General features: G+C 42.0%; 1 long non-coding RNA gene across 1 annotated transcript; it reads left to right on the forward strand.

Annotated features, from left to right (window-relative positions):
- The first annotated feature begins 10,209 nt into the window (after positions 1-10,209).
- Positions 10,210-77,586, forward strand: LOC149460537 (uncharacterized). The gene is made up of 3 exons (XR_016313051.1): positions 10,210-10,285; positions 65,600-65,649; positions 77,347-77,586. It is a non-coding gene; the product is annotated as an uncharacterized LOC149460537 (long non-coding RNA).
- Positions 77,587-144,179: the final 66,593 nt, after the last annotated feature.

Raw genomic sequence — 144,179 nt, forward strand, 5'->3', positions numbered from 1 at the left:
ATAAAAATCCATTTTCAGACTGTCTTATTTTTGCTCACTCTTATTATTCATTCTGATTTACTGCTTAAACGTGGCCTTTCTTCATTTGTTATAGCTGTGTATGATTATACATTTTGGACAGACTGCAGGAAGAAAGCCTTTTATATCATGTCTCAGAGGCTCGATGCAGTTAGGACGGAACTGTCCAAGGGCATAATTTACCAAGCAGTGCTACAGTATGAGCTCTGTAATTATTTTCCAGTTGCATAAGACTCAGTAATTACAGCTGCACTTTGTGTATTGTGTCATGAAAGCCCAGTTGGACAACCATATTAGCAGCTTTAAGAAAAATCTGCACTAACACCCAGTAGCAAAAATAAATAAAAACAAATATATATATATATATATATATATATATATAGTTTGTTTAGAAATTTCTACTTCATAACAGCCTGTAATAACTTCAAAAGCCTACCTCTTATGTAAACATATTTGTATGTATTGAAACACGAAAGCAGACTGTTGACAGCCTGCAATCATAGGAATACTGTGAATAAATTATAATAATGCAGATGTATTTACGAAGCTCAGTTTAATTATAATGTATATATAACATACAATTTAAGTTAGATGACATGCATTTCTCCCTTAAAGTCACAGTGTAAGTTTTCAGTGTATGCTTCCTTTTGAAACTGACTGCATAAAACAGCAAAACAGATTTTTCCAGGCCATTTGTTTTTTTTTTGTGATCATTTTTCACGAACTATTACAATAGGGAATTTTGTCACATATGAAAAATATTTCACAATAGGGTATATTTATTAAAGATTTTGCTTAACATTCACCCACAATTTGCCAAAGATTCGCCAAAATCACCCCATGTGTCAAGTTACATTTTTGGAATTCACCCTAACATTCACCCTATGTAAGAAGTGAATGGTACATTCCGGTATGAATTTGCCTGGCAATCTATTTAAATCTACACTGCTCAAAAAAATTAAAGGAACACTTTGAAAACACATCAGATCTCAATGGGGAAAAATATCATGCTGGATATCTATACAGATATGGACTGGGTAATGTATTAGGAACTTAAGGATGCCCCATAGTTTGATGTAAATGAAAAATTCAACCTACACAGGACTGAATTTAAAGACACTCCGAAAATCAAAGTAAAAAAATTATGCAGCAGGCTAGTCCATTTTGCTGAAATTGCAGCAACTCAGAATGGTACTCAGTAGTTCTTATAGCCCCCATGTGCTTGCATGCATGCCTGACAATGTTGGGGCATGCTCCTAATGAGACAACGGATGGTGTCCTGGGTATTTCCTCCCAGATCTGGACCAGGGCATCACTGAGCTTCTGGACAGTTTGAGGTGCAACCTGGCGGCGGCAGATGGACCGAAACATAATATCCCAGAGGTGTTCTATTGGATTTAGGTCAGGCGAGCGTATGGGCCATTCAATGGTATCAATTCCTTCATCCTCCAGGAACTGCCTGCATAGTCTTGCCACATGAGGCCGGGCATTGTCATGCACCAGGAGGAACCCAGGACCCACTGCACTAGTGTAGTGTCTGACAATGGGTCCAAGGATTTCATCCCGATAACTAATGGCAGTCAGGGTGCCATTGTCTAGTTTGTAGAGTTTTGTGCGTCCCTCCATGGATATGCCTCCCCAGACCATCACTGACCCACCACCAAAACGGTCATCCTGAATGATGTTACAGGCTGCATAACATTCTCCACAGCTATTCCAGACCCTTTCACGTCTGTCAGATGTTCTCAGGGTGAACCTGCTCTCATCTGTGAAAAGCACAGGGTGCCAGTGGCGGACCTGCCAATTCTGGTGTTCAATGCCAAATGTCAATCGAACTCTATGGTGCTCAGAAGTGAGCACGGGGTCCACTAGAGGATGTTGAGCCCTCAGGCCACCCTCATGAAGTCTGTTTGTGATAGACATTCACACCAGTGGCCTGCTGGAGGTCATTTTGTAGGGCTCTGGCAGTGCTCATCCTGTTCCTCCTTGCACAAATGAGCAGATACCAGTCCTACTAATGGGTTAAGGACCTTCAATGGCCCTGTCCAGCTCTCCTAGAGTAACTGCCTGTCTCCTGGAATCTCCTCCATGCTCTTGAGAGTGTGCTGGGAGACACAGCAAACCTCCTGGAAATAGCATGTATTGATGTTCCATCCTGGAGGAGTTGGACTGTCTGTGCAACCTCTGTCTGTCCAGGTATCCCCTCATGCTACCGATAGTGACACTGACCCCGGCCAAATGCAAAATTAGTGAAAAACAGAAAAGATGAGTAGGGAAAAAATGCTAGTGGCCTCCACCTGTAAAACCATTCCTGGGGGGTCATCTCATTGTTGCCCATCTAGTGCACCTGTTGTTAACTTCATTAACAGCAAAGCAGCTGAAACCAATTAACAACCCCCTCTGCTACTTAACTGACCAGATAATTATCCCAGAAATTTAATTGACTTGATGCTATACTCTGAATTTATCTATCATCCTTAACTAGTATTTACCATTGAAGGTTCCAGCAATGTCCAAGGATGTCTGAATTAATTCAACCTTATTTGAGCAATGACAAATGTCCCACTCTAGACACACCTTTATGTGTCAAGGGAAATCTAGGGATGGATTTCCATTGGATATAATTGCATGTATTTGGTATTAGTCCACGTAAGGGCAATAATGTCATGGGGAACCCTTTTTCCAAAGTTCCCCATGTACACAAAACCAGTGCTAAAAAGTAATTTGAGCAAAGAGGAAAGGGAGACCTGATCTCCCATTCCTCTAACTTGCCGACACTGGATCAATGCTAGCAGGACATTGCTGGACCTCGGAAAGGTAAATATTAATTAAAAAATAAATTTAATATGTTTTTGGGAAATATGTGGAAATGTGTCAGAAGGATCCCTAAAACCAGTTCTCTGAGAGAAGGCGACCACTTACTTTCCCCCTATAGGAGGAGAGGTAGATCATGCTACATAAACTCCCTCTTGCTGACATCTGATCCTGGGTATTCAGGGTACTGAATAATCCAGTGCCCATCCAGATAGAGAACTGGTGCTTCCTCCTAGGGTTATATATATAAACCTAGTGTCGTCATGCAAACATTCCGTCAAAAATTCAGTTGATAACTATACTTTAGACATCAGATTAGCATTTGATTCAGCAATATTCAAGTTTGCAAGATTCACTCATTCAGTGTTCAACTGAGGACAGTGTAAAGCTAGCCATGCATGGTTCACTTTTTTCATTCATGAACAGCCATTTCAACCACCTGCCTCAATTTCTCATAATTGTTTCAGCTGACTGTGGACTTAGCATTTTATATCCAGGGAGTTGTATTGCCTGACCCACTATTGTAGGTAGACTTACTATCAGCCCACTGTAACTAGCGAGCATGGCGTTACATCCTTATATGCATACTCCATTAGCTGCTGCAGCTTAGTAGGACCCATCCTCATACCTTGAGGTCCCCTCACCGCTGACATTTAGCACTTTGTCAATTGTTGCTGCCGAACCTTACTATCACATTATATTTATCGTCATTCCACCAACTTGCCCTTGTGTTTATATCCATTGTGTGAGTGTTTTGCATACCTGTGAGCCCGGGCTTTATTTTATTAATTGTTTGACTGTACTGTCAATTTTTTTTTCTGGAGGGTGAAGGTGTTTTTTTTCTTCATATAATGAGCGTTTGTATACCCAATAAAATTCATAGCCTCAGTTGGCCTCCTTTTTGGGTCTCCTTTTTGTGTGGGATTCTTCCTACATGACTATTTTGTATTACTAGGTCATTGGGCCCTGAGGACACCACCTGACATTTATTATGGGGAGTGGGCTGGACTAGTTCCCGTTGTTGATGTTTTTATAGTTGAATGAAAAAAACTGAACCAGTTTCCTCTCCACATATTCAAGGTGGATTGGAGAATCCTCCCTGCTGCACTGTTCTATTCTGATTGTAAGTGGACTCCTCCACTGTCAGAATACACAGATCAGAGCTTCAGCAACTGATCAAGTATCTTTTTTCCAACAGGTTTATTCAGGAGAAGTTGCTCAATAGATCAACTTCTGTTGATTGGCAGTGGCCACACATGGATCAACATTTGTCTGGTCCCTCCTGAAGCTGAATTTTAATCTATCTATGGCCACCTTTATACTCTGCAAATCAAAGCAGACCTGAGTCAGAGCTCTTTAGATACCCGCAAACCTTCTTTATTCAAACTACACTCAAACTAGCAAGGCATCTTTAAGATATGATGCCTTCAAATTGACAAAAGTCTCCAACAGAGATCACATTTTGACCGCGCATAGCATTTCATCATCTCAAGAACTTCACAGGGAGCATAAAATGAACAAATCCTGGGAAGTTCAATGACAAGAAACCACATATGACGAGATGGTATATTGTTCCAATCAGAATTGCTAGATTTAATCCTCAAGCTTCACTACTATGCTTCAGAGGATGTGGACAAATGGGCACCATGCATCACATCTGGTGGCAATGCCACAAAGTTTCCAAATGCTAAATAAGGGTATACAATTTCATAAAATTTTTAACATGCACTAATTTACCCAAATCACCCACCACAACCCTCAACAACAATTGAACTTACACCAGATGTGTTCTTAAATGTACCAAACAATTGACATCTTATATCCTATTAACAGTCAGGATAGCAATTGCAAAAAGCTATAGAAAAAAAAACTCCATATTTACAGGATTTGTGAAAAACAAACTCGACTGGATAACACTGAATGACAGCCTAACATGAATGCTAGACAACAAACAATCCCAATTTGAGTAGACATGGAACCCATGGAACTTCGCCTTTGTAATACATTGCACTATACAGTTTAATTAAGTTTCGTACCAGTAGGACCATTGCTGCTTACCCACATCCTGGCTGAAAAACTACTGATAGGAGAGACCTGTGCCATTCTGTCCGTTATCTGGAATGCTCTGTACATTGGGTACACTGCTGTTATCACTGGACTGAGCGCTCTCCCTCTTTCAAGTCTTGCATACTTCCGGTGCACTCTCCCTTTCCTGTTGCTGTAGTCCTGAGCACTTCTGCAGCAGTTCTTGGGTCTTTAAAGGGGCAGATTACTTGTTCTAATGATAATGGGAACATGCCAAACATGCACAGCATCCTAGATCACAGGCAGGACAAAACGGATCTCTCCTATTAGTAATTTTTCTGCCAGGCTGTGGGTAAGCCATGATGGGCCTATAGGTACGACAATATTTAAAGTATTTAAATATTTAAAGTTGTTGTAAACCCTTACATATACCAAATGAAGTGACTGGTCGCAGGTGATACAGAGAGATGAAACAAATCCTCCTACATAAGTTGTACCTGGTTATCTGCAGTCTTCTCTTCTCCACATCCATTCAAAGTACGGAATTTATAAAGTTTGTCTGAGCTGTCAGAAATAAGGGGACAAAGAGCTGAAATTACACACTGCAGAGCACATTGAGGGGAGCTCTGAGAGCTGATTAGAGGGAAGCGACACACAGCACACAGAAACAGAGCTAAAGTTGTTAATCTAATGGAGGTCCCTTCCCTGTCACTATTTTTCTCTTGGTGAATTTGTTAGAAGTCACTCATGCTGATAGCAGAGCAATGAGGCAAAACAATACTTAGTGCTCTGGACAGAGACAAGCACACACTATAGAGGGATATGTTTTTTTCATATTTCATGGTTTTACAACCACTTAGAGCTACACATGTAAAAGTACTGGGGCTGCGTGATTGCATAGTGCATATTATTTACAAAGCAGAACTTAGCCTTTTATAAAAACTATACTAACCCATTCTTCCTACTCCTGAACTAGCCTACACTGAAACACCCCATCTCAGCTTCTTATTTACCTCAGTAGGACAGCTGTGGCTTTCACTTCTTTTATAATTCTGGGCTCTTCAGGGATGGTCACTTGCACAGTGAACCATAATAAACGTGTATGGCAGTCTTTCCTGAGACTGGAGATGCTCAGAACATGACACTACAAAAGGACTCAATGTAAAGGTCCATCCAGTGGTGAAGATGATTTTGTCCATAGAGGATGAAAACAAGGAGCAGGACATAGCTGCCCCATGGTATAGGTGCAGATTGATTTAAAAGAGCAAAGGAGAGTTGGTCAGTGTAGTTCTTATCAAATTTACAGCAGTTTTTAAAGAGGTAATGGACTCATAAATTTGCTTCTCAAAACAGTTACATTCAGGCCTGGTTTACATCTATGTGGGTGGCTGTGGGTGCAGGAATTGCAGCAAATCCCGTACCCAAAAACACCGGCAGTCAAAATGTGCTGCTGTTTGAAATGAATGGCACCCCCATGCAAAAACCCAGAGAAATTGCATGGTGCAAAAGCTCCATGTCGTTTCCTAGCCACTGCATTTTTAGAATGGTACAAGAACCTTTTTCCTGCTTGGAATGCAGGCTTTTGCATGGCCTGCTGTGTCCATTCAAACCTGAACCAGTCCTTAACCACTTGAGCACCTGAGGATTTACCCCCCTTAATGACCAGGCCTCTTTTTGCTACTCGGCGCTGCACTAATTCAACTGATAATTGCGCGGTCATGCAATGCTGCACCCAAACAAAATTTACGTCCTTTTTTTCACACAAATAGAGCTTTCTTTCGGTGGTATTTGATCATCTGTGCGCTTTTTATTTTTCATGCTATAAACAAAAAAAGGCCAAAAATTTTGAAGAAAAACAATATTATTTACTTTCAGCTATAAAAAATATATAGTAAACTCAAAGTTGGTTATAAATTTAGGACAAAATGTATTCTGCTACATGTTTTTGGTAAAAAAAATTCCAATGAGTGTATATTGATTGCTTTGTGTGGAAGTTATAGCGTCTACAAACTATGGTATAAATACTGCAATTTACGCCATTTTTCTGCTATACAGCGCTGCGCTAGTTTAACGGACAATTGCGCGGTCATGCAATACGGTACATAAATGAAATTTACATCCTTTTTTTCCCCACAAATTGAGCTTTCTTTCGGTGGTATTTGATCGCCTGTGCAGTTTTTATTTTTTGCGCTATAAAAAAAAAGGCTGACAATTTTGAGGAAAAAAAAACATTTTGGACTTTTTGCTATAAAACATGTCCAGTAAAAAAAAATGCAAAAATCAAATTTAGTCATAAATTTCTGCCAAAATGCATTCTGCGACATGTCTTTGCTAAAAAAAATCCCAATATGTGTAAATTAATTGGTTTACGTGAAAGTTATAGCGTTTACAAATGGCGGGAAAGATACTGGAATTTTGAATTTTTATTTATACTAATAATGGCGCCGATCAGCGACTTTTGGCGGCAATCAGCGACATATGGCGGCGACCAGCGACTTATGGCAAGACTGCGGGACAGCGGCGGACATTTTGACACTGGGGGGGGAACTGGCTTGGGGTCACTGACATCCCCAGTGACACCAATACAGTGATCAGTGAAAAAAAAAACACTGAAACTGTACTAATGTCACTGGGGAGGAAGGGGTTAACATTTTTAGAATTTGCAGTGTAAGGGGAGTGTTTTACTAGGGGGCGGGGGTGTGTACTGGACAGGGGGGAGGGAGGGGGGAGCTGATTGAGGGAGAGAAACTCTGCAGCTTCTCACAAGCTGTCAGAGAACTGACACAGAACAGGGCTGTGTGTAAACAATGCAGTCCTGCTCTGTGTTAGCGATCACCGGCAATCGCGGGAAAACGGCCGGTAAAAACCGGCCGTGACCCGTCGGCTGACACCCGCTGCTGACACCCGCGGGACAGGTAGGGCAAGCGCGCACCTCGCGTGCGCCCCCTACCTGTTTTGAGGGCAGCCGTTTTAAAACGTGCTTTTGCCTACGAGCGCCGCCCTGCCACCGTTTATATGCGGTGGCTGGGCGGCAAGTGGTTAAGGCATGCTGTGAATAGTAACCGTCACAAGTGCTTATGCTGCCACCTGAACTGCCAAGCCATTAAATGGCTGGTGTAATAACTGATCACATATACAGTACCATGGCAACTGCAGAGTAAACAGAGGCTAAGATGGCAGCTTCCTTGTCTGTAAAGGAAAGGAGGGTTTAGCTTTGATGGCAGCTTGTTGTAAAACCATATGAAAACACATGCCTTCAATCAGTAAATAATGAAAAAACAGAAGCAATCCTGGCTAAGATGTAAAAATTAACCCACTATAACACAAACAGGCATGTTAATTACCAACAAACAGTAGGTAAATAAACAGATGTTATAGCCATATGTTCCATCTTTATATACATCTTGAACAGAAAGAGTTGTTCATGTTTGAAGAAACCCTGCTTCGGAACATTTCTTTGGTGTCCCTCCTGGGTCACTCTACCTGCTAAATTGCAGTCTGTGCTTATCCAAAAGAGACGTGCATAAACCAAAGCCTGTTGTAGTATGCATTATATTACAGTATTTCTATATACTACTACATGAATTCAAGCCCCCCTAAAAAACAAATTTACTATGATAAATCATAATTCATTTTTATTATTAGCTGTATTCCATTCTTCATGATTTTAATATCTATATTTATATAATGTGTAAACATTTAAGGAACACTTTGAAAACACATCAGCCCTCAATGGGGAAAAATATCATGCTGGATATTTATACTGATATAGACTGGGTAATGTGTTAGGAACGTAAGGATTCCCCATCATTTGATGGAAATGAAAATTACCAACCTACAGAGGATCATCATTAGGCTGAAAAAACAAAACAAACCCATCAGAGAGATAGCAAAAACATTAGGCGTGGCTAAAACAACTGTTTGGAACATTCCTAAAAAAGAAGGAACGCACCGGTGAGCTCAGCAACACCAAAAGACCCGGAAAACCATGGAAAACAACTGTGGTGGATGACCGACGAATTCTTTCCCTGGTGAAGAAATCACCCTTCACAACAGTTGGCCAGATCAAGAACACTCTCCAGGAGGTAGGTGTATGTGTGTCAAAGTCAACAATCAAGAGAAGACTTCACCAGAGTGAATACAGAGGGTTTACCACAAGATGTAAACCATTGGTGAGCCTCAAAAACAGGAAGGCCAGATTAGAGTTTGCAAACGACATCTAAAAAAGCCTTCACAGTTCTAGAACAACATCCTATGGACAGATGAGACCAAGATCAACTTGTACCAGAGTGATGGGAAGAGAAGAGTATGGAAAAGGAAAGGAGCTGCTCATGATCCTAAGCATACCACCTCATCAGTGAAGCATGGTGGTGGTAGTGTCATGGCATGGGCATGTATGGCTGCCAATGGAACTGGTTCTCTTGTATTTATTGATGATGTGACTGCTGACAAAAGCAGCAGGATGAATTCTGAAGTGTTTCGGGCAATATTATCTGCTCATATTCAGCCAAATGCTTCAGAACTCATTGGACGCCGCTTCACAGTGCAGATGGACAATGACCCAAAGCATACTGCAAAAGCAACCAAAGAGTTTTTTAAGGGAAAGAAGTGGAATGTTATGCAATGGCCAAGTCAATCACCTGACCTGAATCCGATTGAGCATGCATTTCACTTGCTGAAGACAAAACTGAAGGGAAAATGCCCCAAGAACAAGCAGGAACTGAAGACAGTTGCAGTAGAGGCCTGGCAGAGCATCACCAGGGATGAGACCCAGCGTCTGGTGATGTCTATGGGTTCCAGTCTTCAGGCTGTAATTAACCGTAAAGGATTTGCAACCAAGTATTAAAATGTGAAAGTTTGATTTATGATTATTATTCTGTCCCATTACTTTTGGTCCCTTAACAAGTGGAAGGCACATATGCAAACTGTTGTAATCCCTACATCGTTCACCTGATTTGGATGTAAATACCCTCAAATTAAAGCTGACAGTCTGCAGTTAAAGCACAAGTTTGTTTCATTTCAAATCCATTGTGGTGGTGTATAGAGCCAAAAATGTTAGAATTGTGTCGATGTCCCAATATTTATGGACCTGATTGTATACAGTATATATATATATTATATATATACAGTGTGTATATATATATAAATATATATATATATAGTCCCTTATTTGTCCATTTTGTCTTTTCACTGTTGAATACTTATACGATGCATGTTAAAAAAATAAATCTAAATAAATGCAGACTTGCAATCACTGTAGTTGTCTGTACAGGGAGTTTCTTGTGGGATGTGGCTGTCAGTCTGGGTGATGTGGGATGTGTCTTTCAGCGCAGGGAAAGGACATTGTGGAACTTTTAATTCCACAGAGACAGGATTGATGCCAGCTAGACATGATGGGATTGCAGACTTTGCAGCTCTACAGAAACAGGTAATTTACCAAGTGAGAAAGCCTCTGGATATTATCAGGCAATATCATTTTCAGTGGGTGAATGTTTGCTAAAAGGTGAATGACTGTGCAACGAGTTTTCTTTATAAATAGGATCTATTGGAACTATTTTTTTAATAGCCAAGGTGAGCGAGTACTTATTTAGTTACGTTCTATGGTAACTGTGGGGAATATATATTGTTTATAACCTCTGTTTCCAGGGTTAATGTTGTTATCTTCCCTTGATGGATCAAGTTTTGGTTGTCAACCAATGTCTAATGTAAAGAAGTGATTTAGATCGTTAGCTGGAACCTTCTAATATAAGAATATAATATATCACGTACTGTAAGTGCCTTTCCCTTAAGCCTTATTGTATACAATACCTTACAGAGTCAGTAACGCTTTCTTGATTATTGCCTCTAGATGGGCCCCCCCATCTGCTATTAGGACTTGTTGCTTTGCATACTGTCCCCACCTACCTGTGTCTTTTCTAAACTTGTATTTTGAAAGTGAAACAACTTAAGGTGATAGATATGTTGTATGTTCTTTGTCTGGTATATTTTGTCTGGTATATTTTGTATTGATTCTATATTTTCCTCCATTTAAATGTTATATTAAAGCTCCTGAAAAAGTGCATAGTCACGAAACATGGTAAAGTGAATTAAACCATCCCAGGTTGTGGCAATTCCCAACCTTGCAATGTCATAATGGCTCTACACCTTATATGTTGCCATCAGTATTAGAAGTTGGGGGGCCTAGTTAACCCTTTGGAAAGGAATCCAAAGTCAATAATTATATGTCTCACTGGAGACAACCGATTTTTTAATTATGTATTTATGCCTCAAAGTTTGAATAAAAGCGTTAAATTTTAAACTAGTTTGTAGTACCGGTGCCTGAAAAGTCCAATTTCTCTTTGAAGTTGCAATTTGCTTCTTTTCAAATACGGTAAATGTTTCCCAAATATTTTTAGTGATTGTCAGATGAATTGACACTCAAAACATTCATATATATGGACACCATTTCATATTTTCTACATTTTCTTTGAAATATTAAAGATGAAACTGTATAAAGATATTAAAAAACATAAATGGATGTATTTGCTTTTTTGAAATGCTAAGCTGCTAAGGCTCATTCCCATAGGTTCAGAGAATCGTACAATGTAAATGACAAGCGCATTTCTGTGTCCACAGTGACAGGTTTCCCTAGCAGACACCTGCACAAATCAATGATAGGCTGGAGCTGTATGCTCATAAACACATATCCAAGCATATCCACACATATCCAAGGCTGTTCATCCATTCTTGTACTCATGTAAATGCTCTGAAGTGCAGGGCCGGGACAAGGTGTGGACAGAAGGGGTGTCTTCCCTGGGTTTTGGTGTCATGTGAGGTGAGGGGGCGGCACCAAGGAAAGTTTCTGATGCTACAAGCATATCCACACATATCCAAGGCTGTTCATCCATTCTTGTACTCATGTAAATGCTCTGAAGTGCAGGGCCGGGACAAGGTGTGGACAGAAGGGGTGTCTTCCCTGGGTTTTGGTGTCATGTGAGTTGAGGGGGGGGGGGGCACCAAGGAAAGTTTCTGATGCTACAAGCATATCCACACATATCCAAGGCTGTACATCCATTCTTGTACTCATGTAAATGCTCTGAAGTGCAGGGCCGGGACAAGGTGTGGACAGAACGGGTGTCTTCCCTGGGTTTTGGTGTCATGTGAGGTGAGGGGGGGGGGCACCAAGGAAAGTTTCTGATGCTACAAGCTGACAAGAGTAGTGACAGCAACATCACTACTCCTGTCAGCTTAGCATGGGTAGTGGCAAGCCAAATCCCTGGAGGATGGGAAAACTGGGAGGAGATGTGGGCTGTGCTCTCTCCCCCCTCTAGCTTTACATTCCTGCCCTTGCAGAGCTCCTGGTCTGGAACTGTCAGACTTATGTTCTAAGACAGGGGTGTCAAACTGGCAGCCCTCCAGCTGTTGCCATACTACAAGTCCCATGAGGCACTGCACGATTGACAATTACAAGCATGACTCCCAAGGGCAGAGGCATGATGGGACTTGTAGTTTCACAACAACATTTTGACACCCCTGTTCTAGGAGGTGGGATTTCAGTATTGGCTTCCTTTTGATTCATCATATGAGATCATCAGGGTATTTCTACAGTCTCTGCCTTCTTGCTCTCATTAACATACAGAGAGCCTGATGTAAAAAATGTCAGTGCCTTAGGAATCCTCATAGCAATTAATAAGATTGAAGTAAAGATCCAGTGCACCTGTGAGGTGCTGTTCGAATTCTGTGGTGGATTATAGACCATTCAGGTTAAGGCATGCCAACTAAATGTACTGTTTACCTGTAGAGTACCATATTTTAAGCATGTGCACTACTTCCCGCAGTATGCACTGCTCCGTACTAACTATACGGAAGTCCCAGCAAAGCCATGGACCCTGACAGTGGCAAAGTGCCCTGTCAGAATAGTGTTTCTAAATATGTGAATGTTTCAATGTTGAGCAATCAGCCAACTTAATATGTTATAACATGGTCCTCTGCAGCTGTGCTTCAGTAAAACTCTGTGGAACGATTCTAATGCATTACCCTCGCAGATAACTCAAATTGATTGTGAAGCAGGTTCCTGGAAACCCTAATATGTTGTTCTGTGGGAGCAGTGTGTAGGGAAATCTAGGTAAGTTATCATGTAAATGATATCAAGAGCCACACCTGATTGTACTGCTCTGCTAAATGGATGATGACAGGGACATTTATTTGTGGGGGTATATCCCAGTTAAAGTTATGATGGTTTGTCGAATCTCTCTAACAGTCAGTATTGCAAAATGCAGTGCCTTAATACATTAAAGGTAAATAATTACTCTCAAATAAAAGGTTCATCAATATAGAGAAAGTAGGAAAAAAAGTCCTGATTCCAATCTTGCTGTCCCAGTGTGACTTTCACCATCCAGAGAGGAAAAAGACTACCAGTTGTGAAAAAATTCCTCTCTCACAAACTCCAAAAGCTGACAATGCAGCAAATAGTGCATTTTAACTACCTCCCACCCGCCATATAAGGAAATGACGTATTGGTAGCGGTTCTCTCATTCTGGGAGGATGACATATGATGTCCTCCCACTCTAACTGCGCATGCTCGCCCCCCGTGGGCTTGCAGAATGCGATCGGTGGCGTGCTGTGTCTCACCCAGTACAAATGACATCGACTCTCTCATGTGATAAGCTGTGTCCAATCAGAGTTGATCACATGTAAACAAAGAAATGTCGGTTATCGGCAGTCCTTTCCTCACGCTGACAGTGCATGAGGAGAGGAGAGCCGGTATCGGCATTCCTCAGACGGTACATCTACATTGATCATCAGGGCACTGATGATCAGTGTAGCCCCATCAGTTCCACCTGTCAGTGCTCATCAATGCCATCTGTCAGTGTCCATCATACCAGTGCCCATCAGTGCACATCAAGGCCACATATCAGTACCTACCAGTGTACATCAATGCCACATATCAGTGCCCATCAGAGCTGCCTTTCAGTGCCAACTATCAGTGCCTGTCAGTACCGCCTAACAGTTCCAATCAGTGCCGCCTAAAGTTCCAATCAGTGCCAGTCAGTGCTGCCTATCAGTGCCACCTATCAGTGCCCATACGTGCCTCCTATCAGTGCCATATATGAGTGCTGCCTTTCAGTGCTCATCAGTGATACCTGTCAATGCCGACAAGTGATGCCTGTCAATGCCCATCGGTGCCACCTACCAGTGCCTCCTCATCAGTGCTGCCTATCAGTTCCCATCAGTGCAGTCTTATTAGTGCACATCAGTGAAGGAGAAAAATTACTTACTTACAACATTTTATAACAGAAACTAAGAAAAAACTTTTTTTTTTCAAACTTTTTTGTCTTTTTTAGTTCGTTTAGCAAAAAAATGAAAAACCCAGTGGTGATTAAATACCACCAAAAGAAAGCTATCTGTCTAAAAAAAATGGTAAAAATTTTGTTTGGGTACAGTCTTGCATGACTGCGCAATTGTCATTTAAAGTGCCACAGTGCTGAAAGATGGAAATTGGCCTGGGGAGAAAGGGAGTAAAAGTGCCCGGTAGGCAAGGGGTTAAGCAACACAGATCAGCATCCCTCTATGGTCATCCAGCTCCATCCATCCACCCTTTGTCTTCTCTGCACCACTAGGAGGAGCAGGAAGACCACCATGCCACTGTATAGGGAGAGAGTGATGACTGCATGAAGCCAGACACCAGAAGGGGCAAGATATAGGAGTTGATTTACTAAAGGCAAATAGACTGTGCACTTTAAAAAGTGCAATTGCGCTGTGCAGTTGCTCCAGAGCTTAGTAAATGAGGTAAAGCTTCCCTTTGCCAAGAGTACCCAATCACATGCAAGGCAAATATAAAAGAAACAGCATTTTTGCTTGCACATGATTGGATGATGGAAGTCAGCAGACCTTCTGCTCATTTACCAAGCTCTGGAGCAAATGCACTTGCACAGTGCAATGGCACTTTACAAAGTGCACAGTTTAATTGCCTTTAGTAAATCAACCCCATAGTGTGGTATTTTATTGTGACAGCTTCAGGCAAGCAAAAAATCCATAAAAACATATCGTAGATGCTGGTAACATAACAACAGCAATAGTGCACTTACTAAGATAGCCGCCAGGTCAAAAGCCGGAAGTGGCAGTGTGTCATCAGCGTATAACTCCACCATGGATGGATGGATGGAGCTGGATGACCATAGAGGGATGCTGATTTGTGTTGCTTAAAACTCGTTGTTTGCTGCATTGTCAGCTTTTAGAGTTGGTGAGTGCGATATTTTTTTCATTCAAGTAGTGGTCTTTTTCCTCTCTGGATGGTGAAAGTCACACTGGGACAGAAAGATTGTAATCAGGACTGTTTTCCTACTTTCTCTATATTGATGAACTTTGTATTTGAGAGTAATGGTTTACCTTTAATGTATTAAGGCTCTGCATTTTGCTATATTGACTATTTGAAGGGTTTTTGCATATTTACCCTTTTGCTAGCTGCCTTAGATTCGTGGTTTGTTATATATTTTTTCATCTCTCTAACAGTCACTTTTGGTCTGCTTAAGCCTTCGTTCACACTGATGTGGTGTGGAATTCGCAGCGTTTTCAGTGCGACTTGCGCACCGCATCACAATCGCATCCCGTTCACATGGACCGCTGCGGGTGTGTATGTTAACGACACCCCCACATCGGTCAGCAAACGTGGTGTGATATGCAGAATCAGACCGCATAGGTATGAATACCCATGCGAGTCGATTCTAGTGCCGACCAAAAAATGGTCCTGCACCTTTTTGGTGCAGGTGTGGTGCGAATAGAGCCAAACAAAATGTTTGGCTCTAATCACGTGCAAGGGAAATAAAAAAAAAAATAGCATTTTTTCTTGCACATTATTGGATGATAGAAGTCAGCAGAGCTTCTGCTCATTTACCAAGCTCTGCAGCAACTGCACTTGCAGAGCACAATGGCACTTTGCAAAGTGCACAGTCTAATTGCCTTTAGTAAATCAACCCCAAAGTGTGGTATTTTATTGTGACAACTTCAGGCAAGCAAAAAATCCATAAAACATATCGTAGAAGCTTGTAACATAAAAACAGCAATAGTGCACTTACTTAGATATCCGCTCTAATCGCACCGCATACAAATCACATGTGATTTGTACAAGAATGCGGTGCGGTTCCTCTACGAATCACATGGGATTTCTGCAACCGCTGTAGTGTGATCCTAGGCTAAAGGAAATTGAAAAATAACAGCCCTACTGGTAGAATTATCAGGTGAAAATAAAGGGGACAATGTAAAAAAAAATGCAATCACAACATTTAAAAATGTTTAAGCTACAGTATATTACATGTCTATTTTGGGGTTTATTACCACTTTGACTGTATTATAGAAAAGTGATGTCACCAAGCCGACTACACTATTTAGAAGAACTGTGTAAATCTCTGGTCTAGCCTTTAAAAAAAAATACATCTTTTGGCAGGTAAAACAGCTTCTATATATGTATGTTAGCTATGTGTTCAGCTGTTTGCCTTGAAAAGCTGCATTACCTTTTAAATGTCATGTCCATGAGAGTTTGGGTCACACTCAGGCTATTTGTTTTTCCTACAGAGTTCTGCATAACCCCAGGCTGTATCTGGATATATACATTTATTTGGAATGTTCCTATCCATGTGTGGTTTTTCTATTTCCACCTTAGCCTTATAAAAATTATTTGTGTCAGAGATGCCAGGATAGGAGCTGTGACAAGCCTATGTTCCTGCAACATAATGAGAAATGTGTGTTGTGACAGATGAAGCACAGGCTAACCTTTACAAGTGTTAACAAGCTACACTTACATTTACCAATATTCACGTTAGAGATGAAATCGTAGAAGACCTGTCACCTGCGCGTCAAACACTTCCAAGCATGTCATAGCAAGGAGTATCAAACTTTCTGCTGGCCCTTTATTAAGTCGCTCTGTTTTTTTTTTTTTCATTTTATGTATTTATGTGGGCTGAATAATACATGCAAGAATTCTTCTGCGTGTGCAATATTGTTTCGCCTATAATGCTATTCATTAATCTATACGGCACAAACACAGTGAACAGGTCGATGTGGTTAAAGGATAATTAGCAATTGATCAGCACCTGTGAAGTCAAATGAAAAGTCACATTTCTTCTTCCAAATGGCTTGAGTTGTTGGTCTGCTCTACGACAAGAAGCTTTTTTCTAAGTTTGATCTCATTCTAAAACACTGTATCAGATCAGCACAGTGTAATTGCCTTCTGTCGCCACATTAACTATGTATGTGCCCTATGATTTGTTTTTCTTTGCTTATTCCCCTGCAGCCTAAATTGGTTATGTTGAAATTTTATACCAAACTAGACTGAAAATTATAATATGGTGATGCCTCATTATGACTACAAACAGTGCCTAGTAAAAGTTATTCCCAATGAATGGGCTTATATATTAATATGCCTTAAAGCTGAATATAAACCAGTCTGCTAAATATTTGAAAAATGATAAATGATATAATTTATATTTACTCTTTTTCAGCTTCCGTTTATATATATATATTGCTCCTAAGGGGGGCATTTTCTTGTTTGGAGACAAGATAGAGCCAGTCCATGTTACTTATGTTTATTATGTATAATTACAAGTTGTATATTGGCATTACCTTTTCCAAATCCTAAAATTTGGTGAATTCTCATTTGCTCATATTGCATGTAATTATTATTTGTGGGGTCCTGCTCTCTGCTTGTCTTCAGTTTTGTATATAAAGCAATACCTGGGAATACCTGGCACCTCTATGTGAACATACAAAAAAGGGTTTATAATTTTATTCAGTCATGTGTTACAGACACATTTGCCAGAAAACCAGGTCCAGGACCTTCCTGCAGTGGTGCATTTAAGCAACATAAATAAATGAATTCATTTGCGCCCATTTCTTAGCTTTTATCAATTGATTCCAATGAGCAAAATCTTATATACTGAAAAAGATAAATTATAGGGTAAATTCTAGAATGAAATATAGAAAATCATCATGAAAGCACACCGCTCAAGCCATTGTGAATGATGACATCACAACCACACCCCATTCCGACGCATTTCATCACACTGGACGTCCTCAGGCGACTCTGGTTGATGATGCCAGGTATTGCTTTATATATAAAACTGAAGATATGAAGAGAGCAAGACTCCACAAATAATAATTACATGCAATATGAGCAAATGAGTATTCACCAAAGTTTAAAATTTTAATAGGTAAGGCCAATATACAACTTGTAGTTATACATAATAAACATAAGTAAAATGGACCGGCTCTTGTCACCAAACAAAAAAATGCCACCCTTAGGGGCAACATATACAATATAAATGAAAGCCAAAAAAGAGTAAATATAAATTATATCATTTACTATAAATGATATCATTAGCCAACCATGCTGTTTTTATCAAAGTTGTTTTGTGAGTACACGCTTTGCTTCTAAATAAACTGACCATTTTTTTTCTGTACTACAATATCCAGTATATTTACTACTTCTCACTGGACCATCTGTGAACTATTGAGTTCATGGAGGATCTTTCTAAAAGTACTCCAAAAGGGCCAAGTGACACTTATGTGGCATTACCTCTTTTTTTCTGCCAAAATGCTGAAGATTTCATGTATGGGAGGTAATGTTGATTCAGTGTGCAATTGGATGGTTGAACACACATCTAGATACAGCCTTTGGTGTGTAGTGTTAATACAGCGTTTTCACAAGATATGTGGACGTTTTATGATTATCACACCATTGTAATGATTGCATTTTTCTTAATTATGTGTATGTTTTTACATAGTTACATAGTTAGTCTGGCTGAAAAAAGACAAAAGTCCATCCAGTTCAACCACAAAAAAAAAAGTTATAATCCTATACCCACAGTTGATCCAGAGGAAGGCAAAAAAACCCCCAGCAAAGCATGACCTAATTTGCTCCTGCAGGGAAAAAATTCCTTTCTGATCCCCTGAGAGGCAATTGGATATTCCCTGGATCAACTTTACCTATAAATGTTAGTATCTAGTTATATTCTGTATATCTAAGAAAGAATCCAGGCCTTTTTTAAAGCAATCCACTGAGCTGGCCAGAACCAACTCTTGAGGGAATCTATTCCACATTTTCACAGCTCTTACTGTGAAGAAACCTTTCCATGTTTGGAGACTAAATTTCTTTTCCTCCAGACGTAAAGAGTGCCCCCTTGTCCTCTGTGATGACCTCAGGGTGAATAGCTCTACACCGAGTTCACTATATGAACCACTGATGTATTTATACATGTTGATCATATCCCCCCTTAATCTCCTCTTCTCAAGAGAGAATAAATTCAGTTCCTCTAATCTTTCCTCAAAGCTGAGCTCCTCCATGCCTCTTTTTGAGTTGTTATTATTCTCTATTTCACTGTATATGATTTTGTTTATAGGAAATTTAATGAATTAGCCCAATTTATTTCATTTGTGTATGGAAAATGTTTTGTATTCTGACATTTTTGAGTGCAGCTGTTCCTAAGCTTTTCTTTTCTTTGCTTACTCTTAGGCAACATAGCCTAGCTCAGAATCCACTTTAGCTTGCGATCTGACAATCAGATCCAAACCTCAGTGCCCTCCAACCTCATTGAAGCTCCCCTACATCCCCAGCATTATGTTTAGCTTGTCTTTTATTTACCTTTCTCTCTTGAGCTCTGGCCAGTCACAGGATAGGTTGGATCCTCTTCTTCTTATGTTTTTTCTGACAGTGGACAGTTCTGAAGAATGCAGATAGTAATATGGTGACATGAGGTCTGCACACCGCAACTCTGTAAGAACAGGGTGTTGTGCTCAGGGAATGGACCCATGATAATCTGCACTCCAAATCTTTTTTTAGTCTTCCAGTTTGAGTAATGTTAGGTATCATTCAACTTGGAAGACTGAGGACATCTTGTGGAGAAGAAGTACTGTGGGACACAGCTCTGGATTGAAGGTAAGTATTAAAACCAAAGCTTTTTCTTTGTTGGGGGTGTCCAGAGGGACATTGAAAAATATCTTGAAAAAAAATAGCTCAGTTGGGATTTAAGAAGTAGAAGCACACCGTCATGTTTCTTGTAAACAGTAGAGCCCTGATTGGCCTTGATCTGACTCTGGTGTCGGTGCTGTTTCATCACTTGCCTACTGGGCACTTTTACCCCATTCCTACTCAGGACAGATTTCAGCTTTCAGTGCTGTCGCACTTTGAATGACAATTGCACGATCATGCAACACTATACCCATATGACATTTTTATTATTGTTTTTCACACAAATAAAGCTTTCTTTCGATGGTATTTAATAATTTTAAGTCCAATCTTTAACAAACTCGTGCAGACTCCACCTCCGCAACATCGCCAAAATATGCACGTTCCTAACCCCAGAAACCACTAAACAGCTCATCCACTCCCTCATCATATCACGACTCAACTACTGCAACTCCCTCCTCACTGGCCTGCCTCGCCGCTGGCTATCCCCACTTCAGTCAATCCTGAATACGGCTACCAGACTCATTCACCTTTCCAACCGCTCCATCTGCGCCACCCCCCTCTGCCAATCTCTCCACTGGCTTCCGATTGCGCAACGGATCAAATTCAAAATCTTAACACTGACGTACAAAGCTGTCCACCATACTGCCCCGTACTATATCACTGACCTAATATCCAAGTATCGCCCAGCACGCACACTCCGCTCCTCACAAGACCTCCTTCTCTCTAGTTCCCTGGTCTCCTCCTCCCATGCCCGCCTCCAGGACTTCTCCAGGGTGTCACCCATCCTCTGGAACTCCCTGCCCCAACCCATCAGATTATCACCTACTCTCCTCTCCTTTAGGCGCACCCTGAAAACCCATCTCTTCAGGGAAGCCTACCCCACCCCCTGCTAACCTGCCGACCTCCTCCACTCTTCCTACCACTCCATCCCCCACAGCTATCTCCTCCCTCCTAGATTGTAAGCTCGAAAGAGCAGGGCCCTCGATCCCCTCATGTTTTGCATTGTATTGGTATTGGTCTGTCACATGTTCTGTTCCCCTTTGTAATGTACAGCACTGAGCGAACCATTGGCGCTTTATAAATACTGTATAATATTAATAATAATTTTATTTTTTGCAGTATAAACGAAAAAAGAACGAAAAGTTTGAAAAAATATATATTTTTCTTTGTTTCTATTATAAAATTTTGCAAACAGGTAAACTTTTTCCTTCACTGATGTGCGCTAATGAGCCGCACTGATGGGCCCTGATAGGCAGCACTGATGGGCACTGATAGGCAGTACTGATGAGGCGCTACTGATGGGCATTGATGAGGAAGCACTGATGAGGTTGTACTGATATGCGGCACTGATGGGCACTGATAGGTGCCAATAATGGGCACTGATAGGCGGCACTGATGGGCACTACAAGAACTGAAGGGCACTGACTAGCAGCATTGTCAGCACTGACTGACGGCAATGACTGATGGCACTGAATGTTGGCACTGATAGGTGGCACTGATGGGCACATATTGGCAGCAATGCTGGACAATGATGGGCAGCACTGTTGGGCACTGATGGGCAGCACTGTTGGACACTGATGGGCAGCACTGTTGGACATTGATGGGCATTTTTGTGTCCTGATTATCAGTGCAGATGTCTCCTTTGACAGTTGCCAGTTATCAGCAGTACTTTCCTCATGCTGTGACAGCATGAGAAAAGTACTGCCAATAACCGGCAAGTGTATTTACATGGTGATCAGCTGTGATCAGACACAGCTGATCACGTGGTAAAAGGCCACTGTGATTGTTTTTTTTTTACCATGTCATGTGATCAGCTGTGTCCAAAAGACACAGCAATCACAGAGAGAGTCGGGTGCACACCATTGGGGGCACACGGTGGACGTGTTCTGGGAGGACATCATATGAATTCTTCCCAGAACTGGATGATCACGCTGTAGCCGTCATTTGGCTATACCGTGGTCAAGAAGTGATTAACTGGTGATTATAGGAGGCCAATATCATGTCAGATTAGGGTATTTACAGTCAGGTCCATAAATATTGGGACATCGGCACAATTCTAACTTTTTTGGCTCTATACACCACCACAATGGATTTGAAATGAAACAAACTTGTGCTTTAACTGCAGACTGTCAGCTTTAATTTGAGGGTATTTACATCCAAATCAGGTGAACGGTGTAGGAATTACAACAGTTTGCATATGTGGCTCCCACTTGTTAAGGGACCAAAAGTAATGGGACAATTGGCTTCTCAGCTGTTCCATGGCCAGGTGTGTGTTATTCCCTCATTATCCCAATTACAATGAGCAGATAAAAGGTCCAGAGTTCATTTCAAGTGTGCTATTTGCATTTGGAATCTGTTGCTGTCAACTCTCAAGATGAGATCCAAAGAGCTGTCACTATCAGTGAAGCAAGCCATCATTCGGCTGAAAAAACAAAACAAACCCATCAGAGAGATAGCAAAAACATTAGAAGTGGCCAAAACAACTGTTTGGAAAATTCTTAAAAAGAAGGAACGCACCGGTGAGCTCAGCAACACCAAAAGACCCGGAAGAGCACGGAAAACAACTGTGGTGGATGACCGAAGAATTCTTTCCCTGGTGAAGAAAACACCCTTCACAACAGTTGTGCAAAAGTACATTTCATTTTATTTAAATAAATACCTACCGTATTTTCCGGTGTATAAGGAAACTGGGTGTATAAGACGACCCCCTAATTTTCCAGGTAAAATATAGGTTTTGGGCTATACTCGCCGTATAAGACTACCCGCCTTCCGAGGCAACACCATTTAAAAACATCAGATTTTTTAATTGAAATGGTTATGACTTACCAGTACTTAAAATCCTTCAAAATTCTCATGTTCATCCTCTCACATCAGTAGTTCATGAATGACATGTTGTGATACATTTGTAAGACAGTCATCATATTGATCAAATTCCAAATCAGATGGTTACCGCTGGATGTGCGGTAATACGGTAGCTTCGGCTACATACAGTATACAGTATATATACAGCCCGCTGGATGTGCAGTAATGTACATACCAGGGGCGGACTGACCATTTGGAAACTCAGGCACCGCCCGAGGGCCCAGGGTCAGTAGGGGGCCCCATGAGATGCCCCTGGTACCTTTTTCATAGGTTTTTTTTTGAGTTTGGGCAAGGACACAGGGGCCCCATGATCCCCTATTGCCCGGGAGCTTGAGTTGTCAGTCCACCCCTGGTGTATACATTATACCGTGCTGAGCCAAGCTGGCTCAAAACCAATGTCCCTAAGACAGATTAATATGTCAGCCCACTGGATGTGTTGTATATACAGTATACTGAGCCAAGCTGTTTCAAAATGTACCGGTACGTCCCTACGGTAATCAGACAGCTGGATGTGTGTATGTACAGTAGCTGAGGCTACATACAGTATACGCTGGGCCAATCACGGCAAGCGATGTATTCTACTAATGAATGCAAAGCCTGCTCGGATTGGCTGAGGTTGTGACATCATCAGCCCACCTCTCTGACTCAGCCAATCTGAGCAGGCTTTGTATTCATTAGTAGAATACATCACTCGCCGTGATTGGCCCAGTGTATACTATATTTAGCTGCAGCTACCGTACATACACACATCCAGCGGGCTGATTACAGTAGGGATGTACCGCTACGTTTTTAAACCTCTTGGCTCAGCGCAGTATACTGTATATACCGCACATCCAGCGGGCTGACAGATTAATCTGTCATAGGGACATTTGTTTTGAGCCAGCTTGGCTCAGCACGGTATACTGTATGTACAGTATTACCACACATCCAGCCAGCTTGTCCCAAACAAACTCAAGGTTCACATTTTTTACCCCGCATAAAGGACGATCCCCAATTTTTGGGGTATATTTTTAAGTATAAAAAGTAGTCTTATACGCCAGAAAATACTGTACCTGGATTTAATGGTTTCTTTTATATTTGCCTGGTGTTAAGATTTAAATAATTACATTTATGGACGTATTTAAGTAAGCTGTGAAAAGATCAATGATCCCATGCAAAGATCCATAACCTATATCGGCCAATCAGAAGTCATAGTTTACAGATGTGGCAACACTAAATTGAAATCTAATTGCTTGCTATGGCTTACTGCACTCATCATTGCTCTGTGTCTAATTAAATAAGCCTGTGTGTACAAACATCCCTAATTAGATAATGATAAGACTTTGCTGGTATTGCAGGGACTACAAGGAGTTGCTGAATTGTGGAACTTCACTGCCACCAGTAATTGAAAGAAGAAGATGGAGTGGATATGGATTACGTAGTATTTAGGCATTTAGATGCAAATACTAAGGTTGGGTTTACACTCCCCTGGTGTGGCGCGTTAACACATATTACCGCAACACATCGAAGTGGAAAAGTGTAAACTCAGCCTGAGTATTATTAAAGTGGTGGTGCAGCTGAAACAACTTCTTTTTTACCTTGGTAAAAAAAGGTAAAATATGTTTCAGTATGTGTATTTCCCTCATACCCTCCCTTACACATACCTAATTCCCCACTTTATCCAGCCTTGTGCCCATCTCTAACGGCTCTCTACTCTTCTCTTCCGACTCTTACAGGCTTTGCTATTGGCTTCCTCTGTTGTCAGTCAAACTATGTGATGAGGGAGCAAGGGGCGGGGCTGAGCCTCGCTGCCAGTGTCTATAGATACAGGCAGCATAGCTCAGGAGTTAACCTGCAGGTGTGCCATAATAGGAAGTGGCTTCTTATGATGGGACACTGAGAAAAGGAGGAGCGAAGAGCGCCAATGGGGATCCAAGAAGCAGAGGATTGAGTCCGCTCTGTGCAGTATTGCACAGAGCAGGTAAGTATCACATGTTTGTTAATTTAAAAAATAAAAAAAAAACCTTTAACTTTACAAATGCTTTAACCTCCCTAGCGGTATTCCTGAGTGTAGCTCGGGGTAAAGTTTCAGTACCAAAAGCGGTAACCCCCAAGCTATACTCGGGCTTACCATGCGGCAATGCTCAGGGATTCCCTGCAGCACTTATCTTGTCCTTTGCTCCCGCGATGCGTCCCCTGCAGCGTCCCGGACCATCTCATCCGGCCGGTGCCGGCATCTGGCTTCCGTGTTGCGATCCCTGTGACGTCAGGACGTACGGGGCCCTGAACTGGCGGCAAATTTAAAAATTTTTAAAACTGTCATTTTTATATAAACAAATATTACATAGTAAAGCATTACTGTATCAAACCATTTCACATACATTTTGTCCCTAGTGCTTTGTCCTGTGCCCTGCCTGCATTTTTACTGTACTTTTTGCCTGGAAACTGAGAAAAGTCCATGGCGTCCAAAAAGCGTCCCTTTAGGTCAAAAGCGGTTTTAGATTAGCTAGAGAACAGCGATAGTATATCAGAACCACTTGCAGAATCGAGTGATAATGATTTGTGGGGAAATTCGTCATCAGACACTGAAAACGATTTTGCGACTTTGCTCAGCGATGTGCGAACTTGGCGCTATATTTCAAATTTCAGTGTTTTTGGTTTGATTATATTATTGAATTAAATGTATTATTATTATATTATTATTTTTATGATTATTTATTAAATTATAATTTATGATTTCGTGTTTCAAGTTTTATCATACCCGGGATGTTTACTAGACTCTTGTTCGGACAGATTTCAGTGAGTTATTCCTAAAAATTACAGGCCTGCAATAAAAAAACAACATATTTCCATGCAAAAAAATGTACTGCTTTCAGCACAGAAATATGGACATAATCAGACCGCTAGGGAGGTTAAGACAGCATAGAATTTTACCAGTATAGTGGAGTCTTGCAGCCCTAAGTATTTAGTTTAGCCAGGGAGTTTGTGTATTTTCACATTTTTTCTCTTCTGGTTGCTCCCACATACTAAGTTAGGTGCTATCTGATTGAACTGGTCCTCACATTTTTTTGTGAGTTAAAGAGACCTTAGACTTAAGTTTATCCAAGTGAGGGGACTGATGTGGTTTTTGGTACTCTGTAGAGCGCTGCAATGACATTGCTAGTCCTTGGCACCCTCAGCAGGTGCACTATCTTTAGAAGTGCCATGGTTAAGATGCCAATGCTATAATGCCCTAAACTCCTATTCCAACAACACTCCGGCATTATGTGGTAAAACCCTCTCTGCTCTTTCTGCTCCTCAGCAATGCACTACATACTAATTGTCAAAGAGCAAGCAGGGGTCAACGTCGCATACCCCTGTGTAGAAGCAGCACATTGCATTGCTGCAAAGGAAGCCAGGTACAAAATAGATTCAGTATTTTTACTCCCAGGAAAGTCTTTCTCTGTGTGATCAGATATGCAGGAGCTACCAAAGAATGAGAGTGAACACAAATCTCTTGCCAAGAAGCAGGCTTGTTGTAATGTCATTTATGTGCTGGGGCTGTGTGTGGGGACCATGAGTTATTTATGATTCCTAACTGTCGCCTCATAACAGTTAACCCATTCCCAAAAGTCGAAGTTTTGCTTTACTAAAATGCAATCATATTGATAGGTACACAAATTACAAAACAGTGTGCAACTTGTGGACCCACAAACATTTATTGATTTTACTTTGATATCTATCTATCTATCTATCTATCTATCTATCTATCTATCTATGTGTGACCAAACATTTATTGCTTTGATTTTTATATCTATGTATCTATGTATCTATGTATCTATGTATCTATCTATCTATCTATCTATCTATCTATCTATCTTTCTATCTATCTATCTGTGGCCAAACATTAATTGCTTTTATTTTGCTATCTATCTATCTATCTATCTATCTATCTATCTATGTGTGACCAAACATTTATTGCTTTGATTTTTATATCTATCTATCTATCTATCTATCTATCTATCTATCTATCTATCTATCTATCTATCTATCTATCTAATCTATCTGTGGCCAAACATTAATTGCTTTTATTTTGCTATCTATCTATCTATCTATCTATCTATCTATCTATCTATCTATCTATCTATGTGTGACCAAACATTTATTGCTTTAATTTTTAAATCTATGTATCTATCTATCTTTCTATCTATCTATCTATCTATCTATCTATCTATCTATCTATCTATCTATCTGTGGCCAAACATTAATTGCTTTTATTTTTCTATCTATCTATCTATCTATCTATCTATCTATCTATCTGTGGCCAAACATGTATTGCTTTTATTTTGATATCTATCTATTAGGTAAAGTTGATCCAGGGAATAAACGATTGCCTCTCCGGTGATCAGGAAGGAATGTTTTTCCCTGTAGGAGCAAACTGGATCATGCTTTGCTGTGTTTTTTTTTGCCTTCCTCTGGAACAACTGTGGGTATAGGATTATAACCTTTTTTTTTTGAATGGTTGAACTGGATGGACTTTTGTCTTTTTCAGCCAGACTAACTATGTAACTATAATTTTGATTTCTATCAATCCATCTAGCTACGTATTTATCTATCTATCTATCTATCTATCTATCTATCTATCTATCTATCTATCTATCTCTAACTAGCCAAACGGGCTGTTCACTTTGCAAGGGAAGTTGTATTTTGTAAGGGCAATTTTCCCAGAGCTTGGTGTATGTGGTGAATACCCAACCATGTACAGAAAAAAACATTGCTTGCACATACTTGGATAATGGAAGTCAAAGGATCCACCTTCTCTAAGCTCTAGGGCAAATGCCTTTGCAAAGTGCAGTTTCCTTTACAAAGTCAACAGCCTATTTTTTTTTTCAATGACCCCCTAAGTCTATAGCAGCGGTAAAATACCATAGCCCTACACTGTTATTTAAAGTGTACGTTTTTGTCTGGGTCTGGCTTATTTTATTAAGGCCAGGAGACAATGATAGTGGCCATGATCACTTTCAGAGATTCTCAGTCAGGTGGGGTTAATTTACTATGTTTTCTTTTTTGAGATAACGAGATTTGTTCAGAACCAGGGATGTTTGCTCTGTGTACAATCCTGCACACCTAAGTGATAAAAACATGCAAGTCTATGCACATATTGGGGGAGATTAATCAGCCTTGCCATACAGCAAGGCAATGAAAAAATGGAGCAAACAGACAGAATATGACACATTTACTAGGAGCCTGATTCATACACTCTTCCCTTTGTATCATGGTGCCAATATAAACATGCCTGTATTTTGAGCAAATAACTGTATAATCTTTGTATAACTGTATCAGATATTTGTATAGTATTGCCAGACTAGTGGTAGTATTCTTTCATGGCTTGAAATGCAGCTTCCCTGGGTCTGTATATTCCCATATTATCATTTAAAGCACAAATAAACTTTCAGTACGAATACATTTCAGGTGCATCACAACATAACATGTACAAAGTTTGTTTTCTTTAGAAAGCAGCCACAGGCTGAGTAGAAAAACCTGTCCCTTGCCAGCATGCTGTACAGAAGGACCTATGCCTCTTTGTAAAGAAAGCAGTTGTCCCACTGCAGAGGTCCTGCAACCCTCACTCTGCTGAATGAGACCTATAGCTTTTCAATCAGCAAAATGCATACTTCCTGCTGATTGGAGAGAAAACTCACCTGTGTGTGTTAGACTCCTGCAGAGAAACATCTGTTTCCGCACAGATAACAAAGGTCATTCTTTATGACATGCTAACAGGGGACAGACTTTTCTATTCAGGCTGCGCCTGATTGCTATAGAAAATTGAATGTAAGAATTTGCACCTAACCCTAGAGGTGGCAATTTTGATCACGTCATTCTTCAGAAAAAGACAAAATAGATATGGAAGGTGGGGGCTACTACTCCCCCAGGTCTAAATGATAATCTATCCGTTGTGCCCTTTCTGGGATAAATGTTCATTGTATACTGTCTGGTCATTTTAGCCTAATTTTCCTGCATGCCTGGATATATTATTATTATTATTATACAGGACTTATATAGCACCGACAGTTTGCTCAGCGCTTTACATTATGGAGGGAGACAGTACAGTAACAATACAGTTCAATACAAGAGGGATTAGAGGGCCCTGCTCCTTGGAGCTTACAATCTAGGAGGGAGGGGATAGTGGTACAAAAGGTAAATAACTGTGGGGGATGGAGTGGTTGGAAGAGTAGAGGATTCCAGTATTAGCTGGGGTAGGCTTCCCTGAAGAGATGGGTTTTCAGAGTGCACCTAAAAGTGAGCAGAGTAGGCGATAGTCTGATAGATTGGGGTAGGGAGTTCCAGAGGATGGGAGAAGCCCTGGAGAAATCCTAGAGACGAGCATGGGAGGAGGAGACAAGGGAGCTAGAGAGTAGGAGGTCTTGCGAGGAGCGGAGAGTACGGTTAGGGTGGTATTTAGAGACAAGATCAGTGATGTAATTTGGGGCAGTGTTATGAACGGCTTTATACGTCAGTGTTAGTGTTTTGAATTTTATTCATTGGGCAATTGGAAGCCAGTGGAGAGATTGGCAGAGAGGGGTGGCAGATACAGAACGGTTAGTAAGGTGGATGAGTCTGGCAGCAGCATTCATGATGGACTGAAGTGGGGATAGCCTGCGATGAGGTAGGCCAATGAGGAGGGAGTTATAGTAGTCGAGGCGTGATATAACAAGGGAGTGTATGAGTTGCTTAGTGGTTTCCGAGGTTAGGTAGGAACGGTCGTATCTTGGAGATGTTGCGGCGGTGAAGTCTACACGAGTTTGTCAGCGATTGGACCTGGGGCTGAAAGGACAGATGGGAGTCTAGGATTACACCTAGTACCCTGGCGTGAGGGGTGGGACTGATGATAGTGTTGTTGACCTTGATGGAGAAATCTCGGGGGGGGGGGGGCATGGGCTGGGGGAAATACTAGGAGCTCAGTCTTGGAAAGATTGAGTTTGAGGAAGTGGAGTGACATCCAGTCCGATATGTCACTTAGTAGACTAGTGATCTGATTGGAGACTGAGGGGGTGAGGTGAGGGGTAGAGAGATAGACTTGTGTGTCATCAGCATAGAGACGGTAGTTGAAGCCGTGGGAGTTTATCAATTGGCCAAAGGAGGAGGTGTAGATGGAGAAGAGAAGGGGTCTAAGGACAGAACCTTGAGGGACCCCAACAGAGAGAGGGAGTGAAGAAGAGGTGGCAGCGTTATAGGTAACACTGAAGGAGCACTGCGATAGATAGGAGGAGAACCAGGAGAGAGCCAGTCTCTGAGGCCAAGAGAGTGTAGTTTTTTGAGGAGGAGGGGGTGGTCAACCGTGTCAAAAGCCACAGAGAGGTCGAGAAGTAGGAGTACTGTATAGTGGCCATTGGTTTTGGCGGTTAGTAGGTCATTGGTGAGTTTGAGTAGGGCAGTTTCAGTGGAGTGTAGGGGTTGGAAGCCGGACTGTAAAGGGTCAAGAAGGTTGTTGTAGGTGAGGTGCGAGCTCAGGCGATTATAGACTAAGCGTTCTAGGAGTTTAGAGGTAAATGGCAGTAGGGAGATGGGTCTTAGGTTGTTCAGGTCGGTGGTGTCCAGGGAGGGTTTTTTAAGTATGGGAGTGATGTGTGCGTGCTTTAGAGGGGAGGGGAAGGTACCGGTGGAGAGGGAAAGATTGAAGATGTAAGCAAGGGAGCGTAGGATAGAAGAAGAGGGTGACCGTAGGAGTTGTGAGGGGACAGGATCCAGGGGGCAGGTGGTGAGGTAGGCTTCTGAGAAAACATTAGTGACCTCTTCGGTAGGTAAAGAGAGCGAAGTGTTGAGGGGGTTTTTGTGTGAGGAATGCAAAGTGGGGTGGATGTCTGAGCAGTGGCGATGTCCCTACGAATTGCGTCAATCTTGTTTTTGAAGTGGATTTATGGAGTTTAGCTGATTTTGAGTCTACTGCGGGTTAGCTAATTTTTTTCCACTTATAAGTTAGAGTGATCTATTGAGATGATATCCACATTGGGGTTCACTGTGTGTGTTTTTGATGCTGTCTTAATCAAGGGATTAGGATTGATTTCAAAATGTTTAGTCCTACTCTGTTTAGGTCTTGTGATTTGATCTATATTCTGTCATATTCTGTCATGGCTGCTGGCTGAATACTATGCATGCACAGTGATGTCATTATGTCATGTACATCATGACTTCATGGCGTGTATGGTAACGCCATGATGCTGACATGCTTTGTGACATCAAGCCACATTTGGCACCAATGGTGGCCATTTTAGAGAGCATTACTAATATAAACAATTGGACAGTATACTGAAAAAATATTTACCTCTGATGTAGCCGGCATGCTGATCAGGCTCCTGTCTTGATCCCCTTTTTCCAGCTTCTGGGGTTGACTCTCCCCCACCATGAGTTAAGACATCATTTACAATATGACCATATGGATTTGAAATGGATTGGACTTCCCATGACCATTGGATGGCTAAGTACCTTTTTATTCCATTGAACTAGGGTTGCACCATAACAATACTAGTATCAGTGCTGATACTAATACCGGTATTGGTGCCAATACTGATACCGGTATCGGTGCCGATACTAAGCATTTGCATGAGTATTGGTACTCGTGCAAATGCTCTAATATCTGAAACGGATAACTTCAGGCTCAGTTCTTTCAGCTATGTAAATAAAAAAAAGCTGACAATTACTGGTTGTTAAGGAGCTGCTGACAGCTGAAGTGTAAACAAGTCCGGGCAATTGGACCTTTAAAAAAAAAGCAACCTGAAAACGTTTATCAACAACATTGCTCAGCTGCTAAAACAGAAAGATAAAAAGAAACATTGTTTCATTTTGTATCTTTCTGTTTGTTTGTTTGTTTTTAAATTAAATGTTCCTCTGCCTAACCCTTTACTAACCCTTAATCTACTCTAATCAGCCCTAATGAATTCTTTATTCCCCTTCTCCATCTAATTATTATTTTCCTGCTGATTTTTTTTTCTTCATTTCTATTATATAAACTATCAATAATTAATTTTTTTTGTTTGGTTTGTTCGGTAATATTTTTACCCCTTTGACATATATTTACATGGTTCACATTAAAAAAAAAAAGTATTTAATTTGTAAATAGCTTTTTAATGCTTTGTGCCAGAATCATAATTTTATTGTCATTTTAAACAAGTCAAACTACAGGATAAAATTCACACTTTTTATGAGCAGTAACACTATTTAATTTTAAACTAACACTCCTCAAATAAAGAAAAAGTGCATTTCATTTTAGTTTTGTTACATTTATTTGTCTAAGGATTGTGAAAAAAATTGCATTCTTGCAAAACAATATTCATATAAAAAAGTCTCGTTTGTCCATAAAAAAAAATGTATTACGTTGTTTTCTTAAGTAATGAAGTTATCTCCGAATAAACAGGTCCATAGCAGAAATTAAAAAATTGCTCTGGTCCATAAAGGTCCATAGCAGAAATTAAAAAATTGCTCTGGTCCATAATGGCTAAACAGGTGTGAGAGCTGAAGTGATTAAGGAGTGGGGCTGCCGCATCCTTAACAACCAATCACTCATTCAGTGTAAACAAAACAGTGGATGGCAGGTATTGGTAATTGGTATTGGTGAGTACAAAAATAAAAAAGTATCGGTACTCATACTTACTGTAAGAAAAATGGTATCGGTGCATCCCTACATTGAACCTATAAGTGCATATGAATTGTACAGTGGGGCAAAAATATATTTAGTCAGCCACCAATTGTGCAAGTTCTCCCACTTAAAAAGATGAGAGAGGCCTGTAATTGGCATCATAGGTAGACCTCAACTATGAGAAACAAAATGAGAAAAAAAATCCAGACAATCACATTGGCTGATTTGGAAAGAATTTATTTGCAAATTATGGTGGAAAATAAGTATTTGGTCAATATCAAAAGTTCATCTCAATACTTTGTTATATATCCTTTGTTGGCGATGACAGAGGTCAAACGTTTCCTGTAAGTCTTCACAAGGTTGGCACACACTGTTGCTGGTATGTTGGCCCATTCCTCCATGCAGATCTCCTCTAGAGCAGTGATGTTTTGGAGCTGTCGCTGGACAACATGGACTTTCAACTCCCTCCAAAGGTTTTCTATGGGGTTGAGATCTGGAGACTGGCTAGGCCACTCCAGGACCTTGAAATGCTTCTTACGAAGCCACTCCTTCATTGCCCGGGCGGTATGTTTGGGATCATTGTCATGTTGGAAGACCCAGCCACGTTTCATCTTCAATGCCCTTGCTGATGGAAGGAGATTTGCACTCAAAATCTCACAATACATGGCCCCATTCATTCTATCCTGTACATGGATCAGTCGTCCTGGTCCCTTTGCGGAGAAACAGCCCCAAAGCATGATGTTGCCACCCCCATGCTTCACAGTAGGTATGGTGTTCTTTGGATGCAACTCAGCATTCTCTCTCCTCCAAACACGAGTTGTGTTTCTACCAAACAGTTCTATTTTGGTTTCATCTGTCCATATGACATTCTCCCAATCCTCTCCTGGATCATCCAAATGCTCTCTATCAAACTTCAGTGTGTTACTGATGGTAGCCTTTGTTACGTTGGTCCCAGCTCTCTGCAGGTCATTCACTAGGTCCCCCCGTGTGGTCCTGGGATTTTTGCTCACTGTTCTTGTGATCATTTTGACCCCACGGGGTGAGATCTTGCGTGGAGCCCCAGATCGAGAGAGATTATCAGTGGTCTTGTATGTCTTCCATTTTCTAATTATTGATCCCACAGTTGATTTGTTCACACCAAGCTGCTTGCCTATTGCAGATTCAGTCTTCCCAGCCTGGTGCAGGTCTACAATTTTGTTTCTGGTGTCCTTCGACAGCTCTTTGGTCTTCACCATAGTGGAGTTTAGAGTGTGACTGTTTGAGGTTGTGGACAGGTGTCTTTTATACTGATAACAAGTTCAAACAGGTGCCATTGATACAGGTAATGAGTGCAGGACAGAGGAGCCTCTTAAAGAAGAAGCTACAGGTCTGTGGGAGCCAGAAATCTTGCTTGTTTGTAGGTGACCAAATACTTATTTCCACCATAATTTGCAAATACAGTCTTTCCAAATCAGCCAATGTGATTGTCTGGATTTTTTTTCTCATTTTGTCTCTCATAGGTAAGGTCTACCTATGATGCCAATTACAGGCCTCTCTCATCTTTTTAAGTGGGAGAACCTGCACAATTAATGGCTGACTAAATACTTTTTTGCCCTGTATATGGAAGCTCGTGTCTCCTTCAATCTGGGCAACCATTGTTACATTGTTTGAGATGCTAGCTGGTTTCACATGCTTATTTTGATCAAAACAAACATAGTATTGCCAATTGGGGAATAATACTGTGCAACAACTATACTCTAAACACGAAACATGTTGCGATGCATCTAGATGATTGCAAGGCTCTGCTTTCCCTTGGAGTTTTCCAGTATAATTAACTCACAGACATACGGCACTTTTGGGATTGATTAAGAGGTACCAACGGGGCCTCTTAATGGTGATGAGTCTGTTACTGTATTGAGAGTCCAATAAGTTTCATACCATAATAGACTACATTTAACTCAACTGCACCTTAAGCTTCATACCTTGCACAAATACTTATTTTCTTTTTGAGAAGTGGACATGGACTTCCTTTTTGATTTTGATACTACAGTACATCATTAAATGTTTCCATTCCACTTACCACAAGCATGAGGGAGATGCTTGTTTCTTGCAGGTACTGGGTTTTGTATAATTGGCCAATTATGATTTTATTTTGGGATTGTGTTTTCTATTTTTGTTTGTATGTTTTGATAATATGATAAAATTGAGTTTTTATACATTGAGTTGTCCACCTGCATTTTCACACACATATCTTGGATATCTGCATTGTTATATGGTTCAAATTGAGGTTGAGCCTAATCAATAGAGTTTTTTCAAGAATTGAAAAAAATATGCACACTTATTGTTTGATACACTTTCATTATTTATGTTGCCACTGCTGCATCATGCAGTAAGGTATTCTACAACTTAACCACTTACTTTGAACCTCTTCCTAATCTTATGGTAAAATCTTTGTTGGCTACCAATTTTTGCTGTTATCATTTAAATCAGGCATGCCTGCTTGGATGAACCATTTTCTTTGTGTCAAGAATGTGGATTTGAGAAAATCTGCCTAAAGCAAATTTCCACCCTTTCTCCCACTCACATTTCTTTTCTAAACCCCTACTTACCTGGTGATGAGTTCTGCACATTCCGGATACTCACCCACCCACTGGATCCAGTGTTGTCCAGCTGAGATCCCTTTCTCTTATGGCAGCGCTGGGTCCCTTGCCACCATGCATCTTCTGATGACGCCCTGCTAAGCCCACTCCCTCCATAGTTATTGAATGGAAAGCTTTACTTCTTGGGATATGTGACCTGCATATCCCAGGAGGCAAAGGGAGGACAGTGCACGTAATTTCCCTAGGTGAATGAGGTGCAAGGGGGAGGGGCCAGACAGTTTATTAAAAAAAAATGTAAGAAAAAAGAGTGCTATACAACCACAGGACCAGAGGTGGGTTGGAGAGGAGGGATCATGTTTCGGGGGTGAAGATCTGCTTTAAATTACACTCACAGTTGGCTACACCTACTGTCTGCTGCGGGTCGTGGAATCTTTTCATTGTGGTAAGTTTTCAGTAGTACTGGGGGCACTCAGAATCTGGTGCAGCTGTATATGGTAGCCAACAAGCCTCTAACTTCTGCTTGTTCAATTAAGCTTTGACGACTAAACCTGGAAGTGATTGGATTCTATGCCGAGTTGCACCAGATTTTGCACTCTCCAGTTTTGGTAAATAACCCCCATGGTAGATCTGTCTTTAAGTGGTGTTAAATCATTCTTACTTATCCACAGTATCATTGATGTCATTTTCTGTCATGTTATCCCCTTAAATTTAACAACTTTTGGATTTTTTCCCAGGTTTTACCTTAAATTATGTCCTCAGTATTGGAAAGGGGAAGGATTTGAAAATGTATTTGTTAGCCTCATATGACATTTTCCACAGATTCACTGCACTTGATACCTTTATTTGATTGACATTTGCTCTGCAGCTTCTACTGATAAAGTTGGGAAGTGTGCAATAAATAAAAATTAAACAAGGCAGATGAATGTGATTTACCTAACCTTTGTAAACGGACCTCTTGAGAAATATCATATTTATATCTCCAAGGGAGCAAGCATTGCCTGTTGATTTTTGGTGACTGGATATGGTGCTGTAGCTGGTTTTGACTATGTTTCCTTGATCTTGGCCTTGAAGTGCATATACTTAAACAATATCTAAACCCCAAAACAAAACAAAATTGTATTATTTCACAGCTTACCAATCCTTAATTATAGTGGCTGTGCTTGTTTTCTTTTTTAGGCTTTTTTCCATTTATTTTCACTTGATGTTAATGTCCATTATTTTTGAACTTCCTTCAAGAGACCAAGCTGTCTAGGAAAAGTGACATGGGGTTGGGACAAACCATTTACCAGAGCCCAGGGGTGCTTACAATGGTCAGCTTTTATTAATTTATGTAAAACATTTATCCCAGAAGGAAATAAAAAGTCAGTTGCTGTAAATGCTTAAAAAGTGTTACATGGGATTCAGCTTTAAATTGTTAGCCAAGCCCATCCATCTTGCTGTCCAAAGGTTTTCCTATTGCTCCTTCAGTCCTCCTAAAATAGGAAGTGTGTTACTGGCCAGATTGCCTGGAGAAAATAAAGGAAATAAAGGAAAGGAAAGGAAAAAAAGGCATAAAAAGAAACCAGATGCAGCCACTACATGTGGGTTTCATACAGCTTTAAACAGCAACATACTTCCCCTAGTGGTAATGGTGGGGAAAAACAGCAGGATATACAGGCTTTTTGAAAATTAGAGCAGCTGTGCATCATATAAAGTCTCTTCAATTCCACCATTAAAAATAATTTCACACATATTCATTCATAAACAATAGGAAAAGCACATATGTAGGCTAAATAACTGACATGCCTCTATGAATTTCATACAGGACAGTGATCAGGCTAGTTTTGCCATTGTTTAACACTGTTCGGTTCATGTTAGTGTTTTGTCAAATCTTGTCTTGGTTGTTCATCCAAATAATCATATCTTCTTGTTACATCAAAAATGCTATTTTATTGCACATGTATTAGTGTGATGGAAATAATGAGACAGCTGCATTTTCTGGATCATAAATCAGTCTTCTTGACAATCCTATTTCACATAAACATGTTGTGTTCCTTCATTTAGTGAAATACACATTCATTTTAGCGTGAATTTGAAACTGTCAACCGCATTTTTTATCATTTCATAATTTCATTTTATAATTGTTATTTTACAATACCAATTAGATTACTTTTATTGCAGCTACTCTGTTCTCTTTAGCGATGGAAAAAGATGAGGCTGGCGCCATAAGAGCAAATTCTTTAATTAAGCACCACAGGATTAAGGCATAAAAAAACAAAATATATTAAAATTTAAAGAGTGTTCACACATGGACAAGTCATAGTGGCATATGAGACAATGGTCTTCTGATTGGTAGTTTCTATACAGATGTTTCAATGTTGATTTTTTTTTTTGTTCCCTTTTCAGTGCACACTTTTGGCTCAATTGTCTAGATCATTGACATGTTATCATAAGTGAGAATAACCAATCAGAATACATTGTTAGAAAGTTAGAAATTATTTTTACTTTTTATCCTGTCTAATATGACATGTTATGTTAGCCATACGAGTATCCAATTTCCATTGGGTATATTTATTATCATTTCAAAATTTGCTTAAAGTTTACCCAAAATTTACCTGATTTGTGTCAAAGATTCAATTTTTTTGCTTTCACTGAATTTATCATAGTGATTTTCACTTTGTTTCAAACAAAATTTAGTTTTTAAACAAGATTTGCCTGTCGAAAAATTGCATCAAACAAAATTTGCTCATGTAATAATTTCAGATAAAAGAAATGGAAGAGAAAGAGATGGACTTTACTGGTTTCAATCTCTTTCAATCTTTTATTCAAACATTTAAAAAGATTTAAGAGGGAAAAATCACCAACAATATTAAGTATACTGTACATCTCTCAAAATTCCTTTATACAGACGTGCATGATTGACATATATTGCACTTGTTAAAAGATCTGCAAGGTCAACGCGTTTCACATGCCAAGCTTCTTCAGGACCTTATCTTGGAATCCAATGAGAGAATAACCTAACTGAATGAAAACAGTTTCATGCATGTATATTCAAAGATGAATATTTACAATTTGCAAACCGCATCATCAAATAATGCATGCATAAGGTGCAAGCGCAGAGCTCTCCAAGATGGCTACTTGAGCCTAGAGCTCCGTCCCAGGCCGGCTGAAGATACTCAGCCACAGCACCCACAGCCCTCGTTTACAACATCTTTGGGGAGCAGGAGGTCCGGGGTAAGCCCCAGCAGCGATATAGGCCCAGGTGGATGGAGCAGCGGACCAGCTCCTACCAGCAGCCGACAGACATGATCTCAGCCGAGACATCCAAGATGGCATCCGACTCTGTTACATAGCTATGCGGTCTGCCTCCTAGTTTACTGGGGGATGGAGGGGGGGACCCATAAGATCTGCTGGACACTCAAAGCACCCATGTGAGTACCCCACCCTATATTAGGGATTCCACGGAATCCCTTATTAAATGCAATATTGATTATATGGTTCTCTCCCAACCCAGGCCCTCAAGCCCTATGTCCCCTGACCCAACTGCTGGCATCACATCACCCAGCTCCCTGGATGTTGCAGCCATATTTGCTAAATTCTCTGACCTGCTGGACAAGGGTCTGACCAGGATTAGGGGGCTCCCTGAATCTATTAAGGACACTTCTGCTGTGGTACATGACTTTCTGAAAGGACTTCTACATGACCTCCCTGGTCACAAGTTGGAGGTGGATAGGGTACTCTGGGCTCTACAACCCCCTCATTTGGATGGGATGCAGAGAGATCATTTTAAAGCCCCATTTTTATACTGTTAAGGAGACAGTATTAAAAAGTTCTTGGGACTCCTCCTTTGAAGATCCAAGTCTTTGCGGATCTCTTGCCTTATACCATTCAACCCTAGCTCTTATACCCTTGTTGTTGGCTCTCACTCGGAAATAAATCAAATATCGCTGGTCCTTCCCTTTCTATCTTGCTTTTTCTTTCTGGAACAAGGCTTATAGCTTCTCACCCTTCCAAGAGGGAGAACATCTCCTACTGCAGCTGGGAATCATTGCTCAGGAACCCCCTTATTCTCTGAATAGCAGTGGTACCGGTTCCTCTAAATGCTGTTTGCCTCTATGTCCAATTTCACCATTGTGGCAAGGAACCAAGTCTAGAAGAACCAGGGACTCCCCTCCTCTGTGATCTTCTGCAAGCAACTGGGAGTATTTTCCCTCTTTATCCATGCGTTGGACTAGGATATTTTTGATATCTAAGGATTTCTGTGGGACTCATGTTCTATTTTTTTCTGTTGAATTGCAAGTTATAGCTCAATTTAGTGGGCCGGGTTTTTAATTATCTGATATGTAGATGTTTATCTCCTGGGCCTGAGGGGCCCCTGTGTCTCCCCGGGGGTTTCTGGGGTCAGGGGGAATTGGGGGGTGCCCCTCCCAGGACCAGCCTGTTGAGATGGCAGCAGGGGTCTCTGGGTGGGGTAAGCCCGGCAAAGTTTTTTACATTTGCTTATTGGAGCTCCATTTTGTAATTGCTGTGCCTTCTGTGGTGGCTGTTAGGCCATTGTGCTTTGTTTGACACTGTGGCTCAGGAAGTGGTCCCTCTTGAGGTGGACCATGATTCTTCAGTGTTCAGACAGTGGGGGTGGGCTGCTCCTCTCCCACTTGCTGTATATTTTTTGGTTATATTTCTATATGTTCTTTATCTCCTTTTTTTACTTTGTCTCTTTTCTTTCTCTTGTGTCTGGTTTTGAGGTGCCTGTCCCCCCCGAGGAATCTTACTGGTGTTCATGGTACTTGCTGGTCCAGAGGTCTGCAGTTCTGTAAGGGTGTGGTAAGTGGTAGCCTGTTGGCTGAGCATATCCTCTCTTTGGCCTTTTTTATGTTTCCTGTTAATAGTTTGACATTGAGAATTTCTTCAAATATTACACAGGGCTCAAATTCTCCTGTGAAACAATGGAAAATTTTTCAATATTACCACTCACAACATGCTGACATGGTACTCCTTTAGGAGACCCATTTTCCTAGCTCCTACAATCCAATATTTATACATGCTAAATTTCCAAACTTTTTTCTTGCAAACGCATCTAATAAGACTAAAGGGGTAGCCAAATTTGTTTCCAAACGGACGTTTTTTTCCCACCTACTGGGCTTAAGGACCCTAATGGTCGCTATTTATTTTTAAAAGGCACCATAGCTGGACAGCTGTACTCTTTGGTATCTTATTACACCTCCAAAGTCGACCAGCCTGCCTTTTTTTCAGATATGTTTCATGCACTACCTCGCATTTGGAGGGCACAGCAATTTTTGGGGGGACTCTAACATAACCCTAGATCTCAGTCTAGACAAATCCAGAATGATGTTTGTGCAACTTAAATGTTCCCCTAAAACGAGAATAGCCATCGCCAAAATGAATAACTCTTTGGGTCTGGTGGACATTAGGAGGGAAACTCACCCCACAGGAAGGGACTATACACACTACTCGGTCCCGCATGCTACCTATGCAAAAATAGATCACATTTTTGTTTCTAGCACTAGTGTCCCTGGGTTGATTAAGGCCCATATTAGGGAAACAGCATTACCTGATCACTCTATAGTCTGTGTGGTTGTCTTGCAGTCCCAAGGGAGGCTGGGTCTCTTTCGCTGGTGACCCGGTACTATGTATGGAAATATATACAGCACTGTGTGAATACTTTCAACAAAATTATGTAACTGACATTTCTCCCATCATGTTATGGGTGGCTCACAAAGCTACCATAAGCGAGAAGATCATATCAATTTCCTCCTGGGTCAAGAGGGAACATCGGATAGACATAGAACACTTGGAATTACAGTCGCTCAGTAAAACTCATAAATGCAAACCCAATAGCAACACTTTGGCCAAACTTGAATCTACTAGGTTGGTACTGAATTTGGAACTGATGACTAGGGCCAAGAAGGATTTGCGGTGGCCCAGTGGTCATTTGTATTGCCAGCGGGATAGAATTAGCTCATTGTTGGTTACTAAGCTAACACCTAAAGTTCGCCCCCACACATTATCAAAAATAAAAACTGTCCTTTGGGCTATACCCAAAACCCGCAAAAAATAATGGGCAAATTCCACACCTTCTACTCTAGCCTATGTCAGTTGGGGACCTCAGCCTTCTGGGAATTGTTGACTCTTTTTTGCAGGATTTAGTATTGCCCCATCTAACGGTGGCTCATATAAAGAGGCTGGAGGCCCCTGTCTCTGAAGAGGAGGTTATCGGAGTAATTAAGTAGTCCAAAAGAGGCTCCACTATTGGGCCAGATGGTTTCTCCTCGCTGTATCATAAAAAATTTGATGCCACTCTCTCCCCGTATTTAGCTTGCTTTTTTAATTCCCTACAGGATGGGGAGCCTTTAGAATCCTCACTGAATACAGCATATATTACAGTTATTACAGTCCCCAAATTGGCTAAGGACCCCAGGGAAGTTGGCATCTATAGACCCATTGCATTGATCAATAATGATTTGAAACTTTTGACTAAAATCCTGGCCAATCGCATATCTTCATTTATAAACTCTTATATACATAAGGATCAGGTAGGAATCATACCAGTGATGACCTTTTGGTGTTCCTGACCTCTCCCTTTGACCTCTACTCCTAAAGTGGTCTGCTTATTATGGGATTTTGGGAAGGTGTAAGGATTGGAAGTAAATATGACTAAGTCGCTAGCTCTGAATGTCTCTATTCCAGCTGGATTGATTGCTCGACTACAGGATTCCTTTCCCTTTGTCTGGAGCGACACCAATATTCCTTATTCAGGGTGCAGCTCACTGCAACTGTGGAATGCCTTTATAAATTCAATTATCCACCACTTTTACGTAAGCTAGAGGCAGATCTACAGCAGTGGTCGGCACACATTCTTTCCTGACTGGGCAGACTGCACTCAGTCAAGATGACCTTGCTTCCATGGCTTCTCTATTACTTTTGGTCTCTCCCCATTTCTGTTCCACAACATAGGAGAAATTCCTATCCTCAGTGATTAGGTATGTTTGGGACAATAAGGGCCACTGATTTGCTAAAAAAATCCTCTGCTGTCCCAAGACAAGGGGTGGATTGGGTCTCCCAGGTTTTTATCTGTATTATCAGGTGGCACAATTGACCCAACTGTCGGCGGTTTATTGGAGACACTCTAAACTGGATTGGGTCTATATGGAGAGGTTGGAGGTCTCCATGGAGAGGACATACTTTGAACAATCTACTTTGGTGTCCCCCCCTGGAACCGCTCACCTATCTTGACTCTGACGCTTTCTCAGTCAGTTGCATTATGGGATAAGCTCCGAGATAACTCTGCATTGGTTCCCCCCTTTTATCCGCTGGCCCATATTTTTAATACTCCTAAATTCCCACCAGGGATAGATATCAAGGCATTTAAATGGTGGCTTGACAAGGGGCTATATAGGATTGGACTGCTTTTTACCCATAGAGGGCCTTTTATGCTACGCCACTGTGTTGTGGTTTTGGAAATGCCCAAATTGGAGAGATTTAGTTTTTTCCAGATCTTGCATTTTTTTGCGTTCCTTCATGCCCGATAAGCAGGATCAATGTAGGGTTATTTCATATGAAAAGTGGTGCCCAGAATGGCATAAGTGTTTCCTGAGATCCTACTCTGGCATTACGAATGTAATCTTGATAGTAGCCAATGTGAAAATACCTGATGGTACCTGGTTCCAACGCGTTTAGCAAAAATGCATCCATCTGTTTCTCCCCTCTGTTTTAGAAGATGTGGCATGAATTGATCCATGTGTCATATCTGGTGGGAATGTCCACGACTTCACAGCTTTTGGAATGGCGTCTTTGCTTTGTTGGATAAACTTACGGGGCTGCCCATTCCTCAGACCCCATCTGTTACTTTACTTAATGCATCAGTGGAGGATGTTCCTGACATTTACAATGCCTGATTTTCTACATTATATTGGGTGCAAAGATGACCATTGAGTCTGGAAGCAACCCTCAGTGTCTGTGACCCAGGCGAAGAGGAAAATCACCTGGATTATGTTGCAGGAGAAAGCTGTCAGTATGTTCCATTATAAAACGGCTAGATTTGAAAAAATGTGGGAGCCCTAGGCTAAATATATGAATGCTGTATTGTGATTGCTTTTCTCGAGAGAGGGGGAAGGCATCTCCTTGACATCCTGTTCCAAACCTGTCTCTCTGACTCATTTTCTTTTTCTTTCCCTCTTCTTTCCTTTCTGGTATTATGTCACCAGGAATATCTCAGGAAGCTGTTTGGGGTATCTAATGCTTGTATTTTAGCTGTAGGATTGGATGTTGAACACTGTTCTCCCTATTTCTATATGTATTCGGGTGTAAATCAAGTTTTTTTTAATGCTAGAATCTATAAGACTTTGTGCACTCATGCTTTCATTATCATTCCTTCTTTTGTACTAGTCTGTTTTGATATCGATGATGGTCATATATTCTGTTCTGTTGAAACTTCCATAAAAATATATTGAAAGTAAATAATGTATGCATATTCACATACCAGTGGGGATGACATCAAATGGTGGCCAGGGACTGGGCTGCCATAGATAGGCTAGACATAGGTACATGGAGTATAAGATAATGTCCTGACCCCAGGACCCAGATCACCTTATTGAATATTAGCATCAGTACAGTCCAACAATAAGAAAAATAAATAAATAAGAGAAATAAAAGTGAAACTACCATTAACTTGTCATACTGGCTGTCAACTAAATATATACGCAATCATCCCTCATATAATATCATCCGTTCATTGCAGTGCCCAGGTAGAAACACAACACGTTAGTGATTCTGCCTGCCAGTTCCACAAACAATTCCTTTAAAACAGAAGTTAGCAGATAATCAAAGTAATGCCCAGTGACAGAAAAAATCCATACAGTTTATACCAACAACCAGCATCCCACCTAACATATGGCCATCATGGAATATTCTGAAATGCCGCTAGTAGGTAGAGTGAGTTTGACATGTCCCTTATATGCCTCCTAACATGGTGCCAAACCACCCCAGGCTCCACAGCTGCAACTCCAAGTTGCATCCAATGATGTCATCGGCAGGCCTTCAGCTGCACATGTGCACTGCCTGGAGGCCGAAAGCTGGACATGCGCACTAGGTGCATGTCCCACTCACACAAGAGCACGGGCAGCCACCACCTCAACTCCACCTCCTAGGGCAGGAACACTTTGGATTACAAATAACTACAGCACCACCCAGATGGAAATCCATAGCTTCAGCACTCTGTTCCCTGCCAAGTAGAGATGGAAACACTACTGGGAGTGGTGCTAGTCCTACACCAAATAGAAACCCAGCCCCCATGGCTAGCATCGATCCCCCCACTAAAAGTTCTTTATAAATTTGTAGAACTCTCCTGTGCTAGGCTTAGATAGGTAGAATTATTTGTGTTTTTTATAGGTAAATTTATTTGTCACTCTGTAGTCATAGTGGCTGTAACTATTTATTAGGTACAAGTATAGTTAGCTGACTGTACTTGTTGAGTTACATTAGACGTTTCTGGATGATGGGTGAGAAGTTATGCAGATGGTAGCATGAGCATTGGTGCAGCCTCAGCCTGTCCCGTGGAGACTGGCTCTGATGGCATGCTGGGTAGCTGTATATATTCAATGAGCACACAGGGCTCTGGGTTCTTTCCTGTCCAGGACTAATCCAGCCTGGGAGAGGGCACCTTGACCTTGCACGCTTAACCTCTGTGTGACCTCAGGTGGGCAACTTGAGAGCCTGAGCACTGAGACTTGGATTCTACTATGCTGACTAAGGGACTGTCTACTGAAGATCTGGTCTGATATCACAGAGGAAGGTATCCAGCTTCTCTTGGGCCTTTTGAGTATAGACATCCCTAAAGGATCTTAGAGACTGAGTGCTCTTCAACCCCCTCTGGTGCTAGGAAGTCAGCTGCAGGTCTAGTAAAGGGAATTGGTGTTCTGAGGAGCTTTGTTCACCTGGCCTACTTTCAAAAGGACACTGCTCAGGGGCTCTGAAGAAGTTACTGCGACTACTACCTCTGTTACTACTACTACTTTTACTACTGCCTTAAAACTGAAGTCCAGTATTTGATCAAGCACGGATTCTGACATAGCTTGCCTGGAAGATTAGATAAAGTCCTCAAGTGTACATAGTTCCTATTTTTTGAGTATTCCACTCATTTACCTCATTCCTATCCAAGTTCCACAAAAATAAAAACAATAACCCTAGACTGGTTATTGGAGAAATGTGTGAATGACCCTATGTGCCTGGCTACAGGGCAAAGTAACTGGGGAGGACCTGGAAAGAATTCCTGTGGTTCCTATGGAGTAGTGCTACATATGTAATAATTTCATCGAACAAGCTTTGTCCACCATCTGTTCTCCAGTAGGAAAGTGCTTTACTGTTCTATTACTCCTATTTATCAGTCACTGATTTTTTTCCCAATATTCACCCGACGTACATCTCTTTTCACTTAGCATAATGATCAAAGTAGTATTCACTCTTCGCTGTAGAATTTATAGTTTTTAAAACTACGACCATTTGAAGACGCCAGTGAAGTGAGCAATTTGGAGCAGTTTGTTTTTAACCGCTCTTCTCTGCCCTATTTGAAATCTAATTTTGAATTTGTGACAGTTTGGCCGGCTTCTGGTTAAAGGTTTGGAAATAAGTTTTCTACAGTAGAGAGTATTTGAGGTGATAATGCTGCTAATGTTTTTATAAATGTATTTTTTTATGTAACTGTGAAGCACTTTGGGCAACAACATTACAATTCAATGTGCTATATAAATAATTAAAAGTTGAAATGCATTTCTCACTCTATCAAGCTTGCCATGTGCACTTTTTAAATTTGATCAATCAATTGGTTAGTGTAATGTTTACTATCTTTACTCACTCCAAACACTCCACACAGTTACTGTGCCCACTCCATAAAGTTACTCTGCCCACTCCATAAAGTTACTCTGCCCAGTCCAACCTTTTCACAGTTACTCCAGCCACTCCACCCACACAACAGTTACTCCACCCAGTTACTCCGCCCACTCCAGTTGGAGACTACTGGTGGAGTCAAGAACACTTCACACAATTTCCCCAGAAATTGTAGCTTTTCTAGTTATTATTATTATTATTATTTTTTTTTGTTAATTGCCTTTAATATCACATTGACTCTTTCACTGGAGCGTGTGGGTAAGTAAAGACTTAAGAAAAAAACACAACACAAGGAAAATTGCTGATTTATTATTTTTTTATCAGTATTCACTTTTTCAGGTTCCTGCAATGTCTGAAGATGTCCCATAGGGGGGAGATTTACTAATACTGCATGGTTCAAAATCTGGTGCAGTTCTGCACAGAAACCAATCAGCTTCCAGGTTTTATTGTCAAAGCTTAATTGAACAAGCTGAAATAAGAAGCTGGTTGGCTACCATGCACAGCTGAAACAGATTCTGAGTGCTCTAGTTTTAGTAAATTCCCCCCATAGTGCCCAGTCTAGCATAGGCAGGTAAGTGAAAATAAAAACTTACTCCTCCTTCCTCACTGCTCAGATTCCTGTTTGTGCACTACCCTAATTTACCAATTTCCCATGTTGGGCAGGATTGTATGTGTCCAATGAACTCTGTGGATGAAGATCCCCTTTAGGGAGGGGAACGCCTGTTTTCGCAAGAACCCCTCTCAAAGCCCTCCTTAGTATTGGCTGACTCTGGGAGGGGGACCATGCTGCTGTGTTTTTGTTTTTTGTTTTTTTACTGTTTTCATTATAAAAAAATGTACAGCTGCTCAGTGGTACCTAGCATTGCAAAATAAAATGCATTGTGCCAAATTGTGGATGTTGCCAAATTAATAGTGGGAAGAGCTTAAGCAGCAATGGTTAAATACAATATGAGCCTTCTCACTGCATAACAAACGTTGTGAGTGAAGGGTTCAGGAGTATTTAATGCAGAAAATGTAGATCTCAGAAGTATGTAACACACAGAGTACAGTATTCAGAAGTGTGTATTACAAAAAGTGAAGGGTTCATGAGTGCACAAAGCACAGAAGGCAGGAGCCAGGGGTGCATGTGCATGTCGCACTCCCCTGCAGTATAGATCTCCCCAACTTACGTATCAGATGCAGCAACAGTTCACAGACCTCAATAGCAACAGCAGTGTAGAGTGAGGGGAAGCTCTTCTCTCAGATTTGCCAGGAGACCAGATTGCCACTGTTGGGTGGCTGCAAAACCCGAGTGTCAACACCTTTTGTGGACTGCATCTTCTTAAGTACTGCAGCTGCTTCTGTATTATCAAGATTTTTTTTGATTTACCAAGTTAATGCTATGTAATACATAAGAGGAATCTTGCTAGGAATTGCTGGGTAAATGTAGTCAAATTTTGCTTGGGTAAAACTACCTATATTTTCATTGGGCACATTTAACCAGCTAATCATTGATAAATACTAGAGATGAGCGAATCGAAGTAGGCGAAGTGGAATTCGAGTCGAATATTGGAAAATTTTCGATTCGTGCTGAATCCGAAAAATAGCCTACTTCGGACGCGCGAATCGAAATTTTTCCTAAAATGGCGGCGGACATGTGCGGCGACGGAGCGGGGATGTCTGGGAAGGCGCGCAGACAAGGCGCGCTGACCCATAATGCATTCTTTAATGACATGTGATCGCATTAGCCAATCAGCAGCCAGGCAGCCAGCACTGTGTAATGGTCGAGCTATAAATAGCGGCCATTTTAGAATTCTTCATTTGCCTCCAGTCATTCAAGAGAGGCAGACCGCTCTGTATTAGGGACAGAGTTAGGGCCACAGAAACGTTACTTGGGGACAGAGAAACGTTACTTAGGGACAGAGAAGCATTACTCAGGGACACAGAATTGTTAATGAGGGCCACAGAATCGTTACTTAGGGCCAAAGAAACGCTAGTTAGGGCCACAGAATTGTTACTCAGGGACAGACAGAATTGTTACTGAGTGCCAGAGAATTGTTACTTAGGGCCACAGAAACGTTAGTTAGGGCCACAGAATTGTTACTCATGGACAGACACAGAATTGTTACTGAGGGCCACAGAACTGTTACTTAGGGCCACAGAAACGTTATTAGGGCCACAGAATTGTTACTCAGGGACAGACAGAATTGTTACTGAGTGCCAGAGAATTGTTACTTAGGGCCACAGAAACGTTAGTTAGGGCCACAGAATTGTTACTCAGGGACAGACACAGAATTGTTACTGAGGGCCACAGAACTGTTACTTAGGGCCACAGAAACGTTATTAGGGCCACAGAATTGTTACTCAGGGACAGACAGAATTGTTACTGAGTGCCAGAGAATTGTTACTTAGGGCCACAGAAACGTTAGTTAGGGCCACAGAATTGTTACTCAGGGACAGACACAGAATTGTTACTGAGGGCCACAGAACTGTTACTTAGGGCCACAGAAACGTTATTAGGGCCACAGAATTGTTACTCAGGGACAGACAGAATTGTTACTGAGTGCCAGAGAATTGTTACTTAGGGGCACAGAAACGTTAGTTAGGGCCACAGAATTGTTACTCAGGGACAGACACAGAATTGTTACTGAGGGCCACAGAACTTTTACTGAGGGCCACAGAAACGTTAGTTAGGGCCACAGAATTGTTACTCAGGGACAGACACAGAATTGTTACTGAGGGCCACAGAACTGTTACTTAGGGCCACAGAAACGTTAGTTAGGGCCACAGAATTGTTACTCAGGGACAGACACAGAATTGTTACTGAGGGCCACAGAATTGTTACTTAGGGCCACAAAATTGTTACTCAGGGACAGACAGAATTGTTACTGAGGGCCAGAGAATTGTTACTTAGGGCCACAGAAACGTTACTCAGGGACACAGAATTGTTACTGAGGGCCACAGAACTGTTACTTAGGGCCACAGAAACGTTAGTTAGGGCCACAGAATTGTTACTCAGGGACAGACACAGAATTGTTACTGAGGGACACAGAATTGTTACTGAGGGCCACAGAATTGTTACTTAGGGCCACAGAATTGTTACTCAGGGACAGACAGAATTGTTACTGAGTGCCAGAGAATTGTTACTTAGGGCCACAGAAACGTTACTCAGGGACACAGAATTGTTACTGAGGGCCACAGAACTGTTACTTAGGGCCACAGAAACGTTAGTTAGGGCCACAGAATTGTTACTCAGGGACAGACACAGAATTGTTACTGAGGGCCACAGAATTGTTACTTAGGGCCACAGAAACGTTACTCAGGGACACAGAATTGTTACTGAGGGCCACAGAAACGTTACTTAGGGCCACAGAATTGTTACTCAGGGACAGACACAGAATTGTTACTGAGGGCCACAGAACTGTTACTTAGGGCCACAGAAACGTTAGTTAGGGCCACAGAATTGTTACTCAGGGACAGACACAGAATTGTTACTGAGGGCCACAGAATTGTTACTTAGGGCCACAGAATTGTTACTCAGGGACAGACAGAATTGTTACTGAGTGCCAGAGAATTGTTACTTAGGGCCACAGAAACGTTACTCAGGGACACAGAATTGTTACTGAGGGCCACAGAACTGTTACTTAGGGCCACAGAAACGTTAGTTAGGGCCACAGAATTGTTACTCAGGGACAGACACAGAATTGTTACTGAGGGACACAGAATTGTTACTGCGGGCCACAGAAACGTTAATCAGGGCCACAGAATTGTTACTCAGGGACAGACAGAATTGTTACTGAGTGCCAGAGAATTGTTACTTAGGGCCACAGAAACGTTACTCAGGGACACAGAATTGTTACTGAGGGCCACAGAACTGTTACTTAGGGCCACAGAAACGTTAGTTAGGGCCACAGAATTGTTACTCAGGGACAGACACAGAATTGTTACTGAGGGCCACAGAATTGTTACTTAGGGCCACAGAAACGTTACTCAGGGACACAGAATTGTTACTGAGGGCCACAGAACCGTTACTTATGGCCACAGAATTGTTACTCAGGGACAGACACAGAATTGTTACTCAGGGACACAGAATTGTTACTGAGGGCCACATAACCGTTACTTAGGGCCACATAATTGTTACTCAGGGACAGACAGAATTGTTACTGAGTGCCAGAGAATTGTTACTTAGGGCCACAGAAACGTTACTCAGGGACACAGAATTGTTACTGAGGGCCACAGAACTGTTACTTAGGGCCACAGAAACGTTAGTTAGGGCCACAGAATTGTTACTCAGGGACAGACACAGAATTGTTACTGAGGGCCACAGAATTGTTACTTAGGGCCACAGAAACGTTACTCAGGGACACAGAATTGTTACTGAGGGCCACAGAACCGTTACTTAGAGCCACAGAATTGTTACTCAGGGACAGACACAGAATTGTTACTCAGGGACACAGAATTGTTACTGAGGGCCACAGAACCGTTACTTAGGGCCACAGAAACGTTATCAGGGACACAGAATTGTTACTGAGGGCCACATAACCGTTACTTAGGGCCACATAATTGTTACTCAGGGACAGACACAGAATTGTTACTGAGGGACACAGAATTGTTACTGAGGGCCACAACCGTTACTTAGGGCCACAGAATTGTTACTCAGGGACACAGAATTGTTACTGAGGGCCACAGAACCGTTACTTAGGGCCACAGAATTGTTACACAGGGACACAGAATTGTTACTGAGGGCCACAGAACCGTTACTTAGGGCCACAGAATTGTTACTCAGGGACAGACACAGAATTGTTACTGAGGGACACAGAATTGTTACTGAGGGCCACAGAAACGTTAATCAGGGACACAGAATTGTTACTGAGGGCCACAGAACCGTTACTTAGGGCCACATAAAAGTTAATCAGGGACACAGAATTGTTACTGAGGGCCACAGAACCGTTACTTAGGGCCACAGAAACGTTAATCAGGGACACAGAATTGTTACTGAGGGCCACAGAACCGTTACTTAGGGCCACATAAACGTTAATCAGGGACACAGAATTGTTACTGAGGGCCACAGAACCGTTACTTAGGGCCACAGAATTGTTACTCAGGGACAGACACAGAATTGTTACTGAGGGACACAGAATTGTTACTGAGGGCCACAGAACCGTTACTTAGGGCCACAGAAACGTTAGTCAGGGACACAGAATTGTTACTGAGGGCCACAGAACCGTTACTTAGGGCCACATAAACGTTAATCAGGGACACAGAATTGTTACTGAGGGCCACAGAACTGTTACTTAGGGCCACAGAATTGTTACTCACAGACAGACACAGAATTGTTTCTTGAGGGACACAGAATTGTTACTGAGGGCCACAGAACCGTTACTTAGGGCCACAGAAACGTTAATCAGGGACACAGAATTGTTACTGAGGGCCACAGAACCGTTACTTAGGGCCACGTAAACGTTAATCAGGGACAGACACAGAATTGTTACTGAGGGACACAGAATTGTTACTGAGGGACACAGAATTGTTACTGAGGGCCACAGAACCGTTACTTAGGGCCACAGAATTGTTACTTAGGGACACAGAATTGTTACTGAGGGCCACAGAACCGTTACTTAGGGCCACAGAATTGTTACTTAGGGACACAGAATTGTTACTGAGGGCCACAGAACCGTTACTTAGGGCCACAGATTTGTTACTTAGGGACACAGAATTGTTACTGAGGGCCACAGAACTGTTACTTAGGGCCACAGAATTGTTACTCGGACAGACACAGAATTGTTACTCAGGGACACAGAATTGTTACTGAGGGCCACAGAACCGTTACTTAGGGCCACAGAATTGTTACTCAGGGACACAGAATTGTTACTGAGGGCCACAGAACTGTTACTTAGGGCCACAGAATTGTTACTCAGGGACACAGAATTGTTACTGAGGGCCACAGAACTGTTACTTAGGGCCACAGAAAGGTTACTCAGGGACACAGAATTTTTACTGAGGGCCACAGAACTGTTACTTAGGGCCACAGAATTGTTACTCAGACAGACACAGAATTGTTACTCAGGGACACAGAATTGTTACTGAGGGCCACAGAACCGTTACTTAGGGCCACATAAACGTTAATCAGGGACACAGAATTGTTACTGAGGGCCACAGAACCGTTACTTAGGGCCACATAATTGTTACTCAGGGACAGACACAGAATTGTTACTGAGGGACACAGAATTGTTACTGAGGGCCACAGAACCGTTACTTAGGGCCACAGAATTGTTACTCAGGGACAGACACAGAATTGTTACTCAGGGACACAGAATTGTTACTCAGGGACACAGAATCGTTGAATTAAAGAGTATGTCAGACAACATGCAGAGGAGTGGCAGAGGAGGCAATGTTTTAGGAGCGAGCAGACGTGGCAGCAGAGGAAGGGGTCGAGGCAGCACTATTCGCAGCCAGAGGCCAGTGCTCCCGGTGTCATCCAGCGGTCGTGTCTCCACCGACAACCCTGCCGTCGTCGATTGGTTGGCTCGGTCGTCTTCCTCTTCCCAGGTCACCTCTGACACCTACAGCCAACGGTCGGTGGGTACGTCAGACACAACCGTTAGTTGGCATGGCCCGGGACCAAGCCCACTGAAATCACGTGTCCTCTACCTGCCCCTGTCCTTTGGTGTTCCCTCACCAAGCGAAGTATCGCATGCTGTGGGCTCAGCCCCACTGTACAGTGAGGAAGAGCTAACAGAGGGCGGTCAGGAACAGGGGGAGACATCAGCCTTTTCAGCAGCCAGGCGAAGAAGTAGTGGCGAGGAGAGTGGCTCGGTAGCCGGTCTAGAGACAGGTCTGTCTCCTGACCCAGATGCAGCCGAGGGGGCTAGTAGTGAGGCGGAGACCCTACTTGATGATGAGGAGGTTGCAGGGTCGCAGCAGTGTCAGTGGAGCCAAACGGCCACGGAGTAGAGCACCAGCTCCACTGCAGCCTACCACCACGGCCAGTAGTGGTGCCGGTGTGCACGGAGGAAGCAGCAGTCAGCCAGTGAGGAGTATCGGGGGCAAAGTTTCCTACTCGGCGGTGTGGCAATTTTTTGTCAAGCCGCCCGAGGAAGTAAACGTAGCCGTATGTCGACTATGTGGCCAGAAAGTCAAGCGTGGCCAGGGGGCCCATGTTGGGACTACAGCGTTGCGGCAGCATATGCAGCGTCGCCATTTGGTGGCCTGGGAAAACCGTGATAAAGATACGGCGGTTCTGCCCGCCCCAGCCCCCGCTCCATCACCCGCTCCGTTACTTGCTCCGTCACCTGACGTCAATCGCCCTCCATCAGCCAGTCAAGGCTCTAACACCTCTGCTGAGGGGAGTTGTCGCTCGTTGGCATCTTCCGCTCGTTCAGATGCTCCTTCTCCTGCTACTCCTCTTCACGGATTCCGTCAGCAGTCTTTCTTGGAATCCGTTTCCAAGAGACAACAGTTTGCGAGCACGCACCCGACGGTGCAAAAGCTGAACGTCCTCCTGTCCAAGTTGCTGGTGCTGCAGTCCCTCCCTTTCCAAGTGGTGGACTCAGCACCTTTCCGAGAAATGATGGCTTGTGCCGCGCCGCGGTGGAGAGTGCCAAGCCGTCATTTCTTCGCCAAAAAGGCAGTGCCAGCCCTGCATTCACATGTAGAAGAGATGGTGGGCCAGTCTTTGAGCATGTCGGTCTCTGCCAAAGTGCACGGCAGCGCCGACGTGTGGAGCTGTAACTACGGTCAGGGACAGTACATGTCATTTACGGCCCACTGGGTGAACGTGGTGCCGTCACAGCCGCACCAGCAACTTGGACAGGTCACGCCGCTTTTGCCTCCACGTTTGCACGTCCTTGGTCCGGCAAAGATGTCCGCCTCTACCACCTCTTCTTCCGCCGTGTCCTCAGCCGCCACCCCCGTGCCAAATCCCATTACCCGACCGGCATATCACATGTGCAGGGCGCAACGGTGTCACGCTGTGCTGCACCTGGTATGCCTTGGCGAACGTAGTCACACAGGGGAGGAACTTCTCAGTGTAATGAACAGAGAAATCGACAGATGGCTGTCTCCGCGCAAACTGAAAATCGGAACCATGTTGACCGACAACGGAAAGAACATGTTGTCTGCTCTGCGTCAAGGAAGGTTGTGCCATGCGCCATGCATGGCTCACGTGTTCAATCTGGTTGTCAAGCGGTTCCTAAAATCCACCATCCCACTGCAAGACATCCTTAAAATGTCACGTAAACTTTGCATGCATTTCAGCCATTCCTACACCGCAAAGCACACCCTCCTTGAGCTGCAGCGGCAGAACGGAATTGCACAGCATCGCCTGATCTGCGACGTTGCAACAAGGTGGAATTCAACCCTACACATGTTAGACCGCCTTTACGAACAGCGAAAGGCCATCACCGATTTCCTGATGTTACAAGCGGATAAAGGTACTCCCCTGTGTAACTTTGATGTCAGCCATTGGCAGCTCATGCGTGACACCTGCCGCTTGCTCAGGCCCTTTGAGGAGGCCACGCTATTCGTGAGTCGGCAGGACTATGGGATGAACGACGTCATTCCTCTGTTGCACGTCCTGGAACAAATGCTGTTAACAATGGCTGGTCAGGGTGCGGTAGACGTGGCGCACAGATCTCAACGCCACATGACCCCTGTGGGGGCAGGACAGGAAGAAGAGGAGGAGGTAGAGGAGGACATTTGTGCTCAGGAATTATTGAGTGAAATGGGTGGTTTTTCCACTCAGCGGACAGGAGTGGAGGAGCAGGAGCATCTGGTAGAGGAGGAGGAGGAGGAGACAGAGGACCCAGACGCACCGTGGCAGTATGCTGTGGAGATGGAGGCAGGGAGTCCCTCGCATTCCTTGGCACAAATGGCCCATAGCATGCTCGGTTGCTTGCGTAGCGACAGCCGAATAATAACCATCAGACAGAGGGATGACTTTTGGCTGTCCACCTTGTTGGACCCTCGCTACCGTTCAAAAATGGTGGCCTTTTTCACACCTGCTGAGAGGGAGGCCAAAATAACGTACTATAAAAACCACCTATGTAGTCAGTTGGTCTCTGCCTTTGCGCGCCAACGTCCATCCTCAGACACTGTGGGCCCTGTGCGCTCGCGTTCCGCTGCCATGGCAGCAGGGGAGGGGTGGGGTGGTAGGAGCAGTGGCAGCTCCACCAGCAGTGGCTGCCTCAGTCTGCAGTCGATGATGAGTAGCTTTCTTCACCAGCGCAGTGAGGAAACTACTAACCAGCCGAAGCAGCAGCATCAGGTGGATCTGGAGCAGGACCTCAAACAACAGGCTTGGGCCTACTTGGACAGCACCCTGCCAACCGAGGTAGACAATCCCCTTGACTACTGGGCAACGAAACTTGACCTTTGGCCCCAACTAGCTGAATTTGCCCTTGAAAGGCTGTCATGCCCGGCCAGTAGCGTGGCATCGGAGCGCGTGTTTAGTGCGGCAGGAGGTATTGTAACTTCGCGGAGGACACGACTGTCCACCCAAAGTGTGGAGAGACTCACGTTTGTGAAAATGAATCAGGCGTGGATTAGTCTGGATTTCAAACCACCAGTTCCTGACACAACTGACTAAATCCGCCATGAATCATGCCTCAAACATGTGCCACTTTCAGGTCTCCTCACACACTGCTGGTGTGTTCCATTTTTTGACATAGGGTGCTGGCAGATTACGGGCCTCCTATAGCTGCTGCCAGGCCCCTAATCTGCCATAGGCCCCTATATACCGCCTCCTCATGCTGCTGCCAAGTCCAGAGTCTGTCATGGGTCCCTGTACGGCCTCCCATTGCTGCTGTCTCCATCGCCACACTCTGCCATGTGCCACTTTCAGGTCTCCTCACACTGCTGGTGTGTTGAATTTTTTGACATAGGGTGCTGGCAGATTACGGGCCTCCTATAGCTGCTGCCAGGCCCCTAATCTGCCATAGGCCCCTATATACCGCCTCCTCATGCTGCTGCCAAGTCCAGAGTCTGTCATGGGTCCCTGTACGGCCTCCCATTGCTGCTGTCTCCATCGCCACACTCTGCCATGTGCCACTTTCAGGTCTCCTCACACTGCTGGTGTGTTGAATTTTTTGACATAGGGTGCTGGCAGATTACCGGCCTCCCATAGCTGCTGCCAGGCCCCTAATCTGCCATAGGCCCCTATATACCGCCTCCTCATGCTGCTGCCAAGTCCAGAGTCTGTCATGGGTCCCTGTACGGCCTCCCATTGCTGCTGTCTCCATCGCCACACTCTGCCATGTGCCACTTTCAGGTCTCCTCACACTGCTGGTGTGTTGAATTTTTTGACATAGGGTGCTGGCAGATTACGGGCCTCCTATAGCTGCTGCCAGGCCCCTAATCTGCCATAGGCCCCTATATACCGCCTCCTCATGCTGCTGCCAAGTCCAGAGTCTGTCATGGGTCCCTGTACGGCCTCCCATTGCTGCTGTCTCCATCGCCACACTCTGCCATGTGCCACTTTCAGGTCTCTTCACACTGCTGGTGTGTTGAATTTTTTGACATAGGGTGCTGGCAGATTACGGGCCTCCTATAGCTGCTGCCAGGCCCCTAATCTGCCATAGGCCCCTATATACCGCCTCCTCATGCTGCTGCCAAGTCCAGAGTCTGTCATGGGTCCCTGTACGGCCTCCCATTGCTGCTGTCTCCATCGCCACACTCTGCCATGTGCCACTTTCAGGTCTCCTCACACTGCTGGTGTGTTGAATTTTTTGACATAGGGTGCTGGCAGATTACGGGCCTCCCATAGCTGCTGCCAGGCCCCTAATCTGCCATGGGCCCCTATACCGACTCCTCATGCTGTGACGTTGCAACAAGGTGGAATTCAACCCTACATATGTTAGACCGCCTTTACGAACAGCAAAAGGCCATCACAGATTTCCTGATGTTAAAAGTGGATAAAGGTACTCCCTGTGTAACTTAGATGTCAGCCATTGGCAGCTCATGCGTGACACCTGCGCTTGCTCAGGCCCTTTGAGGAGGCCACGCTATTCGTGAGTCGGCAGGACTATGGGATGAACGACGTCATTCCTCTGTTGCACGTCCTGGAACAAATGCTGTTAACAATGGCTGGTCAGGGTGCGGTAGACGTGGCGCACAGATCTCAACGCCACATGACCCCTGTGGGGGCAGGACAGGAAGAAGAGGAGGAGGTAGAGGAGGACATTGGTGCTCAGGAATTATTGAGTGAAATGGGTAGTTTTTCCACTCAGCGGACAGGAGTGGAGGAGCAGGAGCATCTGGTAGAGGAGGAGGAAGAGGAGACAGAGGACCCAGACGCACCGTGGCAGTATGCTGTGGAGATGGAGGCAGGGAGTCCCTCGCATTCCTTGGCACAAATGGCCCTTAGCATGCTCGCTTGCTTGCGTAGCGACAGCCGAATAATAACCATCAGACAGAGGGATGACTTTTGGCTGTCCACCTTGTTGGACCCTCGCTACCGTTCAAAAATGGTGGCCTTTTTCACACCTGCTGAGAGGGAGGCCAAAATAACGTACTATAAAAACCACCTATGTAGTCAGCTGGTCTCTGCCTGTCTGCGCCAACGTCCATCCTCAGACACTGTGGGCCCTGTGCGCTCGCGTTCCGCTGCCATGGCAGCAGGGGAGGGGTGGGGTGGTAGGAGCAGTGGCAGCTCCACCAGCAGCGGCTGCCTCAGTCTGCAGTCGATGATGAGTAGCTTTCTTCACCAGCGCAGTGAGGAAACTACTAACCAGCCGCAGCAGCAGCAGCAGCAGCATCAGGTGGACCTGGAGCAGGACCTCAAACAACAGGCTTAGGCCTACTTGGACAGCACCCTGCCAACCGAGGTAGACAATCCCCTTGACTACTGGGCAACGAAACTTGACCTTTGGCCCCAACTAGCTGAATTTGCCCTTGAAAGGCTGTCATGCCCGGCCAGTAGCGTGGCATCGGAGCGCGTGTTTAGTGCGGCAGGAGGTATTGCAACTCCGCGGAGGACACGACTGTCCACCCAAAGTGTGGAGAGACTCACGTTTGTGAAAATGAATCAGGCGTGGATTAGTCTGGATTTCAAACCACCAGTTCCTGACACAACTGACTAAATCCGCCATGAATCATGCCCCAAACATGTGCCACTTTCAGGTCTCCTCACACTGCTGGTGTGTTCCATTTTTTGTCATAGGGTGCTGGCAGATTACGGGCCTCCCATAGCTGCTACCAGGCCCCTAATCTGCCATGGGCCCCTATACCGCCTCCTCATGCTGCTGCCAAGTCCAGAGTCTCTCATGGGTCCCTGTACGGCCTCCCATTGCTGCTGTCTCCATCGCCACACTCTGCCATGTGCCACTTTCAGGTCTCCTCACACTGCTGGTGTGTTCCATTTTTTGTCATAGGGTGCTGGCAGATTACGGGCCTCCCATAGCTGCTGCCAGGCCCCTAATCTGCCATGGTCCCCTATACCGCCTCCTCATGCTGCTGCCAGGTCCAGAGTCTCTCATGGGTCCCTGTACGGCCTCCCATTGCTGCTGTCTCCATCGCCACACTCTGCCATGTGCCACTTTCAGGTCTCCTCACACTGCTGGTGGGTTCCATTTTTTGTCATAGGGTGCTGGCAGATTACGGGCCTCCCATAGCTGCTGCCAGGCCCCTAATCTGCCATGGGCCCCCGTACCGACTCCTCATGCTGCTGCCAGGCCCGTAATCTGTCATGGGCCCCTGTTGTCGCTTGTTGGCATATTCCGCTCGTTCAGATGCTCCTTCTCCTGCTACTCCTCTTCACGGATTCCGTCAGCAGTCTTTCTTGGAATCCGTTTCCAAGAGACAACAGTTTGCGAGCACGCACCCGACGGTGCAGAAGCTGAACGTCCTCCTGTCCAAGTTGCTGCTGCCAGGCTCGTAATCTGTCATGCGCCCCTGTACCGCCTCCTCATGCTGCTGCCAGGTCCAGAGTGTGTCATGGGCCCCGTACCGACTCCTCATGCTGCTGCCAGGCCCGTAATCTGTCATGGGCCCCTGTACCGCCTCCCCATGCTGCTGCCAGGTCCAGAGTGTGTCATGGGTCCCTGTACGGCCTCCCATTGCTGCTGCCAGGCCTGTAATCTGCCATGGGCCCCCGTACCGACTCCTCATGCTGCTGCCAGGCCCGTAATCTGTCATGGGCCCCTGTACCGCCTCCTCATGCTGCTGCCAGGTCCAGAGTGTGTCATGGGTCCCTGTACGGCCTCCCATTGCTGCTGTCTCTATCGCCACACTCTGCCATGTGCCACTTTCAGGTCTCCTCACACTGCTGCTGGTTTCCATTTTTGTCATAGGGTGCTGTATGGCCTCCCATTGCTGCTGCCTCCACCGCCACACTGTGGCTCCACACTCTGGTTTTGGCCCCGTGACTGCCCAAATGAGTGAAGTGTGCGGTGATTCTAAGATCGACGGCACTCATCTGCATGTCATACTGACTGACAGTATTATTTCTCTTCCCCAGCAGACTCCAAGGGCATTTAAATTAAAGGTACAGTGTTCTGCACTAATATTAAGTCTCTCTGAAGCCTAGAAACACCCTTTTTTAAGTTAAATTCACAGCGAATATATTCGACTCGAATCAAAATTTTTCCACGAATTCGCCGAATCAGTCGAATCGAATTTTTGAATACTTCGCTCATCTCTAATAAATACACTCCATGCTAAAAAAAACAAACAAAACAGAAATAAAAAAAAAAGAACTGAATCAGAAATATCACAAATAAAGTTAAGAACAGTGCTTGCTGCCAATATAAAAAGTGGAAATGAAGACACTGACAAGCACTGTTCTTAACTTTATTTCTGATTCATTCCTTTTTGGTGTTTTTGGAGTGCCCAGCTATTAGAACACGGCAGCTACCCACAACACAAATTCATCTATTCATTTTTCATCTTATTATCGTATATTATTTTTATCAAAACTGGATCAGCCAGAATCCAGAGCAGATGTGCATGCCAACTAATCCACTTCTATCTTTGATTTTCAAAACTTAAAGTGGTTCTAAAGTGACTTCCCCCTTCTGTATTGATCCTGTGCTATGGCCACCTGCAAGTCTTCTCTCCCCTCTTTCACAGGCTTGGTTAAGAGCAGCGGGAGCCATTGGCTCCCGCTGCTCTTATTCAAATCCAGTGATGACGGAGCAGGGCTGAGCTCCTCAATATAAGTCTATGAACGCACACAGTCCAGCTTCCGATCTTGTCTGCATGTGTGCCCCCATAGGAATCACCTTCCTATGGGTTGGTAGGAGAAGAGGCGGAACACAAAGCGCCGGCAGCAGACCCCAGAAGAGGAGGATCCAGGTTGTTTTGTGCAAAGCCTTGCACAGAGCAGGTATGTTTCTTTAAAAAAATGACTTTACAACTGTTTTAACTAAATAAGCTGAAGTTGGAAACTGATTGTATGCCATGCACAGCTGCTCCAGATTCTGTCTGCTCCAGTTTAGATAAATTCCCTCAATGTATTTTATCCCACTTAAAAAATGTTTTAAAACATCCATATATGATTTTCTACACATTCTGAGTGGATGAGTGTAAAGCAGAACAGAAACTTGTCTCTTTAAGTTTATAACACCAGGATATATGTTTGTTCTAGGCAGGTAAGAGAATTGATTTACATAATAGCTTGACAGGTACAGTAAGTCAGCAGTAATATAATTGACAGCTATCCCTGCATACACTATTATATTAAACTGTCATTTTCTGTTTGTCAGCAAACATAATCTGAATTTCATTAACATTGACCTTGGACCACTGAATGCAGGCAGGACACACTATCTCCTTGCAGTCCATCCATATCAATGGTCTCACACCTTTATGCTTGTTGTACCCTATGCTGTTAGCTAGTGATGCAACAATTCCAACCATTGCTAGCTATTATTATATAATTTTACTGTGTATTAAAGTTTATTCCAATTCCAGAAAAAAGTAAAGGAAGCATTTTTAAGAACGAGTCATATACAGTATGAGACCTACAAGGATCTGTGCATTGCTTTTTCATACTATAGTTCCTTTGTGTTCCTTATTAATTAGCTGCAGAAAATCTACAGTTACATTGCAAGTGCATTTTCTTTCATGTGAGTATAATTTACAAAAGCGACTGCAAATAAAGAAATACATTTAGCATATTTTGTTTTGGCAGTCCCTACATTGCCTTTGGTCAATCTCACCCACAGTTAATTTTTTTCAAAGACGATCAGAGATATTAAAAATAATAATATGGTTTTGCAATGTATAAGAAGCTTTAAGGCTAGATTCACCCAACACTAATAAATCACTTTCTTCTTCCATGTGCTGAGGACTCTAGTGATCTTTGCCAGAATCGCTGGCATTGTTCTCTGGCACATCTGTTATAAAGCAAAGCGTCTTTCTACTGCCTTCTCTGAAAATACAAAGATGAGAAGCATCATCACTAGTTTCCACAAACTTGAAGAAGGGCTTAGGTTTCTGAACATTGTGGTTTGCCTTCAAAAGAGTGATAACCAAACGTTTGAGCAACTGCAAGTGTTTGTTGCAAACATATTGCAAATGCCTTCATCTGCTATACCCAATAAAGGTGCAAGCATAGGGACTGGTTTTAATCCAATGTCACCTGCCATTAATACATCTTAGGCAAAAATTGGAGAATATGACAGCTTCCCACCCAGTACTGCATCCCCAGGCTGCTGGGAGATTCCCTAGCCGGAAGCTAAATGAAAGCCAGCAGGCCTGGGTTACAGGTGATGTTATTACTCAAATATGGCAATGTGCATATTTGGGAAATGACTGGTCACTGGGTGGGTGGAGCATGATGGAAAACTGAGAAACTAATACCCCATCAGGTCCATCTTTTGACTGACAGTGTATGGCAGTGGTTGGATTTGAAACCTGTATTGGACTGAATAGTGGCCATGGAACTGACCACTATCATGCACATGCAAACAACAACTAGGCAGAATTGATGAAGAAAAAGTTTCTCAGCGCCCTTACTACAAACCACTTTGGCTATGAACCTGCCAGAGTGATAGGTGCAGTGGCTGGGGAAGGAGGGAAGGAATGTACTGATGAAAAGGTGTCCTTTATGACCACTCTGACCTCAGTGCCTGGCATTGACAGATTCCTGTACCTTTCTGTTATAAGTACATGAATTGGCCTCAAGCACCAACAATTTTGGTGAGGGGGCTGATGTAATTCTTTTTGAAGAATGTCTTTGTGAATTTGCACCAGTGTATTGTGTATTAAACTATTAACCATGGGCATTATAAATATGTGTTCCTTAGACCTGTGCACATTAGTGGGCACCTTTCAGGATAGAAGTTGCCATTGCTGACTTTGCTTAAAAAAGTCCAAGTCCCAGGGCTGCAATCCTTTTTGAGTTTCAGTACTTACTAAGTCTCTGACCAATCATACGGGGGGGGGGGGCATCTAGATTTTTAAAATTGATGTAGGATGTACTACAGCAAAAGTGACATTTACATAGAAAGACAATTATACAGTTTAAACCCCCAACAAATGAAACTACTAATAAGAAAACGACACACAGAGCCCTCCAAATGCCCACTAAAACACATAGCCAACCCTTGGAGGAGTCTGTGTGCCGTTTTTGTGAATAAAAAAAAAGCTGACTATGAAATGTAATTTGCCAGCATGTTTAAACACTTGTTTCCTTTGTAAATGTCAATGCTGCTGCAGCACTTTCTGTACATCACAGAAATGTGCCCCCACATGCGGAATTAGGGCACCCCCAGGCATGGTATTTAAAGGAACATGAGATTTTTACTTTAAGCATTTAACAAATTCACTGCTTCTGGCTTAAGAGAATTTGTAATTTTTTTTTTTTGCATTGGTACATGTTCCCCAGGGCAGTACCGCATGCTAATTTTTGCAACCCCTTGCCTATTTTCCCAAAAATAGAAATGTATAATATTACAATCCAGTTCCCCTTGATTTCAGTGAGGTCTGGGTTCTGCATCTGAACTTATTTGAAATTTGCTAAACCCTGCTCAAACCAAATCCAGGGCAGTTAAGCTCATCATTACTCATTATTCATTGTAATGTAGAGCACATATGAGTTCATTATTATTATGGTTATTACTATTTTTATCATTATGATTCGCTTTTTTTTTTAATTTGAATGGAGTGGCTTACTGAGGCATGTTGGTAATTAGAACATTCATTTAAAGGTATTTCCCAGAGTAGGAGAGTTGCCTTTAATAGAGAGAGTACTTCTTCGAAATGCGTAAGCCAGGATGGTTTAGTAAGGCATCAGTGGTGAGGCATAGATTATCAGATAGCTGGGATTGTATATCGACATTTGGATTTTATGGAAGATTTATACTATGGATATATGCTTTTGCGTGCACAGTACATTTTACTAATTAGTATTGTAGGCTGTTGATATGAAAAAACTTCACCTACATCCCATTTTAATAGATAGGTATATGGAACAATTGGGGGATTTTAAGGGTGCTTCACAACGTGAAAAGTTTTTGCAGTCAAGGAAAACTTCCTTAACCTCCCTGGCGGTATGATTCTTTCCGATTTTTGGTGCTGAAAGCGGTACCATTTTTTTGCATGGAAATATGTAGTTTTTTTATTGTAGGCCTGTAATTTTTAGGAATAACTCACTGAAATCTGTCCGAACAAAAGTCTAGTAAACATCCCGGGTAGGATAAAATTTGAAACACGAAATCATAAATTATAATTTAATAAATAATCACAAAAATAATAATATAATAATAATACATTTAATTCAATAATATAATCAAACCAAAAACACTGAAATTTGAAATATAGCGCCACAATAAGTTCACACATTGCTGAGCAAAGTCGCAAAATCGTTTTCAGTGTCTGATGACGAATTTCCCCACGAATCATTATCACTCAATTCTGCAAGTGGTTCTGATTTACTATCGCTGTTCTCTAGCTGATCTAAACCGCTTTTGACCTAAAGGGACACTTTTTGGATGCCATGGATGTTTTTCAGTTTCCAGGCAGAAAGAACAGACAAAATGCAGGCAGGGCACAGAACACAGCACTAGGGACAAAATGTATGTGAAATTGGTTGAGACAGCAATGTAAAATGTAAAAAAAAAAAAAATGCCATTTTTTAAAATTTTTAAATTTCCCGACGCCGGCGGCGGCGCCCGTACGTCCCGACGTCACAGGGACAGGACACAGAAGCCGGATGCTGGCATCAGCCGGAGGAGATGGCCGGGGACGCTGCAGGGGACACATCGTAGGAGCGCAGGGTAAGGTAAGTGAAGAACACATGCCGGAGCAGCGCCGAATGGTATTCCCGAGTGTAGCTCGGGGTTACCGCTCTTGGTACTGAAATGTTACCCCGAGCTACACTCGGGAATACCGCCAGGGAGGTTAAAATGTTTTTAAATTAAAATAACATTTATTTTTTCACAAAATATGAAATATTTCTCTTAAAAAGCAAACATGCACACAATATGATTGACAAACAATTTGTTAAAGCACTTCATTGATTTTCAGTAGTCCCAACATGTTTCGCCCAGCAGGACTTCTTCAGGGAAAATGATCGCTTATTCCACAGCCAATGTGTCTTAAATAGCAGATTGTAAAGATGAACTTACAACTGATGGTAAAGATTGGGGTCCAAAAAGTACATTTGTAAACAGATTTGTAGAAAAGATCTGTAAACATGACCACAAGAGGGCACCCAAAAAAAACGAACACACGATGATCCCAGCTTCAATGAATTGGCCTCAAAGAAGCTGTGAGTCAGAGCCAAGTGTGTCACCCTGTGTATCTGATCTCCCCAGCTTCTGTGAGGCCAATTCATTGAAGCTAGGATCATCGCGTGTTCGCTGTTTGGGTACCCTCTTGTGGTCCTGTTTACAAATCTTCTTAGTCCTTCTTTACCCCCTGTGATCACTTTTTGGAATTCAATCTTTGCCATCAGTTGTATAATCATATGTTTAAGACACTTTGGCTGTGGAATAAGCAGCGGTCATTCCCCTGAAGAAGCGCTTATGGGTGAAACATGTTGGGACTACTGAAAATCAAAGAACTTCTGCAACATATTGTTTGTCAATCATATTTTGTGCATGTTTGGGTTTTAGGAGAAATATTTTATATTTTGTAACTAAATAAATGTAATTTTAATTTTCAAGACACTTTAAGGAAATTTTTCATGGCTACAAAAACTTTGCATGTTGTGAAGCACACTTAAAATCCCCTAATCGTTCCATATACATTTTACTATTTAAAGTTTTTGAGGCTCTTATACTATGCTGGTGCGCTCTCTCTTTACTTCACACTATGAAAACAAGTCACCATTGGGGGTTTTCAGATTACTATACTGACAGGTTCCTTTAAGTATGCTCATGCACATTATTTTCCCTATAGCATTAAAGAACACCAGCAATTAACTTTTGATTGTAAAAGTCTTTCCTAAGAACAAGCACCACAAGGTATATTTTACTACCTTTATTAGCCTCTCTAATGTTGTTCTGTCAAACTGCCATTCCCCTGTCCATTAAGACTACTTCAGTGGCCATTAAGGACAGTCTAAATAGACAGGTTGCAGGCAGAAGTGAGGAAAGCAAGGCCCATAGCAACAAAGTAAATCAGAAAAGCACACCATTTGTTTTCCTTTATGGAGTACTACAGGATAGTAGTAAAAGTCTGTGAGATCATAAAGCTGATGATACATAATACATAGTGCACTGGGACAGCTTCTGAGTTAAGGTTCCTGTTTGTTGCTGTTTCACTGTTCCATCTGTGTTCTGCTAGGTCAGTCTAAACTGGTAATGTCATATCTTCTCTATTGGATACAATGTGGCTTGATGTAAGGTCCCTGACTTCTGTCCTTTTGCAGACTTTCCTGATCTCTAGCCTTTATCATGATTATTTGTGCCACTTGCTTTATCCTTCACCTCATAACTCATAACCATTTATCTGTTTAATTTCCAGCTCATACGTTGTCAGCAGTGCATAAAACCTGAGGACTGAAATTAAGACAGGTACGTAAAGCGGAGCTCCAGTCCCCATAATCAATTTTTTTTAAATTCCTTTGTGATTGTTATTACTTGTACATTTAAATTAGAATACTGTTAGAACAGTATTCGTGCTGGTCAGCCTAAAATCTTTAAAAATGTACCTGATCTCAGACGCAGGCAGGTGGCCATTTAGGATGTGGGCATCTGAAGCCCACTTGTGTCTTTTTCCGGGATTCAGTGCAGCTGGCTACCCAGCATGCCCCTCCCGATCTCGAGCCTGGGCAGTAATGACACTACGCGGCGTATTGCGTTTAGTGCAGGTTGCCGTAGCAATGTCGGCGTCACGGAAGTACCCACCCTGTTGCTATGGCAACCTGTCAATCACATTACAGTGGCTAAATGGTTAGCACTTCCGCCTGGCAGTACTATGATCATTGGTTTGAATCCCAGCCACAGCACCTCCTGCCTGCAGTTTGCATGTTCTCCCTGTGCCTGTGTGGGTTTCCTCCGGATACTCAGGTTTCCTCCCACACTCCAAAGACATGCTGGTAGGTGAATTGGATCTTGTCTAAATTGGCCCTAGTATATGAATGTGAGTTAGGGACCTTAGATTGTACGCCCCTTGAGGGTTAGGGACTGATGTGAATGTACAATATATATGTATGTAAAGTGCTGCGTAAATTGACAGCGCTATATAAGTACCTGAAATAAATAAATAATAATAAATAAATAAATAAATTACATTATTAGGCTTCCCAAAGACTCCTGAAATAGATGACTCCAATATCCCAGGAATCAATGAGAATCACCTAATGACGTCATCACCTAGGCGGCCGGGACAGGAAGTGCCGCCCGAAGAATTATAATAAAAGTATTTAGAAACAAACAAAAAAATGATTTCCATTTTGCACTGTACATTGGAGGGGCATTTGAAATATTTGAAGTTTAAAAAAAGACTGGAACTCCGCTTTAACCCCTTCTTTTAGGGGGTGTCTCCCTAAATGTAGTACTGTCTGGCTGTATTCAGCTAAGAGCTTAACCACTTGTCTACAGGGGCATTTTTTAACATTTTTGTTCTCACTTAAACTGGCAATAATTATATATTTTCTGAAAAGCAGAGGCATGTATAATAAAGTGATGGCAGTTTCATTTTTTTTATGTTGCATAATATTTTCCCAGCTGTTCATCAAACCAATATTTTCAGGAAAAAATACACTAAAATGAGTAAACAAATACAATATAATAACCATTTTTTGTAAAATATGAACAATTGGGTTATGTCAAGTCAATTTATACCAAACATGTTAGGTCTTAAAATTGCATGTACCTGTGGAATCATCAAAAAAACTAAACTATGGTACCTAACATTCTCATTAGGCAATACTTTAAACGTCTTTATAGGTTAGCAGTTTAGAGTTGACTGTGATTTATGGCCCTATAGGTTTTGCTCCCATATCAATGTTCATAGTGATACCTCACATGTGTGGCAAAATGTATACTTACATACAAATGCATTCCATATGCTGTATGTTTCCATTGGGGTGTGTACAGGTGTGAGGGGGGCTTTTAATTTTTTTTTGTTATTTTTATTTGCTTTATTACAATGTATCTTTTTAATAAATTAACGCTTTTTAAAAAATTTACTGTATTGCTATCACAAGGGAGCTAACACCACAGCTAATTAAGCACAGATCATACTTGATTAGTTGCACCCTCAGCTACTTTAGCCCAGGAGTTACAGCTGAGAACCCAGAGTTGACATAATACACGTCACTTACAGGTTCACTAGTTGCAGAGGTGATTGGGGAATGAATGATCCCCTGATCACCTTCTTGTTTTGTTACCTCAGATTACTGTGGTTCTTGTCTCTCTAGAAGAATGGAAGAGCCAGGAAGCCACCGCAGGTTCTGATGGAGAGGAGGGAAGGGGATGTGGTACGTTTGGAGCCCTGCAAAAGTGATCTACTGCCACTAAATCCACTCCATCCAGATCACTTTTACCTTAAAGCACCTTGCCAGTTGTAAAGATCATTACCAAGATCATGGTTGCAGAAGCAGCCATGAGCTTGTATTAACTCCTTGTTTACCATGCCATTTACAAACATACCTTGGTAGACATGGGGTTAATTGATAAGATCTGTCTTTGCTTGGTCTTACTACTTACAACCCAGCCTGATTGTCTACCTCTGCCTGCTGCTGGGAAGGGTGCTGGCAATACAGTGAGGCATTGGTCTGGATTATGACTATTTTTGTCCTTTCCTGGCCAACCACTTGGAAGTTTATTGCTAGTGGAGCATGCTGGAAACAGGTATACATATTTGGGTTGACCTTGTGAAAACATGTTTCCCACCATTCCCCAGGCTCTAGCCTTGCTGGTATGCTGAGGAGCTAATCATAAAACAGTTTGCCGGGAATGGAAATCCTAGAACTGCTGCTGGAGGTGTCATGGAAAGCTTCATGAAATTGGAGCCTCATAGGGAAACTAGTAACTCGGGGAGTAAGACTAGAGCTGTCCACTCTCTAGCTAGGGTGGACACTGTTTCACCCCCCCCCACTGCATGCCAGACACAGTCCTGAAGTAAATGCCAGACTACCTGACCTCTAAGGGACAACACTCCAGGGGTTAGGGGACCACTACAGGGGCAGAGCTAAATACCAAGAACCATTTTGAATTCCCAGTTTAGTGTTAACCAGGGGCGGACTGACAACTCATGGGGGTCCCGGGCAATACAGGATCATGGGGCCCCTGTGTCCTTGCCCAAACACAAAAAAGCCTATGAAAAAGGTACCAGGGGCATCTCATGGGGCCCCCTACTGACCTAGGGCCCTCGGGCAGTGCCAAATGGTCAGTCCGCCCCTGATGTTAACCCATAACTACAACTGATGACACAGAGGATCAATGTCAATCTGTGATACTGAATTATTTTGCAATATAGCAATATCATCCAAACATAAATCATCACAGAGTACAGCTGTCTTTTAAATTCTATACCATAGCAGTTACATTATGATTACATTATTATGGATTCACATTATTAATTCTTACTGTCATCTTTTTAACTTTATGTCTGGTTTTGAAGCAACCTATTACTTTTTTAAATTATACACAGCATTAGCAAAAATGTAATAACATTTAAAACTATGGTTACACTTACAATGGTCTGCACTCTATTCAGATGTACCTTTTAAAACTATGAAAGCAATACCTTGGAAAATACCAAAGAATCTTTTAAAATACGTTTTTATGTTCTTTACTGGCTTTGTTTGATCGCCTTTTCTGAGAAATAGCACAAGCAGTAAAGGAAATAAATGCATTTACCTTTGAAGCCTTTACAATTTATAAGACCACAGTGAATCTCTGACATTCTATGTATAAAAAGAATAATTCGTCTTCTACTACCTTACACACTCTGCATTTTTCTTTTCTGAGGAGCATGTAAACATATAAATTTATGTATGTATACAACTTTTTTTAAGCTTTTTTTATTGTACTCATAAGCAATGTTCTGCATTTTAATTTTCCACATATAAAATTTATAGATTGATGAGACTAATCAATACTCTTACTTCATTTTCAGATTTTATTCATAACATTATGTGAGCTTTCGAAGCAGTCGGAAATGTGAAAATGCACTATATGCATTTCATACGGTGATGATATTGCTCTAAAACTCTAATTTTATCCTGAAGTCTATAGAAATCACCTATCTGTTTTATACTTAGTGGGACTGACTACTCAGGGAGTACATTTATTACATATCTCAGTAAAGGTCTATTCACGTCTGCGCTCCAATCATATACTAAGAAAGCTCCTATTTTTTACATTCCTTTGTGCATAATGGAGAGTTTAAAGTGAACACAGGCTCACAAGGCTCAGGTTCACCATACATGTTACAATCAGATTTTACAATCTCTTTTAGATTTACCAAAAAGTATATAATGCAAAGGCCTGCCTGATTGGATATAATTGGCACAGAGATTGCATGGCTAGATTTTATGTGTATAGTAAACTTAAGGCTGGCCATAGACCACGGGTTGCAAGAAAAGAAAATCTCCATCAATACAGAGTTGACAGGGTAATCCATCATGCGGAGCCATTGTGTTCTTGTGGCAGGAGGCAGAGGAAGCCGTCCCCGCCAAGAGAACACAATGACTATTGCTAGCGGCTAGCAATATTCACATGTAGAATCTGGCAGGCTGGTTGTACCCAGGTTAATCAATCGATCATACATGCTTTGAATCCTGCTGAACCGGCCAAGATTCGAACCATCTATGGCTGGCTTAGGTGAAAACTGTTTGAATCAGGAATATTCCTCTGCACACATTTCATGCCATTGCTTCCCAAAAATTTAAATCAAAGAAAAAAAATTCCAAACTACTTTTTACCACATTTAGGGTGGCCTGCAGCATGTACAATGTGAGCATTAGTTGTTAACAGTATATATCAAATACTCCTTTTTAGGTGTTACCCATGCCTTGGATGTCTTAAAGTGTTACTAAACCCACAACAGTAAAATCAGTCTGTATATGCAGTAAAGCATGTTTGTTTTACTCACTGTGGAACCTAAGGGGTTAATCCTCTGCATTGTGTAAAAAGGATGTTTGATCCTGTCTTCCCTGATCCTCCTCTTCTTCCAGTGCACTCCTCTTATCTCCTTATAAGACATATCGTGTGGAGATACTGCAGATGCTCAGTTTGGTGTGTATTGCTAGAGAATTTTTTTTTTCTTGGGAGAGTGCATGTGATCAGCACAGGGCCAATCAGCACTGCCTAGACAGAGGTCAGGGGTTCTGCATCCTCCTAGAGAAAACTCCTCCTACAAGCTTTAGCCAGTGCTCGGCCAGACACTGAGAGAAATCACAAGACTCCTCTAACTGCTAATGAGAAAAGGTATTTAGCAGTTTCTATTTACTAAAATAATTGCATTTCCATGTTCTGTGGGAGACCAGATATAGTGAATGCAGGGTCCTGGGTTTAGTAATACTTTACATTACACATGTACCTTTGATAAAAGCTACTTCTAATTTCATTTGTGTTCCCTCCACCCATAAAGGCCCTCTTTATATAAAATTGGTGGTCAGAGGTTACACATATGTTTTTTAATAAAAATCCCTTTAATGTATATAACTTTGGTGGAAAGTGGTTATTCATATGTTGTTCAATTAGGTTCCATGCTCACTGGCCGCTTTGATAATGCTGGTAACGTTAGCTGTGTAAAGTCACATTAAAAACGTGAGTTTTTCAGGTTTCTTCAGCGTTAGTGTTCAGCTGTGTTTTGCCGTGTTTAGCGGCGTTTTGCCGTGTTTAGCGGCGTTTTTTCCACATTTGCGGTTTTTAGCATTTTTGGTCAAAAAAGTCCAAAAACTCCATGTTGTACCGCGTTTTGCCACGTTTTTCAGCATTAGAGTGTTTTTACAGCTAAAAATCTCTAGAAACCCACTACTCCCTGGATTTTTTTTCCAGCCAAAAAACATCACTGCCAAAAAATGTTGATTACAGTCTATGTGTGCATGGACTCATGCTGGGGAGTTTACTGACTGCATCGCTTCATTTCTGTGACATACCAAATGATCCTGCCAGTCAGTTTCTTATTTCAAAGTGACCACGCTAGGCATGAAAGCGCATCCATCCCTGTGTGGTCAGTTTCCTGGCTGTGCTGAGTAAACAGCCTGCCTCTCCTCCAATGATCAAGATTGTACTGACAGCTAAGCCCCCCACACAGCTTTATGGTATTTATATTGTTTTTTCTATATCTACATTCAAATATTTTGCCTTTCATTTTTATTTGAAACGCAGTGGGTTGTTTTACAAGGTAAGGGTTCACTTATGCTTTAAAACCCAACTACAGCTAAACCTTTTTTTCTAATTTTGGGTAGAATGCAGAGAGGAAAATTTTTGTCAGGTGGTAAATGCTTTCTGTGTTCCTACTGGAATAGATTTCCTGTTCTGTCTGACACTCATCACCTAGAATGAAAGTGAATGTAATGTTCCCTTATGGGGACACAGACACCAATAAAATCCTAGCAGGTTCTACAGCCAACTCATTCTATTAGCAAATGTGTTTTTATTGCGACTTGTGTTTGAATCTGGAAGTGTTTGCATGTGTTTCCCTCACTTTCTGTTTGACTCCTGTCATTTATTCACTTGTGGACCACCCGCCCGCAATATACTGCGGATTGGCGGCCTGTGCAGGCAAAGTGTAGTACTGGTACATTGCAGCCCCTTCTGAGTTTAGGGGCCCTCCCCCCACCAACACCCACTGTGATTGTACACAGCGGGAGTCTCTTAGCAAGTCCTGGCCAATGATTCATGACCATAACCTGCTGCCGACTGTGTGCGATTACAGCCCAGAGTGTGTTGACATTTAATACAGGGCTCTGTACAGAGGGATCAATCTCACTGTTTCTCATATTTGCAAAGCAGGGATGAGAAACTAAGAGATCTATTAGTACAAGCAGCATAATACACACATTACACATTGGTAGACACACATTTAACCCTCTGATCACCCTAGATGTTAACCCCTTCCCAGCCAGTGTCATTAGTACAGTGACAGTGTATATTATTGTCACTGATTACTGATTAATATCACTGATTACTGTATTAGTGTCACTGGTTATGTCAGTGGCAGTTAGTCAGTTCCCTCATGCATCAGTTAATGTCAGATTGCCGTCCACACTCCTGATATAAATCACTGATCACCGCTATTAATAGTATAAAAAAAAAATTGTATATACAGTGTACCATAGTTTGTGGATGCTATAACTTTCATGCAAACCAATTAATATACACTAATTTGGATTTTTTTTTTTATCAAAGACGTGTAGCAGAATACATTTTGGACAAAATGAATGAAGAAATTATATTTTTTAAATTTTGTATTGGATATGTTTTACAGCAGAAATGAAAAAATATTGTTTTTTTGAAACTCCTTGTAAGTTTTTCATACTATAGAGTGGGCAACTACATTGAAACTCCTCTTCAGTTATTCATACTATAGAGTGGGCAACTATATCTAAAAGAGCAGGACCAGTATCAAACAAACACGTTCTACAGAAAATACAGCTATACTAGATAAATCAAACATTATTATTTAACTTAGTAGCATTACATTTGTTCTTTTCTTTTTTGATTTGCATGATGTAGTTAATTGCTTTTTGCTGGCAGATAAGGAACTATATGCAAAAATGAAATATGGTATCACTATGGTAAGTTTATGTGCCAAGACAATATCATTATAGACTTAATTAAAGGAAATGCCTAACTAAATCATAAACCAACGCAAATGATTGAGATTATAACTGACTTATAAGGTAAAATACAAAAGTGTTATGGTTAGAGAAATATATGGTCTAGCATTGCTAACATGATGCTATCCATCTTAGAAATCTAGAACCCCAGCACCAGGGTAGGTTGCCAAATGAAAGGTTACATACATTTTATGACAATATAAATATATATGGTCATAAAAGGGATGTAGATGCTCACATGCAGTTGACACAGTGGAGACATTTACCAACCAACCAAATAAATAATAGATAAGTAGATAATTACATTGGAAACAATCTTGTTATCCTTAAAGACCACCTCCAAGAAACTTCAAGGCATAGGAGAGGTAATTATGCCTACCTGATCCTTCACTCCCTCGGCAGGTGGCACACCCCAATGCGTCAGCGGTGGACAGTATTGTTTATGGCCCCTGCATTGGTATTTATGATGTTAAGAACTTAAAGGGTAACGCCACATTTTTGAAAAAAAAAAAGGAAAAAAAAAATCATATAATTTACTATTGCTAAATAAGCCATACTGTAATTTAATGCTATGAAAAATTACCTTTTCTTTTCAAACTGCAGTACTGTATATTGCTATAAAATTCAATGCAATATGGCAACCTTGAGGCGCTCTGTACACTATGGCTGTACAGAATTCCCCCAGAAATGTAATTTCCTGCTTGGGTGAAGAACTCTGCATCAGGACACAAGTCAGGTTTTAGGCATCCTATGTAATAGAAATGTAATTTTTGGTGAGGTACTCCATATGGGGAGATCACTTCTAAATGGATGCAGACACTGCAACTTTTCTCATCAGAACACAGAAAGTGTACCAGCTGATTAAAATGAATTATCCACTCTCATTCAGAATCATTCAGAATCAGTATCCACAAGGACATAGTGGAACCAACAGTTTTTTCTTCAGAGCAGAAACAAGTAGGAACCTGCAACGACATTTGTTAAAACACATGCAATGTAATTCTTGGTCAAAAAATTTGGATTTTTTTTTCAACAGAAGTGCTTAAATCAAGCTCACAGCTGTGAGCTTGTTACTGGAGATTTCGAGAGTGTGAAGGGCTTTCTGATAAAAGTGATTGGGCAGCTCTACTGCCAACCAATCACTTTTATGGGGCTCTCAAAGTGGCACCTGACCCAGTCGATGGTACCTGCAGTGGTTCCTGGGCTCCCCTGTTCCACTGGGGAGCCCTGGACCGCAGAAAACAGCTGTTCCCCATTCTCTCCTGCAACTAACGACCTCAGTGGCAAAATGTATTACTTCACTTCTGGGATTGCACCTTTCATTCTTTGGGTTGTGTAGACAAGGATACAAATATTCAAGCCAGATCTGTGTTGGGATAGCTGCAATGGAGAGCAGCTAATAGACCCCCAATGTCTCCATAAAGAAGATCTGTCACCTGCCCATGCTATCACATAGGGGTCTAAAGTAAAAAAGTAAAGTAAAGTAAAAAAATAAAAAAAATAATAAAATAAATAATAATAATAATTTAAAAAATGTAAGCATCCTTGTCACCCATGTACACTCCCCATATAAAAAGCACAGCATGAGGCGAGCACGTGTATGTAAATATTATTTGCTCCAGACATGTGAGGTATTGTCACTGGAGTGAGATCAATAATTCTAGGGCCATACTTCATGGTTAACTCTAAACCGATGACCTGCAAAATCATTTAAAGCATTGCATATTGAAAATTTTGGGTAGTGTTTTGCAATTCCATGGATAAACACAATTTTAACATTTGGCATGTTGGGTATCTACTTAATCAAGGCAACCCATCTTTTATATTTTACAAAACATTGGATATATTGTTGTGTTTGTTTGCACTAAAATGAATTTTAGTGTATTTTTTTACTGAAAACATGTTTGATAAATAACATGTGACATAATAAGTTGCAAAGTTGCAAAGAACCACCATTTCGTTCTCCAGAGTCTCTGCTTTCAGAATATATACATTTTGGGGTAGCCGTTACTGTAATTTCTATAAAAAAGGCAGATTTTAACATGAATGCAAAAAAAAACCAAACAAACAATTGCCCAGGTAGACAAGTGATTAAGGGCCTGTTTACATTACAGTATATGCAGCTACCAGAGTTTTTTCCTCATGAACAAACACAGGTAAATGAGACACACAGAGAAGAATAGTTTTATGTGTGTCATGTTTCCACCAAAATGCAATGTGAATTCCCGAGCTGCATGATATGCCACACATTTGTATAGTATCACACCTCTCTGGATGGCTCTGCATGTCACCACATAGCAGTTGCTTTGTAGTGACATGAATGAAATGTCACTTTGTGCAGCCCCACTGCAAGGGATCATTTTAAAGTTTCCAGGAGTTGGGCTTTAAGTTGCAAATGATCCTGATATTTTAATAAAAACAGTATGTAATAATGCGTATTATTATGCTCATGCAATTGTTATTATTCCTTGTTTTTATTATTTTACACTTATTAGGATAAGAAAAAATGCTTGGCAAAGCTATAAATCTAAATAAATCAGTATAATGTATATCAGGTTTACTACAAAAAAGAATATGAACTGGTGGTAGTGTCTGACTGGGTGCTACATTTTTATTACACAGAAACTTATAAGTACTGGCAACTGTTAGCATAAACAAAGTACTGTAGAAGAGGAAAAAAAAGATTAAATCATATTAGGTGTTATGAGGCATGCATTTGAAATTTGCTGAAGTGGAAAGAAAAAGATCATAAACAATGTATTAGGTGTAGATGAATTCAGCAAAATAAAATTATTGAAACAAAATTGCTTAGTCTTTTAAAATTCTTGTAATAAGAATAATGTAATGTTTGATGGTTCATGGGTTCCATTCCTTCATTTGTAAGTGCTTATGAGTAAAGCTGCTGAAAAAAAGTTTGAACAGTCAAATTCAACTCTGAACATAATTTACATATTAATAGATAGAAGAGGTAGACACTTTGCACCAAAGAAAACTAATAACATGTTATTTAGAAATGATAGTCTTTGCAAGATAAATGATCAGGAAGTTTTACCTTCTTAAAAGGCTTGCAGAGAAGAATTAGTGTTAAAAGGTTAGTCCACTCAAAGCTATTTTAGTTCTGGAGAGAGGCCAGAGGATTGAATCACCCATCACATTCACATACCTTATTGATAGTTATTGGCAAGATCTTGGCAGTTGAGCTTCCAGTTTCACATACCTGCTGCAGGCAAATGAGGGACTATCACTATCTGTCACACCTTTCTTATGTTTTGTATTAAACAGTAGGCATGTAGAGTATATGTGAACCCTGACAATAAACTCCTTGTATTTGATCCTTTTTGACCCATTTGGCCCATTAAATGTACCATTTAAACATTTTGTTATATCTGTTCATTAAATTAAATAACCCTTTGATCCTACCACAAATACAGTGCTGCCCTGTGTTTTGTGCATTCTGCTTCTGCTCCTACATAGATACACTACAGAGAATGAGTGAGCTAAAACTGCATGTTGCAAAATCTGGCGCAGTTCTGCATAGAAACCAATCAGCTTCCAGGTTTTATTGTCGAAGCTTAATTGAACAAGTTGAAGTTAGCAGCTGATTGGCTATCATGCACAGATTCTGAGTGCTACAGTTTTAGTAAATCCCCCCCCCCCCCCAAAGTGTTTAACTGGGAGAATCACCAAATGAAAATAAAGGAAAAAAGCCTTCCAAATGAAAACTACTTCAGCCACCACATCTACGGAATGGTAAAATGCATTATGTGGGAAAAGCATAAGGAAAGCCAACAAATTGTATAGGGAGAGATTAGGAGCAGTTAGGTAACTGCTCCTTGGAGCTTACAATCTAAGACTTTACTTTATGTTACTAGCTATTTGAGCAGCTAACTCCTTTGCTGCATTTTTGTTTTAATTTTTTCTCTTTCATTTTATGTTTTGCCTATTTGAGGACAGCAGTCATTTTTACCTGTTGTCCTGTCCATTGCAAATTTATTTTTTGCTCCAAGGCTTCCCTTAAAAATTAGTTCTTATTTCAGGAGATTTTATTTCAGAGTTTTTATTTTTAGGGGGAATTTATATATATATATATATATATATATATATTTTTTTTTTTAAATTTATGTTAAAGTGGTAGTAAAGTCCTATTTTTTATTTAAAGGTTAATAAGGCTTACATGTAGGTATTGTAATTATCTCCTAAACATGCACCGTTTACAAGATTTTTACCTTAGTAGCAGCTGGTGACATCACCGGCACTTGCGCACTGTGATCTCAATGGACGGCATAGCCTGAATACAACTGTCCTACTCATGGCCAATGTTACAGTGCTGTGTTATCTGCACTCTCTTAATGTATGTAGTAAAACACCTGCCTCTGCTCTTTTTCTCTTGTACATTTCAGCCGATTCAACCTCATTGAAAATGTCCTGCTGCAAACCAATTTTCCACTGCTGTATTCTTACTTTTTTCTAGGTAAAACCTCGGTCTGTGCTCTTTGAAGCAGCTTCCTGTGCTGACAAATGGAGAAGAGGTGCAACAGAGAGCACCAGCAGGGGACCCCAGAAGAGTAGATTTGGGGCACCCCATGGGCAGAGCCTCGTGTTGACATCATCGTGCCCTACCACGTGAAGGGATTGTTTGGATGTTGGCCTGGTATTTACTATTACATGCACATATATTGTTTTTAACAAGTGAGTGTAATGTGTTCATTCAATAAACATTCTTTAATAGGTATTTACACTATGGAAAAGTTCTCTCTTTTTTTTCTGCATAATGAACTTGGTGTACACCGACTTATACTGTATGCCTATGAGTGACGGCGGTTGTAAGTGCCATTCTTTGCAGCATAGAAGAGGCCTTGGAAGCCCTGAAAGATCTTTTTTAAGCACTTTGTGACCATTCTTTTAATTTAGATGGTCATGGGGGGTTGGTAAGAGACCATCCTATACCACCTCGGGCACATTTCTTGGTGTTTGGTGGCACAATGATTTTAAAGCTTGGAGAAGAAGTCTGTTCTCATTATTCTTCACACATGGAAATGACTGTGGACTTTTTTTTTTTGAATATTTGAATGTCATTTTGTTTTGATATGTGACACTTTGTTATGTATGTAAGAATGTTCATATTGCAATATTTTTCATTGTATTTAAATTTACTCTGCAGCCTTTGCCCCACATCATCAACCAAGTGTTGTTAACATTCATTTTGTTTAACCTAACTTGCAATTTTTATATCTGCCCCTTTAATAGGGATCATGTTTTCCAAGTAGCCATAGATAGAATTATCTATTAACTTTATAAAACATGAAATTACTTTTAAGGTTTTTCTACTAAAAGAAAAAAAAAAGTTGTATCATTTCGAAATACTTCAAAGAGCCCAGAATTCTTAAACAAATATTGGCAGAATAATGGTACATTGTTGCAGAAGTTCAAAATACATTTCCAGCATACAATTATATTTCTTTATTTAATGTTAAAAGTTTGCTGAAATTTTACATTAGAGTAGATAATATACCATCCATTAAACTAATTACATATATAGAGATAAAGGAGGCTTGCCAGAGCTATTACATACAGTATGTAGAAAAATATGTTTTTTTTTTATCAGATAGTGAAAGATAAAATAGAAGAGCATTTTGAACAATTTAGATCTAATAGTATGTAGTGCCTTGATTCAAATTAAAACATAATGTACTATTGAGTGTCCTACATATTGCAACATGGTATAATCTATGCCATAGGCTTGCAGAAATCTGTACTTGGGGAACAAAAAAATGGTTGCACAGTAGATGCATTGACTGAAAATGTTAAAATCCATCATCATACTTTCCATGATACAGACACATCTAGATGTTTTTAATGAGACACTCGTCATATGAACTGTTTTCACCCCATACACAAGTAGCAATTTATTTTAATTTGCATTTAGTTTGAACCCCTGTAGAACAGACAGACACATTTCTATAGAGGATCAATAGTAATATAATAGAAGACTGAGCTGTGTAACTCTTGTATATCTGCCTGCAGTCACATTCAAACTTCTAAGATAGGGTTGAATTTGATAGGTGGCTGTGAATTACTGCATGGTAGTGACATTATTAAAACAGGCTTTTTGAATATAAGAAGCAAGGATTTTGAATATGGTGTTCCAATATCATAAACAAACAGGTTCCAGGATTGTCAGATTACAGACAAAAGGCTGTAGGGGGAACTGGCATACTACGACAATGTCTGAATGAAAAATATAAGTGTTGAGAAAATTTTAATTTTCCAATTTATTGAAGTGTGCCTTTTTTTTTCAATAAACAGTATAAATATGACAAGAACTGGAGAGCACAGTATACACCTTCTGCCCTCCTCTTGCATGTTTCTGGATAGAGGACTCATTCACACCAGTGTATACTGGTGATTTGTTGTTAAAATGCAATGCAGTGCTTGCTTTTTTCTTTTTTGTAATTTACAACTGTAGTTAAATTGGAATGCCAGTAAATATCAAATTCTTTCCTTAGTATTTTTAAGAACGAAAAATGTTATATTATTCATTTTCTTAAATTTTGATTGTCTAGATTAGAAACAATTGTCTAATCTAGACAATCAGCATTTCCCTAAGCTTTGCCGACAATGGTGTGCCTGTGCAGCTGGATGTGACTGCTCAAAGGCACTTCCTTAAACTTTTGTTGATGTCTGAATATTAATTAGAGCACAGATCTGATTAGCCTCACCCCTTCCCAACGTTGTCCTGCCTCTGTCCAGTTTAGCCCTGCCCCCATCCCATCCAGCTCCCCCCCATCCTGCCCGACCAGCAATAGGAATATGCTGCAGCTCCTCGTAACATTACCCATCAGCCATACTCTCTGGAAAAAGTGATGGGCTTTGCAATCATTTGAAGGAAGCATTTTTTAAGCAAAGCAGGTACAAGAAAATATCTACAATTTCACACAAAATGTTTTACTTGTAGTGGGGTATATGATTGCTGGAGGGTGAGTTAAAGCAAGCCTTTCCTTCTACTTTAACCTAGTACGCAATTTAACTCTATGTTTAGCAATGCGTTGCAATGCATTATAGTGTGTTGGAATGCACTGTGAAATAATTCAAAATGTTCTTTTTTTTTCTAATGCACACCAATGTAGCACCAACAGAGCTGGTGTAGATGACCCCTAAATTAATTGGACTTTCTAATTTTTGTACAGTTGTAGAATTTTCTGGCTTTCATTATTAGCTCCTTCAATGCGTTTGCGTCTTGCCTGAAAAGAGACTAGGCCAAATGGAAATATTTTATTGACCAAAACAACACCATTGTAATCACCTAAATACTGTGTTCTAGGACATGTGTGTATCTTTGTACAGTGAAAAGGCTTGGATCACACTTAATTACACACATTGAAATTATGTTGGCTCTCTTACCGAACAATGAAATGTAGAGTAGCATTCTTGGTAGAATGCCAAAGCAACCTGAGTACCACAACTGTCCACCCATACCCATGTAAAAATACAATTGGGGAGATTTACTAAAACTGGAGAGTGCAAAATCTGGTGCAGCTCTGCATAGAAACTAGGGATGTCCTTGATGTTCAAGTCGAACATTAGTTCGACTCAAACATCGGGTGTTTGTGTGTTCTGCTCGGGCAGTGCGACAACATCGGCCCAGCATGCCCCGGTCGATGACATTGCAAGAGGGTATCAACCAGGTGACCCCACCCCTTAGATATTTAAGAACTGTCAGGCCGGTGGAACTGTCAGACAGTGGGAGCCAGCGTTGAGAGTGGAGTCTTTTTTAAATTTTTATTTTTTCGGGTTGGTGGTGGTGGCAGGCATCATGATTGATGTTGGATCTACTTCAGGGGACATTTTTTTTTTTTTGCTGTTTTAATAAAGGACTTGTCAAAGACTGTCTACTGTCATTTTTTACTATGTACCCCATACTCATTCACATAGGAGGGACCAGGATCTGGGAGCCCCCTTGTTAAAGCCCCCTGCCTGAAGACCCTCACAACCACAGGCCAGGGTTGAGGGGAAGAGGCCCAAGGTGCTTTGGGGGGAGCCCCCTGCCCCAAAGCATCCCCCCATGTTGAGGACATGTGGCCTGGTATGGTTCAAAAGGATGGGGGCACTCGCTCGCCCCCCCCTATCCTGACCTGCCAGGCTGCATGCTCAGATAAGGGTCTGGTATTGATTTTGGGAGGACCCCACACCATTTTAATAAAAAAGTTTGGCATGTGGGTTCCCCTCAAAATTCATACCAGATCCAAAGGGCTTGGTATGGATGGGGGGTACCCCACGCCATTTTTTTTGCAAAAGTTTTTACATTCAGCTTTCAGTTGGGAACAACTATGACAGCTAAAACATTATCAAATGTTTTCACTACAAAAATACTGCATGACTTAATAAAATAACGAATGCAGTATTTTATTAGCTTTTTTAGTGAATGCCAATGTTTTGTTGAAAAAATGCTGTGCAGTATCTTACCGCATGCTCGGATGCGGTAAGATACCACTCAGTGAATTGTCCCCTGGGTTTGAAGTTCGAAGTCGAACTTTCCTTAAGTTCAAATGTTTGACCGCGAACCGAATGGGGGGTGTTCGGCCTATCACTAACAACAAATCAGCTTGCAAGTTTTTGTCAAAGCCTAATTGAACAAGATGAATTTAGAAGCTAATTGGTTACCATGCAGAGCTGCACCAGATTCTGAATGCTCCAGTTTTAGTAAATTCCCACCAATGTGTTTACTGAAGAAATCCTATCTCTTGTCTTTTTTCCTTATATCATATTAACACAGCAGCTAACAAAAAGAACTCCCTGCACACTATAACTCAAATATAGCTGACACTAATTCAGCATAAAAATATAGATCCCTATTTCTTGAAGGATTCTACATAAAACATAATAAAGTGGAACTTTATTGCTTGCACAGTGGGTTTCTTCTTGCCATAATGTACAAGAATGCACAATCATGTTTTATATTGAAGGATAACTGTATTTTTAATAACTTTGATACTGAATACCCCCTGTTGTCTTCCCTAAGAAAACTACTGGTCTTAGTTCAGCGGGCCACCTCTATAAATGAACCTCAAGAGTTGGTTCTGGCCAGCTCACTGGATTGCTTTAAAAAAGGCCTGGATTCTTTCTTAGATACACAGAATATAATTGGATACTAACATTGATAGGAAAAGTTGATTCAGGGAATATCCGATTGCATCTCAGGAAGGAATTTTATCCCTGCAGGAGCAAATTGGATCATGCTTTGCTGGGTTATTTTGCCTTCTTCTGGATCAACTGTGGGTATAGGATTATAACTTTTTTTTTTTAATGGTTGAACTGGATGGACTTTTGTCTTTTTTTCAGCCAGACTAACTATGTAACTATATGCAACCTGTGGGCCACATAATGAACCTGTGGGCCACGTAATTTTTGGCAATCACTACTCTATCTGTCATGCTTATCCCTAGTGCAGGTGGTCAGGCACTATAGCTTGCTTCTGCGTTCTTCAACTATAGCAGCCCCCTTTACCATACAGCAAGAAGGCCTACTGGTACTCAGTTGCCCCCAGGTCTTATGCTATAGTGCTTGGCCACCACGCTGTGACAGGCCAAACTGAACACAGCAAACTGGTACTTAGGGTTGGCAGATAGGCAGAGTGGTCAGTGACAGTCTGGGTTCAGGGCAGGCTGAATTCTGAATGTATTCATTATCCAATCCAATGTGATCAACAAGGGATTCCAAACTAGCAGGCAGGGCTGACAAGCAGAGCTTGGAACATGAGTTACAAACACTATCACAAGAATGAGACTGCAGGCTTGGCTGGCTTAAATCGGGTTTGGTCTTCACCCAGAGATTGGCCAGAGAATGCATCGCAGCCAAAACCAGGATGATGGAATGAGATCAGCAACTGTCGTGAAACAGGAGTGTTACATGCTCCTGACCCTATCTTTACAGGCAGTAAAGAAAAACCCAACTATAGCCTTGAAAAAAACATAAGAATTAAATATTAAAGTTTATGGAGAAAAATGTGCAGTACCATGTAATACAATGTCTCAAGGGAGGATGGAAAAGACACCTGATCCAGTAGACTTTGGACATGGCTGTGTGCTGATCTTAGTTCTGGAATGGGGGCTGTAGACTGCATGGAGAAGGTGAAAGGGGAAGTCAGGATTTATAAGCATAATTATCATTTTTGTATTTACATTGGGAAGTCTTGATGATCACTACTAGAGATGAGCGAATCGAAGTATCCGAAGTGGAATTCGAGTCGAATATCGGAAAAATTTAGATTCGTGCCGAATCCGAAAAACAGCCTAATTCGGACGCGCGAATCGAAATTTTTCCGAAAATGGCGGCTGACATGTGCGGCGACGGAGCGGGGATGTCGGGGAAGGCGCGCAGACAAGGCGCGCTGCCCCATAATGCATTCCTCAACGACATGTGATCGCATCAGCCAATCAGCAGCCAGCCAGCCAGCACTGTGTAATGGTCGAGGTATATATAGCGGCCATTTTGGAAATCTTCATTTGCCTGCAGTCATTGAACAGAGGCAGACCGCTCTGTACTAGGGACAGGGACAGAGTTAGGGCCACAGAAACGAGAATTGGGGACAGAGAGAAGTTACTTAGGGACAGAGAACCATTACTCAGGGACACAGACTTGTTAATGAGGGCCACAGAATCGTTATTTAGGGACAAAGAAACGCTAGTTAGGGCCACAGAATTCATACTCAGGGACAGACAGAATTTTCACTCAGTGCCAGAGAATTGTTACTTAGGGCCACAGAAACGTTATTAGGGCCACAGAATTTTTACTCAGGGACAGACAGAATTGTTACTGAGTGCCAGAGAATTGTTACTCAGGGACAGACAGAATTGTTACTGAGTGCCAGAGAATTCTTACTCAGGGCCACAGAATTCATACTCAGGGACAGACAGAATTGTTACTCAGGGACAGACAGAATTGTTACTGAGTGCCAGAGAATTGTTACTCAGGGACAGACAGAATTGTTACTGAGTGCCAGAGAATTGTTACTCAGGGACAGACAGAATTGTTACTGAGTGCCAGAGAATTGTTACTCAGGGACAGACAGAATTGTTACTGAGTGCCAGAGAATTGTTACTCAGGGACAGACAGAATTGTTACTGAGTGCCAGAGAATTGTTACTCAGGGACAGACAGAATTGTTACTGAGTGCCAGAGAATTGTTACTCGCACAGACACAAAATTGTTACTTGCACAGACACAGAATTGTTACTCGCACAGACACAGAATTGTTACTCAGGGCCACAGAATTCATACTCAGGGACAGACAGAATTGTTACTGAGTGCCAGAGAATTGTTACTCAGGGACAGACAGAATTGTTACTGAGTGCCAGAGAATTGTTACTCAGGGACAGACAGAATTGTTACTGAGTGCCAGAGAATTGTTACTCAGGGACAGACAGAATTGTTACTGAGTGCCAGAGAATTGTTACTCAGGGACAGACAGAATTGTTACTGAGTGCCAGAGAATTGTTACTCAGGGACAGACAGAATTGTTACTGAGTGCCAGAGAATTGTTACTCGCACAGACACAAAATTGTTACTTGCACAGACACAGAATTGTTACTCGCACAGACACAGAATTGTTACTCAGGGCCACAGAATTCATACTCAGGGACAGACAGAATTGTTACTGAGTGCCAGAGAATTGTTACTCAGGGACAGACAGAATTGTTACTGAGTGCCAGAGAATTGTTACTCGCACAGACACAAAATTGTTACTTGCACAGACACAGAATTGTTACTCGCACAGACACAGAATTGTTACTCAGGGCCACAGAATTCATACTCAGGGACAGACAGAATTGTAACTGAGTGCCAGAGAATTGTTACTCAGGGACAGACAGAATTGTTACTGAGTGCCAGAGAATTGTTACTCAGGGACAGACAGAATTGTTACTGAGTGCCAGAGAATTGTTACTCGCACAGACACAAAATTGTTACTTGCACAGACACAGAATTGTTACTCGCACAGACACAGAATTGTTACTCAGGGCCACAGAATTCATACTCAGGGACAGACAGAATTGTTACTGAGTGCCAGAGAATTGTTACTCAGGGACAGACAGAATTGTTACTGAGTGCCAGAGAATTGTTACTCAGGGACAGACAGAATTGTTACTGAGTGCCAGAGAATTGTTACTCGCACAGACACAAAATTGTTACTTGCACAGACACAGAATTGTTACTCGCACAGACACAGAATTGTTACTCAGGGCCACAGAATTCATACTCAGGGAGAGACAGAATTGTTACTGAGTGCCAGAGAATTGTTACTTAGGGACAGACAGAATTGTTACTGAGTGCCAGAGAATTGTTACTCAGGGACAGACAGAATTGTTACTGAGTGCCAGAGAATTGTTACTCGCACAGACACAAAATTGTTACTTGCACAGACACAGAATTGTTACTCGCACAGACACAGAATTGTTACTCAGGGCCACAGAATTCATACTCAGGGACAGACAGAATTGTTACTGAGTGCCAGAGAATTGTTACTCAGGGACAGACAGAATTGTTACTGAGTGCCAGAGAATTGTTACTCAGGGACAGACAGAATTGTTACTGAGTGCCAGAGAATTGTTACTCGCACAGACACAAAATTGTTACTTGCACAGACACAGAATTGTTACTCGCACAGACACAGAATTGTTACTCAGGGCCACAGAATTCATACTCAGGGACAGACAGAATTGTTACTGAGTGCCAGAGAATTGTTACTTAGGGACAGACAGAATTGTTACTGAGTGCCAGAGAATTGTTACTCAGGGACAGACAGAATTGTTACTGAGTGCCAGAGAATTGTTACTCGCACAGACACAAAATTGTTACTTGCACAGACACAGAATTGTTACTCGCACAGACACAGAATTGTTACTCAGGGCCACAGAATTCATACTCAGGGACAGACAGAATTGTTACTGAGTGCCAGAGAATTGTTACTCAGGGACAGACAGAATTGTTACTGAGTGCCAGAGAATTGTTACTCAGGGACAGACAGAATTGTTACTGAGTGCCAGAGAATTGTTACTCGCACAGACACAAAATTGTTACTTGCACAGACACAGAATTGTTACTCGCACAGACACAGAATTGTTACTCAGGGCCACAGAATTCATACTCAGGGACAGACAGAATTGTTACTGAGTGCCAGAGAATTGTTACTCAGGGACAGACAGAATTGTTACTGAGTGCCAGAGAATTGTTACTCAGGGACAGACAGAATTGTTACTGAGTGCCAGAGAATTGTTACTCGCACAGACACAAAATTGTTACTTGCACAGACACAGAATTGTTACTCGCACAGACACAGAATTGTTACTCAGGGCCACAGAATTCATACTCAGGGACAGACAGAATTGTTACTGAGTGCCAGAGAATTGTTACTCAGGGACAGACAGAATTGTTACTGAGTGCCAGAGAATTGTTACTCAGGGACAGACAGAATTGTTACTGAGTGCCAGAGAATTGTTACTCGCACAGACACAAAATTGTTACTTGCACAGACACAGAATTGTTACTCGCACAGACACAGAATTGTTACTCAGGGCCACAGAATTCATACTCAGGGACAGACAGAATTGTTACTGAGTGCCAGAGAATTGTTACTTAGGGACAGACAGAATTGTTACTGAGTGCCAGAGAATTGTTACTCAGGGACAGACAGAATTGTTACTGAGTGCCAGAGAATTGTTACTCGCACAGACACAAAATTGTTACTTGCACAGACACAGAATTGTTACTCGCACAGACACAGAATTGTTACTCAGGGCCACAGAATTCATACTCAGGGACAGACAGAATTGTTACTGAGTGCCAGAGAATTGTTACTCAGGGACAGACAGAATTGTTACTGAGTGCCAGAGAATTGTTACTCAGGGACAGACAGAATTGTTACTGAGTGCCAGAGAATTGTTACTCGCACAGACACAAAATTGTTACTTGCACAGACACAGAATTGTTACTCGCACAGACACAGAATTGTTACTCAGGGCCACAGAATTCATACTCAGGGACAGACAGAATTGTTACTGAGTGCCAGAGAATTGTTACTCAGGGACAGACAGAATTGTTACTGAGTGCCAGAGAATTGTTACTCAGGGACAGACAGAATTGTTACTGAGTGCCAGAGAATTGTTACTCGCACAGACACAAAATTGTTACTTGCACAGACACAGAATTGTTACTCGCACAGACACAGAATTGTTACTCGCACAGACACAGAATTGTTACTCAGGGCCACAGAATTCATACTCAGGGACAGACAGAATTGTTACTGAGTGCCAGAGAATTGTTACTCAGGGACACCTAATCGTTGAATTAAATAGTATGTCAGACAACATGCAGAGGAGTGGCAGAGGAGGCAATGTTTTAGGAGCGAGCAGACGTGGCAGCAGAGGAAGGGGTCGAGGCAGCAGTATTCGCAGCCAGAGGCCAGTGCTCCCGGTGTCATCCAGCGGTCGTGTCTCCACCGACAACCCTGCCGTCATTGATTAGTTGGCTCGGTCGTCTTCCTCTTCCCAGGTCACCTCTGACACCTACAGCCAACGGTCGGTGGGTACGTCAGACACAACCGTTAGTTGGCATGGCCCGGGACCAAGCCCACTGAAATCACGTGTCCTCTACCTGCCCCTGTCCTTTGCTGTTCCCTCACCAAGCGAAGTATCGCATGCTGTGGGCTCAGCCCCACTGTACAGTGAGGAAGAGCTAACAGAGGGCGGTCAGGAACGGGGGGAGACATCGGCCTTTTCAGCAGCCAAGCGAACAAGTACTGGCGAGGAGAGTGGCTCGGTAGCCGGTCTAGAGACAGGTCTGTCTCCTGACCCAGACGCAGCCGAGGGGGCTAGTAGTGAGGCGGAGACCCTACTTGATGATGAGGAGGTTGATCGCACTTGGCAGCCTCGTCGTCATCAGGCAATTTCTTCCGCATCATCAGGAGAAGAGGGTGGCAGCTTGGCAGCGAGCAAAACAGTCGGTGGGTTGCCCAGGAGACAGCAGCAGGGTCGCATCAGTGTCAGTGGAGCCAAACGTCCACGGAGTAGAGCACCAGCTCCACTGCAGCCTACCACCACGGCCAGTAGTGGTGCCGGTGCGCACGGAGGAAGTAGCAGTCAGCCAGTGAAGAGTAGCGGGGGCAAAGTTTCCTACTCGGTGGTGTGGCAATTTTTCCTCAAGCCGCCCGAGGAAGTAAACGTAGCCGTATGTCGACTATGTGGCCAGAAATGCAAGCGTGGCCAGGGGGCCCATGTTGGGACTACAGCGTTGCGTCAGCATATGCAGCGTCACCATTCGGTGGCCTGGGAAAACCGTGATAAACATACGGCGGTTCTGCCTGCCCCAGCCCCCGCTCCATCACCCGCTCCGTTACTTGCTCCGTCACCCGACGTCGTCAATCGCCCTCTATCAGCCAGTCAAGGCTCCAACACCTCTGCTGAGGGGAGTTGTCGCTCATTGGCATCTTCCGCTCGTTCAGATGCTCCTTCTCCTGCTACTCCTCTTCTCGGATTCCGTCAACAGTCTTTCTTGGAATCCGTATCCAAGAGACAACAGTTTGCGAGCACGCACCCGACGGTGCAAAAGCTGAACGTCCTCCTGTCCAAGTTGCTGGTGCTGCAGTCCCTCCCTTTCCAACTGGTGGACTCAGCACCTTTCCGAGAAATGATGGCTTGTGCCGCGCCGCGGTGGAGAGTGCCAAGCCGTCATTTCTTTGCCCAAAAGGCAGTGCCAGCCCTGCATTCACATGTAGAAGAGATGGTGGGCCAGTCTTTGAGCATGTCGGTCTCTGCCAAAGTGCACGGCAGCGCCGACGTGTGGAGCTGTAACTACGGTCAGGGACAGTACATGTCATTTACGGCCCACTGGGTGAACGTGGTGCCGGCACAGCCGCACCAGCAACTTGGACAGGTCACGACGCTTTTGCCTCCACGTTTGCACGTCCTTGGTCCAGCAAGCATGTCCGCCTCTACCACCTCTTTTTCCGCCGTGTCCTCAGCCGCCACCCCCGTGCCAAGTCCCATTACCCGACCGGCATATCACATGTGCAGGGCGCAACGGTGTCACGCTGTGCTGCACCTGGTATGCCTTGGCGAACGTAGTCACACAGGGGAGGAACTGCTGAGTGTAATGAACAGAGAAATCGACAGATGGCTGTCTCCGCGCAAACTAAAAATCGGAACCATGTTGACTGACAACGGAAAGAACATGGTGTCTGCTCTGCGTCAAGGAAGGTTGTGCCATGCGCCATGCATGGCTCACGTGTTCAATCTGGTTGTCAAGCGGTTCCTAAAATCCACCATCCCACTGCAAGACATCCTTAAAATGTCACGTAAACTGTGCATGCATTTCAGCCATTCCTACACCGCAAAGAACACCCTCATTGAGCTGCAGCGGCAGAACGGAATTCCACAGCATCGCCTGATCTGCGACGTTGCAACAAGGTGGAATTCAACCCTACACATGTTAGACCGCCTTTACGAGCAGCGAAAGGCCATCACCGATTTCCTGATGTTACAAGCGGATAAAGGTACTCCCCTGTGTAACTTAGATGTCAGCCATTGGCAGCTCATGCGTGACACCTGCCGCTTGCTCAGGCCCTTTGAGGAGGCCACGCTATTCGTGAGTCGGCAGGACTATGGGATGAACGACGTCATTCCTCTGTTGCACGTCCTGGAACAAATGCTGTTAACAATGGCTGGTCAGGGTGCGGTAGACGTGGCGCACAGATCTCAACGCCACATGACCCCTGTGGGGGCAGGACAGGAAGAAGAGGAGGAGGTAGAGGAGGACATTTGTGCTCAGGAATTATTGAGTGAAATGGGTGGTTTTTCCACTCAGCGGACAGGAGTGGAGGAGCAGGAGCATCTGGTAGAGGAGGAGGAGGAGGAGACAGAGGACCCAGACGCACCGTGGCAGTATGCTGTGGAGATGGAGGCAGGGAGTCCCTCGCATTCCTTGGCACAAATGGCCCATAGCATGCTCGGTTGCTTGCGTAGCGACAGCCGAATAATAACCATCAGACAGAGGGATGACTTTTGGCTGTCCACCTTGTTGGACCCTCGCTACCGGTCCAAAATGGTGGCCTTTTTCACACCTGCTGAGAGGGAGGCCAAAATTACGTACTATAAAAACCACCTATGTAGTCAGTTGGTCTCTGCCTTTGTGCGCCAACGTCCATCCTCAGACACTGTGGGCCCTGTGCGCTCGCGTTCCGCTGGCATGGCAGCAGGGGAGGGGTGGGGTGGTAGGAGCAGTGGCAGCTCCACCAGCAGTGGCTGCCTCAGTCTGCAGTCGATGATGAGTAGCTTTCTTCACCAGCGCAGTGAGGAAACTACTAACCAGCCGCAGCAGCAGCAGCAGCATCAGGTGGACCTGGAGCAGGAGCTCAAACAACAGGCTTGGGCCTACTTGGACAGCACCCTGCCAACCGAGGTAGACAATCCCCTTGACTACTGGGCAACGAAACTTGACCTTTGGCCCCAACTAGCTGAATTTGCCCTTGAAAGGCTGTCATGCCCGGCTAGTAGCGTGGCATCGGAGCGCGTGTTTAGTGCGGCAGGAGGTATTGTAAATCCGCGGAGGACACGACTGTCCACCCAAAGTGTGGAGAGACTCACGTTTGTGAAAATGAATCAGGCGTGGATTAGTCTGGATTTCAAACCACCAGTTCCTGACACAACTGACTAAATCCGCCATGAATCATGCCTCAAACATGTGCCACTTTCAGGTCTCCTCACACTGCTGGTGTGTTTAATTTTTTGACATAGGGTGCTGGCAGATTACGGGCCTCCTATAGCTGCTGCCAGGCCCCTAATCTGCCATAGGCCCCTATATACCGCCTCCTCATGCTGCTGCTAGGTCCAGAGTCTCTCATGGGTCCCTGTACGGCCTCCCATTGCTGCTGTCTCCATCGCCACACTCTGCTGCCATGTGCCACTTTCAGGTCTCTTCACACTGCTGGTGTGTTTAATTTTTTGACATAGGGTGCAGGCAGATTACGGGCCTCACATAGCTGCTGCCAGGCCCCTAATCTGCCATGGGCCCCTATATACCGCCTCCTCATGCTGCTGCCAAGTCTAGAGTCTGTCATGGGTCCCTGTACGGCCTCCCATTGCTGCTGTCTCCATCGCCACACTCTGCCATGTGCCACTTTCAGGTCTCTTCACACTGCTGGTGTGTTTAATTTTTTGACATAGGGTGCAGGCAGATTACGGGCCTCACATAGCTGCTGCCAGGCCCCTAATCTGCCATGGGCCCCTATATACCGCCTCCTCATGCTGCTGCCAAGTCTAGAGTCTGTCATGGGTCCCTGTACGGCCTCCCATTGCTGCTGTCTCCATCGCCACACTCTGCTGCCATGTGCCACTTTCAGGTCTCTTCACACTGCTGGTGTGTTTAATTTTTTGACATAGGGTGCAGGCAGATTACGGGCCTCACATAGCTGCTGCCAGGCCCCTAATCTGCCATGGGCCCCTATATACCGCCTCCTCATGCTGCTGCCAAGTCTAGAGTCTGTCATGGGTCCCTGTACGGCCTCCCATTGCTGCTGTCTCCATCGCCACACTCTGCTGCCATGTGCCACTTTCAGGTCTCTTCACACTGCTGGTGTGTTAAATTTTTTGACATAGGGTGCAGGCAGATTACGGGCCTCACATAGCTGCTGCCAGGCCCCTAATCTGCCATGGGCCCCTATATACCGCCTCCTCATGCTGCTGCCAAGTCTAGAGTCTGTCATGGGTCCCTGTACGGCCTCCCATTGCTGCTGTCTCCATCGCCACACTCTGCTGCCATGTGCCACTTTCAGGTCTCTTCACACTGCTGGTGTGTTAAATTTTTTGACATAGGGTGCAGGCAGATTACGGGCCTCACATAGCTGCTGCCAGGCCCCTAATCTGCCATGGGCCCCTATATACCGCCTCCTCATGCTGCTGCCAAGTCTAGAGTCTGTCATGGGTCCCTGTACGGCCTCCCATTGCTGCTGTCTCCATCGCCACACTCTGCTGCCATGTGCCACTTTCAGGTCTCTTCACACTGCTGGTGTGTTAAATTTTTTGACATAGGGTGCAGGCAGATTACGGGCCTCACATAGCTGCTGCCAGGCCCCTAATCTGCCATGGGCCCCTATATACCGCCTCCTCATGCTGCTGCCAAGTCTAGAGTCTGTCATGGGTCCCTGTACAGCCTCCCATTGCTGCTGTCTCCATCGCCACACTCTGCCATGTGCCACTTTCAGGTCTCTTCACACTGCTGGTGTGTTTAATTTTTTGACATAGGGTGCAGGCAGATTACGGGCCTCACATAGCTGCTGCCAGGCCCCTAATCTGCCATGGGCCCCAATATACCGCCTCCTCATGCTGCTGCCAAGTCTAGAGTCTGTCATGGGTCCATGTACGGCCTCCCATTGCTGCTGTCTCCATCGCCACACTCTGCTGCCATGTGCCACTTTCAGGTCTCTTCACACTGCTGGTGTGTTAAATTTTTTGACATAGGGTGCAGGCAGATTACGGGCCTCACATAGCTGCTGCCAGGCCCCTAATCTGCCATGGGCCCCTATATACCGCCTCCTCATGCTGCTGCCAAGTCTAGAGTCTGTCATGGGTCCCTGTACGGCCTCCCATTGCTGCTGTCTCCATCGCCACACTCTGCTGCCATGTGCCACTTTCAGGTCTCTTCACACTGCTGGTGTGTTAAATTTTTTGACATAGGGTGCAGGCAGATTACGGGCCTCACATAGCTGCTGCCAGGCCCCTAATCTGCCATGGGCCCCTATATACCGCCTCCTCATGCTGCTGCCAAGTCTAGAGTCTGTCATGGGTCCCTGTACGGCCTCCCATTGCTGCTGTCTCCATCGCCACACTCTGCTGCCATGTGCCACTTTCAGGTCTCTTCACACTGCTGGTGTGTTTAATTTTTTGACATAGGGTGCAGGCAGATTACGGGCCTCACATAGCTGCTGCCAGGCCCCTAATCTGCCATGGGCCCCTATATACCGCCTCCTCATGCTGCTGCCAAGTCCAGAGTCTCTCATGGGTCCCTGTACGGCCTCCCATTGCTGCTGTCTCCATCGCCACACTCTGCTGCCATGTGCCACTTTCAGGTCTCTTCACACTGCTGGTGTGTTAAATTTTTTGACATAGGGTGCAGGCAGATTACGGGCCTCACATAGCTGCTGCCAGGCCCCTAATCTGCCATGGGCCCCTATATACCGCCTCCTCATGCTGCTGCCAAGTCTAGAGTCTGTCATGGGTCCCTGTACGGCCTCCCATTGCTGCTGTCTCCATCGCCACACTCTGCCATGTGCCACTTTCAGGTCTCTTCACACTGCTGGTGTGTTTAATTTTTTGACATAGGGTGCAGGCAGATTACGGGCCTCACATAGCTGCTGCCAGGCCCCTAATCTGCCATGGGCCCCTATATACCGCCTCCTCATGCTGCTGCCAAGTCTAGAGTCTGTCATGGGTCCCTGTACGGCCTCCCATTGCTGCTGTCTCCATCGCCACACTCTGCTGCCATGTGCCACTTTCAGGTCTCTTCACACTGCTGGTGTGTTAAATTTTTTGACATAGGGTGCAGGCAGATTACGGGCCTCACATAGCTGCTGCCAGGCCCCTAATCTGCCATGGGCCCCTATATACCGCCTCCTCATGCTGCTGCCAAGTCTAGAGTCTGTCATGGGTCCCTGTACGGCCTCCCATTGCTGCTGTCTCCATCGCCACACTCTGCTGCCATGTGCCACTTTCAGGTCTCTTCACACTGCTGGTGTGTTAAATTTTTTGACATAGGGTGCAGGCAGATTACGGGCCTCACATAGCTGCTGCCAGGCCCCTAATCTGCCATGGGCCCCTATATACCGCCTCCTCATGCTGCTGCCAAGTCTAGAGTCTGTCATGGGTCCCTGTACGGCCTCCCATTGCTGCTGTCTCCATCGCCACACTCTGCTGCCATGTGCCACTTTCAGGTCTCTTCACACTGCTGGTGTGTTTAATTTTTTGACATAGGGTGCAGGCAGATTACGGGCCTCACATAGCTGCTGCCAGGCCCCTAATCTGCCATGGGCCCCTATATACCGCCTCCTCATGCTGCTGCCAAGTCTAGAGTCTGTCATGGGTCCCTGTACGGCCTCCCATTGCTGCTGTCTCCATCGCCACACTCTGCTGCCATGTGCCACTTTCAGGTCTCTTCACACTGCTGGTGTGTTAAATTTTTTGACATAGGGTGCAGGCAGATTACGGGCCTCACATAGCTGCTGCCAGGCCCCTAATCTGCCATGGGCCCCTATATACCGCCTCCTCATGCTGCTGCCAAGTCTAGAGTCTGTCATGGGTCCCTGTACGGCCTCCCATTGCTGCTGTCTCCATCGCCACACTCTGCTGCCATGTGCCACTTTCAGGTCTCTTCACACTGCTGGTGTGTTAAATTTTTTGACATAGGGTGCAGGCAGATTACGGGCCTCACATAGCTGCTGCCAGGCCCCTAATCTGCCATGGGCCCCTATATACCGCCTCCTCATGCTGCTGCCAAGTCTAGAGTCTGTCATGGGTCCCTGTACGGCCTCCCATTGCTGCTGTCTCCATCGCCACACTCTGCTGCCATGTGCCACTTTCAGGTCTCTTCACACTGCTGGTGTGTTAAATTTTTTGACATAGGGTGCAGGCAGATTACGGGCCTCACATAGCTGCTGCCAGGCCCCTAATCTGCCATGGGCCCCTATATACCGCCTCCTCATGCTGCTGCCAAGTCTAGAGTCTCTCATGGGTCCCTGTACGGCCTCCCATTGCTGCTGTCTCCATCGCCACACTCTGCTGCCATGTGCCACTTTCAGGTCTCTTCACACTGCTGGTGTGTTAAATTTTTTGACATAGGGTGCAGGCAGATTACGGGCCTCACATAGCTGCTGCCAGGCCCCTAATCTGCCATGGGCCCCTATATACCGCCTCCTCATGCTGCTGCCAAGTCTAGAGTCTGTCATGGGTCCCTGTACGGCCTCCCATTGCTGCTGTCTCCATCGCCACACTCTGCTGCCATGTGCCACTTTCAGGTCTCTTCACACTGCTGGTGTGTTAAATTTTTTGACATAGGGTGCAGGCAGATTACGGGCCTCACATAGCTGCTGCCAGGCCCCTAATCTGCCATGGGCCCCTATATACCGCCTCCTCATGCTGCTGCCAAGTCCAGAGTCTCTCATGGGTCCCTGTACGGCCTCCCATTGCTGCTGTCTCCATCGCCACACTCTGCTGCCATGTGCCACTTTCAGGTCTCTTCACACTGCTGGTGTGTTAAATTTTTTGACATAGGGTGCAGGCAGATTACGGGCCTCACATAGCTGCTGCCAGGCCCCTAATCTGCCATGGGCCCCTATATACCGCCTCCTCATGCTGCTGCCAAGTCTAGAGTCTGTCATGGGTCCCTGTACGGCCTCCCATTGCTGCTGTCTCCATCGCCACACTCTGCTGCCATGTGCCACTTTCAGGTCTCTTCACACTGCTGGTGTGTTAAATTTTTTGACATAGGGTGCAGGCAGATTACGGGCCTCACATAGCTGCTGCCAGGCCCCTAATCTGCCATGGGCCCCTATATACCGCCTCCTCATGCTGCTGCCAAGTCCAGAGTCTCTCATGGGTCCCTGTACGGCCTCCCATTGCTGCTGTCTCCATCGCCACACTCTGCTGCCATGTGCCACTTTCAGGTCTCTTCACACTGCTGGTGTGTTAAATTTTTTGACATAGGGTGCAGGCAGATTACGGGCCTCACATAGCTGCTGCCAGGCCCCTAATCTGCCATGGGCCCCTATATACCGCCTCCTCATGCTGCTGCCAAGTCTAGAGTCTGTCATGGGTCCCTGTACGGCCTCCCATTGCTGCTGTCTCCATCGCCACACTCTGCTGCCATGTGCCACTTTCAGGTCTCTTCACACTGCTGGTGTGTTAAATTTTTTGACATAGGGTGCAGGCAGATTACGGGCCTCACATAGCTGCTGCCAGGCCCCTAATCTGCCATGGGCCCCTATATACCGCCTCCTCATGCTGCTGCCAAGTCTAGAGTCTGTCATGGGTCCCTGTACGGCCTCCCATTGCTGCTGTCTCCATCGCCACACTCTGCTGCCATGTGCCACTTTCAGGTCTCTTCACACTGCTGGTGTGTTTAATTTTTTGACATAGGGTGCAGGCAGATTACGGGCCTCACATAGCTGCTGCCAGGCCCCTAATCTGCCATGGGCCCCTATATACCGCCTCCTCATGCTGCTGCCAAGTCTAGAGTCTGTCATGGGTCCCTGTACGGCCTCCCATTGCTGCTGTCTCCATCGCCACACTCTGCTGCCATGTGCCACTTTCAGGTCTCTTCACACTGCTGGTGTGTTAAATTTTTTGACATAGGGTGCAGGCAGATTACGGGCCTCACATAGCTGCTGCCAGGCCCCTAATCTGCCATGGGCCCCTATATACCGCCTCCTCATGCTGCTGCCAAGTCTAGAGTCTCTCATGGGTCCCTGTACGGCCTCCCATTGCTGCTGTCTCCATCGCCACACTCTGCTGCCATGTGCCACTTTCAGGTCTCTTCACACTGCTGGTGTGTTAAATTTTTTGACATAGGGTGCAGGCAGATTACGGGCCTCACATAGCTGCTGCCAGGCCCCTAATCTGCCATGGGCCCCTATATACCGCCTCCTCATGCTGCTGCCAAGTCTAGAGTCTGTCATGGGTCCCTGTACGGCCTCCCATTGCTGCTGTCTCCATCGCCACACTCTGCTGCCATGTGCCACTTTCAGGTCTCTTCACACTGCTGGTGTGTTAAATTTTTTGACATAGGGTGCAGGCAGATTACGGGCCTCACATAGCTGCTGCCAGGCCCCTAATCTGCCATGGGCCCCTATATACCGCCTCCTCATGCTGCTGCCAAGTCTAGAGTCTGTCATGGGTCCCTGTACGGCCTCCCATTGCTGCTGTCTCCATCGCCACACTCTGCTGCCATGTGCCACTTTCAGGTCTCTTCACACTGCTGGTGTGTTAAATTTTTTGACATAGGGTGCAGGCAGATTACGGGCCTCACATAGCTGCTGCCAGGCCCCTAATCTGCCATGGGCCCCTATATACCGCCTCCTCATGCTGCTGCCAAGTCTAGAGTCTGTCATGGGTCCCTGTACGGCCTCCCATTGCTGCTGTCTCCATCGCCACACTCTGCTGCCATGTGCCACTTTCAGGTCTCTTCACACTGCTGGTGTGTTAAATTTTTTGACATAGGGTGCAGGCAGATTACGGGCCTCACATAGCTGCTGCCAGGCCCCTAATCTGCCATGGGCCCCTATATACCGCCTCCTCATGCTGCTGCCAAGTCTAGAGTCTGTCATGGGTCCCTGTACGGCCTCCCATTGCTGCTGTCTCCATCGCCACACTCTGCTGCCATGTGCCACTTTCAGGTCTCTTCACACTGCTGGTGTGTTAAATTTTTTGACATAGGGTGCAGGCAGATTACGGGCCTCACATAGCTGCTGCCAGGCCCCTAATCTGCCATGGGCCCCTATATACCGCCTCCTCATGCTGCTGCCAAGTCCAGAGTCTCTCATGGGTCCCTGTACGGCCTCCCATTGCTGCTGTCTCCATCGCCACACTCTGCTGCCATGTGCCACTTTCAGGTCTCTTCACACTGCTGGTGTGTTAAATTTTTTGACATAGGGTGCAGGCAGATTACGGGCCTCACATAGCTGCTGCCAGGCCCCTAATCTGCCATGGGCCCCTATATACCGCCTCCTCATGCTGCTGCCAAGTCTAGAGTCTGTCATGGGTCCCTGTACGGCCTCCCATTGCTGCTGTCTCCATCGCCACACTCTGCCATGTGCCACTTTCAGGTCTCTTCACACTGCTGGTGTGTTTAATTTTTTGACATAGGGTGCAGGCAGATTACGGGCCTCACATAGCTGCTGCCAGGCCCCTAATCTGCCATGGGCCCCTATATACCGCCTCCTCATGCTGCTGCCAAGTCCAGAGTCTGTCATGGGTCCCTGTACGGCCTCCCATTGCTGCTGTCTCCATCGCCACACTCTGCTGCCATGTGCCACTTTCAGGTCTCTTCACACTGCTGGTGTGTTAAATTTTTTGACATAGGGTGCAGGCAGATTACGGGCCTCACATAGCTGCTGCCAGGCCCCTAATCTGCCATGGGCCCCTATATACCGCCTCCTCATGCTGCTGCCAAGTCTAGAGTCTGTCATGGGTCCCTGTACGGCCTCCCATTGCTGCTGTCTCCATCGCCACACTCTGCTGCCATGTGCCACTTTCAGGTCTCTTCACACTGCTGGTGTGTTTAATTTTTTGACATAGGGTACAGGCAGATTACGGGCCTCACATAGCTGCTGCCAGGCCCCTAATCTGCCATGGGCCCCTATATACCGCCTCCTCATGCTGCTGCCAAGTCCAGAGTCTCTCATGGGTCCCTGTACGGCCTCCCATTGCTGCTGTCTCCATCGCCACACTCTGCTGCCATGTGCCACTTTCAGGTCTCTTCACACTGCTGGTGTGTTAAATTTTTTGACATAGGGTGCAGGCAGATTACGGGCCTCACATAGCTGCTGCCAGGCCCCTAATCTGCCATGGGCCCCTATATACCGCCTCCTCATGCTGCTGCCAAGTCTAGAGTCTGTCATGGGTCCCTGTACGGCCTCCCATTGCTGCTGTCTCCATCGCCACACTCTGCTGCCATGTGCCACTTTCAGGTCTCTTCACACTGCTGGTGTGTTAAATTTTTTGACATAGGGTGCTGGCAGATTACGGGCCTCCCATTGCTGCTGCCAGACATGTAATCTGCCATGGGCCCCCGTACCGACTCCTCATGCTGTGACGTTGCAACAAGGTGTAATTCAACCCTACATATGTTAGACCGCCTTTACGAACAGCTAAAGGCCATCACAGATTTCCTGATGTTAAAAGCGGATAAAGGTACTCCCTGTGTAACTTAGATGTCAGCCATTGTCAGCTCATGTGTGACACCTGCGCTTGCTCAGGCCCTTTGAGGAGGCCACGCTATTCGTGAGTCGGCAGGACTATGGGATGAATGAGGTCAAATCGGCCATGGGCCCCCGTACCGCCTGTTCACGCTGATGCTGGTCCCACAGTGTGACCTGGGTCCCTGTACGGCCTCCCATTGCTTCCACTCTGCCATGTGCCACTTTGAAATCTCCTCACACTCCTGCGGTTGTCCATTTTGTCATAGGTTGCTGGCAGATTACAGGCCTTCCATAGGTGCCACCAAGCCCCATATCGGCCATGGGCCCCCGTACCGCCTGGTCACGCTGCTGCTGGGCCCACAGTGTGACCTGGGTCCCTGTACCGCCTCCCATTGCTCCCACTCTGCCATGTGCCACTTTCAGGTCTCCTCACGCTCCTGCTGGTTTCCATTTTGTCATAGGTTGCTGTATGGCCTCCCATTGCTGCTGCCTCCACCGCCACACTGTGGCTCCAAACACTGGTTTTGGCCCCGTGACTGGCCAAAGGAGTGAAGTGTGCAGTGATTCTAAGATCGACGGCACTCATCTGCATGTCATACTGACAGACAGTATTATTTCTCTTCCCCAGCAGACTCCAAGGGCATTTAAATTAAAGGTACAGTGTTCTGCACTAATATTAAGTCTCTCTGAAGCCTAGAAACACCCTTTTTTAAGTTAAATTCACAGCGAATTTATTCGACTCGAATCGAATATTGTCCACGAATTCGCCGAATCAGTCGAATCGAATTTTTCATTTCTTCGCTCATCTCTAATCACTACTTTTGGATGTTTTTCTAGGCCATCCACATTCTTCTAACACTTTCATAACCAGTAAGAACATTCTATTAATTAAGAAATGTAAATACTTTTTAAAGCCATGTTGGGCATTAGTTGCATGTATTACAGTATATGTAAATAAATATATTATTGCAGTAGTTGTTTGCAAAGTACATTTCAATTACTTTTTAGAATTAAATAGACACATTTTGATGTGCTTCCTTTTAAGTCAAATTGCTATCTTTCCAATTAGAATTGTGTTATTAAATAATTATCAAATAATTGGTTTATTATTTAGTAACAGCAACTGAAACAGACAATCACAAGCTTCTTTTTGTATTTTACCAAGAAGTGGCAAGCAAGAAGTATGAATAGAAGATTACAGGAAAAAGGATTGCAGGAAAGGTGAGGTGCCCCCTTGGTTTAGATTGTATAACACATTTGATGTAGATCACTGCAATACGACAATAAAGGAATTTGGATCTTCATGTCGTGAACTTCAGGACATCTGTTATTAAAAAGCATCATGTTTTACTCAGTGAGCCTTAGCTTTTTCAAGAGCGGCAAGCTGGCACTTGCTATACGTTTCAGAACTTCACTGTTGTTTGCACTGAGTTATTAAATACAGACTTTAGAGTAGAAGTACCAATGTATTTTGTCGTTTGAAGAAAAACTTTAGCTAAAGTATGAAGAAAAAAGTAATAGCAGTTCTCGGCATGTCATTTAGCTGTCAGTATTTTGCCAAAACAGCATTCTGTGAAAAAAACATTGAATTACTCTGAGAAAATGAATTTCCCACTGAGCTCTCCGCAGTAGATATTTGGAAGTCTTTTGTCTTTGTTTAGTAGACAGCTACCTCCAGACTTGATTCAGATTAATACTGTTTCTCTTAAATGTACAATGCTCAGATGACATCTGATATGTGCTTCATGATGCTAAACATATAATTTATGATAAATGGGATCTGCTATAGACAACAATGAACAATTTTGTCCTGAAAAAGAAAAAGAACAAGGTTTAAAATCAGGTTGCTAAATTTGTGGACCAAACTTCAAAACATTCCATACACCTTGTGCAGCAAACATGGTTATTATCATATAGGGTACATCTGAACAACAGAACAAGTATATGTAGCATCGTTTTTGGATATCAATGTATTTTTCATACATAGGGCAATTTCACAATACAAATTACATTGTAGATGTATCTATTTTTCAACGTATATATGTGTGGACAGTGTATGGATAGTTATATTTATATACATTCATGTTGATGGATGGTTCTTTGTCTGCTGTAGTTTATGCAAGATGGCAGGAGGCCATGTTAATACAATCAGTTTTAACCCCTCTCCTCTCTGAAAAACAAAATTCTGCCTATTGCTTAGTACCTACACCACTCTGCTGACTTGCACTTTCACAGGGGCAGATCAAGGACCTTTCAGCACCTAAGCATACCAGCAATTATTAAGTTTAGTTAGCGGGGGCAACAATCTGCACAAGACTAATTAAAAAATTAAAAATGAAACTCTCTCTGTTGGTAGAATATGTTTTTTGGTCACTTTGATTGCAGAGTTTTTGAGCTGTGTTTTAGTATTAATTAATATTCTCAAAAACAGACACTTTAATGTCTTAAACACATTTTTTTTTTCTTACCTCTGCTGCTTCAGGAATCTTATCTGTTGGCCAGAGGTTTAAAGTATATGTACAACCAAAACTTTTTAAAACATTCTTAATTGAGCCTTTCACTAGAACAGGCAGAAGCAATCACTGGTCACAATAATATACCATAAAATCCCAGATAGTGTATAAAAGAAAAAGCCCAGGGCAACTGACCAAGTTACATAGACCAATGTTACATAATGCTAAGACTTGTGATACATTAGGAATAAGCTGTAAACGTTTAGATGAGCATTTAAATTCTTCCCAATAATACCATTTCTTAGATTGATCTGCAGACTTATCTCTGATGGCTGCGGTAAGGTGTTCCATATTTTAATATTGTTCTCCCTGATGAAGTGTCAGAGGGGTAGAGTGTTTCCAGGTAGCCAACGTTTTTAAAATTATTTTTAAATAGAACCTATGCCTAAACCCAGTGTATATTGCTGTTGGTGTATCTACTAAAAATATTCACCCTCGCTATTGGTCCAGGTGACCATTGTCTTTGATACAGAAATTGAAGTGAAATCCCATGGGATTGAGAAACCTGTTGCTAAAAAAAATATCTTCAGCCCCCTTTTTTAACGCTTTCAGGAAGCACAGGTGATGTCAACATGCCTCACTGATCCCTCCTGGGATAGCCGGACACTCAAAATCTAGTGAGAGTGTATTCCAGTCCATTGCAGGGACATATTTTCATGAAATTTTTAAATGCCCAGCTATCCCAGGAAACAGCGGTAAGGCACAGTAGTGTCACCGGCGCTCCCCAAAAACTGTTGTGGAGGTAAGTATTTTTTCTTTTTTTAGCATTAGTTTTATTTTTAATTTACCTTTGCATGCAGTTTGATTTTGAGGAGTGATGGGCTTTCAAAGAGGGGACCTTCTATGAAAATGTAATGTGATAGAATTATACAGTGTCACAAAAGTGGTTCATGAAAATCATACTGTTCCGTGTGTTCTGGTGTTTTCAATGGCACTCTCAAAGTCACATTAAAAGGACTCTTTCCCCACTGTACAATAATTTTCAACCATTTTTATTACTTTGTTAAATGTCCCCCAGGCTGTGCCCAGTTTCCCATGTCCATTTTGTACAATAGCTTGCCTAATACCCTTTAAAATGGACAGAATTTAATATCAAGGTTGTACCATCCCCCATCCTCCAAGTCTTTAATTGGTTCACTGCTAAATTCAGGTTTCACAAATAGCTGTTGGTTCTTTTCACCCATTCTTAGCAATTTGTTCTACTCAGGAATAGTAGTACAACTACTTACTGCATGTAGTACAGCTTTTTCACAGTCCCACTGTAATTTTAGGGAATCCCTCTCTCTGCTTTACCTATCTGGGGGAAAAACTTGTCATAATAAAAATCAAGTTTAAAAGACCCTCTCCATCCTTGTCTGGGTAGATGGTGGATTTCTTCTACAGCCAAGCTCCTTTGATGTGAGGTATTTTTCCGTCTGGGATTTTTTTTTAATTGTCTGGTGATGGATTATTTCAAAACAGAAATTAGAATTAAAGACTTTGTCTTTAAAATGGGACAGTGCTTAAATTGAAAATGTATATAAAATATTCCCCAGGAAAATAAAGCTAAATATGTAAAGCAATTTTCTTTTGTAACTCTAAAACCAATGGTGGAATTAGTTTGGAATTTAAATTAAATTATAAAGAAATATTTGAAGGCTGACACTCTGGCACCTGTCCATGCTACTTTTTCTTGACTCAGCAAGGCCATTTAGTGACCTATAAATTACTTTACACACCTTTTCTGGTGAATGACTGCTATTTTGGATGATTAATCTAAAGCGTAAAAGTTTAGGTTTGTATAAACTATAAAACATTTTGAGCATTGAGGTTGTATATTATGGAAAAAGTCCATAACATATCCTGTTAATACAATTTTTAGATATAGCAGGAATGTGGAAAAATACCTAAAAATAGGATATTGTTTATAAAATAAATAGTGCATATTAAGCATATATTAATATTCAACACAGAACAGTCTTCATTTGTAAAAAAAAAATACCCATTTCAGTTAGTGCTTATTTATCTATTATTGGACCAGAGCAATTTTTACATTTCTTTATTTGCCTATTGATTTGGCTATAACTTTGTCATTACTGAGAATAAATTACAGGTTTTTCCGCTACTGTGATTTCGCGTTGAATCCTGAGTGTTCACAGTGCACCAATGTGGTGAACTGATGCAGAAATTTGCAAGACCAAATTCTTTGTAACCATAATGCTTTACCTGGCCTTTGAACTTAGGTCAGCTGTCTAGGAATGGTTAATAAGGATATGCCAGTCCCCTCACTATTAAAGGTTCACCTCAGCCATATTACCAATGTACTTTAACTATGATAGGAAAAGTACAGGGCATGTTGCTGATGAAAAGCATAGGCAGAGATGAGTGTAAGACTTAGAGGCACTGGCAGCTATAGGTATTATATTTATTTATTTTATTTATTTCAGATGCTTATATAGCACCATCAATTTACGCAGCGCTTTACACACACACACACATATATATATATATATTGTACATTCACATCAGTCCCTAACCCTCAAGGGGTGTACAATCTAAGGTCCCTAACTCATACTCATACATACACATACTAGGGCCAATTTAGACAGCATCCAATTAACCTACCAGCATGTCTTTGGAGTGTGGGAGGAAACCCACGCAGGCACAGGGAGAACATGCAAACTCCGGGCAGGTGGTGCCGTGGCTGGGATTCGAACCAACTACCCTAGTACTGCCAGGCTGAAGTGCTAACCATTTAGCCACTGTGCTGCCCAGGAGATGTAAACGCTTAGGCTACATTCACACCTGAGCAGAGCGATATTCAGTTTTTATTTGAGCTTTTTTTAATGTTTTTGCAAGTGTATACGGGCTTTTTTATTATAGTATTTCTAGTTGTTTTTCTTAAATTGTTTACTTTTTTTAAACCTTGATATTGGGTCTGTGTTGCTACTGGTGATTGTTTACTAAGTACTGGAGTAATTGTTGTTGTGGGGTGTTGAGTACCAAGTGTTATCAATTAGTATGTGTTGAGTACTGGGTGTTGTCAATTAGAATATGTATGAGAGGTAACCTGTTGTATTTAAGAGGGGTAGCAACTCTGTAGACTTTACTCCCTGGAAGTGCAGCAGGACAAAAGTGCATAGTTTGAACAGCAGTAGTTTGAAAACAGCCATCTATCTTTGGTTAGTACTTGTGTCCGAATTGAAGTAAATCTTTTATTAAATGTCTGCTTTAGTTCAGTGCAGTACTTGTTTGGCATTTGTTTTTTGTGGGGTTTTTTTGGAAGCTGGGATGCTGTCCAATTTGTATGTAGATTTCTAGCCTACATGATGACATTGCTTGTCTAAATTCACTGGTTAGTGCCCTGCAGTCTGAGATCAGGAGGTTGTTTAAGCCAATTTGTTCTGTTGAGCTGCCTTGCAAAAAGCCACCTCTTCCTCAAAGACTGCGCAGGAGAAGGCCAGTGTGGACAACTGGAATAAAGTGCAACAGCGCTAGGTGTCTAATAGTTAATCAAATAAATATTTGAGTATGTGAATTAATAGATTAATTAATTGAGCTGCTAGCATAGAAAGTAAACCTCAAAAGAACTTCGGATAGTATGTAATAAAAATATGCAGCGCTCATATACTGGAAATCAACCCGATCACATATATTAAATATAACCTGATCACATATATTAAATATAAATCAAGCAAGATTCATGATAAAAATGAAACGCTAAAATATATAAGCATATTAAGCTCGTGACTTCTGTGGTGCATCCGAGGTTGAGAAACCAGAGGGAAGTTCGTGACTCTTGTGGTGAAAAAACTGAGAATAGCTTGCACTAACCAGATGTCTCAGCACATGGAGCATGGAGTAATTAAGACCTACTCCTGGTACTCTGAAAGAAAGGGAGGTGCCCCCCAACTGTCTGGACTTACTACTTAACTGCCCCATGTTCCTGCAATTTAAAATTTGTAAGTGTGGTTTACCATTTTGATATTACTGCTGAAATAAATACAATACTACACTATCAAAGCTTCTGGCCTGTGGCTCTCTTATTTGGAGGGAGCCCGGGCCTTTTGAAGGTGCTCGGTTCCGCTTGGTCTCCTGTGGGTTGCTGACTGGCTTGCTGGATTAATCCCTCCGTTGGCTGATGTATGTCTCTGGGATCCCCGTCCTGCTGTCCTGGGAACATGACATCTAGTGGCGAGAGATTAGATGACATCATCCCCTTCAGTGGCTTTCTTTCAGAGTACCAGGTGTAGGTCTTAATTACTCCATGCTCCATGTGCTGAGACATCTGGTTAGTGCAAGCTATTCTCATTTTTTCACCACAAGAGTCACGAACTTCCCTCTGGTTTCTCAACCTCAGATGCACCACAGAAGTCACGAGTTTAATATGCTTACCTTATTTGCCGGCGTATAAGACGACTTTTTACCCCTTAAAAATCTTCTCAAAAGTCGGGGGTCGTCTTATACGCCGGTATACGGCATACTGACACTTTTTAGGGGGGCGGCGCGTTGCCGCCGCCGCCCCCCCTCCCCCAATGGAAGGGACACTAAGTACAGGGGTGGGCAGCGGCTGTTTCTTACCTGGTTCCGGTCCCACGACGATCCGGTCCAGGAAGCGCGGCTGCGCCTTCAGTTCGGCCACTGGATGTTCGTGCGGCTGCTCGGCTCCGCCTCCTCACCAGTGATTGGCCGCCAGAACTGTAGCTCAGGAAAGGCACACAGGCGGCCAATCACCGGCGAGGGGGTGGAGCCGAGCGGCCCCGCGAAAATCGAGTGCAGGACCAGCAGGTAAGTGGTCAGTGTAGAGGTGCTGCTGCAACCACATATGCTGGCTGCAGCAGCACCATACGAGAACAGGGTCAGCAAGTGTCAGTGGGAGGAATAGTGCCCCATCATTGGTGTCACTGATACCAATGATGGAGCACTATTCCTCCCACTGATACCAACGATGGGGCACTATTCCTCCCACTGACACCAATGATGGGGCACTATTCCTCCCCCCCACTGACACCAACGATGGGGCACTATTCCTCTCCCCCACTGACACCAACGATGGGGCACTATTCCTAACCCCCACTGACATCAACGATGGGGCACTATTTCCCCCCCCCCCCACTGACACCAATGATGGGGCACTATTCCACCCCCCACTGACACCAATGATGGGACACCATTCCTCCCACTGACACCAATGTTGGGACACCATTCCTCCCACTGACACCAATGATGGGGCACTATTCCCCCCACTGATACCAATGATGGGGCACTATTCCCCCCACTGATACTAATGATGGGGCACTATTCCTGCCACTGATACCAATGATGGGGCACTATTCCCCCCACTGATACTAATGATGGGGCACTATTCCTGCCACTAATGCCAATGATGGGGCACTATTCCTGCCACTGATACCAATGATGGGGCACTATTCCTGCCACTGATAGCAATGATGGGGCACTATTCCTGCCACTGATACCAATGATGGGGCACTATTCCTGCCACTGGTGTGCATTGGAAGAGGGGTAGTCTTATACGGCGAGTATAGCTCAAACACTAAATTTTAGCAGGAAAAGTAGGGGGGTCGTCTTATACGCCCAGTCGTCTTATACGCCGGCAAATACGGTATATCTTTTAGCGTTTCATTTTTATCATGAATCTTGCTTGATTTATATTTAATATATGTGATCAGGTTATATTTAATATATGTGATCGGGTTGATTTCCAGTGTGGACAACTGTTTGGTCAAGAAGAGTGAGGCCTGTGGACCATAAAGCTTTTGGTGTGACACTGTATGCCTCCTTTAGTGTTCTTTCTGTGCTAAAAGCAGATGCAAAGGTTGCAAACGTAGCTGATTGTGAGCATAGGAAGGAGAACTCTGAGAAAAAGATTGATTTGCCAAAAGTAACTATTTTATCTGAGGCTCCATTCCAGGCAAGTGCTGTGGATAAGGTTCCTAAACAGAGAAGTCATCTTCTTATTGGTGATTCAATTGTAAGAGGTGTTTCTTTAGGAAATCATGTGGAAGTTTCAAAAGAAGCTAGATGTTTACCTGGTGCTTCTGTTAGGAGAGATAAAATGCATATTTTAAAAATTGTCAAAAGAGCTAGTGAAGAGTGCAATGTTAATGTTGTCGTGAACCTTGGCACAAATGATTTGTCCCAGAATGATGTGTGTTCTCTACAGAGGAATTTTCAGTATTTGGGACAGGATCTTAAACAGTTAGAGTGCACTATTACATTTTCAGCGGTCTTACTTGTGCATAATGGACAACAAGAGAAAGTACTTTGTATAGCAGAGTTCAATGTTTGGTTAAAGGATTGGTGCAAAGCTGGAGGGTTTGGTTTTGTTAATAATGATGCTCCCAGGTGGCCTTACATTGAGCTGTACAAAAGAGATGGTCTTCATGCCTCACACAAGGGTGCTGAGTTTCTTAGTATGGAATTTAGGAGTTTTTTGGACATGCATTTAAACTGAGAAATGGGGGCTGAGATATAACTGTTGAGGAACATTTCTGTCCCCAGCAGGTTGAAACAAATGTGAGGGTTTGTGTTTCTAAGGACTGGGTTGATGAGGTCACTTCAGTTAAAGTTTCTGGTGGTAAAAATAAAGCAGTAGATAGCAGTGTTTGTCATGTCATGTGCACTAATGCTCATAGTTTAGGCAACAAGCTTTGTGAGCTGATGGCTCTTATGTCTAGGAACAACTTGGGCCTCGTTGCAATTACAGAGACGTGGTTCAAGGATTCAAATGACTGGGGAATAACTATACCAGGATATACACAATACAGGAAAGACAGAGTAGGGATGAGGGGAGGTAGAGTTGACATATATGTCAAAAATAGGATGAGGCTAACATTAAAAGGTTGGAGCAAAACAACAGTAGTAAGTAATCAGTGGGCACTGTTAAAGTCTACCATCCTGGAGGCAACTAGATTATATGCAAGGCAAGTTAGTAAGAATAAATGGAAGAAAAAAACAATATGGTTCACTAAAGAAATAAGTAGGATAGTAAAGGAAATAAAATCAGCATAAAGGAGATTCAAGGAAGCAGGAGGTGTAGCTGAGAGATAAGAATTTAAGAATAAACAAAAGAAGGCCAAACACATTATCAATGCTGCCAAAGCACAGAAAGAGGAGGACATTGCTGAAACTATTAAGAAAGGAGCTAAAACCTTTTTTAGGTACATTAGTGATAAAAAGAAAAAATATGATGACATCACTAAAACGAAAACTGGGCACAACACTTATGTTAAGGGAGACTTGGATGTAGCAAACCACTTAAACAATTACTTTTGTTCAGTCTTTTCAGAAATAAATTATACTTACAAAAACAAGTTGGGAAATCACATTGGTTCTAGTAATGATGGTTAATTTTTAGGATTTCTGGAGACAGAGGTAACAGAGGAACTGGCTCGGTTAAAGATTAATAAAGCAATGGGCCCTGATGGTATTCATCCCAAAGTTCTAAGAGAACTTTGAGGTATAGTTGTTGGACCATTAACTGATCTTTTTAATCCATCTCTTCTAACAGGAGAAGTTCCCCATGACTAGCGGACAGCTAATATTGTACCTATCCACAAGAAGGTCAACAAGGTAGAAGCTGGCAATTACAGGCCAGTGAGTTTAACATTGGTTGTAGTCAAGTTAATGGAATCATTCCTGAAAAGAAGGACCATAGATTACTTAAAAACACACAACTTGCTGGATCCAAAGCAGCATGGCTTTATTGAGGGCAGATCATGTCAGACTAATTTTAATGGATTGTTTTGTATATATTACCAATGTTTTGGACCAGTGTGGTGCTGTGGATATAGCATATCTTGATTTCAGCAAGGCATTTGATATAGTTCCACATAATGATCTAATACAAAAGTTGTACAAGCTAGAATTTAGCCCTTGGGTGGTTCAGTGGATTTGCAGCTAGCTAAAGGGTAGATACCAGAGTGTGGTTGTCAATGGGGTTCACTCGGAACAGAGACCAGTCACTAGTGGTGTACCACAAAGCTCTGTACTATGTCCTGTTCTATTTAATCTGTATTTAAGTGATATAACTAAAGGTTTGTTGGGTAAGGCAGGGCTTGCAACTTCCACTAGCCTGCTCACCAATGGTGAGTGGAAATTATGGTGGGGGTGAGTGTGCCCCCAGGGCTGTCTTGCTGAGCAGGCTCGGAGCTCAGGCCGGATCTGTCATTGACACTGGGAGCCATCAGACTGCTTAATAGCTGAGCGCAGTGAAAGCAAAGCAAGGAGTGTGTGCTGTGCTCTCTGCCTCTCCCTAGAGTACAATACCCGGATCTATGAGTGAACAACGAAGTACTGCAACTTTTTATGGGGGACGGGGGTAGTGTGTGTGTGTGTGTTTGTGTGTGTCTGTGTATGCATGTACAATTGTACATGTGTCTGTGTGTATGTACATGTATGTGTCTGTACATGTGTCTGTGTGTGTGCATGTACATGTGTGTGTGTTTGTGTGTATGTACGTATATGTGCCTGTGTGTACATGTGTCTGTGTATGTATGTACATGTGTCTATGTATGTATGTGTATGTACATGTGTCTGTGCTTGTGTATTTCTGTGAATGTACATGTATCTGTGTGTATGCGTGTCTGTACGTACCTGTGTGTGTATACATGTGTCTGTATGTGTGTGTACATGTGTCTCTGTGCGTGTGTGTACATGTTTCTGTGTGTATGTGTGTGTGTGTGTATATGTACATGTCTGTGTGTGTGTACAGGTGTCTCTGTTTGTTTGTGTGTGTTTGTTGGTGGTGAGTAACTCTAAGGCCTGGCTAGTAGCTCAGGACTTGAAATTTTAAGCCCTGGAGTAAGGTATGTATTTTGCTGATGACAGAAAGGTGTGTAATAGAGTTGATATCCCTGGAGGTGTCTGGAGAATGAACCATGATTTGGCATTGCTGGAAGATTGGTCAAAATATTGGAAATTGCATTTCAATGTTTCTAAACATTGGGGGTACAGTGTTGGCCAGCACTTCAGAGGAAAAGGACTTGGGTGGGGTACTTATTTCAGATGATTGCAAAATGAGCAAACAGAGTTGTCAGGTAGTGGGGAAAGCAAATATAATTCTAGGTTACAACACTAGAGGGGTCACCAGGAGGAGGAAGGAGGTCCTGATTCCTTTATATAGATATTTGGTGAGACCTCATTTAGAATACTGTGTCCAGTTCTGGAGATCTCACTTATGAAAATATATTGATAAGATAGAATGAGTCCAGAGATGGGTATCAACAATGGTGAAAGGCTTGGGGGATAAAACATATCAAGAGCGACTTCAGGAACTTAACAAGTACAGTCTGGAGGAAAGAAGGGAAAGGGGAGACATGCCTGAAACCTTTAAATACATCAAGGAGGTGAATTAGGTTCAGGAGGGCATTATTTTCAGCACAAAACCAAAATCAAGAACACGGGGACATGACCTTAAACTAACTGGAGGAAAGTTCAAAACTAAACTCAGAGAGTACTATTTTATTGAAAGAGTGGTTGATGATTGGAATAAATTGCAGCAGAGGTAGAGAGCCAGTTAACAGTAAACAGCTTCAAACATGCTTGGGACAAGCATAGATCTATACTTAGACAAAAAAGTTAACAAAAAAAAACAAGAAACAAACAAACAACCCCCCCACACACACGCACAAAAACAGGCAGACTCGATAGATCACTCTTTTTCTGCCATCACTTTTCTATGTTCCTGGAAGAGTATTACAGACATTTTCCATGTGTATTCAAGCTTCAGGCTTTTTGTTTTAGCAAATGGAAATCACTAGGGGTAGGATATCAGTTAAGATAGTATAAAATGCCTGAACAACTCCATAATAAACATGCTTAAATCCAGCTTTTTTAGATGTTCCCAATGAAGTCTATGGGGCCAAAAATACTCAATTCTGCCTGAAAAGTAGCTCTCATACTTTTTGGAGTGACAGGGTGCTCAGAAGTGAATAAGGACTATTGAATACAATGGGATTTTGCTTTTTAAGCATTTTTGAGCTTTGAGCTACAAGCTACAAAATTCTCAGGTGTGACTAGGGTCTTAATGTAGGTAGCAAAATGCTGTGTATTTTTGGGAATTTAGGGGTGGGGTAAGGAACTTTAAAACATTTTTTATCCTTTGTTAAATTTTAATGCTGCTGTTGTCCTGCAGCCCCTTTACCTTTATCCTTGTTTACATGCAAGGCATATTTCTTAGTTGTTGATGACCTCAATTTTTTTTTACACTAGCCTTTTTTTCAAAACAAACTTCTAAAAATGGGAGGTCTGCTGATTGAAAGCTCCCCACCCATCAAGTAAAAAATGCCTGTAAAGGCAATTTTAAAATAAAGCTGTTAATAAAAAATATTTGCCTCAGCCCAGTTTGCAAAGTTTCCAGGGGATACAGGGGAAGTCGCAGTGCCTCACCTCTGCCTCCTTAGTGTAAGGGTGCTCGAAATCCCATGAGAATACACTCTAGCACTCTGCAGAGGAATATTTTCAGGGGATATTGAGCACCAAGCTATCCCAGGAGGCAGTGGTAAGGCATAATGACATCACCTATGCTTCTTGGAGGAGTTGAAAGCTGAGTCCAAGGTAAGTATTTTTTTTTTTCTAACAGCAGGTTTATTTTTTAAATTGCTCTTGCAGGGAATTTGACTCTGGTCAGTGGGTGGCTTTTGGTAGCGAGGACCTTCTGTTTTTAAGGAAGGGATGCTTTAAATAGTGTAAACAGCTGAATATGCCTGGGCAATGTACAGCAGTATAAAAGCCTATAGTTTCATTTGGGATAGCATTTTGACAGGGTGATTTACATGCAGGATATCTTGGGACTTAAGCCGGCCATAGATGGAGCGATTCTCTTTCCAGCAACCATGGGTCTTTTCCATCTACTTTTTTTCGACAAATGCAAATGTTTTTTGCTGAAAATGGATTCCAGAAGATTGCCCAGCTTTGGCAGTACAGGCTCCCTGCCTGTTAGAGCACTGGCATTCACTGTGTTGGCACAGCTTTCCAAACAGCATTTAAAGGGGAACTCCCCAGTATGCAACCAGAATACTACACTTGCCTGGCACCACTCTTGCAAGTTCCCAAGGGACTTTTGAAGGACTTCTTTTGAGGGTGATGCCTGGTTATTTTAACATAGTTCACACCAACCATACTACACTCAGGGCATTTACAAGGTCTAGTAGCTTATGGGTTATGAAGGCAACTCTTAAGATGTGACATTGTCTTGTAAGTACTTCCAGCTATCCAGACATTTTGGAGTCTTGCAGTAGCATCAGGGTTCAAGTGCTGTCCATAGCGTGAAACATGTTCACTATTTTCTGTTTGCGCACTGTCTGTGATGCATTAATGATTTTGTGAAGTTTGAATACAGGATTCAAGGAAGTGCCATGGATTCTGGAGAATGGGTGTTTAAGCTCAAAGTTTGAAGTGGCTGGTGCTTTGTCTTATTGTCAGATATCTGAGAGCTAAAGAGCTGTAAAACTTACCTACCAGTTGCATGTTTGTTGCCAATCTGGATTGACCTGGCTACCCTCTTGCCTGCTGTCTTCTGCAACCTCTGCCTGGACCTGATACTCTCTCCTTTGTTATCTGCAATGATCTCTGCCTGGACCCAACTACTCTCTTGTCTACCACATCATGAACAGCCTCCACATCCTAGTCCCTCTGTCCCATCAATACCTTGGTGGGGTGATCCTGAAAACCACAACCTGGTGCCAATTTGTAGAAAAGAAAACCCCTGACAAGCCCATCTGCAATTTCAGGAGCTCTGGTGAACATCAGTTGGTACTAAGACTCAGTGCCTTGGGTGAGCCTGCCAGTGGGCACCCCAACGCTTATTGCACTATGAGTTCTTGGTCATGTGTACCCTGGTGCTTACAGCATGGTTCAGCAACACAGACACATTACATTCCACATGCTGTATAGAGGACCTTCTGGTAAAAAAAAGGAAGCTATGTACCTGCCATTATGGTGTAGCACAAGTCATAAACTGGTGAAAAGAGTTTGATTCCATGATCTGGAATTGGAGTAGCTGCAAAACCAGCAGTTTTGCCAAACTGTCAGATACTGGGCATGGGGGTGATTTGGGGAGACATTTGGTCAGTCCTGAAGAAAGCAGTGGCTGCTTCCTTCCATCTTCTGCAAGCTGTCCCTACCCCTGGAGAAAATCCATACTCACTGTTGTTCTGCTTCTCTCTCAGAGTTTTCCTTCTCTCCAATGCGTTGCATCTACAGATGATCTGCTTCCTCATCACCCATCCCCTCCTCACTGCTAGAGTCCACCTTGCAGTCAACTTCTGCTTCTGGAACATTATTGCCCTTACTGTTCCCTGCTTGATGTACTTTACTGCCGTGTGGGAGAATACTCCACTCCCTTTGTAGCCATGGTGCTGTTTTCTTTATATGAAATGAGAATTGCTATTGTATGACCAAGATCATCCTCGTGCAACATGTCAGTGATCATGTGGTATATATATACTGTATTTATATATTTTTGCTGACTCTTCATAGGTAGTTTTCTGACCTATGGTGGGAATAGTATAAGAGGAGGAGGAGGAGAAGAAGAAGAAGAAAATGGTGCACTAGAAGCACTTCCAGACAACTGCCTATTCTGAGGCTGGAAGGAAGAGAAGAAAAAGGCTTTGTTAGCACCTTCACTGAATGCTGTCCATGCTGTTGCCATATACTGTAGCCTGGTCACTGTGAGATAAAAAAAGCAAATGAGACCTGATTCTAGATGGTACAGCCACTGCTATGTCCAGCAGAACCTGCACTTTTTTTATGCATTGTATAATGCCCCCCATGGCTGGGCCCAGCTGCCAATGTCTTTTTTTTTACAATAGTTTGACTATTAGCCTTTAGGATGGACAGAAATTAGGAACATCGTGGATCTCAAGGCAAGGTTTACTGCTCAGGTTTCACAAATGTCAAGCAGAATTTGACAAACCCTCCAGAAATCAAATACAGGCAGATTTGTTCATTTGTAACACTCAGATGTAGCATGATTTTTTTGTTATCCTCAAAGTGAGACTATGTGACTGCCCAGACTCCAGATGTAAAAATCCCTCTTGACTGGGTAGCTGTTGGTTCCTTCCACCCACCCAGAATATTTTCTGTTTAGAAATAGTGGCATAACTACTGACTGCATGCAGCACATACTTTCTTACAGTCAAACAGCAATCCTAGGGAATGATTCTCTATGCTTTACCTACCCCTACATCCCTCCACTGGCCAATTATTTAGGGGTATAAAAATCAGCTCCTTCCTCTTCTGGGTATATGGTGGTTTTGCTCTACAGTCAGGCTATTTACATGGTGTGTGTGGCTCCACACCTCATGTACAACACATCCAAGCTAACTAGTTCATTAATAAAAAAGCAAACAGCAGATAACGTCTCTGTCATACACCAATACTGATTCCCATACTGACATTCTGATTATTCACCATTGACTTCAATTTTGTGCTAATTTTCTATTCTCCAATTTTGATGGTTCAGCCCCCAAAATGCAGTTTCAAATCACTGTGCATTGTGTTAGATGTGAGGTATGTTTCATTCAGTTTCTGTCATACAAGTTTTCTATTTTTCAAGTATTTGATTATAGGCTCCCTTTAACATAGAAATGGAAATTAAAGACTTTGTGTTTAAAATGTGTTTAACCTGCCAACATAAAGAAAATATTCCCCAGAAAAATAGGGTTAATTTGTTAGGAAATTATCTTTTACAACTCTAAAACTAATGGTTGAATTAGTTTGGAATTTAAATTAAATTACACAGGAATATCCAAGGGCTGAAACAGTGGCATTTGTCCATTCAGCTTTTTCCTGACTCAGCAAGGCTATACACACCTTTTCTAGTGAATGACTGCTATTTTGGATGATTAATCTGAGTAATAAAACTTTAAATATGTATAAACTGTAAAGCAGTTATAACACTGAGGTTGTATATTGTGGAAAAAGTTCATAATGTATCTTACTAATAAATCTTTTGATGTAGCAGAAACACAGAAAAAAAGACTTAATAAAAAATAAGATATTGTTTATAAAATAAATAGTGCATGATAAGCACATATTAAATATCTACACAGAACAGTCTTAATTTTGGCAACCAATACCAACTTCAGAATTACAACTTCCTTATGTATTTGGGCCCTTAATTGATTTGGCAATAACTTTTCTATTACCGATGGTGCCAATATATATATATATATATATATATATATATTCAGTATATAAATATATATATATATTAGCAGCTGTATTTGTACCACCAAGTTTTTAAATCTCAACAAAATATGGCACTTAAAACCAATAGAAAATCATTTAAATATTCGTAAATACAAATGATTTTGTGTATAAATCATAATAATTCCATACAAATTGCATAAATGTGCAAATCCTATAAAACAGTGCAAAAATAGCAAATATATGTGCCAACCAGCAATGAATTAGTGCACTGTGAAATTAAATCTGTGTAGAGTAAATATTGTCCTAGTACAAAGTACAGCAATGAACTGTGAGTGCACTGCATAGGGCAATCTGAGCAGTTCAATTATAGTAGAAAAAATCCTTAAATCAATGCATCTTTGTGAATGTGAACTTTTTAGAATGCCATATACTATATGATGTCAGTTTAACCAAACTTATAAGTAAAAATGTGCAAAATTTAAAAAAAGCCCTTATTTTATTTGTAAATAACTTTGCAATGCTTTGTACCAGAATTATAAATCTAGTATCATTGGAAATGGGATCTATTTTAGAGAATAAAATGTATACATAAAAGTATTTATGCTTTTCAAAATTGTTTACTTTAACCACAGGTAACCAAACTGTTTTCATGTTTTTTGTGCACTATTACATTTTAGGAGATGCTTGGAATTGTGGATTGGTTATTGACAGTTGCTTTTTTTGGGTTCAGCAGATATCAACCTATCATTTTCACCACTCTAAGTGAAACTTAATGGATGAGATCATCTTTGGAACATGTTACACGTTCCACCCGTTTTTAGGGTGGAACATGTAACATTTTCCCATAGCGGCAGCTGCCACCCTCCCCCCCCTCTGACAGAGAGTATGGGGACAAATTTCCACGTATTATCTGTCAAATTTGAAAACAGTTCAGCACTCATTCTCAGTGTTCTGTGAATGAGTGCCTACAAGTCCCGACAGCCTTAGTGACTGTGGGCTTGTAGTTTTCAATAAACTACCACTGCGCTGTGGAGCTGCATGGTAGTTCATCGAAGCTTCGTGTCAGTATATCTGCTTGTTCGTACATCCTGCAAGCAGATATTCTGACAGGTCTGCAGGAGACCTGCATGGCATCAGGGATCTACTGATCACTGGTGCAATGCTTTACAGGCTCCTTTGGAAAAAAATAATAAATGCACATTTTTTTACTTTCAAAAAAATGTGCATTTATTATTTTTGTCAAAAAGGTGAACTTATCCTTTAATTCTAGGAAATATAGATTTTTCTGGCGTGCCAAAATGGAAAGCAGAGGACAGGGCCAGTCACAATTATTGCATGTGATCTACCAACAGCTGATTTTCCAGATGCCAACATGACAGCATAAATGTGATAGAGATCCACCCCTATCTCCATCCACAGGACCTGTTCAAATCTAAAAAAAGAAAGAGTGCGTGAGCTCCCCCTATTTAGGCCTCCATGTCTATTTTTAGTTAAAGTTGAGTTTGCAGCATGAGCCCTCCTTGTTTAGCACTTTATTTGTCACATGTATGCTGCCATGTTGATGTCAGGAAAAAACGGAAAATCATATCAAATACTTACATAGTTTTCTTTTCCTGACACCAATCTATGGCTGCATACGGACCATCCCTTTTAGATCTTGTTATATTTATGGAGGAAGGTTGCACTCTCTTTCCTTTTGTATGCTGCCATAGATTGGCGTTAGGAAAGGAAAATTACAGTAAGTATTTGATACAGTTCTCCATTTTTTCCCCATTACTAATTTTGTAATGGATTGTGATAGACAATCCGTATTTTGTCAGATAATCAGTAAAATGACAATTTTATAGTTTTGCTTCTCTCTGCCTCTTGCTCTTTAAATTCCTTACTCTTTTAAGTAAACAATCAGATATTAGTTAACAGAACAATGATAATTAAGATGGCGCCTTCATCCGGAGTCTCGCCCGAGGTGACTCATTAGAAGAAAAAGCACCTTTCAACGTAAACAACCCCCATAAAAGGGAATAAGTCTCATTTGTGACAATGATTGGAAGAAATCAACATGGATGAAAGAACACACAGGAAACTTAGGGGACTTTTCACCCAATCATCACACATGATTCGCTTACGTCATAAGACCTATAAATGCTATGTTTAGTTCCTCAATAAAGTAGAAATTGGGAAGTTGACAAACTGCAAACGGTGTCAGTGTCTTACTTCTGTGTGCATGTATTTCTGCATTAATTAGGCTCACTGGTAGATCACGGTAGGTGGTCTGTAAGTGACCATGTCCAAAACAATTTACTATCTTGGTAGAGGAAAATGCATTGGTTCCTTATGTTAGAGATGGTTCCTGAGCGCTGGTGGTATGGTTGATGCTGAGATAATGATCTAAATGCAATAGGAGAGGTCCAGAAAGCTTAAATCCACAGCATGACTGAGGCAATAGCAGTGAGATGCTTCCACTGTAGACTTTCAGGTACAGCTTCCTATCCAGCAAGGAAAACAATGACATCACCCGATCTCATTCCAAATGCCATGAGACTATCAGAGGCTTAGTACCATAGATAATGAGGCTCAATGCACATGAGTGCCCTGTCAGCTAATTCACTGCTATTTTTCAGGAGACGTTAAACCCAAAAGGGACATTTTAAGGGCACTGCATAGGCACAATTCAGATTTCTATTTGTTCTCAATACGATTGCAAATCTACTCTTTTAAACTAGTCTAAATCACATTTATATATTGTATATTGTGCATTTTGACTTTACCTTATCACCGAAGAATACTGATCACAATAAATGTTTTACAAATTGTTACTCTCAAAGAAACATAGTTTTAATGTAAATTACTTCAAGCTTTCATATCTTGAAAACATTATGTAGCTAAGTTCTTGATCATAAATTCCCCAATACTCTAAAAATATTCTACTCAGATATATTATGTTCTTCCTACCTCAGCAGCATCTGTTCCATTCTAGTCTTCAGGGGTGACAGCTGTTTCTTAAGAATCAAGTTTCCATCCAAACCTTTCTTTAACCTTTTTGCTTATGGGCTAGCCTAAAGTGCACAGAACCCTCTCAAACACAGATGTTGTTAGAACTGGAATCAATCTCTGCAATTTATCAGAACTTTTTCTGTTTTCTACTACTATTTATTGTCAACCCCCCCTCCCTCAGGTGCTTTCACATGTTTTCTTTGGCTATGAATAGTCTATATATTGAAAGTAAATGGGATTCACATTATTCATTCACATACTTTTTCACTAGCACTCTGTCAGGTCAGTTAAAAATGATGTTGTTTAAAAAGTGCCTATAGCATTACCACTCTATTCTGTCTGCCTCTATTCCCATTAGCGTTCTGTTCAGTGCACATTTTACCTTTATCACCCATACACGGAGAGGAGCCCTGTGGGTTATTCTTTTTTTTATTAGTTCATTTATATTCAACTGATATCTTAAATTCCTTACAAACAGCTCTAATATTTTTTTCCATAGTACTAATCCAAAATGTGTTGAAATACGTTTTGTGATTTCACTTGTGTACCTCCTGTTTCTCATTATAAACATATATGTTCGGAGCAGCTTGAATAATGTTTTCTAAAGATACTTTATTACCTTATAGCTAGGAAAGAACATAATATAAAGCACAACAGTCGGTAAAACAATATGTAGGCTGTTGGAATTTATTGTTTATTTGTGTTTGCCTTATGTTGTCGGATGCATCCTTGGATAGAACTGTATTTATTTGTTTATTTGGTTTTATTAATCCCAAAAAGAAGAATAACATTACCCTGCCTATGGAAATTGTAAATACAACTAGCCAGTGCAAACAAGCAAATCAGATTTGACAGCAGACACAAATACAAAGAGCATCAAAGAGTATGTTCTTTTTACCCTGTACAAGAGAAACTATCATTGGGTTGGTTTAATTTTAGATAAAGGGATACTGTAATTTTGCTGCTATATAATATATATATATATATATATATATATATACAGTGCTCGGCATAAATGTATATACCCCTTTTGAAAAGTAAGATTTTAATCAATATCTCAATGACAAGAACAATTTTCAAAATTTTGACAAAACTGAGTTTTATAGAACATTTGTGTAGCTAATTGCATGAAAGTAAGGTTAATAATATAACTTAGATCACAAACAAAATCTGCAGTGTTATGCAAATTAGTTTACACTAAAATGAATTTTGTATGACCTCCATGATTTTTAAGGACAGCACCAAGTCTTCTAGGCATGAAATTAACAAGTTGGGGACACATTGCAACATCTATATTTTTTCCATTCTTCAAGAACGACCTCTTTTAGAGCCTGGATGCTGGATGGAAAGTGATGCTCAACTTGTCTCTTCAGAATTCCATATTTCATAGGTGTTTGATTGGGTTCAAATCAAGAGACATACTTGGCCACTGAATCACTTTCACCCTGTTCTTCTTCAGAAATGCAACAGTGGCCTTAGATGTGTGTTTTGAATCATTGTCATGTTGGAAAAGTGCATGACGGCCAAGGGTAAAGAGTGATGGTAGCATCTCTCTTTCAATATAGAGCAATACATCTGTGAATTCATGATACCATAAATGAAATGCAGCTCCCTCACTCCAGCAGCACCCATGCAGCCCCACAGAAGGACACTGCCACCACCATGTTTCACTGTAGGCACCATACATTATTCTTTGCACTCCTCACCTTTGCAACGCCATACAGTTCTGAAGCCATCAGTTCCAAAAACATTTATCTTGGTCTCATCACTCCAGAGTAGAGTCCCAGTAGTCATCTTCTTTCTCAGCATAGGCCCTGGCAAATTCTAGGCAGGCTTTTTTGTGCATGGGCTACTGGATGACACCCATGCATGTAATTCCTCTGCAGTGTACACTGTATTGTGTTACGGGAAACAATCACTCCAGTTTGGCTTTCTACTTCTTTAGCTAACTGCAGTGAACTAGCATGGTGATTTTCTTCATCCCTTCTCATCATAGTTATATAAAATAATTCTTTCACAAATGAACATTTACTGCATGATGAAGGACTGCTACTTCCACCTTCCTTTTGGATTGTGGATTACCATACACCTACAGATCAGGTGTTCGGAACCAGTGCCCCATTGCTATATATCACCACCATGGTCTGAATGTATGCACAGTGTATACTGCACACCACAGATGCTATAGTAAGCAATCTACAATCCTAATTGCACAGTGCAGCGTTTGTTCTTAATTTATGCTGTGAATCGATTTTAACCTTTTATTGATTCATAATAAAGTATTTCTTTGACATGTCAGTGTTATTGGACAATTTGTTCACACAAGTATGAACATTACATATTACAAAAGAAATCTCATGGCTTTATAAACTACGGGCACCCTTCAAGTCTTTGCGCTGAGATATTGTGTGTTGCTTTTTTTTTTTTAATCCTCAAATAGGATCTCACAGCAGCAGGACAGTTGGGGCTAATTTGGGTTCAACTGCCTACAGTGACTCAGCACCTTGGTACAAAGACTAGCACCCTGGTCTCGAGGGAGCTGCATTTCAAAACAAAGAAACAATCAGAAGGAGATGTACCTAGGAACATTCAGTTAATTAAGTGTACTGGGACTCCTAAGTGTATTGACTCATAGTTAAGTTGTTTCTATCTGGCTTCGATTTTTTTTTTTATTGGGAAGAAACAGAGCAAATTTTGGCCCAAATTTGCATAGTGTATGGCCAGTTTAAATGTACCCCATAATAACATCTAAAAACATTTCTTATGACCTTACAGTAAATAGTGTGAATGCCCTGGCACATGAGAATATCTTTTGGGTATAATGTACTTATTTTTTACAAACTCTGGTATCCTATGGTGTTAATAAAAAAATATTGTTGCAGTTTTTATAGAGGCGTAATAATGCATGTAATTCTGTTTCAACCAAGCATTTGATGGGATAAACAGACAGGTTATGGTGAGGTGGCCCTAAACCCATGTGAATCAATGTACAGCTGTCTTAAAATACTGAAGATTATAAAGGGTTTATTCTTTTGCGAAAGTTGGTTCCTGGACTAACTGTGCATCCAGAATTATTGGTTAACTGTGTAGATGTAACACATATACCATTTTATAAAGCTGTTTACTGCAAACAACCAAACTGTTTCAAGCAGTCATTAAAAAAGCAAGTTTATATATATGACCGATATTAGGGATTCATATATACTTGTACAGATTGGATACATTCAGTTCCAATTCTAGAACAGTTCACATTAGGATGAAGAAATTCCATTCAGAATTAATGATGTAATCATACACATCAAGGTCTTCATCTGGTAGCAGTCATATAACGATTAAAATCGATATATATGACCTATCCTAATTACCTACAGTATGATACTATTTGAGATTGGAGGTACTTCAAGTATCCCACAGAACTAGTTGGGACATACAGATTGTTATTCTACCATGCAAATATGTTTGGCCTGTAGCTGCTAAAGACTGAATGATGAAGAAGAGTGGCTTCTTATTGTGAGATGGCTAAAATAGGGCATTGGCATTTACTTTTCTGTAGAATAGTCACCTTCCAGTAAATTCCTCCTAAACCTTTATTTTCCTTTTGAGGAGACTTTAAAAGTAACCCCCCCCTCCCCGAAAAAAAAATGTACCTAATTTGAAATAGTTCTGGGACTTTAAATAGAACTCCTTGTAAGAAATAGGAACTGGTAAAAGAAAGGAGACTGACTTTTTTCCCCCAAAATTATTGATATTATGAACAATCTGTTATAGGAATGGATGAGCTTTGCAAGATAACAAAAAGATCTTATACGAGATACTAGGATTAAAAAAAACTGTTAGGAAATTGTTTGCAGGATTCTTTTATTAATTTATATACTTCTTAGACTCCAAAATTTTCACATTTAGTATGTACAAAATGTAATTATCCCACCTTTTTGTACATGAAAATATTGTTTCGATTTTGCTGTCTTTCTGTGATGAACAGCAATACCATTTTAAAAGATATTGCATATTTACTGAATCCATATTACTGATAACATATATTATAACACACAGATGGCAGTATAGAGGGCAATAGTTGTTTGTGTCAATGATATCAACCAAGTACAATGCACCTGACATTGTTTGCATGCCTATATAACTGCAAACATATATTTAGTGAGTTGAAATGCACACATGTTTATGGCAATATGTCGCCTGCATAGTATGCCACTGCATTCCACCATGGGAAGCATAGTGGCTCATGATCATGCACCTTGCACTACATTTGTATGCTTTATTTAAAGGGTTACTCCACATTCATGAAACAAATATAGCAAATACAAAAATATAGCATATACAAACCGTAGTGTAATTTAAAGGAAAAGTGTGTGATTCTAAAAAAAAACCATACATACTCAGGTAGATGGCTGCAGCATTGGTCTGATGCTGCAGCTTCCCCCTGCCGGCTCTAAGCCTGAGAACTGAGTGATTATGTGACTGCTAAACGCTCAGTTCTCGGGCTTTACTGAGCAGAGAGCAGTGGCTATCAGTCACTGGCTCTTTGCTCTGCCCCTCCTGTTCTTACTGGAGTGCCGGGCTGTGGTGGGGGTGGGAGTAGCTGACTCAGGCTCTTGGCAGCATGCTTTAGCCCACTGTAGGATGAATCTGGGTCAGAGGAGTGCATATGTAAGTGTACTCTTGTGACCCACATGAGACGTATGACCAAACAAGCTCTGGCCATACTTCTCTATTAATATAATTAAACATGACCTTTTCTTTTCCTGTAATTTTCTGTAAAATGTAATGCAATATGCCAACCTGAAGGCATTCTGTACACTGTTGGTGTACAGAACACCCCCAGAAATTCAATTTCCTACTTTTTTTGATTGGCTCACTAATTTTCCCAGAAGTCTGCACTAGTCAAGTCAAATTTTAGGAATCTTGTGCAACAGAAATGTTAGTTTTGGTGTGGTTCTCTACAAGGGTTAAATACTTCTAAAGGGACACAAACACTGCAAATTTTCTCATCAAAACATTGGGAGTGCACCAGCTGATTATGATGAACCAATCCCTTTATTCACAATCAGTATCCAAAAGACTTGTTGAAACAAACTAGAAAAATGTAAGAGCTTGCAACAGATTGTTAAAATCACCTGCAATGTACATCCAAGGGGATAGTTTTTTTTTAACAAAAGTAGAGCTACATTTTAAATATGAAATTCTGCCTACAGTACAATTGATTGTTCTCCTAATACCCCTGATAAAATTGGACTGACTGACATTAAAGCATTACTGGCTTCTTTTTTTTAACCTCTGTTTTAGAGATTGGCAAGCTAAAAACAGAGAAAGGGAATGAGGGAGAAAGAGAGAGAAAGAAAGGAGGGTCGAGATGAGAGTTGATTATGACTGGGATGGTTATCATTATCAGGGAGGTGGTGACACACTCAGTAATAAATGTTGGTGGTGGAGATGGGAGGCAAAGAAGAAGATGTTTCTGGTAGAGATGGAATATTGACGCTGAGCAGAATAGGGAGCAGTCACAAGGGCAGAGACATAAAGTGAGGACCCAAAGAGGCAACAGATACAGTATATAACCAAGAGAGAGAAATTAAAGGAAGAGCAGAGAAAGTATAGCATCATAAGTAGTGAAAGCATATGGAGAGCCAGGAGGCACACAATTAGAAACTAATTCTGACAACATACCCTTCCTGCTCATGACTAGCCGTCAGTTTTCCATTAAGCATTCTAGCACAGTCTAAAAAATAGCTGCCAACCACAAAATGGGCTTTTGACCTTTTAGGTAGCTGGAAACCACAAATAGGTCTTTGACTTTCTACTTTTCCTGAAAAGTAGTGGCCATACAACATATTCAAATCAACTAAACTGTGTTTTAATTTTAGTGGGTGACAGGGGAAAATAGAGGGTGCCTACATGAATATGAAACGGGGAACATACTGTAGTAATTTATTTTGGTACACTTTATGTGGCAATTATTTGCCATTTAAAGGGAATTAGGATTGGGGGAATCCTCCCACTGTGCTATTGTGTTCTGATGGCATGGAACCTTCCCTTCCATCAGAATACAATGATCAGTGCTTCCAGCTATAGCCAATGGCACAATTGGGAAAAACCTGATAGGCTTGTTGTACAGAAGTCAATCATTAGATCGATTTCTATACAACTAGGGTGCCCATACATGGGCTGAAATTCATCTGGTCCTTCCTAAACCAGTTGAACTTTGATCCATGTATGGCTGGGTTAAGATTATGGCTGAAAACAATAGACCTGAACCATTGACAATGCTGGTAATGGGATACCATGACTGCAATGCTAATTGGTTGGTTTTCCCAGTCACCAAAGCAGTAATTACAATATAATTTAGATGTCCTTGTATATTAATTGTTTGAAATATGGCATGGTCTAGGTAAAGAGCATGATATTAGTACTTATTTATTTTCTTTTTGTAAGTTTGCTTTGTTTGATGTAAACAAAAGCAAAGCTAAGGCTAGAATTGTGTTATAGGTTTTGGATTATCAGAACTTAATACAGCCTTTGAAGTGTTTTTTTGTGAAGTAGTAATATGCTTTAATCATACAGTAGAAAAGGGTTTGGGAACAAAGCATACACACTTACACACACAGGAGCCTGGCCATCATTCCACACTACAGTAGTTAGAGGAATCATTCCTTTTCTGTGCTCGCTATTGAAGATAAAATGGGGCTCTAATGCCTGGAATCAGGGCTGAGGGCAGATCAATAGCCCTGTTATGTTTAGGCTGTATAGATTTGAAGAGGATTTCTGAACACAACAGTGCTTTGATATGCCTGATCCAAAGCTTCAGTGCATAAATACTTCATATGTACATTAGTTACTAAAAGACCTCTGGGACATTAAAAATCATTTTATGCATACATTTTTTTCTATTTCTCTGTTGCCTTGTTACATGAATGTAAGTAGAAGGAAATGAGTTGATAAAATTTTGATCTGTTCACTATAATGCCGGACTAAGGTTAACAGTGGCCATGACAGTGTTAAATGAAAGTCTAAATGTGAACTCTTGGAATATAGAAACGATATATTAACCACTTCAAGTCCGGACACTTTTACCCCCTTCCTGTCCAAGCCAATTATCAGCTTTCAGCGCTATCACACTTTGAATGACAATTGCGCGGTCATGCAACACTGTACCCATATGAATTTTTTAGCATTTTTTTTAGACAGATGGTGACATTTATTCACCACTGGGATTTTAATATATATATTTTGCTACATAAATGAAAAAGTCCAAAAATTTAGAAAAATGTTTTTCTTATAAAATTTTGAAATAAATATTTCATCATAAATCTTGGCCAAAATGTATTCAGTCATCATTTCAGTAAAAAAAAAAATAACCCAAATTAGTTTATAACCAAAAAGCATAATTTTTAAAACTTTTTTTAAAATTTTTATATTTTTTTTATATTATTATTTATGTTTTTTTTTTACATACGGTCACCCTAGCAGTACAGTGTCACCATGGTGACACTGTACTACATGTGGGGGGTGATGAAGATTTTTTTTTTTTACACTGATTGCTTTTACACCCATAAAGGCTGTAAAAGCAATCATTTCTCCTTCTCTCTGGCTGCATTCTTGCAGCCATTGAGAAATACTGTGTGAGCTGTGATTGGTCACAGCTTGTCACATGGTACAAGGCTGTTGTGAATAGCCTTGTACCATGTGACCTCTGTGATCATTCACAGATTTCACACTTAGTAAGCAATGATGTCAGAAGTGACATATCTGCATGTGATCACTGATTGGCCAATCAGTGATCACATGATCGGGACCTCACACAGAGGTCCCGTATGACGATCGGTGTTCCACTGTGCCCGGAGGACACAGCGGGCACCAGATTGCGGTGCTGCGCACTCCCAGGGAGCGCGCACAAGCAGGGGGCGGGGAGGCCGTTTATTACCAGCCACCCACCCCTGCACTGCCACCATCCAGCTGTTTATATACAACGGCCAGACAGGAAGTGGTTAAAGTGATTGCAAACTTTTTTTTTGAAATAACAAACATGATATACTTACCTGCTCTGTGCAAAAATCCAATGCTCCTGCTCTCAGGTCCCCAAACAGTGCTCTGGCTCCTCCCCCCTGTCAAGTGCCTCCATAACAAGCCCCTTGTTATGGAGACACTCATGCGGGCTTGCTCCCAGGCCAGCTCTGTGTGTCCATAGACACAAAAGAGCATGGCTCAGCCCTACCCTTCACTCCCTCCACACTGGCTGTGACTGACAGCAGCCAATGGCTCCCGCTGCTATGTCTAGGAGGAGAGTCAGAGCCGAGAGAGCCTCTACTCTCATGCTCAGTGCTGGATTGAGATCGGGCTCAGGTAAGTATTTAGCGGGCACTGGGAGGAGAACTGCATGCAGAAGGTTTTTTATCCTTCAGCCTTTATACCAACTTTAACTGTTCTGCCTGTGTACTTCTGTCCAGCCACTTTTGTTTTTCATACACTGTCCAGACAGCATAGCTAGGAGGGTGACACCACGTTTTCTGTTAGAGAACAGGAAAAGAGCAGTGTCTCCTCCCCTCCACAGCCTGCTAATTACACTAACCACCACAGTGCACTACAAGTCCCAGCTTTCAATATCCAATATTAATGGCAAGGGGTAAACTTCCACCACATCAAGAGGATAATGACAGGCTGTGCAGTCCAAGGATCCTGCAGCTTCCAAATAAGGGATCTAGGTAGAGCCAATGGAGCTAAAAAATACAAAAAGGCAGGGGTGTGGGATCCAAATTAAAATAGCAGTCACCATTTATTATTATTATTACTACAGGTACTTATATAGTGCTTTACATATATATATATATATATTGTACATTCACATCAGTCCCTAACCTTCAAGGGGTGCTCAATCTAAGGTCCCTAACTCACATTCATATACTATTAGGAAAAAACATAGCACACAGTTAAAATTCTGGTCAATCAATGTGGGAAGTAGAAATCACCATGTTGGAAACATGACATTCTGTATACAAATGTTAGTAGCTCGTGATCCTCCAGCCAGCATCAAAAGGGGAGGCTGCGATAGCTGTCAGAAATTCACCAATAGGAAGGGAGGATCAACACTCTAAGTCATATATTGCTCTCTACGCCTGTCTGTTGCCTGTAAGCACATACACATGTAGTAGAGCATGGTGGGCTCATAGATCTCCTCATTCTAGTCTAAATGGCCTTATGCATGGAATGGTAGGAAGTTGATGTTGGTATCAAGTCAATATTTAGGTCTTTGGATGGCATAACAGCTGAGCTATTAAAATATGTATAAATAAATGGTTAAAGAAAACTGTGCGTATATATAAAAAGGAGATAAAAAAGTGAGTGTATGTGCTAGAAAACAAAGTGTTTATGTATTAATTTATATTAACAGATACAGGCTGAGTGATTTCTGAGAGGAACAGATGAAAAATGGCCTACAGCAACAGGTTTGCTTTAATGCCCTCCTCCTCCTCCTCAGAGCACATATTCTTCTTTCATTTGTTTCTGCCCTGCTTTATTCAGCAGCTACATCCAGTTTTGGAGGGTGCTTGTGACTCATTTTTTTCCTCCCATGTGACAATGTTGGTATCTTTTATTTAGCGTTGTCACAGAGGGGTGCGTAGAGTGAGTCCTCAGCCCTGTGCACAGCCAGGTCATCCACAAGGCAACCTCCTAAACAGAAACCTAAGGCATAGTGAATATTCCATAAAATTCATGCTACTGCAAGTAAACCATGGGATAAAGCAACTGGTCAAAGCTGTGAACCTGGCTGTTAAATCACAAGAAAGCGTGCACTTGTAGGCAGTGGTTGTTTGTTGGGTCTTGACCATACCAGTATAGTCAGTCTAAATAGAGTGGCTATTGCAATCCTTATTAATCTAAATCAAGGGGGTGTGGGGACAAAGCTTCTACCTATTTTTTAACCATTTTTTTAAATTTCTATTTTTTTTGTTAATTTTTTTTATTCAATTAAAAAAAAGCAGAATGAACAAAGTGCCTTTAATTAATATATAAATAACTTTGCAACGCTTTATACTGGAATCATAATTTTAGTGTTAATTCAACCACTTCCAGTCCGGACACTTTCTCCCCCTTTCTGTCCAGGCCAATTTTCAGCTTTCAGCGCTATCATACTTTAAATGACAATTGCATGGTCATGCAACACTGTAACCATATGAATTTTTAGCATTTTTTTGAGACAGATAAAACTTTATTTTGGTGATATTTATTCACCATCGGGATTTTTATTTTTTTGCTATAGAAATGAAAAAGTTCAAACATTTTGAAAAAAAAGTGTATTTCTTATAAAATGTAGCAAATAAATAATCTTTCTTCATAAATTCAGCTATCTTTTTAGTAAAAAAAAAATAACCCAAATTAGTTTATAACCAAAAATTATAATTTTTAAAAAATGTTTCTTACATTTTTACTTTTTTTTAATTATTATTTATGTTTTTTTTTATTTTTTTGATAACATACTGTCACCCTAGCAGTACAGTGTCACTATAGTGACACTGTACTACTTGTAGGGGTGATGAAGATTTTTTTTTTACACTGCTTTTACACCCGTAAAGGCTGTAAAAGCAATAATTTCTCCTTCTCTCTGGCTGCATTCTTGCAGCCGTTGAGCAATACTGTTAGAGCTGTGATTGTCACACGGTACAAGGCTGTTGTGAATAGTCTTGTACCATGTGACCTCTGTGATCATTCACAGATTTCACTAGTAGTAAGCAATGATGTCAGGAAGTGACATCTTGCTTACTACTGCTCATGTGATCACTGATTGGCCAATCAGTGATCACATGATTGGGACCTCACACAGAGGTCCCGTACAGCGATCGGTGTTCCCAGGGAGCGCGCACATGCAGGGAATGCGGGAGGACGTTTATAAAGGCCATCTGCTCCTGCACTGCTCCCATCCGGCCCATGTACATAAACGTGGTTAAACCGGACAAATAATTTCTTTTAATTTGTTACTTTTTTGTCTAAAGATGTTTTACTTTGTAATCTTCAGTCACGACAAAGTTATTCTGAAAAACAGGGCTTTTTTTTCCTCAGAGAACAGGTGCAGGAACTGCCACCTTCCAAGTCACCCCATGTCTCCACCCCTGATCCACCTCTGAGCACCGTTACTTTGTTCCATGTCCTATTCCCCTCCCAGTACCACCCTTTTAGAGAATACAGAACCAAGTATAATTTTGTGGTGCTAGGAGATTTGTGTGGAATTTGTTAATGATAACAAAAAAGGCAGTAAAATAGATCCCCTGTAGCTAGCAACAGGGGATCTATTTTTCTTACATTTTTACTTTTTTTTAATTATTATTTATGTTTTTTTTTTATTTTTTTGATAACATACTGTCACCCTAGCAGTACAGTGTCACTATAGTGACACTGTACTACTTGTGGGGGTGATGAAGATTTTTTTTTTACACTGCTTTTACACCCGTAAAGGCTGTAAAAGCAATAATTTCTCATTCTCTCTGGCTGCATTCTTGCAGCCGTTGAGCAATACTGTTAGAGCTGTGATTGTCACACGGTACAAGGCTGTTGTGAATAGTCTTGTACCATGTGACCTCTGTGATCATTCACAGATTTCACTAGTAGTAAGCAATGATGTCAGGAAGTGACATCTTGCTTACTACTGCTCATGTGATCACTGATTGGCCAATCAGTGATCACATGATTGGGACCTCACACAGAGGTCCCGTACAGCGATCGGTGTTCCCAGGGAGCGCGCACATGCAGGGAATGCGGGAGGACGTTTATAAACGGCCATCTGCTCCTGCACTGCTCCCATCTGGCCCATGTACATAAACGTGGTTAAACCGGACAAATAATTTCTTTTAATTTGTTACTTTTTTGTCTAAAGATGTTTTACTTTGTAATCTTCAGTCACGACAAAGTTATTCTGAAAAACAGGGCTTTTTTTTCCTCAGAGAACAGGTGCAGGAACTGCCACCTTCCAAGTCACCCCATGTCTCCACCCCTGATCCACCTCTGAGCACCGTTACTTTGTTCCATGTCCTATTCCCCTCCCAGTACCACCCTTTTAGAGAATGCAGAACCAAGTATAATTTTGTGGTGCTAGGAGATTTGTGTGGAATTTGTTAATGATAACAAAAAAGGCAGTAAAATAGATCCCCTGTAGCTAGCAACAATAGACCCCCCAGCAACAATAGATCCTCCAGAAGCCAGGACCAATAGACCCTCCCCAAACAGTAGATCCCTCCCAACAACAATAGGTACCATACAAGCAACAATAGACCTCCCCAGCAACAATAGACCCCCCAGCAAAAATATATCCCCTCCAGAAACAATAAATCCTCCAGCACCCCTTGCCATTACATACAATCAGTGCTGGAGGTGCTAGAACTGCATTCCCCTGTGCTCCTGCTGAAAAGAAGCCCTGCTTAAAAATACTCTCACGCTCACCCAACCTAAAGCTCAAAAGCTGCAGTAATCAAAGTGTGAAAAAACACTTTCCAAAAATGCTTATAAAATGCACTCAGTAATCATGTGTGCAAAAATTGCTTAACTATAAAGATTAACTTGGTAACAAATAATCAGGCAAATGAAAAGGCCATTCCAATCATGTGCAATACTTGAATGGGGGGACTGTGATGGTGTTTTGAAATGTTATCTCACACACGATTCAAGAACAATTTTTTCACACATGGTATAATTTTAAAATTTTAGATTCACAGACCTCAGTATATTTTATTTTAAGCAAAAGCAAAATTATTGCCAAATAAATAGGTGCATAGCTAACCATTTCTATGGTCTGTGGGGGGGAGTACAGGTATGAGAGATGAAGTAGTCCCTCCTGGCAATGAGTGAGCTCCAATTAAAGTGACTTGGAGCTTACACAGGGCCTACTTTCCTCACTACTGTTTGCTAAATGGAGCAAAGAACAAAAGCACAGTTGAAGAACAAATTCATACATTTTGAATGCAATGAAAAAAAAAAAAAGGTTTATATGTTTATACAGGTGTGTAAAAAAGTATGCAACCAGCAAACAGTTACCCATTGAAACCTTCACTATTTTAAACCTTCTGTTTTCTGCTTTGCTATGGACTACCTCTATGATAAAATCCCACCCCTGTCCTTTCCTGACCTGGCCACTCCTGTATATAACAGCTTACTCTCATCCTTGATCCCCTCACCACATACAGAATTAGACCCTGCCTGCCACAATCTTGGCAAATAGATGACACCAGAATCCTCAGAAGACAGCCATGTTCTTGAGGGAGTGAGGCATAAAACAAAATCCCTGCAAGAATAATTCCTTCTTCTATGCTACCAAACAGACTTATTTCATCACTCTCAATAACACATTCTCTTTCCACCCTCATCAACCCTTTTCTACTTTTACTCTGCACTTCATCTTCATTGCCTCCGCCGACAATCTAAGTCACTGCCCAAGACATACAAAGCCATTAACCCAGCTACATCACTGACCTAGTTCGAAAATGTACCCAAACCATCAGAATCTGTCACCACCAAATATGATGCAATGTAAGAACTTGCGTTGGGATGGTTTTGTGGGTGGTCATTTTCCCAGTGGGGAGACTTGTATGTTCGTTTAAAAAGAGTGTAATGCTTGTAGACACCCGTAAAATAGCATTTCCCGCGAGCATTCTGCCTTGTATAGCATTGAAAAACTCTATAAAGTAATTTAATCAAAAGTTTTCTGATCTTTAATTAAATACAATCAAATAAAAGAAATAATTACATGTCTCAGGGCTGAAACAAGATAACTTGTCTGGACTGCAAAGTTTTTAAATTAATAGGGTCTGTATAGTTGGTGAATGTTCTTACTTGGAATGCTCTACAGTTGTGACCGTAAGCCTTGCATTATTTATTAGCCATCGACACAATGTACAGTGAGAGAATGGCTATTTGTACACTTAAATCTCCAGGGCTAAGACAAGGTAAAAAGAATTATGTTAAGGGTCTGAAATTATATTCACTTTTTATATATAATTAAATGTGTTCTGTAAACTGTATATTGTAGCAAAGTTATACTGACCTACTTTTACTTTATAATAGCTCTGTAATTTCTATAATTATGCCATTTTCTTGGATTTCTTATAGACTACTCTCCCTCTGTAAACAGCAAAGAGGAGTAATCACTATCCTCAGTATTAAAATTGTAGCTTTTTTTCTTTGCCTTCAGTAAGCTGTCATTTTTTTAAAATCTAAAATGTATATGAAAATGTAAAACTGTATATCTCTCTTATGAGCCTATAAACACATTAAACATGAACAAATATGAACAAAAATGGCTACAAATGTCTGGAGTCTGCCAGAATACTAGAATATGCAAAAGAACAGTAAACCTGTTTGCCAGACTACAACAAATACAAATTTATGAAAATAATATGAATTGCAGAAATTGATGACAAACAATGGAAGCTTCATTCATCACATTACTTCTTTATTGCCTTTATAAAGTAATATAAAAGACCATGGTACAAAAAAACTAATTTAAAAGCAGAAATACCCTTTCTCTCTTATTTTGCTGAAAAAAAATGTTTGTGATGCACATAAACAGATGGCTATTAAATAAAGAGTTATTGTCACAGTAGAAAAGTGTATAAAAATTTTCCAAGAGGTGATTAGTTGGATATGGATGTAAGAATGCCACAAGTATCATTTATCGTTATACATACTGTAGGTATCTCATGTAATCACATAATACTTAGAACCTCTGGTGTTGTTCTGGATATGCAAAACTAAAGAAAATCAGATGAAAAATTGTCCAGCTTTCCTCAATTTTTCACAGCAGATCGAAAACAAGGATAGTACTAATCATATAAAAATTCTCATACAACAAAGGCTTTTTTTTTATTGTTTTTGATCATCCGCAGTCTTTCGTATCTGATTTTTCTTGTACGAAAATCATATGAAAACAGTAAACGTAGTGATGCTTATGTTACATTTTTGGAGTTTGTTCCTTCGGAAATTTTCGTTTGGAAATTCTGAAACGGATATTGAAGTTGTATACGCACTGTGATAATTGAACAGAATTTTTCTTCCGAATTTCTCATAGTGAGTACCCCACCAAATATTTGGATATCCTGACCCACTCCAAACATAGAGTCATTCAGTACTGTCTTCCTCTAGGATTCATCAAAAAAACCTATCTGTTTCCATATGCAGAACTGTAGAATAGATGAATAGGAAAATAAGAGCATTGGAGATATATCCTGATTTGCAATACCTGCCAGCTATTATTGTCAACTGTGACAATAACTCTTTATTATATGACCTTCTATTTATTTGCATTATATACTTTTTTCTAGCAATATAGGGGAAATAGACAGCATCTTTGCTTTTAAAGCATCTTGCACACTGCTGCCTAAAACTCTGCATTTTTAGACATACAGGCATATGTACACTATGTGTAGATGAGTAAGAGATGGATCACACTGATGTGTGCGGAATTTGCAGCGTTTTCAGTGCGAATTCCGCACCGCATCACAATCGCACCCCGTTCATGTGAACTGATGCGGGTGTGTATGTTAAGTTAACAACACCCCTACATCGGTCTGCAAAACGCAGTGCAATGTGCAGAATCGGATCGCATAGGTGTGACTACCTATGCGATCCGATTCTAGTGCAGACCAAAAAAGGGTCCTGCACGTTTTTGGTGCGGGTGCAGTGCGAATAGAGCCATACAAAATGTATGGCTCTAATCGCACCGCATACAAATCGCACGTGATTTGTGCAGGAATGCGGTGTGGTTCCCCTGCGAATCACACGGGATTTACTGCACCGCTGTAGTGTGAACCTAGGCTAAAAAATACAGAAATCTGAGTTGGCAGACATTTTTTTATTTTGCATTCAAAAATGCATGTAGATGTGTAAAATGTTGATTTGAAGAGGTTATAATTCCATTCTGATAGCTTGAATTCATTTTACTTATGTACGTGTGTATACACAAATACGTGTGCAAAAACACACAAAGTAAAAGCAAGAGATTTTGGCCAGGAATACTGATGTACCCTAAATGGGATTTATTTTTGTATCTTTTTTTTGTACCATGGTCTTTTACATTCATATGGGCAATAATAAAATAATGTAATGAATACAGTTTCCATTTTTGTGATACATTTAAGTAATTATTATTTTTTTTTGTATTAGTGTGTTGTAGTTAGGTAAACAGATTTATTTGGTTCTTCTCTTTTATGCATGTTAAAAACATGACCTTCAGAATTAAGCTAATGTTGTGTGCCAAGCTCCAAAGTGCCTAAAAAATAAATTGTGCCTCAATTTCAGGAGGCTTTTCTCTTGTCAGTAGAAGCAGATGTGGCCTTTTTAGTACCTGCTGACCTCTAGATGAGACTGAGTCTGGTTACTGAATTTCACATTAACTTGCTCACATTCGAATTACCATGTCCTTGTGATTTAGTCTGTGTTACTTTGCTAACAGGAGAGCTAGAAGTTGCTTCAGTAAGAGATTATGTAATATTAACTCATTAAAGACCCACTATTGTATTCTTGAAACTGCATTAAGGTTAATACCTGCAATGACAATACTCACTCAATGATTTCTTTTTTTTCACATGCCTGATTTATGTTTTTTTTATATTTACATGCAGGCCAAGAGGTACAATAGCTGCAACAAACGTTTACATTATGGTAGTGCTTAAAATGCTCACCTTTTATCTATGTGGTTTAAAGTACATGTAAAGGCAACAGTTTATTTTTTTTTTGTTTGGACAGGGTGGAAGGAGAAGGTTAGATACTCAAGTTCTTATGCTGTCTGTGTCCCCACTAAGGAGATTTAAAGTGGTTGTAAACCTCAGGCATGACATATGAACAAAACATATCCCTTTATAGAGTGTACTTCTCTCAATCCAGAATTCTGTCATTTCTCTCTGCTGCCTCATTCTTCTGCTATCTGCATTAGTCACTGACAAGTTTTCCTGACACCGAGATCTAAAAAGGTGACAGGGGAGAGATCTCCAGCTCACATCCTGTGATTGACAGTCTCAGCTCTGTTCATGTGTGCTATGTGAAGGAGGTGTGTCCCCTCCAATCAGTTCTCAGAGCTCTCCTGACTGAGCTCTGCAGTGTGTAATTTCAGCTTCCCTGGCAGCTCATACATGAAGATGTGAAGAGACCTTAGTGCAGCTTTATTCATTATAAAATAGGAATGGGGAGAATATTTTGGAATAGACCCGAGTACTGGTGAACACCAAGAATTATAATAGTATGCACATATTCCTTTAAGGGTTATTCCAGTCTTTCAAGTGCATTGATAAAGGGAAGCTTTTTTTCCTCACTCCTGGTTCCCTGGTGCTTCCCCACAGTCTGGGAGGGGGTAGATGGTGCACCCTGGCACTTTTTGGGTGTTGGATGCACTACTTTTTCATGCTGTGTGTATGTCCTAAATAATAATAGTAGTTAAGCCTATGAGGATGCCCAGTAGGAAAGGTAAAACATATCAGTTTACGAGAGCCGTGGTGACGTTGTTTCCCTCCGTGGAATGCACACTGGTGCACCGATTCTGGTTTGACAATCTTTATGCACTGCATTTCTTTTAACGATGTGAGTGCAATACATTTATTTTACCTGTAAATTTTAAATAAATGGAATTTTGCTATGTGGCCACTCTCTTTAATCCTAAACTTATGACCGCTGTATCCGACCATCTTCACGACTAAAGGGCATATCCACACCGAGGAGAACTACAATTACCAGCTATACTGAGATTTTCCCACTAAGCACATTAGACTCTTATCTAAATTTAAGAGTCCACGCAAGTTGGTGAGTGAGGTGCATCACCGGTGCGGAGCATAGTGTGTGGTTTTTTAGCTCCTTTAAGAAGATCACAGCACATATATGGTTTAACAGATTGCATGGACTTTGAGAAGAGTTATTGTATAAGACACTATGTATATGTTGGTAATATTATGTTTAGCCAGCGCTTTAATACTATTATTGGCTAACTTTATGAGAGTCAGTACCCTATGTAGCAGCAGCCTCTTTTTTGATTTTTTTTGGTTTAATTTTTTTTATTTGATGTTTTTGATTTATTTAATGATTCACATATAATTTTTCTGATTTTCACTTGGTTTATTTTTGAGTCACATATCGAGTTCAAGTGCTACTTGGTTAAAATGAAATTCTCACCGTAGTGTCCCCAATTTCAGTGCGTGCAAGGTCAAATGCTCTCCCACTAGGTTAAACCAGGGTATACTATCAATCACATAATCACCCGCATGTAAACTCCATCAGCAAGCTCTTTTAAATTCTTACCACAAAAGCTGGAGACTTCAGGTATACAGGGCAGCCAACATGGCTCTTGCAAGATGGCCGCCAGAGATGCCAGCCTTATATACCCCCCCACCCTTTTGAAGTCTGACATCACCGGAAGAGCGCAGACGTAAGCGACCATTATTGTGCATGCGTCAGAGGAAGCTGAAGTAAACTAGGTCAACAGGGTCCTAACGTGAGAAGGATTCTCGCATTTCATTTCAGGGGGATCAATACCTCCTATTGATCAAAGCCATTTGGGACAATAGACCACATGGTGGCTGGCAGAACTACAACACCATCTAGTGTAGGGGATGTATACACATGCTGACAAATCCAGTGAGAGTGCAATAGAATGATTAAATTCGAACATCAAAGCACTAGATGGGTGAGGAGAGACAGAACTTGAGCCCACCAACCAACCTGGGCAGCATGAACAAGAGGCGCTGCCAAGAGAAGCTACAAAGCTCTCATGTAAAACGTCTAGCACCTCCATATGATCACAAAATACACCCAATAACAATGCCTTGTATAGAATATGTTATTTCTTCTCGTTAAAATTTAAAAGATAAAATATAGCCCATACTTAAGGGCAAACCCTACCAAAAACAAAAATATGAAACTGTAAGCATGGTTAGACCCAAGCTGCAGATTTACAGCAAATCCTGGTCATAAAATGTCCACCAAATTCCCTTCACCATTCAACTTTTATACATACATTGCTAGTACAAAGTACAGCATTTTATTCTATCTAGTATACACATCCTGCTCTAGCTAATACATTTACCAAGAATATCACTTATTTTATAAATCTAGAGACCTGTCAGTGGACAAGGAACAGAGAGAAGAATTGGTGAACTACAGAAACGGTTTATAGTATATCATTTAGGCCTGGATATTGAGTGGCCTTGAGATTATATAAGCAGTGTGTCTAAAGCTGCAACAGATGCTGATCCACACTACCTGCCCACACATGTGGGGGAATATGCTCTAGTATTGTGAATTTGATCATATCTGGATCAAAATTGTGATATAAACCCACATGATGGCTAAATGGAGTTTCCATTTTTCATACTTTAATTATGGATACATGATTTCTGATTCATTTAAAGAACATGTGTTTAGTTTTACCTATATAAAAACATCCACAATGGCATTTCATTATAGAAACAATCTCAGGGGTTTGGCAGGTTACTCTCTTTTAACACATGGGCATCCCCATTAGGGAGCAAAACTTTTTGACCAGGTAGAACGAAATTGAAAAAAATGCATGCTCTACAGCAAAACAAACCTACCTGCAGTTTACCAGTTTTCTCTTTAGAGGTATAGTGACTTTTAACTAAACAGTCTTTGAGAGAATGTGACCGTTTAAAAGTAATTTCTGGGTGAGATTTTACATGTTTTGGATGCTAGGATCATCTAGCAGTAGTGGCCAATATTTATTGATAATTTGTCTCACCTGTTTTTGTTGCTTAGTGTTTAGTGCTGATTCTGACAGATTGTGAATCACTGTTTATTTTTGGTACATAAATCAAGGAATCACGATTTTGTGATTTAGCTTGATTGAATGCTTTTTTCAAGTATTTTTGACTGTATCCTATATGGTATAAACGGTCATAAAAGCCATTAGCTTCTGCCTGAAAGTCCTTGTCTCTACTACAGTTTGGCTAAGTTGAAGATACTGGCTCTACGGAATACTCATTTTCAAAGGTTCTGGGTGGGAGCTTGAGACATGGAGGATAGTGTTTCCAGCAGAGGGATTCCTAAACAAAAAAGAGGTAGGGATCCATCTGAGTTCACAAATATTTGTACATCCACAAAAGTAATAATCTCCAGATGGCAACTTATAGTAAATTTCCAACTGAAATCATTTTGGCAGAGAATATTTACAAATGTGGACAGATCACACCAATAGTATATCATCAGTATAGTGATGCCAGGTGACAATCAGGTTGAGATAATAATTATTATCATCTTGAGAAAAAGATTTCGCTCCCACCCCCCTAGGTACAGGTTGGCATACGATGGGGCACACATTGTCCCCATTGCTACCCCTTGCACCTGGAGGTAATGGGAGCATCCAAATATAAAGACATTCCTTGTGAGTATAAACTCTAACAATTCCAAGACAAATTTGTTATATTGGTGGGCCAACTGGCCATGTTCTTGCAATGTATTAGCTATTCTTTGAAGTCCCTTATCATGCAGAATGGTATTATATAGACTTTCAACATTAGTGGCTACTAGCCAAGTATCTTGAGGTATATGTAATCCTTCAATGATTCTTTTGCTTCCGCTGTGTAATGAGACACCTAGCTAAAAAGTGGGAAGCCTCACTTTCGTCATTCACAGCATGCGTCATTCACTAGCAATACGGAGTCATGCCAGAGCTTATTGAGCTTCAAATAGGGCAAATTGTTGGTGCCCGCTTAGCTGGTGCCTCTGTGACTGAAGTTGCCAATTTATTTGCCATGTCACGAGGTACAATATCAAAAGTTATGATAGCATATACAATCTCCAGTAAAACGTCAACTGACAGAAAAAGACAAAAGGACATTGCACAGGATTGTGACCCAGATTAAAAAACAACTGCTGCAAACATGACTGCAGAACTCAATCTCAGTCTTTTGAAGCCTGTGTCCACAAAAACTGCAGAAGGAACTTCATAAGCAAAACATTCACAGGTGAACTGCAATTGCCAAACCACTAGTGACTGATATTAATGGTCAGAAGAGGAGAGAGTGGTGCAACACCCATAAATCGTGGACTATCAATCAATGGAAGACCGTAATATGATCCGATGAAGAGCTTCACACTGTCCCTAACCACCGGACATTTTTATGTATGGCGAACACTGCCCCAAGCTTTTGAGTAGGACTGTCTTGTGCGAAAGGTAAAGCGTGATGGTGGCACAATAATGGTTTGGGTATTCTGAAAGGTAGAGTAATTGCCAGTGATTATGTACAAACTTTGGCTCACCATGTGCACCCCAGACATTGTTTCCCGATCAGCGCCATTGACCAAGATGCTAATGCTGCAATTCACACAGCTGGTGCTGTCAAATTATGGTTTTATAAGCATGCAAATGCAGTTGTTGGACCTCAATATCATAGACCCACTATGGTCAATTTTGAAGAACAAGATTTGAGCTTATTTTCTGCAGCCCGCATCTCTGCGAAAACTGAAGCAATTTTTGCATGAAGAGTTTTATCAGATTCCATTCTCCACCATTCAAGGTGTTCCAATACCATATTTGGTAACTATTTCATTCTTTTACCAGGTGCTTCTATAATTTTGTCCAACCCCTGTATTGCAGCCCCCGCTTTCTGAAAGTTCATAAAGCTGTATGAATTCTGCACTTTGAACAAATGTTGAATAGAGAATATTGCAAATAAACAAGTACAACTTATCTTGGAGGATTTGTTTCACCCCTGTGTACCACCTGGGTAAATTCAGGGGTTTACAACCAGTTTAACCTCTCATCTCTTCTGATGGTCATTTTATATATGCAGTAAGAAAGGCTTTCAACAGGAAAAGATTAAGTAGTTTACTTTTTGCCCATCATTTAGTATTACGTATGCACCCTACTGTCCTAGAAATTGCAATATATATGTCAGGGCAGGAACGATGGAATGGGCTGGCAGGCCTATGGTGCGGTCACGCCGCGACTGACGACAGCCACTACCCACAGACCAGAGTCACTCAGGGCGCGGAGTCTAAGCCCCAGGCTACCCTTCACCAGGGCCCCTGATGGTGGGGATGGACTTGACGCAGCCTGAGACCAGGTCGCAGCCCTCGAGTTACCCCAGCTGCGGCGTACAGCTGGTGGGAGATAGATGGGAACACGTGTAGCGTTGTCAGACAGGCCGGGTCAATAACAACGGAGCAGACAGTACTAGACGGTAAGCAAAGAATACTCAGGTCACGGGCCGGGTTCAGCAACGGGAGGTCAGGTAAAGGGTTAAAGCAGTGAATAGTCTTGTCCAAGCCGAGTCGGTTACCAGGAGAGCAACGAGAACAGAACAAGAGCTTGCAACAAGGAAACATACAGGACACGAATGCAGAGCGCACTTGCAGACAGCAGGTTTAAATGTGATCAACCACACCCTTCTGAGGAGGAGCCGCAAAAGCCTGAAGGCATAAAGGTTCCCACCATGCTTTGCAGAAACCCAAGATGGATGCCAGCACGTGGAGATGCACAAGCTCTAAAGAAAGGTAGGACCTTGACAATATAGTAGTTTAATGATCTATCTATCTATCTATCTATCTATCTATCTATCTATCTATCATGCTCACAGACTTTAGAACAGTTCAGAAGAGTCCAGCTCTTCATTTCCCATGATGACAAATTTCAAGACAGTCACAGATTCACCTAAAAACAATTAACATCCACAAGCACAGATAATATTGTACCACATGCGGTTTCAATGACACCTATCAAAAACTTTAGAGAGAACAGCTTGACTGACAGTACTACTTATCACACCAAATAATATATATAGCTTTCTATCTGAAACACTATATGAAGAGCTGTGGCTGATCATCTCTGCTCTGTTCTGCTAGAAGTCACAAAAGTATCAGCCAATATGTCATACTGTGACATTGATTATCTGTTTATCTGTCATCCTGCTCATAAGTGGAACATGAACTGTGAAATATTGGTAACTATATCTTGGCTGTTGGACAGCAGAGATCTTTGCTTCAGAAATCATACTTTGTAAGATTTATGTTAATTGTCCTATCTAAATTGTTTTTTGTCCTAGGGAGGCTTATGTGTTCCCTTTCTACAGTATATCATTCTTAATCAAAACTGAAGTAATACTCATGTAATGTGCATTATTTGCTTATTAATTTTATTTTTATTTTCTTGTAGTTCTCTAGAGGTTTTATTATATGGATTAATTGAATGTACCACATTAATGTTATCAATTTTTGTGTTATGTAATATTCTGTATCTAACATTCAATTCACAAAGATCTTCACATAAGTTTTCACTCCACTTTCTGGGTGAATTTAGGAGGACCTGACCTATAGAAACTGTGCTCAAGAAAGGCAAGCAGAGAGCAAAGAACTAGTCACCAGTATTACCTATAGGCTCCTTGCAGCTGACTTTTGTCTTGCATTACTGTCTTACCATGTCTTTTTCTGTACTGTATGTGACACAGCCATCTTGGTTCAGATAGGGCTTTGCTTCCTCATGCAATAGCTGTGCTAGATGACTGTGATTTGATGACTGATGGTGTGACAGACCCAACTGGGACAGGGGTTTCTTATTAAGGCCCATGGAGGAGACCAGGGATTTTGTCTGCTTCATCTGGTCAAAGCATTGAAAAGAGCTCGGTTCAGCCTCTGACCACATGGAGAGAGTGGATCAGTCTGTGATAATGAATAATAATGTGATGAACGCTGACAGCGAGGCTTGGATTAATTCTCTGCATAAAGACAATAACATTTCCCTTCTGGAGTGGATGGAAAGGTGTAATATTAATCTTGTACAGAGGAAATATGAAATATGGTGGCCCTTCTGTGCACTGGGTTGGAGAAGCTCCTCGGCTTGGGACAGAAATATTTACCAACAATTTTCCTCAAGAAATCTATAAAGATAAATTCAATTTTTTCAAACTTTTGGAATATTGTATGAGTTTCGTCTTATGATAGACCGATTATGCAAGTGAAAGCAAACAACTGATAGACAGCAAGTGTAATGGACGTCGTGTATTCCGGGGTGGGCTTGTTGCCAGTCTGTCTGGAATGGGCTCCCTGATTAATCAAAGCATTGTTGGGTGCCTGGCTGTTGATTAGCTTACTGTTAATTTGATCACTGTTGGCTGTACTGTTTACCATTTGCACTGTCTAGGATAATGTGATCAAGTTCTTACCTAACCGGTGTGGAATGTTTATCACAAAGTGTAATATTTGTTTTATCATTCATGTGGGGACTGCCCCTATTTCTGAAGTATACAAAAACCTGTGCTCCTGTTCAATAAAGTAGCTCCAGTAGAACTGGCATTTCTGGAACCACATGCAGGCTTCTTATAGTTCAAATAGATCATTTAAAAAAAATGTGCATGTATTTCAAACATGTTTTAATTGCAAGTGTGCAGATTCTACTTGATTGCATAGTGTGGATGACTATTCTCAGGCTGCATTTGACCTGATTAGTGTTTCTTTGGATGCAGCTAGCCTCCTTGAGATCCTTTCCTGTTGGTCAATATATACACATACAAAGGCCAACTTCAGCACTGAGAGGAAACTTATGCAAACACAGGAAAAACTTACAAATTCCATGTATATAGTGTCTCTAGTAAGGTAGAAACCCAGGGCTGTCATGATTTTATAAAATTCTGCATAATTCTATTTTACTTATATGTCCATGTAAATGTCATTTTTTTTATTTCTTTCTCTTCTCATATGGGTGTCATAATGTATGTTTGTATTTTTCTAAATGTATACTGGAAACTAATAAAAAAGAAAATATACAAAAAAATGTCTATTTTACTTTTATGTCCATGACTTCAGCAGTTTCGGAGATGTGTATGTCCATTTTATCAACTTTAGTATAAGCTTGTATTACATGTATGCATATAGTGTCTCTAGTCAGGTAGGAACCCAGGGCTGCCATGATTTTATACAATTCAGCATAATTCTATTGTACATATGTCCATGACCTCAGCAGTTTCAAAGTTGTGTGTGTCCATTTTATCAACTTTAATATGAGCCTGTATTACCCCTACATTACTGAGGCCATTTGCCAGTTTTCAGTGCTGTGATAGTTTGAATGCCAATTGCTCACTCATGCACTACTGTACCCAAGTGATTTTTGGACAGCTTTCCTTTGGTGCCATTTAATAACTGTTGGGTTTGTTTTTTTTACTACATAAATGATAAAAATACCAAATATTCAGAAAAAAACAGTTTCTCTAACTTTCTGTTATAAACATATCAAATAAACATGCCAGAACAGTACAAACACTCCTGAAATTACCCTTTTTTGGAAAGTAGACTCCCCAATGTGATCTTATTTTTTGGCACTTTTTTTTGAAAATGAAGAAACATGCTTGTACTTAGCTGGTTAAAAGATGGAGTTTAATAAGGATGATAAATTGATTACAGGAGGAGAGAGGAGAAGGGTTATTGTACAGGGCACATACAGTGGGAAGATGGAGATGAAGGAGCTGAGGTGCAGGATAAAGGAAGTAAAGGGTTAATATACAGGGCACCTACCAAAATCAGATGTACGAGAGAGGAGAGGAGCAAAAAGGTTAAAAACAATCATAGATCTGCTGCTGCCACTGATCTGTGCTGCGATCTGGAACTAATTAATGATTCAGTTACTATTGTTATTATTATCATTATGATTATTATCAATAATAATAATAATAAGCAGTTTTATATAAAAGAAAATAAAGAAAGCCAG

Source organism: Staurois parvus, unplaced genomic scaffold (assembly GCF_062004578.1).
Source record: "Staurois parvus isolate SC_StPar_1 unplaced genomic scaffold, SC_StPar_1.0 ptg000226l, whole genome shotgun sequence".
In the NCBI taxonomy this organism is placed as follows: Eukaryota; Metazoa; Chordata; class Amphibia; order Anura; family Ranidae; genus Staurois; species Staurois parvus.